Here is a 144,179-nt window from a genome sequence, read left to right as displayed (position 1 = left end):
CTAATGAACCCATTAAAATTTCAACTTTATTTGATCAACACCTAGACAGAGGGCCAACAAGTCAGGAGCAGCAGTAAGTAGTAAACCCCCATCGGGGGCAGGATGGGAAGAAGATAAACTGTAGGTGAAGAGAAATAATGTCCTAGAATAGGCATGAGGGGGTCTGTGTCCCATATTGCAGAAGGAAGTTCACAGATGTACATACCACATTTCTGGGGAGAAACAGGAGGGTGGGATAGGAAAACATTCTATTCCCAAATTACCTTATGAATTAATCAAAGCATGACTCATGGGATCTGAGCGCATAGATATGCCATAACAAAATTCCACTTCTTAAAGGAAAAAGCCCAACTCTCTGTGATTTAGTTTCACATTAACTGGTTCTTTATTGGCTTAAAACCTAAACATTGTCAGTTTGAGAAGAAACCCACTTTGATGTGGTACAGCAATCTTGCTGTTAAAATCTAAATTCCTCTTGATCCTTGGTAAAATTTATTCTAGGAAAAAGAATAGATACATATTTACTTTAAAAACACGAACCATGGATATTCAGGTCTGAAACAAAGTCACTTAGATTTTGATGCACTTGCTCCCCTGATTTTTAGGTTGAGCATCATTTAACTCCCTAAAGACCTTAGCAGGAGAAAAGGATTTCTTACTGGTTCCTATTCTCCTTGAGATGACCAGGAGTGAAATAGAACAAAACAAAAGAAAACAACAACCAAAAAAAATAATAACAACAAAAAACCCACACCAAAAAGTCATGTGGCCTGGTTGTTCCCAGATGGGGTTAGAAATATGGGAAATTTAAGGTTGTATTCACATTTATCACCTTCCTGCCCAGTCAATGAAAGTTTAGATTCATGATTAAAAAAAATTAATATACACATTTTTGTCCTTGCTGACAGTGATTTTTTTCTTAAATTCAGGTAAATAAGGAACAACCATTTTCATTTGGAATTCTTATTGTTTTCTGGATTCCTGCTCACCTTGGTAACTTTTAGTAAAATTAAAATTCCAATAGGGTTTGCCTCAAATCTTATTGCTTTACCTGTAATAACCCTTCCATTTTTCTTTTTTTAAAGTTAGGTGGTAAATTCATTGGATATTTTGTCATGGCTTTTACCAGAGATTGGGAGAGGGAGAGCAGCCAATAGACAAAGGGAATTTAAAGAAAAAAAAAACATGAACATAAATTTCTCTTAAAAAAAAAAAAAAAAAAAGGGGGTGGGGTGGGGGAATATGCTGTTATCTCTCACCAGAGGGGGGAAATGGAAGGGGGGAAAGCATTCAAAGCCCATGAGTCAAGCCATAGCCAAAACCATGTTCTACCCCTAAGTAGATTTTTTTTCCCCTCTTTTTTTTTTTTTTTTTTAAAATAAAATCTTCCCAAACCATCACTTTTTAATCTTCCCCAGACTGGGCTTCATCTTCAGACCCTTCATCCCCAGACTTCTCTGGTGGAGGGCTGGCAGACTTTTTCTTTTCTGGGGGGCTTTCTGGCTCCTCATCCTCTTCTTTAGGGGAAGGAGTCTTTTCTTTTGATGCCTTTGATGCTGTGGGACGGCCCACTTTTCCTTTGCCTTTCACTGGACTTGGTGTCACTGAAAGAAAAAGAAGGAAGGATTGAGGAAGGAAACAGAAGTAAAAACAAAAACAAGTCATTCATGAGGACTAGCTACCCCTAAAAAAGGAAAAAATAAAAATTCTACAGAGCATTTCCCAAGGTCACATGACCACTCACCCGACCCTCAATTTCTAAACTCAAAACCAGTCATGATAAATAGCTACACATTTATTGTAAGAGAAAACCCCTCTACTTTATAAAAACTCACAAGATAGAACCCTCCCATCTCCACTTCCTCATCAAACTTCAGTTTTGTCAAAGTAAAGTGTAAACTTTCCTATCTATCTCCTGGTATAGGAGGAGCTGGGTGGACACTTTCTAACATGGTCTCTGAACCTTGATACCAGGGTTCCTATCTGCCCAACTTGCACAAGATGGCCAGCCCACAGCCTCAGACATGGCCATTATTTAGTGTAGCATTTATGTACTTCTTTACCATTTAACTCTTTACCATTTAACACGTATGAAACTAGGATTTTGTTTATGCCTATCTTTTTAATGTGTCAATGAAGACATTTTTAAGCAGTATCCTTGGACTCCATTTCCCCATGAGCCCCACGTGTTTTTATTGTACAATTTTGCATGATATGGTACTGTTTGGGAATGCGTATGTTGTGTTACAGAAGAGCTGACTGCATATCATTCAGTGACTCACTGAATGAACTAAAAAAAAATATAATCTAAAAGTTAAAAACTGAAAATGATAATCAAAATGAGGTCTTGGTAAACTGGTAAATAACAGCATGATAAAACTATAAACACAAAGCGCAAATTCAGCACTGCTATGAAGCGAAGGAAAAACTGGCTCTTATCTGCGTGTGTGAGCATAGATGTGAGACAGAAACCTCAAGGGATTAAAACAAAGCCATGCAGCTTTAGAGGTAGTTAACATTTTAATTTTTATGATGTATGCCTGCACATTTTCATGATTTCAAAATTTTACTAGTAGTTTAGGAATTGGTATTTTATCACCAATACCAAAATCAAACAAAATTAAAATTAAATGCCTCCGATTCCTGGAAGGATTGTAGTCATTATTCCCTAAGATACATCCTTTCCTGAACTAGACACTCATTCAGTCAAGTCTCATTTCTATAACAGCCATGAAACATTGCATTTCTTGCATTCTTTTTAGGTTAGCTAGCTCAACATCAAGTCCTAATGGAGAATTTCTGCAGATGAAAGTTTTACTAGTTCTTGAATGATTATTTTTTAAAAAGAGCATGTTGGTTTCCCCAGTACTGAGCTCACCTGTAGCCTTTAGCCTAGGTTTGGGCATTTTCTTTTCTTTCCTTTCAGGCTTAGATTTCTTCACGATCTTTTTGTTTTTCTTTTTTGAACTTCCATAATCACTATCATCATCATCTTCCATTAGGAAGTCTTCATCACTGCCAGAATCTTCTGAGGAAAAGGAAAAATTTCAATGCCTGGCTTAATTTATATACTGTTCCAAGTGAACAAAGACAGGCACTAGGTAATAGAGCATGGAATTTGGGAGCCAAACATTCCTAGATTCTACCCCTCAGCTGCACAAGTAACCTGCTAGGTGGTATCACTGGCCCCATCTGTAAAATGGTTATAACATGCACCTCAATGGGGGTTGCATGACTGACTTGTTTGAAGAGAAGATCAACAAGAGGGGAAAATTTATAAAACCTAACATGAACAGAAAGTGCTGTTATTAGTTAACTACAGAATACATGGCAAAAAGAAATACATAAGATTACCCAAACTGAGATTTATAAAATATCTATATGCTATTAATAACATATCTAAGAGGGAAAAACCCCACCCCTATAAACCACCAACATATTCTTATGTGTAATTATTACTTTAAGAACATTTTTAAGAGTAGAAGACATACATATTTATGAGTCAGTCCTAGTCTTACGACTAAAACTAGGTACAATCGCTTAACAGGATGCTGAAAGCCCCCAAATATCTCCAAATCTCCATTTGGTGATCCTGAGGCTCTAAGAGGGAGTTATTATTTGAGGAACTGGTATCTGGGTTTGCCATTCCTAAGACAATAGTGATCAAAGTCACACAACTGATACTCCAGTCACTCTGACTTACTCTCCTGGAAAGGTGCCTCCTCCTCTTCTTCTTGTTCTTCTTCACTGCCCACGTCTTCCATGAGCATTTCTCTCTGCTTGGAAGCCGCTTTTGATGCTGCCTGACGCTGTTGGCGAACACTTTTGTGATCTTCTTTTTCATCTTCACTATCCTCTGCAACATTAAAGCCACAACAATACAATGATACAAAATGCTTTGATTCCAGTGGCTAACTAAGGAAAGAAATATATTCTTAGCCAATATGGAATTTAAAAATAAAATATGAAGAAACAAAGGACAGCTCACAGCTTGTTAGATAAAAGGGTGTGATCAAATTTGTTTGGTTACACAAGAACACTACCAGTACTTAATTTATATGTGCAAAATTTAATTCATTTAGCTTAACTGAATAAAAAGGTCAAATCTGAAAATTCTCAGTATCAACTTCAACAGCCTGAAATTCCAAAAATAATGGGCTTAAATAGTACTATCACTGCAAATTAAATGCTATGAAGTATGCATTTGTAGACCAGTGGTATCAAACTTAAATAAAAACGAGGTCCCTGCTAACCAAATACTGGTTTAGAAAACCACATATTAACATTAACTATGCTGTACTGTACTTTCATTTATTGTTAAACATGTCCCAATTACATTTTAATCTAGTTTGCATGGCAGTTTTGCAGAGTTTGACACTTCTATTGTAAATAACATTAAAAGGGTAAACCTGAAGAAAGTGAACTTCCAAAAATGGAAACTATGGCTCTCATTTGTTCTTTCCTAAAATTCTGAATCACAATACATTGGGCTATTTTAAAGATCTGGGAAGTTTAGGTTAGAAAAAGATGTTTGTGAGAATAGTAGAAAAGTGAGAGATAACATTTTTTTTTTAACAGACCTCCTAAGAAGTAACAAGAAAGAACATTTGAATGGGAGTTAAAAGATCTGATTTCAACTCCTGGTTCTGTTGTTTACTGATGAATTAACCTCCAACAAGTCATAACCACTCAACCCAGGAGTTCTCATTTATAAACAGAGACGAAAATATTTGTCCTTCCTTGTCTCACAGGGTTGTGAGGATTTAAAGATAGAACATACATAAAAGTAAAACATATAAACTCTTATTATTGCTGTTAAAATATAAAGTGCTTTAAAAATCAGTAAATGTGATACACATTAAAATTATTATTACAAGTCTGACAAGTTTTTTAAGCTGGGAGATTTTTTTTTAAAATAAATTTTTATTGATGTATTTTTTTTTATTATTATAGTTATCTCTAGTATTCCTCCCACATGGGAACTATCCCATAACAAATAGTATTTTTAAAAGGCACAAAAAAAAGAGGAAGAAAAAATCAGCACAATGGAGCGAGGTCTGAAAACACGGACAATATGTCACACCAATGGACCTTCCACTTCTACAAAGCAGTAGGTTACGAACGTCCTCTCATATCAAGTAATGATTGATTTATAATTTTGTTACATTTATTTTTGATTTGCTAGCAGATCTTAAGATACTGTAAACGAGGGGCAGCTAGGTGTCGCAGTGGATAGAGCACTGGCCCTGAAGTCAGGAGGACCTGAGTTCAATTCCAGCCTCAGACCAGACACTTGACACTTACTAGCTGGGTGACCCTGGGCAAGTCACTTGACCCCAATTACCTAAAACTTAAAAAAAAAAAAAAGATACTATAAATGTCAAACTGTCAATCAACGAGGAATATGTTTTTTTTTTTAATATTTGTATCTTATATATCACATATAGAATATACTTTGTATGTATAAGGAAAGCTTTTAAACTTTTCACTTACATTAAAAATCAAGTAGTGTAGTACAACTGTACTGATTAAAAAACAAAAAATAAAGCAGGTCCCTTCCACTGGTTAACACACTTACTTAAAAATCATCCAAAGGTAGCTATTCCTGATTAAGTCAGGCTACAGAGCTGGCTGCTGGCCCTACAACACAGAGTCAGGTATCCCTGTACTGGTGATCACCTGCAACCCTTTCCCTGGATTTGGAAGCATGCTTCTTCTTTTCCAGTTTGGCTTTTTCCCTCTTTGGAGGGCCTCTTTTGGGAGCATTTGTCAGTCTTGCCATCATCATTAGCTTTGAAGTCTTGTCACCTTTAATGCTCAAATTTTCTTACCAAGAGAATGAAGGATCCCCTGTCACCACTTACACAAAATTTAACCTACCAAGCTGGGAATCATGATTAATGCCAATAGAGACAGCATCTTGTATCCTTTGGGCACTCAAGAAAATATTAAAGAATTAAAATTTTGGTTTGTGGTCCAGCTGGGAGGTGGTTATCCAATAAAGTCATAGGTGAATGTTATAGGGACAGAGCTCACTAGGTAGAACACTAAAGGTTAACGCAATTTCTTTTGCATTCAGAAGTATGGGCATTACACCTGGATAAAAATAAAAGTGAAAGTACTTGACAGGTCTGAAGTTGTCAAACCCTTGTCCATATGGTAAAAATGATAAAATTAGTAATCTCATTTGAAAAAGTCTAGCACTGGAAAGGCAGGTAAGAAAAAATATGGCTAAACTCCTTCAATAAAAAAATAAATAAAGAAAACTCATTCAACTCTGGTAAGAAGTGACAAATGTTCACATCCTCTATGACAACAGCCTTCATAAAAAACCTCTATTAGGTTAAGAAGAGTCCAAACTAAGTAACAGAATACTTCAAGTGAAATTCTGATGAAAGTATTGAAGCCATCCTCTGGGAATTCTTCATGAGAGTGGCTTTCTAAGTGAAGACAGGAAAACTAACATTTCTAGTAAACCTAACTACACAAATACCTGGTGAGTGTGAATCATCCTTCTTGGTCTTCACATCTTTTTCTTCAGAGTCCTCACTGTAGGTACAAAAAATCATGTTAATAAGCTCTGAAAAGGCTAGGAATGACTCAAGGAAGACTAGATACTCTGGAATCTGACATGAACAAAGTGTTGAAGAGTACCACTTTTTGCCAGAAAGAACTAGAAATAAAATGGATATCCATTAATTGAGAAAGGATAAACATTATGGTATATTAATATAAATAGAATATTATTGCTCTGTGAGAAATAATGAAAAGGATGAGAAATCTGGGAAGGCTTGTATGAACCAAGAGGGAACCCAGTATAAGGACAAAGTATTGGACTTAGAGTCAGGGAGACCTGCATTCAAATCCCACCTCAAATACTGACTGTGTGATCCTGAGCAAGTCACATAACCTCTATTGCCCTTAGTTCTTCATGTGCAAAATGAGAAGCTGGACTAGATGACCTCGAAGGTTCCTTACAGCTCTCAATTTCTGAGCTATAAATTGATGAAGAATTAAGTGCCTGAACCAGTAGAACAATTTATACAAATGACCACAATAATGTAAAGGAAAATAACTGTAAAAGACAACACAGCAGTAACAAAATGACAATTGCAGAGCAGTGGTGTCAACCTCAAATTGAAACAAGGGCTACCAAACCTTACATAACAATCCCTGTGAAACACACATTAACTTGGAAACCCACATATTAATATTATCTATGTTCTATTGTATTTTTATTTTGTTAAATATTTCTCAATTAAATTTAATCTGGTTCAGGCTGCACTCAGGAGAGCTGTGGGCTACGAGTTTGACACTTCTGCTGTATTAGAACAGATGATCATGTAGCATGTCTCCCACCCATTGTCAGAGAGGTAAAGAACTAAAAAGAAAAAAAAATGGGACATACATTTTCAGACAATGTGTGCATTTGTTTTGCTTGACAAAATCTGCCTTTGTGAAGAATTGGGGGCAGGGTTGGAGATTGTGGGATGGAGTAACAATGATAACAAAAAAGAACATTAATGAAAACATTAAAAAATACACATGAGAGCAGGGGCAGCTAGGTGGTACAGTGGATAGAGCACCAGCACTGTAGTCAGGAGGACCTGAGTTCAAATCTGGCTTCAGAAACTTACTAGCTGTGTGACCCTGCGCAAGTCACTTCACCCTAAAAGTCCCCTCAACACCCCTCCCCCCACCCCAATACACATATGAAAACAGACAGATGGGCAGAAGAGGAGATAAATAGGCAAGGCAGTATGGTATTCCTTGCAGTATATTTGTTATTGTTCAGTTGTTTTTCAGGTGTGTTAGATTCTTTGCAAACCCATTTGGGGTTTTTTGGCAAAGATACTGTAGTGGTTTGCCACTTCCTTCTCCAGCTCATTTTATAGATGAGGAAACTGAGGCAAACTGGTTTAGTGAGTTGCCCAGGGTCACACAGCTAAGAAGTGTCTGAAGGGAAAACTAGATGATGCAGTGGACAGAGCACCAGCCCTTGAGCCAGGGAGTCAGGAGGACCTGAGTTCAAATCCAGCCTCAGACACATGACACTCACTAGCTGTGTGATCTGAGGCAAATAACTTAACTCCAAATGCTTCGCCACCCCCCTCCCTAAAAAAAATTGGTTGAGGCCAGATTTGAACTCAGGCTCAGGAAGGAATGTTCCTGATTCTAGGATCAGTAGTCTATTCACTGGGACACCTAGATGACCCAGTATAGTTAATACACATTTAGAAAACAAGCTATATTTAAGTTTCACATATAATTTGCATTTTTTGTTACCTGTAAATTGACATTTTTATGTCTGTTACATTCAGAAGAAAAGAAAAAGCTACAAAAGTTTCTGTCTCACCCTAGATAGTTAAATTATTATAGAATGAGGGCAATAGATTACTCTTGTATTTTTAGCAGACCATTTACTTGAGAAGTACATAATCCTTTCTAGCCTTTATGACAAATACTGTTTCCAAACACCAAAACAGCAAACAATTCCTCCAAAGAGTACACACTTCTTAGGTATATGTAGGCAAGGCTTCACATACGGGCATAATCTAACAGTAAATGTGAATACTGGAGAGTGACTTTTACAGTGAAATATAACAATGACAGTTTATTCACCTAATATATTTTCAATGAGTACGTCTTTTATGGCTATCTATTTGGAGGTAGAAGGGAAGTTCTTGATAGTAAGATAAATAAGCAACACTGGTTAGCTTAATTTACTGGCAGGTCTATACATCTGCCTTAATTTATTGGCAGGAGACACACAAACAGACATCATTTAGAATATTTTTAAAGGAACATAATAAGCTATACAATCTAAATGCTATTGTATAATAATCTTCTGACCAAGCAAAAGCCAACCTAAAATGAAAGGGTAAAACAATAGAAGATGGAGAGAGGTGTTTTAGAGGTAAATCCATTTCTGCCCTCCCCCCTCAAAAGGAATACATGAAAATAACATGGTACAATGGAAAGAAGCCTAGATTTGGAATCAGAAGACAGAAGTTTTATTCTTGGTTCTGTTACTTTCTGTGTGACCTTGGCCAAGTCACATACTCTCTGGGCCTCTGCTTCCCATTTAGTAAAATGAGGGATGAAGGGATTGGGCTAACTGATCTCTAAGATCACTTACAGCTCTAATACTCTACTATCTTATGATGCTAAGAAAATTAACTAATCTTTTCTCCCCACACTCTGTTTAGAATCCATTTGGCTTCTGACTAATGACTCCCTTAATCTCTTATTTCCCCCCTTTTCCCTTAACCTCTGTCCCTCCTATTTCCTTGTTGGGTAAGACGTCTTTCTGTACCCACCTGTGTTGGTGTATTCTTTCCTCCCTTAATCAGCTCAGATGAGTGAAGTTTAAGTATCATTTGGTCCCCTCCCCCATGACTCTTCCTTGCTATATAAACTCTCTGCGTACCACTTTTACGTGAGATAGTTTTCCTTACTCCTCCTTTCCCTTTCCCTCTCTCCCAGTGTGTTCCTCTTTCCCTCTCTTTCCATTTTTCTGAGATCATCAAAATAAACAGAATCGCTGCCTGGACCACTGTTTAATCAGACCTCCTCTATGACCCTGAGTGGCTACATGTATCATCCTCTATAAGAATTTAAAGCAATTTGACTTGATTAATCCCTTATGATGGCGCAATCATGTTCACTTTTTTATGCTTCTATTGACTCTTGTGTTTATATGTTAAATTTTCTACTCAGCTCAGGTCCTTTCATCAGGAATGCTTGTTTTGTTAAAGGTTCATTTTTCCTCCTGTAGGGGAACACATAATAATATATAGGGAATATATAATAATACTCAGTTATGGTTCTAAACCTAGATCCTTTGTCTTATATAAAACTACATTCCAAGTTCTATCGGCCTTTATCATTGTAGCTGCTAAAACTTGTATGGCCCCCTGGTACTTAAATTCTTTTTGTCTGCTTGCTGCACTCTTTTTTTGTTTTTGTTTTTTGACCTGTGAACTCTGGATTTTGCCTACGATATTCCTCAGAGTTTTTATTTTGAAATTTCTTTCAGGAGGTGACCAGTGGATTCTTTCAATTTCTACTTTGCCTTTTGTTCCTAAACTATCTGACAGTTTTCTTTTATGATTTCTTAAAATATGTCTAGGTTCTTCTTTTTTTTTTTTTTGCTCATGGCTTTCAAAGTAGTCCAATGGTTCTTAAATTATTTCTGTTCAATCTGTTTTCCACGTCAGTTGTTTTTGCTATAGATATTTTACATTTTCTTCTATTTTTCAGACTTCTGACTTTGAGTACTTTTTGATGTCTCATGAAGCCATTACCTTCCATTTGGCCAGTTCTAATTTTCAAGGAGTTATTTTCTTCAGTAAGGTTTTAAACCTCTTTTTCCAAATTGTTAATTCTCTTTTCATATCTTCCTTCCCTAGCTCTTGCTTCTTTTCCCAGTTTTTTTAAATAACATTTTTTAGATATAATTCTTTTAGGAATTCTTGTTGGATTTGTGTACAAGCTGCATTTTTCTTTGAGACTTTCCTTGTAGATTTTTTTCTGATTCATACTCTTCTGCGTCTTTAAGCTTCCTTGTCACCATAATAGCTCTTTATGGTGAGGTTCTTGCTTACTCTTTTAGTATACTTCTTGACTTTGTACTTATGTCAGTGTTGGGCCCTACTGACTCTTTCAGGGAAGGGGTGGAGGTGACTAGTCTGAGCTTCTGTCTTGTCCTTCTGTTGCTTTCATAGCTCTGGCTGGAGGGGGGCTTGTGCCTGTAAGCTTTCCATGCTTCCAAAGTAGTTTCACCTGGGGAGAGACCTGTTCCCTACCTTCCTGATGTGAGTCCTGCAGGTTCTTCACCAGGTCTGGATCTGTTGGCTTGTTCTTGGTTGGGAAAAGAGTTTCAGTGGAAGCTCTGAAAGATTCAGAGCACCTGAACTGCCAGCTCCCCTTTAGTTGGGGAGCTTTGCTTCCAGGATCAGAATCACACAGCCACCAATTGCTTCTGGAACTTTTTCCTTGCTCAGTACACAGCTGGGTCACTGCTCACAAATATTCCTCTCTATCTGGCACTAGGTAGTAGATGACAAAACTGCCAGATGACACCTGATCCCACACCCGGTGCTTGTTCAGGGACCCCTTAGGATTACTTTCTGTGACAGTGCTTCCTGCCTTATCGTGGCCCCCTTGGTCTCTAGGTGCCAGGAGACTCCTGATAAGACTCTATCACCAGGACCTTTAACCTTCTCTGAATCCCAAAGCTGCTCTGGGCTGAAAAAAATGATTCACTCAGAATCCTTCCTGGCCTTCCTGATCAGAATCTGTCTGGTACATTTTTTAGGTATCTGTCAAGGAGATGTGTCAGGTGAGCTAGACTCTCAATGTTTCCTCTCACTCTACCATCTTGATTCAGCCTCCAGAAAATACAAATCCTGAGATTCCTTCTAATCTTAATTCACAATTTGTGTTCTAATCCTGGCTCTGTAGTTAACTGTCAGTTATATGATTCTGGGCAAAGTACTTCACATTTCTCTGTGCCTTACTTTCTATATCTGTCAATGAAGGGATAAGACTGGTTAACTCCTGAGATACTTTCTAGTTTTATAATTCTATGATTGGTAAAAACCAAAGGAATAGATATTCATGCATAATCCCTTTGACTACTACTTTGTTAAAGGCAGTTCTTATTACTAATAAATTTTTGAAAATAAAAGGGCTATTGGCTCTCCTATTCATACTCAAATTATCCTACTAAGCCTAGGGTAACTAACAAAGAGATCAGATTTTTTAAAACTGAGAGTATCATTTCAAGGAAATTTGCCAGTCTGAAAACTGCATATATTTCTATATCTACATTTGTCAATTATTATTTATTAATATAAGACAAACAACTCAAGTTCTAGTAATTCCAAATTTCTATCGCAATTACTAGATCCCTTACAGTTATCTTCAGTCCTCCTATAGTCCTATTTACAGACTTTTAAGGCAAAGCCTAGAACTCTATTAGGGAAAGGCTGATTTTACAGTGGAGGATGCACAAAGGAAAATCAATTTCAATTAGTATGAAGAAATAAATGTAATATACAATTTGGTAATAATTCATTCAATTACCATGGGGCAACAGAGAGATCATTGAAGCAAAGGAAAAATTCTTAATACAGGCCATTGGTAGTAACTGGCAATTATTTACGATTTGCAAGGCATTTATACTATAAATTATATTAACTTGCCCCTCACAATAACCATGTTAAGTACAAGTATTACTACCCTCATTTTAAAGATGAGGAAACTGAGGGTCAGAGAAATTTTAACTTATGATCTTACAACTAATGAGTAATGCTGGCAGGATTTGAATCCAGGTCTTTTCCTGACTCCAAATCTGACACTCTTTCAAACAGGAATCTACAAAAGGAAGAAAAATAAATATTGGATCTAATTGCAAACACTATGCTACATGAGAAGAGGATACCTATAAAGCTAACTCTTCGGAGAACTAATAGTAAATAAGAGCACAGATACTTAATAAAAAAGGTTGGGCTAAATGCAGTCTGGCCTAGAGGCAGAGGACAAATATGTTCCGGGCTGGACAGATTCTGAGATACCTCCCAACTATTAGATTCTGTGATTCCTTCTACTTTTATTTTCTACCCATAAAACTCACTTTAACGATTCTATAAGAAAAGTAAATGAAAATCTTCAGTTTGGATAAGGATAACTAGAGACTAAACTAGAGTAAGACACCATACCTAATATTTTAATTCTTACCAACCTGGTACTTTACTAACTCAAATTGTTTGAACTTTTGTTTGGACTCATTTTTGTGCAATAATTTCAACACTTCAAGGTTAACAACTTAAAATAACTACAACAAATATTTTTTACTTGGTCTTCCTGTCCAGTCAAACAAGACAAGATAGTTTTAATGTCCTTTTTAAGTCAGTCCCCCCCATCATGTTACCTTCTGTTATAAAGGATACCTATTCCCACCACAGCCATTCTCATCAGGTGACCCAGGAGTCCCCCTTTTACTGGTCTCCAATTTAATAAAAGTTACTAAAGTCTTTAATCAAGTAAAAAACATGAAAATATTCATTTATATAATCTCTTATTCTGAGAATGAACTTGATTTTAATAACCTCAATTAACAGTGAATGTTGGAGTTCCAAGTTAGCTATTGATGGGATTAGTGAGGGTTATTAAGTTACTATTAAGACCCAGTTAAGAGTTTCCATAATAAATAATAAATTCTTGCAATGAAGTTGGTTATCCAACTCAGATTCTACAAGCTCCATAGTCATCATCCTAACAGTGATGTAATTTGTGATGTAGACTGGGACAAGCCAGATCATCAATAAAAGGAGACTAGCAATAACTCTGAAGAACTGAAATGAAAAAGCAAAACGGATGTAAAGCATGTTATGTAAACAATGAAGTGGCAAAATAAAGTCATACACTAATGTCTCCATATTTTTCCCCTATGTGGAACTTAACTAAACTTCATGCTTTTCTTACTTCTACTTACAGAAATAACTGAATTTTAGAACTAGAAACAATTAGATGATCTAGTCCAACATTATAATCTTACAGATGCAACTTGGTTCAAGATCTTCTGGTGAACTGAGCCTGTACCCAAACTCAACTCCTTGACTCCTGATCCAGTCCTTTCTATCATAGACCAGAATTTTGAAAATGATCAGAAACAAGCTTGAGTAGTAAAAATTCTGGAGATCCATCCATATAATTTGAATAACTTCAAAAAAAAAAAAAAAGGAAATTTTTCTTAATTAGAAACACTAATCAGGTAATTTGATCTACAAAAATAAATGGTTTAAATACTGGACATATATATCCTAAAAAAAGTCAGAGAATAAAAGATCCTATATATAAGAAAACAATTATAGCAGCACTTTTCATAATGGCAAAAAGCTGGAAAGGAATGAACAAACTGTGGTATAAAATACATAAAAATGACAAATGTGAGGAATTTCTGAGAAACATGAGATGACTTACATGAACTGATAGTGAAATTAAAACCAGGAGGACATGCACAATAACTACAATAATGGAAATTAAAACAACACGTAGGTAAATTCCAATTAACTGCCATGGCCAAGCTAATTCCTGGAGAACAGGTGCTAAAATACACTTCCCTCCTTTTAGAGGCTGTTTTGCTTAGCTGTGTTTCTTTGTTACAAGGGAGGATCTGATGAGGGAGAAGGCACATTAGATAACAAAAAAAAGAGAAGTAGCACCCTTCTTACCTATCTTCCTGTGAATTCTTCCCAGAGCGCCTCTTGTTTTTAGCCTCTCGGGGTGATGATCGGATTTTCTTAGCTGGAGGGGCTGAATCTCTTCCATAATCTTCATCTTAATGGTTAAAAAATGAAATCAATTGTTTGCTTCCTAGGGTAATAATGAGCACCACATTCTTATGCAAGGTGTTCCTTTGCAGAAGATTAGTGAGTGGGATAGGGTTCCCCTAAGACAGGGGGTCTTAACCTTTTTGTGTCTCATGAACCCTCACCCTTAGGCAGTCTAGTGAAGCCTATAGACTCCTTCTCAGGACTAAATGTTTAAATGCATAAAATAAAGTATATAGATTACAAAGTAAATTATATATTGAAATAATTATAAATTAAAAAAAATTTATAGACCCCAACATATTCTATCATTTCAGGCAAATGATTCATAGCTATAATTGCAAAGGGTTAAAAACCCTCTGGATATAGAGGCAAAAGATCTTTATTATAGGAAGAGATTTCTTATATATTAAAAAGCATTAACAGGACTTCAAAAATTGTGCTTATTCAGATAAGCTTATTAAAGAAAACTGTACCAGAAGGCTGAAATCTAAAACAATGAATTATTATTGCTGGTAATTTATATACACATACTATGTGCCAGGCATTGTGCTATAAGTACTTTATAAATATTATCTCATTTGATCCTCACAACAAACCCGGTGGTAGGTGCCATTAGCATCCCCATTTTACAGATGAGGAAACTGAGGCAGAACAATACAAAATAAAAAACCACACACCACGGTTAAGTGACTTGCCCAGGGTCATACAGCTAGTACGTGTCTGAGGCCAGATTTGAACTTGAGTGTTCCTGACTTCAGGTCCAGTACTCTATCCACTGGGCCACTTAGCTGCTTATCTACCAAGAAAAGTAAACTTGAAGAAAATCCATGAGACTTAAGATTCACGCAGATCCTACAAATAGCTTTTCTTTGAACTTAATTATTAACAGTAAAAATATTTTATAAAAGGTGTGAGAAAAAAAAAGAGTATGGAATATTCCATTTGGGGGATTCTTTGCTACAAAGTCTAATGAAACATGACATGCAAGAATAAAAGAAAAACACACAAAAAACAATATATTTTTTCAAGATGTCTATATCACAGAGTTATAAGCTAGGTGGTATAGTGTATAGAGTGCTAGACCTGGTGTCAGGCAGAACTAAATTTAAATCTAGCTTCAAACACTTAGCAGTTGTGTGAACCCTAGAAAAGTCACTTAATTTCTGCCTGCCTCAGTTTCCTTATCTGTAAAACAGGAATAACATCTACTTCACAGGGTTGTAGTAAGGATAAAATGTGATATTTGTAAAAAGCCTTGCAAAATCGTAAAGCACTACATAAGTGCTTCTTATTATTATAATACTGTCTAGATATTATATAGAAACAGGACTTCCCTCCAACTCAAAACTTTTAAAAAAGCATTTAATATTATAGTACATTTTAGTGTATATACTTCTTGAAAGGGTATAATCTTACCTGCATCATCAGATTCCTGAAACTGTGAATAATCGACCACCTTCCTGTTTCTGTAAGGAAGAATTTAAACAGCAATTAATTAGGAACAAAGGTCATAGGGCTTATTCAAGGCACCCAGAATAAAGACCACCTGTTCTATTCAACCGAATAAATTGCATATTTTATTCAACAAAAAGCTCTCCAAAAGTCACTTAAAGTTTCCTCAAGAGATTTGAGCTATTAGAACCACCATTCAATAATAGTCAGGGTGAATAATAGAAACATCTCTTTGTCAATCTTGTAACTGTATCTCAAAGATGTAGGGATTTTGAGATCCATGACAAAGAGAATGTTCCAAAACAAATTCCAACTAAGATGATACTTCTGCCCCCAAAAGACATTTTAATTTATTTAGCCCACAAGGGGCATGAAGATACAAAGAAATTCAAACTGTGACAACTAAAATTTTAAAGATCTTTTTATATTTGAAGAAGTCCATTCCCATTCACTGGACTAGGGACTACTGTACTAATTTCCAATGTGCTTTCTCATGATCTCATCCAGAAGTTAAAATGAACTTTAAAAACTAGAGTTTTACAAAACTATGATATATTTTTCACGTTAGTGATAATGCAAGATCCATATCTTCTATGATTAAAGCCCCACATCAAACTAAACAAATTGCACGTCTAGTACAGTCAAGAAATTAAATGTAGATTATTAACTCAAGAATTAACAATTCTATATGCCCAAAGGTCTATAAAACCATGCATACCCTTTGATCTAGCAGTGCCACTACTAGGTCTGCATCCCAAAAGAGACAAAAAACAAAAAGGAAAAAGACCTATATGTACAAAAATATTTATAGCAGCTCTTTTCTGGGGATAAAGAATTAGAAGTTGAGGGGAAACTCATCAAACTGATGAATGGCTGAACAAGTTTTGGTATGTGATTATGATGGAATACTATTGTACTGTAAGAAATGATGAGTAGGATACTCTCAGAAAAATCTGGAAAGATTTGCATGGGCTGATACAAAGTGAAGTGTACCATGTACAAAGTAACAGCAATATTGTAAGATAATCATCTGTGAATGACTTAGCTATTCTCAGCAATACAATGATCCAAGACAACTCTGAAAGACTTATGAACTGATGGTGTCTGAATATAGATTGAAGCATACTGTTTTTACTTTCTTTATTTTTCTCGAGTTTTTTTGTTTTTGCTCTATGTTTTCTTTCACAACATGACTATTATGGATATGTTTTGCATGACTATACACGTATAACCCATATTGCCTTCTCAGTGAGGGAGGGGGAAGAGGGAGGAAGGGAAAGAAATTGGAACTCAAAGTTTTAAAAACAAATGTTAAAAATTATTTTTACACGTAACTGGGGAAAAATAAAATACTAAATAAAAGCTAAAAAAAAAAAACTGGACAGCTCTAGTAAGGCCTCATGAGAACTTTAACATTTTTTTTTTGTTGTTGAGATTTATCTCTTTAGTTATTCACTCAATTTCTACTGCCCTGGTTACTTGTTGCCAGCTATTCTCACCTCAAGTTGGGTGCTTTTTCTTTTTATTTAAAGTTCATGGAGGCAGCTAGGTGGCGCAGTGGATAGAGCACCGGCCCTGAAGTCAGGAGGACCTGAGTTCAAATGCACCCTCAGACCAAACACTTGACAGGTACTAGCTGTGTGACCCTGGGCAAGTCACTTTACCTCAATTGCCCCCCAAAAAAAAAAAAAGTTCAGCCCTGCTCAGCAATGCAAGGGTCTAAGACATTTCCAAAGGTCTCATGACGGAAAATGCCATCCACATCCAAAGAATGAACTATGGGGTTTGAATGCAGATCGAAGCATACTATTTGCTATTTTTTTCTTCTGTTTTGTTTCCTCTTTCTGGTGGTTCCTCCTTTTGGTTCTAATTCTTCCTTACAACATTACTAATGTGAAAATATGTTTAACAGGAACGTACATGTATAGCCTATATATATCAGATTGCATGCCATCTTGGGGAGGAAGGGGAAGAAAAATTTAAAACTCAAAAGCTTATGGAAGTGATTGTTGATTTAAAAAAAAAAAAGGCTCACCAGATCTTGGTATTTATCCTCCCCAATCTAGATTGCTGAAGTATTACTAAACAATAGTAAAACAGATCAAAGTTTTATATCCACTTTTTTATTCCTAGCAATACATAAATACTTAGTTACAAAGCTGATTATTACTAGTGTCATCATAGAAAAAAAGCAGCTTTTCTCCTCATAATACTGATATTGTTAACCTTTTTATTTCATAATACCAATTAAACAAAGTGGAAAATTAAATCAAATGACTGCTTTTTATAACTGTCTGAACTAAAAATAAGTTTTCCTAAATGTTTGATATTTATCAAATATTTTAACTAAAGAAATTATCACTGTCCCTAATTATTAAAATTATATGACTTATTGCTCAGAAGACCAGAAGTTTGGTTAAGTGATCAGATTCTCCTTAATCTTCAAAGGATGCTATGTATTATTTGATACATGGATTGACTTAAAATTTGAAAATATTCTCAATGAGCATTTCCCACTATTTTAGGGACTTTTCAAAGCATTTTTTCCCAAGCCCTATTTAACACCAAGAAATCTAAGTAATTAGCATAAATATACTAATATTACTCAAGATAAAGATTTCAATTCTAGTTTTTCTTACTTTTCCAATCTTCTGCATTTAAAGGACATGAAACTCCTCCTTTAATAAAAAGCTTCAATATTAACATCCAAAATGCATGAACCTCAGAATAGCCTTAGAGGGAGAACAGTAGGACTATAATTACTTTAATAATAGCAGTCCCAGCAAGACAATAAAAATGAACTGAAAGGATTAAGAGAAGCACCATAACATCACTACAATTAAAGTGAGAGACAAGCTGGTCAAATTCAGTTTCATTGTTTCAATGTCTAACCTGAGAGGAAGATAGTAGGGATTTCTCAAAACATGCTCAGGGGATGGAACAGAGAAAGAAGTCAATATACCAACAGTGTTGTGAATCCTTCCAAATCCTTATTTTTGGTAGTTAGGTAAAAAAACCAAAAACCAAAAAACAACAAAACCTTTAAAGACAACTGAATATAATTGTGGTTAATGAATTATTCTGTTTGCCTATTATTCTAGTAGGCAAAATGTAAACTACAGAGTAAATCAGTATTTCAGAGATGAAAAGGACCTCAGCAGCCACATATTCCAACTCATACCTAAAAGAATTCCCGCATAAGTACAAAAATATTTTCAGCAGCTCTTTTCACAGCAGCAAAATCTGGAAACCAAAGAGGTGCCTGCACACTGGGGAAGAGCTAAACAATATAGTATATGAATGTAATGGGATATTATTATGCTCTAAAAAAATGAAAAAGAAAAAAGTATCATTTCAGAGGAACCTGGAAAGGCCTGTATAAATTGATGCCAAGTGAAGTAAGCAGAACTAGGAAAATAATTTATGACATTATAGAGAAAAAAATGGACTTTGAAAAACTAGAAATTTGAACAATGAAATAATATATGGTCCAGAGGACTAAAGAGGAAAACATAATAGCTACCTCCTGCCAGAGAGGAGTGGCCTTGAAATGCAGAATGAAACACATTTTTGGACATGGTCAACATGGGAATTAGTTTCATTTGATTATATGAATATTTGCTATAAGTTTTTTTCTTTTTTGGTTATTTTTCAGTTCAGAGGGAAAGAAAATATTGCTTGTTAATTAATAAAAAAGTTGTAAAAAATTAAATGGAGCCCCCACAAGTGCTCATCCAAACTTTACTTAAAAATCTCTAACAAAGGAGAACCTACTACCTTCCAAGGCAGCCCATTCCCACTATGGAATGGTTCTAATTGTGAGGAAGCTTTTCCTGACATTACGCCTAAATCTACCTTTGCAATTTCCACTCATTTCCACCAGAACATTCCTGATTCTGTGTTTTAGGGCCAAAGAGAAAAAAATTCAAACCCTTCCTCCACGTGATAGCTCTTCAACTATCTGAAGTCAATTTTTCTGTTTCCTGAAGTCATCTCTTCTACAAACTAAAACCCCCAATCCCTGGATAAGCTAGAAGCCTTACTAATTAGAGCAGGGGTAAAGCAAGGATGCCCATAATCACCTAGCTACAGCAATAAGACAAGAAAAAGAAACTGAAAGAATAAAAATAGGCAATGAGGAAATAAAAAAACTATCACTTTCCAGATGATATGATGGTATACTTGGAGAACCCTAGATAAATCAACTAAAAAAAGAAAACTAGTTGAAATAATTAAAATATGCAAAGTTGCAGGGTACAAAATAAACCCACATAAATCATCAGCACACCTATATATTATCAACAAAATCCAGCAGCAAGAGATAGAAAGAGAAATTCCATTTAAAATAACTGCAAACAACGTAAAATATTTGGGAGTCTACCTGCCAAGACAAACCCAGGAGTGATATAACATTTTTCCCACACAAAACATTTTCCCGCACAAATAAAGTCAGATCTAAACAACTGGAAAATTATTAATTTTCACTGGCTAAGCCAATATAATAACAATGACAAGTCTAAATTAATTTACTTACTCAGTGCCAAAGTACCAAAAAATCATTTTATAGAGCTAGAAAAATACAATAAAATTCATCTGGAAGGACAAAAAGTCAAGAACATCAAAGGATTCAATAAAAAAAAATGTGAAGGAAGGTAGCCTAGTACCACCAGATCTCAAACTGTATTATAAAGTGGTAATCATCAAAACAATCTGGTACTAAGAAACAGAGTGGTGGATCAGCTGAAATAGATTAGGTACACATGTAGTAAATGATCATAGTAATTTAATATTTGACAAATGCAAAGATCCAAGAGTTTTGGGGAAAAGAACTCATTACTTGACAAAAATTGCTGGGAAAATTGGAAAGCAATTTGGCAGAAACTAGGTATAGACCAACATCTCACACTGTATAACCAAGGTTAAATTCAAAATGGGCACATGATTTAGACATAAAGATTGATGTAAGCAAATGAAGAGAGCATGGAACCTCTTGCTCAACCACAAGAATGCTGACAAAGATATCTCCACCCTGTTTTACTCAAATTCCATGTCCAAACCCAGGATGGATGAGATGCCTTGATTCTTATTTTTTTTTTTTTTGGGTAGGCAAACGGGGTTAAGTGACTTGCCCAGGGTTACACAGCTATTGAGTGTTTTGTGTCTCAGGCCGCATTTGAACTCAGGTCCTCCTGAATCCAGAGACGATGCTCTATCCACTGTGCCACCTAGCTACCCCAGGATGTCTTGATTCTTTGGAAAGTTCTCCAACTTACTTTTGTACCTCAGGATCACCGTCTCTTGCCCAACATGAGCAGGTGATCATCTTATGACCACTTGGTTACCAGAGATGACTTGTCCAAGAGCAAGGTCAATCAACCATGAGATTTTATATTTTATCATGCCTCTTTTGCATATTTGGGTATCAAACCTTATAAAAACAAGGTCCTAGGTATCAGGGGCATCTCAGATCATGAGGAAGATCTGAGGTCCACTTCATTGGAGGGGACTATGGACCTTTAATAAAGTGCCACTGGCTCAGAGCTCTGCCTCAGTTTCTTTTATTTTGTAGGTTGGACAATTTTAAACTCCACATTAAAGAAATACAAGTTAAAACAACTCTGAGGTACCACCTCATACCTATCAGATTAGCTAATATGAGAGAAAAGGAAAATGACAGATGATAGAGGGGATGTAGAAAAACTGGGCCACATTCACTATTGGTGGAGTTGTGAACTGATAGTCATTCTAGAAAACAATTTGTAACTATACCCAAAGGGCTATAAAATTGTGCATACCTTTTGACCCAGCAATAACCATTACTAGGACTGTACCCCAAAGAGATCAGAGAAAAAGGAAAAGGACCTATATATATATAAAATATTAATAGCAGCTCTGGTGGTAAAGAACTAGAAACTGAAAGGATATCCACCATTTGGGGAATGGCTGAATGAGTTGTGTGAAATGATCAGATTGATTCTGTGTCTTTTCAAAATCGATCCTAAATTCCAAAAGATTCATTATGGAAAATGCTATCCACATCCAGAGAAAAAAGTATGGAGTCCAAATGCAAATCAAAGCATACTTTGTGTGTGTGTGTGTGTGTGTGTCTATGTGTGTGGGGGGGTTTATTCTTTCTTGTGGTTTTTCCCTTTGATTCTAATTCTTTTTTCCAACATGACTAATGTGGAAAAATGTTTAATATGACTATACACGTATAGCCTATATCAGATTGTATACTGTCTTGGTGAGGGGGGAAGAAAGGGAAGGGGAGAAAATTTAGAATGTTCTGTTACTGCCTAAGTCATGGTTCCTTGTCTCTTAACTTAATTCACAAGTTCAGCTGGCCTGTAACGAATTAAGTTTAGAAATCCAGTTCTCTTGCTAATCGCTGTTCTCAAGGAAATCTGTTATCACTGAGGAAGTGGGTGAAGACCAGAGAGTCTTTAAACCACGGGGTTATCTTTCAAGGATGTCTGATTTATTATCCAAAATAGTCTGGTACATTATCTGACTTTGCAGGTAGACGCAACACCGACCATTTCTTGATCACAGGAGGAAAGGAGGGGGTTGTTGATATCCTCTCATTCCCAATTTCTTTTTTTGTTTGTTTGTTTAGGCAATCATGGTTAAGTGACTTGCCCAGGGTCACACAATGTCTGTGTCAAATAAGTGTCATGTCTGAGGTCAGATTTGAACTCAGGTCCTCCTGACTCTAAGGCCAGAACTCTATCCACTGAGCCACCTAGCTGCCCCTCATTCCCAATTTCAAACTAATCATCTTGTCCCCCATGCCTCAGTTTGCTCAACTAATCACAGTGATTTAACCATGCATGATGTTGAGCTCTTTTAACCAATCATAACTTGTTCCCTGCCTATGAAGTCCTGTTCTGTTTTGTACTCCCCAAAACTGTAAGAGAGCTCATTTGAAGTCTTAACTTTGCTAAGGAAGCTGAGATCTAATTTACTGGTAAATTCATGCTTTAATAATAAATTTATTATGCTTGGAACATTTATTATGCCTCAGTCTACCTTTTTTTTGTTTGTGTGTTTTTGTTTTGTTATTTGGTGAGGCAATTGGGGTTAAGTGACTTGCCCAGAGTCACACAGCTAGTAAGTGTCAAGTGTCTAGTCTGAGACAGAATTTGAACTTTGGTCCTCCTGATTACAGGGCCAGTGCTCTTTCCACTGCACCACCCAGCTGCCCCCTCAGTCTACTTTTAACTGTTACATGTGGTGTGTGATTTATAGCAGCTCTTTTTGTGATGGCAAAGAACTGGAAACTGAGGGGATGTTTATCAATTGGGGAATGACTGAACAAGGTGTGGGATATGTTTGAACTGGAGTGCAACAGGATGGTTTCAGAAAAACCTGGAAAGACTTAGCTGAACTGATGCAAAGTGAAGTGAGCAGAACCAGAAGAACATTGTATACAGTAACACCAATATTGTATTATGATCAACTGGAATGACTTAGTTATTCTCAGCAATATAATAATCCAACACAATTCCAAAGGACTTATGATGAAAAATGATATCCACCTCAAGAGGAAGAATTGATGGAATCTGAATGCAGATTGAAGCATGCTTTTTTAACTTTACTTTTTCTTAAGGTCTTTTTGGGAGTCTATTTTCTTTTGTAACATGGCTAATATGGAAATATGTTTTGCGTGACTGCACATGTATAATCTATATCAAATTGCTTGCCTTCTCAAGGAGGGAGGAGGGAATTTGGAACTCAATATTTTAAAAAACCAATTAAAAATTGTTTTCACATGTAATTGAGGGAAAAAAATGAAAAAAAAAAAAAAACCCTCCAAATTTGAAACTGACCCATATATATCATGAACTCAAGATCCTTCACCATCCTGGTTGCCCCTCTCTGGACACTCTCTAGCCTATCAATGTAACTTTCCAAACTCAACACAGTATTTCAGATGAGGTCTGGCTAGTACATAAAGTGGGGTTATAATCTCTTCATTCCTGAAAATTATAATTCTCTGGCCAAATCACCCTGCTGACTCAAACAACTTGTATTGCCCCCTACTTCTGTGTTGTGTTGGTTGTCCTGCAGAATTTTAGCCCATATGACAGATTCTACCTATCTTTCTTCTGGACCCTCTCAAATCTGGTTTGTTCAAATCTGGTGTGCATATCAGAAGATAGTCTGGCTTTCCTCTCCTTTTCAGAAACCAGGAAGAAGTGATCATCACCTTTCCCAAACATTCCTATGATTCCCATCCCAGCAATGAATTTCTCATTGTTAGTGAAAATCTGACTAAGTATAGAATTTCCCCTCTTTGGTTTCCTATCTTCTGAAGGATGAAATCATCATTAAGAGAAGTATAGAAGTTAACAGTGGCTCTGCTCCATAATTCCAACTAAGACCATGTTTCTCTACCCACAAGAGGCATTTTAATTTACCTAGCCTACAAGCACAATGATACAAAGAAAATCAAATTAAAAGTATATCCACTAAAATTTTTTAAAAAGATGTTTTCATAAAGTGTATCCCAATTCCCTGGACTAGGACTAGTAAGCTGAACTCTAAAGGTATTTCTCTACTTTATTTTATTATTATTATTTTTGGTGAGACAATTGGGGTTAAATTACTTGCCCAGGGTCACAAAGCTAATAAGTGTCAAGTGACTAGTCTGAGACAGGATTTGAACTCAGGTCCTCCTGACTCCAGGGTCAGTGCTCTATTCACTGCACCACCTAGCTGCCTCTCTAATGTTATTTCTTAAAATCTCATCCAAAAGAATGCTGATTTTTAGATCAGGTGCATGTATGATTAAAAAACGAAAAATCTGTATAGAAAGGAAGACATTCTTTGTATTCTCATGTGAGACCAAGTTTTAAATAAAAAAAGGTATAGAAACAAGATGCGAAGTTAAGGAACTGAGCCTTTAAAACCTTCATAGTCGTAGAATTTTGGAATTATAAGGGACCTCAGAAAAGAAGATAAGCGGGGGAAGGGTAAGAAATCTGCAGCAAGTTTCTCTGATAAATGCCTCCTTTATAAGATTTATAGAGCAGTGGTTAGCAATTTTTGTTGTTATGGTCTATTAATCCAAATAGATTAATAAGGATTCCTGTGGGCTGCATAGTGATGTAATTTTAGAATGTAATATTTTTTATTGTATTTTAATTTTGTTGACTATTTCCCAATTACATTTTAATTTGGTTCAGGCCACATTAGGAACGTTGTAAGCAGCATGTGGCCTCATGTTTGACACCTCTAAAATAGGAAACTCATTCAAAAGAGTCATTCCCCAATTGATAAACAGTCAAAAGAATATGAACAGATACTTTTCAGAAGAACACTAAGCTATCAAGAACCATATGGGGAAAACAAACACCTCTCAATCACTAATAACTAGAGAAATGTAAATTAAAACAATCCTGAGGTTCTATCTCACATGTATCAGATAAGTAAAGCTGACAAAACAAGGAAAATAACAAATGCAAAGGGGAAACAGATACATTAAGTAAGGCACACTGTTGGTAGAACTGTGAACTAATCTAGCCAGTCTGAAAAGCAATTTGGAACTATGCGCAAAGTTATTGAACTGTGCATATTGACATTGATCAGTTTTAAAATTATTTTTTTTCAAAGTTTTTTGTCTTTATAATAATGGTGCTATTGTATTAATTGTTCTCCAACTTCTGCTTATTTCACTCCCTATCACCTCCACCTCTAAGATCAAATACAAAATTTTGTTTGGAATCTAAAGCCCTCTACAACATTTTGCCCCATGTTATAAAGAACTTTAAATTCCAATACAATAGCAACATTATTATAAAGATAAAAAGCTTTGAAAAAAATTTATTTTAAAACTGATTAATGTCAATATGCAATCATGATTCCAGAGGTCTCTTGATAAACATACTACTACCTTCAGAGAAAAAGGTGATAGATTTGGAGTACAGATTGATGTTTTCGGGTACATGGCAATGGGGGAATGTTTTGAATAGACTACATGTTTACAATAGGAGTTTTATTTTTTTCTTTCTCTTACAACATGTGAGGAGGAGGAAGGAAGGGAAATTCAGATTTTGTTGATTAAAAAAATAAGCAACTTCAGTTTTACATGATGAAATGAACCAAATAGTCTGGTCTAAATACGATAAGGTGTGTCCATATAAGCAAATGCATCAACACACTTTAAAAATTTTATTCTAATGTATGCATTCCAATTCATTTATCTTGTATTGAAAATGATCTGATAGCTTACAGGAAAGATTATTTGTAAAACTATACCTAAACCAACCCAGTTTCATTCATGTACATAGAAGCTCAAGGTGCTTTTGCTACTGAAAGTATTTTTATGAAAATTGTGAGATAAACAATTGTATTTAATCTTGAAACACACAACTTAGAAACATCAAGTACTAATATCTATCATTAAATCAGGTAAAAGAGTGGGGGATTCTGAATTAGAAGATCTAGGTTCAAAAATTTGTTGTTGTTTTATTTTTTAGCTGTGTAACAGTGGACAGGTTATTTACTCTTTCTGGACTAGAGTCACTTAATGGTAAAATGAAGGGATTGGATCAGCCAATATCCAAAGTACTCTCTGGGTCTGAATCTTTATGATCCTGTGAAATACATACTCACCATTGATCAAACTAATTAGGTATGGTAACCTAGTGTTTCAAGAATGATTGGTGCAGTAAGAATATAGGAAAACCAGAAAGCAGACTAAGGGACCTTGGATTCAGACCAGCATCTTATTCCATATAGCATCAAATAAGTTACAAATGGTATGACTCCTAGATAGTGACCTAATAGATCACAATACTGGGATAAAAAAGGAATGAAAAAAGGATAACTTCTACAATTCTGGCTATAGGAAAAATTGTTAAAAGCAAAGGAAAGCAGTGACTACATAAAATGTAAAGTTTTGATTGCTTAAAAGGAAGAAGCTTTTACATGAATAAAAGTCAATACTAGAAATGAGAAGCAGTTAACTGTGGAGAATACTTTCTAGCAAATATATAATACACCAAAAGCTATTCCCAAACAAGTAAGCACTCAAAAGAGACAATTATCCATTCCCCGGCTCTCCCCAAAAAAGGCAATTTATGAAAGAATTATCTAAATGTAGTAGATAAATGCAAATTAAAGCAACTCTGAGGTTTCACCTCATGAAAATGTTTTGGTGGGGAAAGAGAAGAAATAACAGGTCATGCTAGAACCACCTTTGAAAAAACAACTCCAAAACAATAACAATAACAAAACAAAAAACCAACAACACTCCATCATAGATTTAGAAGTGTATGGGACCTGAGAGGCCATCTAGTCCAAGCCCTTCATTCTATAAATGAGGAAACTGAGGGCCTAAGAGGTGAAGTTACTTGTCCAAGGTTAAACAGACAGTGGTTCAGGTTCTCTGACTCAAAAGCCAGTATTCTTTCTACTGCATCATTATTAGAGGACTAATTATAGTTCAATGGGATACTGAAGGTGTAGTTTACTTAGATTTTAGCAAAGCATCTGACAAAACTTCTCAGGCTATTTATATGGATAAAATGGAAAGATATTGGCTAGTTGATTCATTTACATAGATTCAGAATTGGCTTAACAACCAAAGAAGAGTCACTAACAGGTTGGCATTAACTTGGAAAGTGGTCTCTAATGGAGCCCCCCTTAAACCTGGACTGTTAGAAATATTATCAAGGTATGCTTATCAAATTTGTAGATGACACAAAGCTAGATGGGTAATTAGAAGATTGTAAATGGTAACTTTAGGCCAAATGTTAAAAGATTAAGGATATATAAATTCTTATACTTGGATTAAAAAATAAAACTTTTAAAGTACAAAATGGAGGCAAAATGGAGGACAGGAGTTCAGCTGAAAAAGATCTGGGGTTAAGAAGATGCTAATGGGGTCTTAGGGCTCCATTCAGGGGGACACTGCAGATACTGATCCCTACTCATAGCAAATCTACAATACTGGGTTCAGTTCTAAGTACCACATTTTAGGAAGAAAATTGATTAGTAACCAAGGAGGAGTGTAACGGGCACTGAGATCATGCCTTAAGGCAGTAGTATCACACTCAAATAGAAAGGATTCTGCAAGCCACATATGGACTTTTAAAACCAGAAATTAACATTAGGTTGTATTTTTATTTATATTGTTAAATATTCCCCAATTACATTTTAGTCTGTTTTGACCATGAGATTGACACCTGAGATAAGACAATCAATTAAAGGAACTAGAATGTTTACCTAGAGAAAAATAAGACTTAGTAAAGGCATGATTGCTGTCTTCAAGTATTTGAACTATCATATAGAAGAAGAATTAGACTTGTGCTGTTAGGATCCAAAGGAAAAAAATGGTTGCAATAGCTAGAAGTTGAAGAGAGCCTTACTAACAATTTGAATGACAGAACAATGGGCTGCCCTGAGAGAGTGGGTTAATAATCTCTTCTCATTAGGATTCTTCGGGTAATGGCTAGATGGCCATTTCATGTAATAAAGGGGATTCATGGTGGATGAATTCAACTAGATATTTGAAGTTCTTATCAAATATTTATGGGGGGGGGAAGAAATGAAAACTATATAACCCTTCATGGAAATGGTTCTGGCAATTATCAAATCTGTCTTCAAAAGCGTCAATTAGTTAAAATTTACTATCAAGGAAGATATTTGATATCATGAGATTTAACCTCATACTTTTTATCACTAAGTGCCCAGCCTACTGGTGATGAGCCTCTGTATTTAGTTAACCTGATCCTCAGAAAGGCAGTCTGCTGCCAGATCACACTCAAAACTTGTTTCAATATCTTAATGCCTTGCAGAGCTTGACTTCCACAGTAGGCATTTGCAAACCCTGAGCCAACTCTCTTTCATTATGAGGCATTCAGTAGGACATCTACAAAATCACTGATCTATTGGAGTACTGAAGTAACATTAAGTAAAGTATAAAAAGTTAAAGCCTAAGTATGAAGACTAACACATAAGAAATAAATTAAAACAGGCTGTGTAATAAGAGAGGGAGCCTTATAACATATTCAAAGATTTCCTAAGTAGAGGCCAAAAGATAGAAGAATTCAAAAACTTCAGTTCTGTTCTAGCAAAAATTTGTTTCTACAGTAAGGCTACTATTTCAGATTCACTTGTATCATTTTAAAGGAGCAGAAAAATAATTTACCTACATAGCATTTTATTTTTAGCAGAGTCCAAAAACATAAATTTTCAGCTATTCCCAGTTAAGTTTTTAGATAGAAAGTCCCCGAGAAAAAACAAATAAACCAGAGTGGCAAAATGGACAAAGGACATTAAACATTAAATCTGTTCAGTAATTTCCAGTAGCCAAAGATAATTTCTACTTTACAAACTAAATTCACATGAAAGAAAATTCCTCACCCACTATCTTTTAGAATACAGTATTCCTTTTTGCTGGTCTCCTATATCAGTTTATGTGTTGGCTCTCCCTGTTAGAATGTAAACACCTTGAAAGCAGGGGCTGTCTTTACTCCTGAATTTATATTCCTTTGCACTTGGCACATCATAAGGGATTAATAAAATGCTTTTTTATTCATTCATACTATCCTCTTATAGCTAAATCTTATCTGCCTGGTTACCCAGTAAATCTTTTCTTAAAATCCCTAGCAGATCCCTCTTACCTCATTCCTGCAAGCACAAGAAATAAAAGCTTTTTAAGGCAAAAGCTACTTCCTTGAGAAGAAGATGTAAACCAAGAAGTTGGGAAAAGTCCATTTTTAAGCTGGAAAGAACCTTTGAGATTAGTCTGACCCCTTCATTTTAAAGGAGAGTAAATGAAAGCCTAGAAAAGTCTGGTTCAGATTTCTTTCATACATGGGATAGTGATGCAGTCATCTCCTACCGATATACTAGATTTCTGGAAGGAGGAGGAAGAAAAAAGAGAACAAAGGCCTGGAGGTCAGCAGCAGTAATGCACAGTGATGATCTGTGCTGCAAACTACCAAGGCATTAGCCATACCTATGGCATATTTAAATACAAATATGAAATCATCTACTCAAAACCACACACACAATTCCTAGATTCTCTATACCTTTATTCTTCCCCATTAGGTCAGATAAGATAGAGGTGACTATAGTTACATGCTGACCTTTAACATGAACCACCTATCTAGAAAAGTCCTGGATAAAAACAACTTCACTTGCTAACTTTCCAGAGTTGTCCCACATCTTCTCAGGTTTTTGTTCTTGAAGTATCTCAAACCTGGGATTGGGAAGGGTGAAATCAAACAGCACACATTATACACATATATACACATACATTATATATATACTTGTTGGTTGGATTTTTGATGTATCCTTCACCAATTACTTCAGCTGCAAATATCTTATTTCATCAGAATTATGTGAGAGAGAAAACACATCTGAAAAGAACAATGACATTTACAAAGCATTTAGGCTTTGCAAGTATATTGGACCACTGATGTCACAAAAATGTCTCTCCTCTCAATATTCTCTTTTTTAAACATAAGCAAGTCATAACAACTCCATGTAATTTGAATGGTAGAAGTCCCAAGGCTATTATACGTACTAAATAAAGGTGTGAACCTAACATTTATATCAAATGCTTCCACATTTAATTGCTTAAAGAATGCACTTAAAGCGCAATGTCAGGAAAAATCAAGAATATTCAAAAAACGCACAAAATCACTAAAAGAAGCATAGGCTCTTAGAAGCATATCAAGTAAACAAAGGAAAGTTTTCAGTTTCTAAAAATGAAATTGGGGAACAGAAGGGAAGAATAAAGAATAGTCTTAGACTAACTTGTTTTGACATTTTTCGAGTTAGTTTACAATCCCTATAGCTCTGTATCAATTTGGAAAAGCTATTCCTACAGCTATGTAAACACTGCCTCTTTTGTAAGATACAGCTTATTTCCAAGACAATCATTTCCCAAACCTCTCTTATCTTATATCATTTTCCCCTAAGCCACACTAAACTTAACTCTGAAATGCTGCAACTGAATTTTAAGTATTTGACAGCTAGCATGTGCTAGGCACTATGAGAATGGACTTGTTACTTCCTCAAAGAAAAGACCCGATGCAATCACAGGTTATTTAGAGGAGTAAAATAAAAAAAAAACCAGCAAAAGATTTAGTTAAGCAGCTTTCAACCCTACTTCTAACCACTATAAAGTCATTACTACCAAAAAAAAGGATTGAAATAGATGATCTCTTAAGGTCCAACTCTAAATCTTGATTCTGAATACATACAAAAGAAATGTTAATTATGACTGCAGTTTCTTGGATGAACTTCTGAAAGCAAAGAGGTGATCTGAGCACACCCAATTAAAGAAAAAAAAAAAGCATTGACAAGTATCTGCAATCAAAGACAAGACTTTTTGACCTCATGTGGCTCTTTCACACACTACTTCTATATCTCTTCAGGAATTCTAATGTTTATATTAGAATGTTGTTGGGGCCATAGTAGTCAAGTGACTTTTTGGCGATCATAAATGTAATTATGATAGTCACATAACTATGAGGCAGTGAGGATCAAATTCCTAAAGATGTAAGCCATGAGAGAGTGATTATATTCAGAAATGAAAGTGATGCAAAAACAAGCTTATCAATAAAAACGGAACATTTTTCTAAGAGTGAAGCCAGAATTTAAGAAATTCAGAGAAAATGGGAAGACTTGCATGAAATGATGAAAAGAGAAGAAAGCTGCCTCAGAACAGTCTACCCAATGCCTAAATGAAAACATTAAGATACATTAGATATCACATAATGCACGTCTAAACTTTGTTCTAAGAAAAATAATTGAGACTTACACTTTTAGGTAAGTGTTTTTGGCTTAACTTTTTGTTCTTTGCTATAAAGGAGGGTGGGATATTGGCAAATGACAGAGGAATAAAATACCAAAAGCATCAAACATAAAAAGGTGAACCCAAAAGAGTAAAAGAAGCAGCACTATATAGTTCAGATTCTTTTAAACTGTTAGTCTACAGTAGAGAGAATAGACTCTACTGTGATGAAAATGACAGCATCATTTTCCTCCTCAAGAATGCTTCTGTAGCTTGGGATAGCCTCTGCAATAAAATATGCATTTCTTGGCTTGAAACGTATAGTAAACCCTACCTTGGTATGCTTATTCCATATCACTCCTTTTCACATAGCCCGTTACTGGCCAAATGGCTGGCTTACTTGCTATCCCTTCAACTCCCACCCCATGCCTTTGCACTGGCTGTTCTCTTACATGCCTTGAATACATTCCTTTACCTCCACCTCTTGGAATACTTAGGTTCTTTCAAAAGTTAAGCTCAAGTGCCACCCAACATTTTCCTGATACTTATTGTTAATGCCTTCTCCTCAAATTATCTTCTTTTACTTAAATATGTACATGGTGTATGTAGTCACATATAAACACATACCTCAAGAAGAACGGAAGCTCCTTGGGGATAGAGACTATTGCTTACTTTGTTCTTGTATCTCCACTGCCTAGCATAGTATTTTGCTTAATTGATCTCTGTTAAATGTTACTCTACCTAAAGCTACAGCCTCTTGGATATCCTGAACTGGATGTCCAGTAGTCATATTTAAAATTGAATGCATTATCCTCCCCCCTCAACTCCAACCCTTCCCTCTTTGTAATTTCCTATTACAGTCGAGGGTACAACTATGCTCCCAATCATACACTCAGAAACTACACTAGGTGTCAACCTGGCCTTTTCTCTCTCACACACCATATACACCCCTCTTCCCCCCCCCACTCAATCTGTTGCCAAGTCCTGTTGATTCTTTTATTACGTCTTTTCTCTTTCAACACTTCTACAACCTAAGTGCAGGACATGATTTCCTGGCTCTGTGTATTTTCACTGACTTCTCCCCCAAATCTGGAATCCTCTCCCTCTTCACAACCTCCTGGCTTCCCTGAAGTCTTCACTGAAATCACACCTTCTTGAAAGAAGCCTTTTCCAGTAGCCCTTAACTCATGTGTCTTCCCTCAGAGATTTTTTCCAATTTATCCTAAATATCTTGTTTGTACACAGTTGTTCATGTGTTGTCTGCCTTATTGGATTATAAACTCCTTGAAGGAAGAGGATTGTTTTTGCCTTTCCTTGTATAGGCAGGACTCAGAAACAGTGCCTGGCACATAGTAGGAACTTATTGATTTGACTACAGTAATAAAGTTACTTATTTACTTTTTGAAGATAATCCTTTAAACATGTATATGGGCTATTTTATGGTACATAATCAAGTGTTTTATTATGTCAGGTTGTCAAATTTTCTGTTAACAGGACCAGAATTTAAGAACAGTTCAAAGAACCAAGCAGTGTCAACTAACACAGTGAATTTTTTTTATTCATAAGACAAAGAAAATAGAGATAGCAAAGTAAGCAAAATTATAATAAAATATTTGCTTCAACTGACACAGTTGGTCCTTCTAGTGTTAAGGGAAAACATTCCTTCACCTAAAATGTTTCATGTATAAAATACATTTCCTTCTTCTTATGTAGAATCATAAACAAATTCCTCACTTTTCATATTACAAAAATGAGGAAACCTCACTTTACCAGAGAAGTGACTTGCCCAAGGTCACAGCTGCAGACCTGAAATTAGAACTCAGTATGAATTCCCAGTCCGTTGTTCTTTCCTTCCATCATGATGCTTCCTAGATTGGAAAAGTTACTTTCTGGCAAATTAAAGGTTAAATTACAAAAAACTGAGTTATTTTTAAAAAATTAAGAGCAAAAATGTGCAATCATGCTGAGAGAAACAGACTAAAATGCTGACCCCTAGAACCCTTTAAGAACTCTAGAACCCACCGCTAAGTATGTATCTCAAAGAAGTCAGACAGAAAGGTCTCATACAGACCAAGACACTTAAAGCAGTACTTTAGTAGTAGCAAAGAATCAGAAATAAAGCAGATGCCAATTAATTGGGGATTGGCTAAACATAGTAACCAAGCTTACATTTCAGGAAGAGATGAAAAAATGCACCTCTTCCCCCTCTCCTTTTTTGGAGGGAGAGAGAAGAGGAATAAGGGGAAAATATAAGGGAAGGCATATATTTTCTTGGGTGATGTATGTCAGTTTTGCTGCACCACCTTTTTTATTCTTTGTTATTAGAGAAAGGAAGGATACAGTTGGGAATGAAAATGGTATAAGAACAAAAGATAGCAATTTTTAAAAATCAAGAATAATGTCTTTAAATGTTAAGACTGTCATCTACTACAATTGTTCATAAGTACCATCACTGGATTCTGAACTTGGAAGTCAAGAAGATCTGAACTCAAATTCCAACCTACTCACTAGCCGTGGGACCACAGACAAGTCACTTAACCTCTCTCTGACTTCCATTTTTCCATCTGTATAATGGAGATAATGCTACCTATTTGCACCTACCTCACAGAGTTGAGGGACTTAATGAGATAATATATGATCTTTTGCAAACATTAAGAATGCTACATAAATTGCATTTGTTATTTAGATTTTGTAGCCTCAAACATTAAATATAAGCCACTAATTCTAATGTTTCAAAGCCTAACTACTTTCATTCTGGTGAGGCACATTTTCCTCGTGTCTCTTACATTTTCTCTTCCTAATATTTTCCTATGTCTTCTAGGAACCTTTTTGGATCTCTTCCCTCAAAACATAAAAATTCCAAGCCAAACTTTTTAAAAAATAACAACAAGCATGACATAGTAAATAAGAATAAAAATATTAAAGCTGCCCAATACAACCAACTCAAAAAAGGCCATCTACATCAACCTCTTCAATTTATATCTGAAAGAACTGGGGCCCAGAAGGGTATAAGACAGTAAGTAGAAGAGCTAGGACTAGAACCTGGGTCACAGTGCTTAAATACCTCCTGAAAATATAATTTTTCAAACTAAGTTGAATGAATAAGGCATTTATATATAAAATGGGCCAGGTTTTCCTAAAATATTTTGTTAGAGCCAGTACCTATGCATAAAGAATGTACTCAATATTGATAATGGCTCATCAAAATACAGTTTAAGTAATATCAATTGGCCTCTGTTTATTCCTCAAGATACCCATTAACCAGCACTTGACATCTGTGTAAATTGCAAATACTATCTTCAAAATGGCCTTGTCACAGCAAAAAAAACAAGGAAATTAAAAATTAAGATTGGACATGCCATATTTGCACTGCATTTCAATACACAGAAATTACAAAATGTTCTAACATTAACTTGCCCTATGGCTCATTTAAAATTTTTAAAATTATTATTTTGGGGTAAGTGGTACAAGAGAGAAAATGCCTGTTTCTTAAACATCAGACAATGACTAGAATTTTTTTTCACTTAAATGATAATAGGGTTCGAGACATTTCTCTTTTTGTATGTATGTTGTTTTTAAGGAAAAGAATGATGATAGGAGGCAATCAACTGTCCATTTATGAAATAACCTTGGTATGAATCTTTCAAATGACATCTAAGATTTAAAACCATACTGGAGTATTAGAGTATCACTCATATCTGGAGATAAATACCCATAGAACACCTTATTGTGAATGTTCAACATAATAAATTCCATTACAGTACCTTAAATTTGCAAGCTTCAGCAAACTTCCCTCTTTCCTTCAGCTTTCACTCAGAGATGGTTTCAAAAGCTAGTTTCTTGATTAGGAAGAATATGTTGGATTTTTATTTTAGATATGTCCTAACCAAAATTCTTGCTTTTGAAGAGAGCAATTAAGAATCAGAAGAAAATTCTGAATTATTTTCCTAAAAATCATATGCAAAACAAGGGTAAAATATGGTAAAGTCAGTAATTTCTAAATTGTTTCACAAAACTGAATTTCAAAGTTTTAAATTTAAGCCAGAGCACAACAAAAGCTCCCTTATAATCTTAAGCTCTCAGGTCCAAGGGGTACATACAGTTGAAACTACCAAGTCTGGCAGACCTGTGATGTCTGTGATAATGTGCTACAAAGAAAAGGACAAATAGATTGGCTGGTGTTCCTTTAACAAGGAGCTCCATCATTAAACAAAGAGCACCACTGAGAGTCCTAAGACCAAAATTCTTCTAGTCCAAAGCAAATCATGGAACTTCTCTACCTCAGCTTCCTTATTTGTTAAAAAGAGATTAATACCACTTCTATCTCACAGGGTTTTTGTGAGAGTGAAATCAGATAATGAATTTAAAATAGAATTTTTTTAAAATGTTGAAACAAATATCTATTACCACCAATTCTTTGATAATTAGGAAGCAGAATGGGAAAAGGATAGGACTGAAAAACCTGGATTCTGTTCCAAATTCTACTACCAACCAGCTCTGTGACCATAGGAAACTCCATAGCTTCTCTGGGCTTCAGTCTCCTCTTATGTAAGATAAAAGGGTTAGTCTAGATGAGCCTGAAGATTGTACAACTTGCAACTGAATGCAAGAAAAAGGCACTTAAAAATGTTCATGGGGTGCAGTGTATGCTAGGAGCTATAAAAGGACGGGCCCTAAAATACTAGTTTTTGTGAGGTACTCAGACTTCTTAAAAATGTACGATATATAGAAGCATCAAAGAACATATGGGTTAATAGCATTAACAAGCTATAATAACATTCTCTCCTTTTCAAAACTCCCAAGCATCCAGGAGTTAACTGCAACAAAGTACTTTCTACCAAAGTACTTTGAGGCGGCTAGAGGGCTCTATGGATAGAAGGCTGGGCCTGGAGTCATGAAGACGTGAGTTCAAATGTGGCCTTAGATACATACCAGCTATATGATCCTGGGCAAGTCACTTAACCTCTGCTTGCTTTCCACTGGAGAAGAAAATGGCAAACCACTCTAGTATCCTTGCCAAGAAAAACATGGACACCACGGTCCATGGGGACACAAAGAGTCAAACATGACGACAACAACTTTCTACCAACAATCACTGAATTCAATGGAAGCCAGAGTAAACACTTCTTTATTACATTTCTGATTTTCTAACTACTTTATTTAACATTAATAGAGAAGCAAAGGAAATAGTAAGACTTAAGATCTAAATGAAAGACACAAAAACCACAGAATTTATTAGAGCATACCATAGTGACAACACTATTAAAATTTCAATGAAGGGGAGAAAACCACTAATTCCATCATTATATGATTTTGTTGCACAGGGTTTGGCCATAATAAAAGATTGATTTTTACCTAATGAGAACAAAGTTGCCAATGCTGTTCATTGCTGAACAAAACTAAACTTACTTATCTGCACTCTGCTAATTATACCTTGAAAGGAAAAGACTCCTTTGTGAGGGCAAGACTCTTAAGGGAAAGAAAAATCAAGGCACATTCTAGCTCTCAGTTCATTATTGGTCATAACTTCTAGACATTTATTGGGGAAAAACAACAACACCCCCCCCAAAGTATTGAGTCCTTAGCCTCTAAAATTCTTCTTTTATTGATTTCTGAATTTGTAAATTTGCAGGTGACACGCTAAAAAAAAATCCAACTGACAATATAAACAAGCCTGTTAAAAGTTCAGCCAAGGTCAAATAAAAAAGGCAAAAATTAGTCACATCTCTATAATGCACAATGAGAAACTGATGCAGGTATCACCTATACCTAGTGAAATTTGATGTTTAAGCTGGGCTCTGTATATTTACCCTCATGTGATGGAAGCAAAATCCAACTTCTCGAGCAATAAAGTTCTGCTCTGGCTCCAATATCGAAATTTGGGAGAACAAATCCAGGCAGGTAAGAATATGAAATGGTCACTAAAAACATAATTAAGTTACTTAGGAATACAAAATTTAAAATTCATAAGCAAATAGTGATCATTTGAAGCTACAGCAAGTGCTTCCAGGACATAATAAAATATATAACCCAGCTAAAACAAACATTAGTTGTCCTATCAAAGAAACTCTTTGATTTAGATTATCAAAAATATCTTGCATTTGATAGTAGGCAGGAGAGCCTATTTGGTAGGAACTGCATTTCAGTTTTCTTCATCAGGAATCTGTTACAGCTCATTAGCATCAAGGAAGAGGGAAAGAGAGGAGGGTCTAGGAAGTAAAGAGAAGAGCACTGATAAATTTATATAATTAATTTCCTCTCCCACCCTCCAATGTCATTCAATAGTAAAGTCTAAAAATACACATTACCACTTTTTGGAAACTGCTGTTTGGCTATTGGGGAGTAGGGAGGCCAGCAAAGACTTGGATGGAACATTAGAGCGGTAGTGTCTAAAGAAAACCGATTCCTGTTGCCACCAGGGTGGCAAAACGCCTCTCTCCATAAAATTTAGAATAAAAAATGGTAGGCAGCAGGGAGAGACACGGTCCCCTCCCACCACACGAAGAATATTGCTCGAAACACCAGTTCCTCACAGTCAGCAGCAGAGTTAAAGACCAAGCTTTCATTTCCAATCTCTATTCAGGCTCCCATTAGTTTTGACAAAGCCACTCCCCCTCCAAAAGTGGCACACGCCCCACAAAGTGACAAGGGTCGAAAAGGGCGATTCTACCATCTACTGGAGAACAGTAAACTTGCTGAAATTCTGGGAACGCGTGGGGCCTGATGGGTTACTGAGTTTACCAGCTCCCAAGCTATTCGGGGAAAGGGGGCGGGACCGATTCCGACACATGCTCACCCCTGGGGAGGGGGAGGGGAGGAGCAGAGGGAGGGGAGACTGGGCGAAGCTCGGCCTACGCCTCTCTCCGCCAACAAGCAGGAGTCAAAGACTAAGGGGACGGCCCAGGGCCGGGGAAGTGACCATTCCTGGCCGCGCCTCCCGCCCAGGACTGTCATTTGGGGGCCTACAAGAAAAACGCAGATTGGGTCCCTCCCGCCCCCGCCCCCGCGCGGTAGGCGCGGCCTTCGAGCAAGCTCGGAGGTGGGACCCGGGGACAAGCCAAGGCGACGCCCCCACGGCGAGGACATAGCCTAAGACGACGAAGCTCCCCACGCCTGGCGTGGGACGACGGGGGCTGAAAGCCTGTGTGGGGCGGGGGCGAGAAGGGACTCCACCAGTCACACTCCCGCCCTCTCCTTCCACCCAGGCTCCGGGGCACCGACCCAAAGGGGTGGGGCCTGGTGGGGGAGCGAGCTTCCTACTCCCGCCCCCCACCCTACCCCCACTTCCCCCAGGGCTCCGCACTCAGAGCAATTCGTCCCACACGGCAGCAGCGGCGACGCTCGCTCGCGCAAGGGAGCCCCCGCCCCTGCAAGCCGCAGAAGAGAGGACCCGTGCCGCGCGAGACTGGGGCGGGAGGGGTAGGCACGGGGGCACGCGCGTGCGCGCCGCCGCCGCCTCCCCCCCCCCCCCCCGCAGGCATCGCCGCGCTCCAGCCAGCCAGCCCCCGCCCCCTCCCCCACGCAGAGGCGCGCGCCAGCCCCCGGAGGGAAGCGGCGGCGCGCAGCAAAAAAGCGGCCCAGCTCTAACCCGCAAGATTACCCCCCCCATATATACACGCCCCCGCCAAGTCCACCTCTTCCTCCTCCTATTCTTCCCCAGCCCACCACCACCGCCGCACCCTGGCTTCCACAACGGCTTCTCCCTTCGCACTGACCTGACGGGCCGGGACATGTTCGCAGCCGAAACCGGACCTCCAGTGAAGCCGAGACCAGGCCCCCCCCCCCGCCCCCCGGGCCCCCCCCCCCCCCCGGAGCTGCTTTGGCCGCCGAGGCCCGGGCCGGTAGCTTCTCAGGCTCCGCTGCTACTGGATCCAGGCCCCCGGGATCTGCCGAGCCCCCCGCTCCCCCGTCTCTCCAAAATGGATGAATCAAACCAGCCGAAAATGCGCCAAAGCCGCCGTGCAACCTACCCCGCTAGGTTTCCCGCGCCCCTCCCCCTGCCCTCCCACCCATTGGCGGCACCCGCCCGAGGCGTCTCGCCTGTTGGACTGTTTGAATCATCACGGTGCCTTGGCCCCACCCATCCTCCCCTATAGGCTCCGCCCCTTCCTGGGGAGGGGGGGACTCCTGTTTCCCGAAGTTACTGTGAGAGCGCACGGCCGCAAAACAAAAATGGACGCCGTCTGGCCCTGGGCCCCACTCGCGAGCGGCAGATTCGCCCTAAACCGTGCCCTGGAATGACTGATGAAGGGAATTTACGTGGCATTTACGGTTATCTAATGTCAGATAAATTAGGGCTCATTTCTTCTTTCCTTCAGTGCTCTCGATGCTTTACAAGGCCCAAGTCCTATGAGAAGGGCAGCAGATTCGTCAACTAGGGACTGGTTCGGAATTGGAGGGAAATTTCTATAGGTTCAAAAAAATTGACCTTAAATACACAAGCCCCTCCCCTGACTTCAGCCCCACCCCCCCGGAGACCCATAACTCTCCTGGAACTGGAGGGACCGCATCACTATCAGAACTCGCAACGTTTTAGGGCCTTTAAAGAAAATCTACTCATCAGGCTCATGACATTGGCTCCATCCTGGCCTCGGAGAACCCCCGGGCCCAGGGTCCCTCAGGACTCTCCGAGCAGTCGTCAAGGGGTAGAAGCAGCCAGATGTGGGCATCTCTAGCTCAGGCCTCCAAAGCCAAATTCAAGGCTACAGTTGTGGGTTTCTTCATCACTTAAGCAACCATCATTTATTAAGTGCCTGTTATAAGTCGAGCACTGTACCAGGTTCTAGGAATATGTTTTTTGTTTTTTGGACCAGATCTATGATTGCATTGATTCATGGTCTCAGAGAGTGGGGGCTTGGACTGGTTTAAGTGACTTATCCAGGGTCACACATTCAATACATGTCAATCGGAGAGACTGCAACCCAGGTCTTCTTGACTCCAAAAGATAAAGACCAAAATGAAACAGTTTCTGCCTTCAAGAATTTTACATTAGATTTTTTTTTTAGTTATTCATTGTTCAGATTCATTCAAAGTTATTCATGTAAAAGAGTGAGTTTAAATAAGTCCCTTAAAGGGTATTGTACCCTCTCTGGGGCTATTTCCCAATTTTCCTAATCTCATTTCCCTACCTGCCCCAACCTCTCTGCTGACTTCCAGTCTCACATTTCCTACTGTCTTTCTTACATCTCTAACCAGATTTCCAGTAGACGTCTTAAACTCAACATGTCCAAAACTGAACAAATTATCTTTCCCCCCAAACCATCCTAACAGAGAATCAGGTTGAGAAGAACTGCTCATGCTATTATTAATAGGCTACATCCCCATCACAAGCAAGCTTCTAAGTAACCATACAGGGAAATACTTCCTAGAAACATTAATGCTCCTCTCCCTTAAGAGCCCTAATTAATTTATATATAGATAATCCAGGGAGAAACGAAAAGCAAATCAAGGGTAGAACCCTGACCAGCTGTCTTTTACCTCTTATGTCATGTTCCTTTACCTCCAAGCTGGCTGGCAGGCTGTATTATGGTCCATGCTACTGGCAGAGAGCCAATGCAGAGGAAGAAACAGTATAGTGATTAGTGAGTAGCACTGTCTGAGGTTGTTTTATTGGGACAATTAGCAATTATTTGAGAGAGTACTGTTATTTAGGACTACTATAATGAGGCAGAAGAATAACTTTGCTCAGTTATGAGATGATGAGTGGGTACCTGGTATAGTATAACCAGGGCAGATAAAAACATCAGCATAGGTATTCATACCCTCCCTAGTGCCCAGGTGTTCAGGGCAAGCAGAAAAAAATTGTGAGAATAATAAAATGGAAAGAATGTGAAAAGAAGAGAACTAGAATAAAGAATATGTTAGTGATAGAAGGTTCCATAGGGTAAAGTGGAAAGATAAGCAAAAGTTTGGGGAGGAATAGAGGTAAGTTGAATGAGGTGAGAATGTGAGGAGTGATAACAGGAGAAAGGCTATACTTGCTAGACAGATCCTGAACCACAAGGATTAGGGGAGCAAGAAGTAGGAGTTTGCTCTACATAGGACTAGCAGTTCATCAGTGTCTTCCTATTGGGGATTATAGAGGGTAAAAGTCAGTTTGGGCATTCCTTTTCCATATATAAGTGGCCTAGAGATAGTGACAACAGAGTCAGTATCTGGGTTAGTAATTATCTGGTTATTGGGTCCCAAATGCTTGGACTGAACCTATATGTGACTCCAGTTCCGTGGCCTTCTTAAATCATGGAGAGGGAAGCAGGAACAACAGCAGAATTTTTGAAGATGATAGTTCATAGGGTTGTGTGATCAAATGGTTCAAGGTGAACACTCAAAGGTCAGAGGTTCATAGACCCAGACCCTGTAGGGATCTCGGGCTATCAAGGATAACCACCTTTATTTTACAGGTGAAGAATCCAAGGCTCAGAGTTGCGTGGCTTGCCCAAGGTCACAGAGGCGGTAAGCAGCAGAAAAGGGATTTGATCATAGGTACTCTGACCTCAGAGCCAGTACCTATACTATACATGGAGAAGGCCTTTTGTTCAGGGTAAATGCTCTTGCTTTCATCTTAATGATGCTGGAGGAAGCGGGGAGGTAAGGGGAATAGAGTTAGATCAGTCAATAGTTGTTCAATAAACAAAGTATTAAGTGCTTATTATGTGCCAGGCATTGTGCCAAATTTTGGGGAAAGGCCCCCCAAAAAAACCACTGATACCCCTAAAGAACAGCATGTAAATAACTAGGTATATACAGGATAAATAAAGACTAAGCGGAAGGTATTCTGAAATAATAATCAATAGGAATTGGTTAAATGCCCTTTATATGCCAGTTATTGTGCAGAGCTCTGACGATAGGAAAAGAGCCAAAAGACTGTCCCTGCCCTCAAGGAGTTCACACTCTAATGGGGGAAACAACAGGCAAATATGTACAAACAAGCTATATACAGGAAAAATAGGAAATAATTAGCAGAGGGAAAGCACTACAATTAGAGGGATTGGGAAAGACTGCCTGTAGAAGGTGGGATTTTAGAGGGGACTGGAAGGAAACCAGAGAAGCCAATGGAAAGAATTGAGAAGGGAGAGCATTCCGAGGCATGGAGGACAGTCAGAGAAAATGTCCAGAGTGAGGGATGGAATGTCTTATTTGAGAAATAGCAAGGAGGCCAGTGTCACTGGAATGAAGAATACATGTTGTGAAGTAAGGTATAAGAAAGGTAGGGGGAGGAGGGGAGGAGGAGTAGGTTATGAAGGGCTTTGAACACCAAACAGAAGATTTTGCATTTAATCCTGGAGGTGATAGAGAAACTACTGGAGTGTACTGAGTAGGGGATGACATGGTCTGACCTGTGCTTTAGGAAAATCACTTTTGTGGCTGAATGGAGGATGAATTAACTGGGAAGAGGCTTGAGGCAGGCAGACCCTGTAGCAGTGGAGTGGTGTTAGTATCAGAGGAGAGAAGGGGGTATATTTGACAAATATTGCAAAGGTGAAATTGATAGGTCTTGTCAATAGATTAGATATGGAGGTTGAGAGAGAATGAGGAATTGAAAATGACACCTGGGTTGTGAGTATGGTGGACCAGGAGGATTGTATTGACCTCTATTGGAAGGGGGTAGTATTTCGGGGGAAAGATAATGAGTTTAGTTTTGGACATGTTGAGTTTAAGATGTCTGCTGGACATCCATTTCAAAATACCTGAAAGGCAGTTGGAAATGGGAGATTGGAGGTCAGCAGAGAGGTTAGGGCAGAATAGGTAGATTTCAGAATCCTTAGCATGGAGATGGTAATTAAATCCATGGGAGCTGATGAGATCACCAAGTGAAGTAGTATAGAGAGAGGAGAAGATAACCCAAGACACTGGGGAGGGACACCGGTGGTTAGACAGCATGGCCCAGAGGGGATCCAGCAAAGAAGACTAAGAACAAGTGGTTTGATAGGGAGGAAGACAACTAGGAGATAATAGAGGAAAGAGAGTATGAAAGACAAGAAAGTGGTCTGAAATATCAAAGGCCACAGAAAAGTCAAGAATAATAAGAATTGAGAAAAGGCCATAGGATTTAATAGTTACAGACATCACTGGTAACTTTGAAGGAGCAGTTTTAGTGAAATGGTGAGGTTGGAAGCCAGATTGTAGGGGGCAAAGAAAAAAATGAGAAGAAAGTGGAGGCACCTATTGAAATGTGCCTTCTCCAGGAGTTTAGCCACAAAGGGCAGAAGAGATATAGGATATTGGTTACTGGGGATGGAAGGATCAAGTGAGGGTTCTTTGAGAATGAGAGAGACATGGGCATGTTTGTAGGCAGGAGGGAAGGAGCCAATAGACGGGGAGAGGTAGAAGATAAGGAAGAGTGGAGATGACAGAAGAGGTGGGATTGCTTTGCAGGTAGAGGGGTTTGCCTTAGAAAGGAGTAAGGCCACTTCTTCATATAAAATGGGGGTGAAGCAGGAGATAGTGGTAGAAGGCATCTGGGTGATATGAGATGAGGAAGAGGGGAGAAGAGGGAGCTCAGGGTGAATGGCCTCAATTTTTTTCTGTAAAGTATCTCAACCGAGGGGAGGGGAGGGGAAGCCATGAAAGGGGAGGAGGTAACATGGTCAGACTTATGTTTCGAAAAATTATTTTGGCAGTTGAGTGAGGGATAGATTGGATCTGGGAGAGACAAGGCAGGGACACCAGTTACAAATTATTGAAATGGCTCAGGTGGGAGCTGATAAGGGCCTGAATTAGGGTAGTGGCTATGTGAGGGGAGAGAGAGGGACATATGGGAGTGAGGAGTGGAAGATCACACTAAGGAGTAAAAGCAGGTTCTGAATGTTAACCATGTTACTCAGTGCTGAAGGCTTCCTTAGCTCTGACATGTACTGCCCCAGTTAATTTCTTTCCTCCAGTGCAGTTGACACTTACCTTTCTTATCCTGTGGAAGGGAAGGCTAAAGGGCAGCATTGGAATTTCCAGAAATATTAATCATAGCCTACAGGTTAGTGTGGTGAAGTTCATAGCCTTTAAACCCTGCCTTAGAATTGAACACCATGCCAAGGGGTCACATTAATTCTATTCTTGAAGATCCTATTTTATCACATAATTAAAGAGCACTGACTTAGGGATCAGGAGACCTAGGTTTCAGTCCTGATGGTGATATATGACCTGAGACAAGTCACTTCACTCTGGGCTTTAGCTGCCTTCTCTGCAAAAAGGAAGGGGTTATACTGATCTTACCCAATTCTCTCCTTGTTCAGAAATTTTATGATCTATGACCCAGCCTTGTCAACCAGAAAGAACAGGGGTAGATCTTCCCTAACTACCTACTTCCAATCACAGCCAAATTGGTAGAAGTTGATTACCACCCGATAACTGAGAGACAGGTTGGAAACCTTTGTTGATTGCTCTTATGGAACATACTGAATGGAACTAAAGAGAACCAAAATAGTAGAGAATTCTGGATTATGGAAGGTAGAAGAGTGAGTGACTCCTTTCCATTTGCAAATAAAACCTCAGGACCTTGCCTTTCCTTGTTTACTTTGACTACAATGTTAACAATACTTTCACATGTGCCTTCTTCCTAATCTTCCTCTGCTTTAAAAAAAAAAAAGGTTTTTTTTAATGCTTTTTGTTTTTCTATCTCAGTTATTTCCAGATAATCTCCACTATCATCTCTCCTCATCCAGCATTTCTCCCTCTACTTTAGAACACCATAGAATTACAGAATGCCAGAGCTGGAAGATGATTTTAGAGATTACCCAGTCCAACCCATTTGTTTTATAGATGAATGTCATGAGCCAAGGTAAAGGTACTAGGACTGAACCTGGCATTTCATTGGCACAGGAAACTCTTAATGAGGAAAGTCTCTCTCCCAATACAGATTGGAACCTTCTCTGCAACTTAAAGCCTTTGGGAATAGCCTGTGGCACTAAGAAGTTGTGACTTGCCTGGAGTCACACAGTCAGTTAAAAAAAAATGACAAGCAGGACTTGAATCCAGATCTTCTTCTCTCATTTTTTGGGGGGGGGGGCGAAACAATCAGGGTGATTGCCCTGATCAGTGGCCTGCCCAGGGTCACACAGCTAGTAACTGTCTGAGGTGATTTGAACTAAGGTCCTCCTGACTCTAGGGCTGGTGTTCTATCCACTGCTCTCCCTAGCTGCCCAAATCCAGGTCTTCTTGATGCCAGTCTACTCTCTATCCACCATATCACCCTACTTCTCTTTCCAAGATCATAAAGGTAGTAAGTGGCAAAGGTGGAATACAAAACCAGGCCCTTTGACTCAAATCTGAGTGTCACTAATGAAAAATAATGACAACATGGAAGTTCTGGTGGCTCTCCCAACAATCCCTTCATTCTAGTTGTCACTAAAAGAGGTTCATTCTCTTTCTTTAGGGAATGTACCATAGGAGTAAAGGGTCAGGGAATACAAAAAGCACAAGTAGCTTGGGTTTGCATAAACACATTGTTTATTCTGCTTGGGTTGGAAAGATAACCTTTTGAAGACCATGCCAAGAGCATAAGAAAATCTTGATAGAATGCCTGCTACTTCACACCACCTCCAACTCATAGACACTCCATACCAGCTCACAGACTTGACTTGATTGTGATCATTTTTCTTAGGTCATTATAAACTGGGTGAAAAAACTATACCTTTTTGATCCTTTTGCACCAGATTTTCTTCCAATATCAGTTCCAAGAACATGGAATAGAAAAATTCATAAACTTTTATATAAAAGTAGATGATTTAAAATACATGTGTATTTATTTCTGCATGTAATTTGCATATGCAAGGTAGAAGAGTCACAAGAACTTTTTTTCCCAGGAATCTTAGGGCCCAAAGTATAATATTCATTGGGAGAAATTCCTAGATGGCTGTGTATTTGAGCACAGAACAGATATTACACAAGATATGTTCTCTGATTGATGGGGAGTCTTCTGAGAAGCCACCAGTTTAGAAAAATGGCCAACGTGGGGATATTGTGGGAGAAGTGGAGAAAGAGAAGGCAATCTGTGTTGCAGTCAATGAGGAGAGATAAGCAGAGCCACATGAAGTGAGACTGTCATGGTGCCCAGAACCCAGGAGTCCTGGCAGAACCCTAATGACTTGGGAGCCAGCATAGAGCAGTTATCTATCCTGAAGAGTTTTGACAAATTATCAAAGACTGGGGGGGGGGCAAAGAAAATGTGAGGGAGAAGACACTGAAACCTGAAGTTTGTTTTTCTTTTCTCCCTAGGTACATGAGTCTCTGAAGGAATTGTTTACCTCCTCTGATACCCTAGGGAACTAGGGAGATAAATTTATAATCCCTCAGGAGCCTGTGAATTATCACCCATTTGTATACAGAAAGCTAAGAATGATTCAGTTGTGTAATTTACCTTGTTACTTTGCTATTCTGTCTGAGTTAAATACTTTAATATTTCTGCCTTGTACATAGTGCACTAGAATGGAAGCTCAAGTCATATTTGCATAAATTATGATAACCCAAAACAATTCACACAGGACCCAGGTAAGAAAGAGTTCCAGAGCTGAATTTAGTTGCTAAGCTGAGCTTAGTTACAAACTAAATGAACTGGAAGTGAAAGAGTAATGGATGTAGATTGAATGGACCTGGGTTTAAAACATGGCACTTCTGTTTTCTACTGGTATAACCTTGGACAGCCCACTCTACCACTTTGAGTTTCAGTTTTCTCATCCTTAAAATAAGGAGGTTGAATTAGATGATCTCAAAGCACTTATTATCCAGGGGACAGAGCCAAGATGGTGGAGTAAAGGCAGGGACCTGCTTGAGCTCTCACCCCAACCCCTCCAAATACCTGTAAAAAATGACTCTCAAATTCTAGAGCAGTAGAACCCACAAAAAGACAGAGTGAAGCAAATTTCCAGCCCAAGATAAACTGGAAGGTCATCAGGAAAGATCTGTTGCACCAGGCTGAGAGAGGAGCACAGTTTAGCACAAGCTATGCCAGCATAGAATGGACCCCAACAAATCTGGAGCAGGCCTCAGGGGACTGAATCACTGCCAGCTATGGCGGTTTCCAGACTTCTCAACCCACAAATGCCAAAGACAACTTAGAAGGTCAGTAGGAAAGGTCTGTTGGACCTGGATGAGAGAGGAGCATAGTCCAGCTCTGGCCCCAGCATAGCCCTGGGGCAGCAGTAGGAGTGGCAATGGCAGCAGCAGTGGCGCTTCTGGAGCTCTCAGCCCACAGACAGTAAGGGGATCAAACAACTGATCAGGAGATTACAGAGGTCTCTTTGCTGGCACTGAAACTTTGCCCATACTTCTCCTGGGTGGCAGTCCTGGGGCAAGAAGGAGCACTGGCATAGCAGGGCTTGTGGCAGCAGTAGAAAGGGAACCCTCCTCACAGTTCTAGGGCAGACAAGAGTGCTTGTGCTCACAGACCACAGCACAGGCTAGCAGAGGAGTAAACACTTCTCCTTAGATCATAATACCTTGGAAGAACTGAAAACTTACAGGTCCCTAGAAGTATCTCTGAAAACAGCTGCACAAAACCCTGACACTTGGGACAGTATGCCCTCCACACTGGAAGCAGAGCCTTACCTTAACGAAGAGTTAAAAAGTCAATTAATTGGCTGGGAAAATGAGCAAACAATGGGGAAAAAAAAACTCAGACTATAGAAACTTACTTTGGTGACAAGGAAGATCAAAACATACACTCAGAAGAAGACAATGAAGTCAAAGCTCCTATATCCAAAGCCTCCAAGAAAAATATGAATTGGTCTCAGGTCATGGAAGAGCTCAAAAAGGATTTTGAAAATCAAGTAAGAGAAGTAGAGGAAAAAATGGGAAGAGAAATGAGAGTGATGCAAGAAAATCATGAAAAACAAGTCAACAGCTTGCTGAAGAAGACCCAAAAAAATACTGAAGAAAATAACACCTGAAAAAATAGACTAACCCAAATGGCAAAAGAGGTCCAAAAAGCTAATGAGAAGAAGGCCTTAAAAAGCAGAATTGGCCAAATGGAAAAGGAGGTCCAAAAGCTCACTGAAGAAAATAATTCCTTAAAAATTAGAATGGAGCAAATGGAAGCTAATGGCTCTATGAGAAATCAAGAAATTATAAAACAAAACCAAAAGAATGAAAAAATAGAAGACAATGTGAAATATCTCACTGGAAAAACAACTGACCTGGAAAATAGATCCAGTAGAGATAATTTAAAAATTATTGAACTACTTGAAAGCTATGATCAAAAAAAGAACCTAGACATCATCTTTCAAGAAATTATCAAAGAAAACTGTCCTGGTATTCTAGAACCACAGGATAAAATAGAAATGGAAAGAATCTACCAATTACCTCCTGAAAGAGAACCCCAAAGGAAAACTCCTAGGAATATTATAGCCAAATTCCAGAGTTCCCAGGTCAAAGAGAAAATATTGCAAGCAGCCAGAAAGAAACAATTCAAGTATTGTGGAAACACAATCAGGATAACACAAGATTTAGCAGCTTCTACCTTAAGGGATTGGAGGGCTTGGAATATGATATTCTGAAGGTCAAAGGAGCTAGGATTAAAACCAAGAATCACCTACCCAGCAAAACTGAGTGTAATCAATGAGGGGGGAAATTGACATTCAATGATATAAAGGAATTTAATGCATTCTTGAGGAAAAAAAATAGTCAAATAGAAAAATTGACTTTCAAATACAAGACTTAAGAGAAGCATGAAAAGGCAAACAGGAAGGAGAAATCATAAGGGACTTATTAAAATTGAACTGTTTACATTCTTAAATGGAAAGATGATGTTTGTAATTCATGAGACCTTTTTCATAGGGTACTTGGAGGGAATATATATATATATATATATATATATATATATATATATAGACAGAGAGCACAGGGTGAATTGAATATGAGGAGATAATACCTAAAAAATAAAATTAAGGGGTGAAAAAGGAATGTACTGGGAGAAGGAGAAAGGGAGAGGTAGAATGGGGTGAATTATCTCACATAAAACAGACAAGAAAAAGCTTTTACAGTGGAGAGGAAGACGGGGGAGGTGAGAGGGAATGAGTGAACCTTACTCTCATCAGATTTGGCTTAAGGAGGGAATAACATACGCACTCAATTGGGTATGGAAATCTGTCTTATGCTACAGGAAAGTAGGGGAGAAGGAGATAAGAAGGGGTGCTAGAAGGGAAGGCAGATTGGAGGAGGAAGTAATCAGAAGCAAACACTTTTGAGGAGGGACAGGGTCAAAGGAGAGAATAGAATAAACAGGGGTGCGTGTGGACGGGATAGGATGGAGGGAAATATAGTTAGTCTTTAACTTTGACAGACTTAGTTCTCAGGAATGCAAGGATCTCAGACATCTCCAAAAGTATCATGATGGAAAATGCTATCCACTTCCAGACAAAGAACTATGGAGTTTGAATGCAGATCGAAGCATAATATTTGCTCTTTTATTTTCTTCTATTTTGTTTTGTTTCCTCTTTCTTGTGGTTCCTTCTACTGGTTCTAATTCTTCCTTACAACATGACTAATGTGAAAATATGTTTAATAGGAATGTATATGTAGAGTCTATATCAGATTGTGTGCCATCTTGGGGAGGGAGGCGGGGAGGGAAGGGGAGAAAAATTTAAAACTCAAAAGCTTATGGAAGTGATTGTTGATAAATCCAAATAAATTAATAAAAGAAAGAATCTTACATGTTGTTGCTACAATACATCCATAGATAAGTGTGTATATACAATAAATACACAGTGATTTGTTGGCGAGCACTAACATTTGGGGGAATCAGAAACATTTCTGGAAGGAGGTAGCACTTGAACTGAACTGAAGGAATGAGGGGTTCCAAGAATCAGAGGTGAGTATGGAAAGTATTCCATTACAATTCACTGCCTCTTCTGGAATTGGGCAGGGGGCAGACTCCTGAATCCTGAAGTTTGATGAATGGATTGTAGGGAAGGAAGAGACTAGAACCAAGGAATAACAGGTAATGAGATTTCCCTTCCTCAACTTGGGGAAATCTGTTCTCATTAATTGTTACTTCATTGAGCAGCTTGTATTGCATGAAAACTAGAGCCTGGAGAGGTGATGACAATGATTCTCACCAAATCAAGGCTAAGGCCTGTAGAGCTGGAGATCCCAGCAACCGAGATGTCCCCTAAACTTTAGTCCATACATCTATCTGTGAGCCGGTATTAGTATGGCTTGCCAATGTTATGGCTGGGGGCAATTTGACTTCCAATGAGGTTTTGGGGAGGACACAGCTAGGACTCAGATTTGGTCATTAGAAGCCCCACATCTGATATGTGTGTCATGGAGTGGCAGGGTCTTAGGCTTTAGCCCCATTTCTCCAGCTGATACTCTGGCTTGGACTGGAGGCTCCTTCTGTCTTCCTCCTCCATCTTTGTCTTGTTTGTTTGTTTTTTTCTTTAGGCAATTGGGGTGAAGTGACTTGCCCAGAGTCACACAGCTAGTAAGTGTCAAGTATTTGGTCTGAGGCCGGATTTGGACTCAGGTCCTCCTGACTTCAGGGCCCGTGCTCTATCCACTGTGCCATCTAGCTGCCCCATCTTTGCCTTATTTGAGTCAGACCTTTTCCTTACTGTGGCTCCTGGCATTCAGGGGTGAGGATATTGACTGAGCTACTCAGGTAACCCTACCCTATGGGGTGAGGATGGAGTCTGATCTCTTCATGGAGGGCAGCAGTCCTATATCATGGAGAAGCAGATAAGGCTTAACTAATGTAGAGCCTTGGGGATGGGAAGTAGAGATTACACTCAAGGGAAGGGAAAAAAAATCCTGAAGAACACTTTTCTAATTTCAAACCTCAGAGATGCCCAGTATGCATATGGTTCTCACTGTGGTGCTTGTGTAACTTGGTAGGGGGAGGGTGGGTGGAGGCGAGAGATCGAGAAAGAGAGAGACATGCTATCTGCATCTTTCCATGCCTGCCCTGGGAGAGCCATTGGCATTCATCACTTGTATTAAAAAAGAAAAAAGAAAGTATTCCATTGCCTGTACCAAGGTAGAGAGGCTAGAAATGCAGCAAATAGGACAAATTTGCTAGTCCAGAGAAGATGTATATGTGTGTGTGTGTATAATGTAATAATAGTAAGCATTTATATAGTACTTTAAGGTTTGTAAACCATTGTACAAATGTTATTTTATCCTCACAAGAACCATGGGAAGGAGGTGCTATTTTTATCCCCATTTTATGGGTGAGGAAATTGAGACCAAGAGAGGTTAAATGACTGCCTAGGGTCACACAGCTAGAAAATGTCTTAAGTCATATTTGAACTCAAAAGATCTATCTATCCAATGCATCACCTAGCTGCCTGGAAATATAAGCCAAAGTCAGATTATAAAGGGCTTAAGTGTTAAACAAAGGAATTTATATTTTAATCTAAAGGCAAGGGGGAGCTACTATAGCTTCTTGAGCAGGGATACCTGCACCTTAGGAAAACCACTTTGGCAGCTTTATGGAGGATGAATTAGAGAAGAGAGTGACTAGATGCAAGATCAATTAAGAGGTTACTGAAATAGTCCAGGAAAGCAGGTCATAAAGTCTTGGGAGAGATGAATGAATAAATGAATGAACTATTTATTAAGTGCTTACTATGTGTTGGGGATATGAATAGAAAAGTAAAAAAGTCCCTGCTCTTAAGGAGCTTACATTCAGCTGCAAGTCAGATGGAAAAGTCCTGTCATCCTTAGTAATGGCAAAGCAGAAGTTAATGCTGCTTCTTTAATACCAGTTTCACTGATAAAATCGTATCAGTTTCTGATGCTGAAGTATTTGACAGTGCCAAGAACTGGGAAGAACTTTCTTTTCTGGGTGTTTGGTAGCTGTGGCGATGGTCCCTGTAGGAGCAGTTGTCAGGCTGTATCTCCACAGGGATTGATCCACAGGCACGAGGGTACTGGCCTAGAGGCAATACTACTCCTAATGCTCTTGTGTTCAAGGTCCTGGGCTATTTCCATCAGGATCTGAGGGGAGATGGTGGTCAAGGTGGTGGTGATAGTTTGACTTGCCTGCTACCTGCTACCTCCTATCTCAACCTCAAAATGCCTTGCTACTTCCTCAAAGTTGGGTTATGTGCCCTGTGTGTGACAGTTATTTGACAGTGGGGATGGCTGGCCTCTTCTCTACAGGAATCATTTCTTCAGATGCTGGTCATGAAAGCTAGAAGCAAGACCAGTGGTGAGGAAAGATGAAAAAGATATTGAGGAAGTAGAATTGATAAGACCTGAAAATTAATTGGATATGGCTGATGAATAAAAGTGAAGAATTAAAGATGACATTTAAGCTGCCAACCTGGGTGATAGAATGAATGGAGATGCCCTTTACAGAAATAGGGAATTTAGGAAGAGAGGTGAGTGTAGGAGGAAAGATAATGAGTTGTGTTTTGGACATTTTGAGTTTGAGATGCCTATGGGACATATAGCGGAAGGCTTAAGTGAGTGATTGAAGTTCGAGATGTAGGACTAGAGTTCAGGAAAGGGATATGAATTGGATGTGTGTGTGGGGGAGGGAGAGGGGGAGAGAGAGAGAGAGAGAGAGAGACAGAGACAGAGACAGAGAGAGACAGGGACAGAGAGAGAGAGGGCATGTTGGATTTGCATATTTGGGGGACATCTGCATAGACATGATAGTTAAATCCATGGGAGCTGATTGAGAGTATAAGGAGAAAAGAAGAGAGAGTCCAGGACAAAGCCTTCGGGGTGCTTGAATAATGAATCTGCAAAGAAGACCAATAAGGAATTAGGCAACAGAGAGGAAGAGAACTTTGACAGAGAAATGTCAGGGAGGAAAGTACATGGAATGGGGAATGATCAATGGTGTCAAATGTTGCAGAGGTCAAGAAGGATAAGGACTGAGAAAAATTTACTGGATTTGGAAATAAAGAAGTTGTTGGTAACATTGGAGAGAACAGTTTCAGTTGGGGGTGGGGATGGAAGTCAGATTTCAAAGAGCTGAGAAGTGAAAAGGAGGTGAAAAAGTGGACATAATGAATGTAATAACCTTTTCTAGTAGTTTGGCTTTGTATGGAAAAAAAGACAATACATTGAGGTGATGATTGGGGGGGAAGATTTTTTAAGAATGAGGGAGATTTGGTCATATGTGTGGGCAGCAGGAAAGGAGCCAATGGATGAGATGTTGAAAATTAAAGACAGATAGGATGATTGAAGGAGCAAGCTCCTGGAAGACCTGAGAGGGGATGGGATCATGTACAAATAGAGGGGCTGGCATTGGTGATGAGCAGCTACTTTATCCTCCAATATTAGGGTAAAAGAGGAGAGAATAGAAGATGATGCTGAGGCAATCTGAAATAGAGAACTGTTGAGTAGAATGAGTCTTGATAAATCTCCTCTGTGCATTCTAGGCACTGGGAAGACAAATACAAGAAATAATCCCTGCCCTCAAAGAGCTTCTGCCTTGGGATGTGGTCTGTACTATACCTGATGGGGGAAAGGAACAGATATAAATGTGTCTCCTATAATTGTATGTTCAGGGGAGTTGGTATAATCAAAGCAAGTAGTCACAATACTAGGGGAGTGTTGTGTGTGTGTGTGTGTGTGTGTGTGTGTGTGTGTGTTTGTGTGAAAGCAGTGGATGGGGCGGGGGAAGCAGTGTGGAATTTGAGAAGAACATGGAACCAAAACACACCATTTCTGAATGGTTCAAAAGAGAAATGAGAACCATGAGAGCAGAAATAATGACCTGCATGGCAAAAAATAATAGGCAGAATAGAAAAATTGTAATCTTCAATGACTAGCCTTACCAAAGAAACAAAAGAGAAAACAATAGATCATGAAGCCATACACAGAAGTGAAGGACAATCTAGAAGAAGAGAAGCAAAACAAACAAAGAAAAAAAAACAATAACATTAAAAGAAAATATACTTACTTTGAAAGCTGATACAAATCTTGAAGACAGGATGCATAGAGACAACCTAAGAATGATAGGTCTTCCAGCAGAACATGACAAGCAAAAAACTTTAATATCGTAATGCAGGAAATAATAGAAGAGAACAGCCTAGAACTTGTGAACATAGAAAATGAAATTCCAATTGAAAGAATTCACAGATCATCCCCAGGGGGAAAAAATTCAAGGCAGTAAACTCCAAGACACATAGTGCTTAAATTTAACAATTCAATTCAATTAAGAAACAGCCAGTTCTACAAGAGATCAGTAGAAAGACCTTCAGTATAAAGGAAAGGACATTCAAATAATGCAAGACTATTCTATACTCACTAGAAAACTTAGGAGGGAATGGAATAATATGTTCCAAAAAAGCAAGAGAGCTCATGATGCAGCCCAGGGTGTCCTACCCTGCAAATCTAAGCTTAATTATACGTGAAAAAAGATGGAAGTTCAATAATAAAACGATGTTTGAAACATTTTTAGAAAGAAAACCAGAATTGAGGCAATTATTTGCTTCTCTAACACCTCAAACCACAGAAATACAGGAGGAGTGAATAAATATAGCAGCCAAGGATGTCAACATCAAGATAATGACAGCAGGGAGATCAGAAAGAAAGTTCTTTTTAAATGTACATGAGGAAACTGATATGAATGAAAGCAGAAGTCAGATGGAGGTAACAGGGCATGAAACATTTAGATAGAATTTAGCAATGCCCTGCCTTATAGGTGAATCAATATTGGTTTTGTATTTTTGATTTTTTTTTTGTAGTACATTACAACATGGGAGGGTACCTAAAGTGGGGGATGAGGTAAACAGGGGGATAGAGAGAAATGTATGATGTGGTGGGGTCAAATCAAGAGTTTGCAAGGGAAGAGAGGGAAAAAAATCATAACTTGGAAAAAAGCCCAATATTAGAGACAGATGGAAGAACATATGAACCTAATTCATAACTTTAAATGTGAATAGATTAAACAATCCAATAAAATTTAAAAGAATGACAGATTGGATAGGAAAACGAAACCCTATAATCTGTTTCTTATAAGAAACACATTTAAAAACAAAGACATACACAAAATAAAACTGAGAAGATGAAAAAAAATGTACTATGTATCAAGTGAACCCAAAAATGCAGGAGTTTGCAATCATGAAATCTGAGAAAGCTAAAACAAACATTCAAAAAATAAAAAGGAATAAACGAAGAAACTATATTATGCTGAAAGAAACCACAGATAACAAATCCATGCCAGTAATAAACTTGTGTTCCAAATGCCTTAGCATCCAAATTCATAAAGCAAAAATTATCTGAACTTCAAGAAGACATAGACAATAAAACAATAGTGACAAAAGAATACAATATATCCTCTCAGTTTTAGATAAGTATAAAAAAAGAAAAACAAAAAGGAAAATATGGAATTGAATGAATTATTGGAGAAACTAGAGTCACAAGACTTACGGCATCTTCTAAATCTGATAGCAAAAGAATATACATATTTCTCAGCAACATATGGAACTTTTACAAAAACTGACTATGTACTAGGATACAGAGATATTGTAAACAAATATAAAAAGGTACACATAGTTAATACATCCTTTACAGACCATAACGCAATAGAAATAGAAAATGATTCAGGGACCACAAACAGATGATAAAGATCCACATGGAGACTTAACAATGAAATCTTAAATAATTAGTGAGTCAAAGAACAAATCATGGAAACAATTAAGAACTATATAAAAGGAAATGACAATGATGAAATAATATACCAAAATTTTTGGAATGCAGCTAAAGCAGTCCTCAGGGGCAATATCATATCCTTACAAACATACATTAACAAAATGGTGGGGAAAAGAGGATTATTAACTAAAAATGCATTTAAAAAGTTAACGAATAATAAGTACAAAAAGGAGATATTTAAAATTTGAAGGGAAACATAAACTGAAAACAAAAAAACCCCACAGGAATGATAAACTAGTTCTTTAAAAAAAACTAATAAAATTGATAAACCCTTAGCTAATCTGATTGAAAAGAAGCAGAAAAGTCACATCAATAAAATAGCAAATGAAAAAAGGAAAAGCACAGCAAAACAAGAAGAAATTTTTAAAAATCAGAACAAATTTTGCAGTGATATGCTAACAAAATTGAAAACACAAAGAAATAATAGAATACCTTCAAAAATATAAAATACTCAAACTATCAGAAGACCAAATAGAGATTTTACATAACCCAATCTCAGAAAAGGAAATAGCTCTAGCTGTAAAGGAACTACCAAAGACAAATTTCACGGTCCTGTTAGATTCACAGGAAAATTCAATCAAACTTTTAATGAACAGTTAGTACCCATGTTGTTGTTGTTATTCAGTCATTTCAGCCATGTCTGACTCTTTGTGACACCATTTGGGGTTTTCTTGGCAAAGATACTGGAGTGATTTGCCATTTCCTTCTGCAACTCATTTTACAGATGAGGAACTGAGGCAAACACAACTAGTAAGTGTTAGTGCCCATGCTTTACAAATTATTCTCAAAAATTAAGGAAGCACCCTACCAGAATACTTTCATGAGACAAATAAAGTCCTAATATTTAAAAACCAGGGAAAGAAAACACAGAAAGCAAACTATAAGTCTACATCATTAATGAACACTGACTCAAAAATTTTAAACAAAATTTCTCTATCAAACACCAATTTATCCAAGAAATCATTCATTATGACTGAGTGGAATTTATATCAGGGATCTAAGGATGGTTCAACATTAGGAAAACAATTAACACAATCAATCATGTTAAAAACCAAGACATCCAAAACCACATGTTCATCTCAATAGATGCAGAAAAAGTCTTTGACATCAACACTCTTTTAGGCTAAAAACTCTAAAAGTATAGGCATAGAGAGACCTTTTAAAAAAATATATCATAAAAAGCATCTATGTAAAACTAAAAGCAAGAATGATATGCAATGGGGACATCCTAGAACCTTCTCCAATAAATATGAGTGAAGCAAGGATGCTCCCTCTCCCTCCTATTATTTTATATAGTTCTGGAAATGCCAGTGACAGCAACAAGACAAGAGAAAGAAATTAAAGTAATAGGTAAGAAGGAGATAGTATTATCTTAAATTTTCCAAGTAAACCATCATATCATCAGCAGTACCTATTTGCTGATGATATGATGGTTTACTTGGAAAATCCTAGGAAATCAATAAAGATACTAAATTGGAGGCCACAAAATAAATCCTCAAAATAGCATTTCTACATCACAATAACAAAACACAAGAAGCAATATCCTATTCCAAATAACTAAAAAATGCATTAAACATCTGGGGATTAACTTTCCAAAGTATACAAAAGAATTACATAGATTAAACTAAAAAATGCTCCTTAAAGAAATTAAGAACAAATTAAATATCTGGAGGAATATTCAGTGCTCATGGGTAGGCCATGCCAATATAATAAAAATGACAATACTGCTAAACTTAATTTATATTTTTAATGTTATACCAATCAAATTACTAAAAGGATACTTTATAGAACTTGACAAAATGATAAAATTCAATTGAAAAAACTAAAAATCTAGAATATCAAGAGACATGCTGAAAAAAATTAGGTACAAAAGGGGAATGGCACTTCTGGACCTCAAACTAGTTAACAAAAATATTTGGTATTGGTTAAAAAGGATAGCTACGCAGTGCAGTGGATAGAGAACTGAACCTAAAGTCAGGAAGACCGAAGTTCAAATGGGACCTCAGACACTTCTTAGTTGTATGAGCTTGAGCAAGTCAATTAATCCTGTTTGCCTCAGTTTTCTCATCTGTCAAATGAGCTAGAGAAGGAAATGGCAAACCATGCCAGTATCTTTGCCGAGAAAACCCCAAATGGGGTCACAAAAAGACAGACATGACTGAAACGACTCAACAGCAAAATTGGTTAAAAAAAAGAGGGATACATCATTCAGACAGACTAGACAAGGGAGAATCAGAAGTAATAGAACTCAATAACTCAGTGTTTAATAAAGTGGAAAAAACAAATTACCCAGGGGAAAAAAACAACAACTTCTTATTTGTTTAAAAAAAAAAACTGCTGGGAAAACTGGAAAGGAGTCTGGCAGAAATTAGGCTTAGAGTAACACTTTATATCATATTCCACAATACATGGATATGTTTACGTTAATATTTAAAATTATGCTAAAGAATTCAGAAGAGAAACAGATCCAATACCTCATAGATATGGGTAGGAAATGTATTCTTAACCAAACAAGAGATTGAGGCAATTACAAAGATAAAATAGGTAACCTGATTACTTGAAACTGAAAAGCTTGCAGACAAAATTAATACACACAAGATAAGAAGGGAAGTGGTCAAACAGGAAAAAATTCTTGTATCCAAAAATACAATGCAACATAGAAAATGTTAATTTATGGTTTTCTAAGACAACATATGGCCCACAGGTATCCATTTCTATTTGAGTTTGACACCATTGCTTTACCAAACAATTCCTTTTTTTGTAATGTGTTTCAATAAAAAGGCCATTCTTTGCCTCATTTTTTATTAAGCCTTAATCACTGAATGGGTGCTGTCTCAATCAAACTGAGACCTGTTAAAGACCTTAGCTTGAAAAGGCCAAGGTCCCCCCACTTCATCCTGGACCATCTCCAGTTGTGCTAATCCATATCTGGCTACTGGACTAATTGACTCCAGAAGACAAAGTAAAGCCGGTACACAGAACCTCCCTCACTTAAATCCAATTCGCTTGCATGTCATGGTATCACCTCCCTGATGTCATGGTCCTCTTCGAGAATGAAGGACAAACAGCAACCCACCATGTATTTCCTTGTTGATCTTTGGATGATGCTCAATTTCAATTCCTCAGAGATGACATGGTATGGGATTTTATGATTTAGAGTTATGGAACATTTTGGGAAGAATATATGTATTAAAAAGATAGTTTTGGGGAAAATATTCAGGATATTAATGAACTCTGCAATTTCCTAAAGGTAATCCAATTCTCGGGGCAGCTAGGTGGTGCAGTTGATAGAGCCCTAGGTTTGGAGTCAGAAAGATCTGAGTTTGAATTTGGCCGCATATGCTAGCTGTGTGACCATGGGTTAGTCACTTAACCCTATTTGCCTCAGTTTCCTTATCTGTAAAATGAGCTGGAGAAGAAAATAGCAAACCACTCTAGTATCTTTGCCAAGAAAATCCCAAATGGGGTCATGAAGAATCAGACATGACTGAAAAATGGCTGAAACAAATTGAATTCTCTCATCTCCTTCTATCCAATTCTGGTCCAAATTTATCATCCATTAAAGAGATAAGCTCCAGAGGTTGTTTATACAATTACATATCATATTATGAACAATAGCATTTCTTTATCTAGTTGATCTGGTCAGTATGGCTCAAACTCCTTTGAATAATTATGAGTCTTATTTGGAAGGCTCTATAATATTTTGGGGCTTGATCCAATCAACATATTGTCCTCCACCAAAAGGAGCAGCTAGAGGACCTTATGACCTACAAGGAATCTCTGTTTGCCTTGGAAAGCATTATGTACAGTTCATGTTAGCTAATATATCAGAACTTCAACTATAGCTCATAAGGTCAGCTTGTAGTGGGCAGAAAACTGGATTTGGAATCAGAAGACTCAAGTTCAATTTTTTATTCTGCTACTTAAAACCTATGTGATCTTGGACAAGTAGGTCACTTTTCAAAATAGTTAGTTTCTGAATTCATTAAACCACCTCAGATAAGGGAACTGGAAGAGATGAATCCTAAGGTTTCATCCAGCTCTAAATCCTCTAATCCTATGAATTCAGATTATGTTAAAAAGCCAAAGAAAAATAAAGATTTTTGAATTTATTAGGAAAAAATAAAAAAGCATAGGATAAAAAGCATAGGAAATGTTTCTGGCTTTCACATTAAAGTCAAAGATGTATGCTGACAGCTCTCCAACAGATATTTTCTGTTTTCTCTTGCTGTGCTATTTATTCTTTCATAGGACATAAGAGTCGTTTGTCTTTAATAGCTAAAATCACCTACATGGCTATTGAATATTACTTTTTCATCTGTTCTATGAGAGTGAGCAAGGAAAATAAGATTGCTCTCTTGTGGAGTCTGATCAGAGCACACTAATATTTACATTATACCGTAGTGGCATTCTAGATTCTCCTGACCTAAGGAACCATTTCCAATCATGGCCTCAGATGATGTCTTAAGTGCAAGTCACCTCTCAGAAGTATCAAGGCAGAACAAATAAAAAAAATGGAAGGAAAACTAGCCTAGCAGCCTTTGGGCAGAGTGACCACAACCTGAAGTAAATAGAAGTTATTCAGGAGACATTAAGGAAATCATGTCACCCAGACATATCTGATTAAGGGAGTTTTCTCGGCAATAACCAGAGGACGTACTGTGGAGGAACAACCGTGGAATAATGTCTGCTTGTTGGTTTTAACAGAATTATGGCATGAAGTTGGATGCTGATGCCCCAGGGAGACTACAAATGTCGACTTGGGCATTTGGCTATTCTGGTCAAATGAATTCACCATCTGCAAAACGATTAGCATCACCCTGGAGAAAGCTGGAGGCAGCTGGGGATATAGTGGGATGGCCAAGAATGCACACCAGTGTTCAGCCCTTCTTTGGAAGGTTCTTCCCATGGCACAGGTGTGCTTTCTGCTTGTTCAGTATTGCTCATTGTTTGCCTTCACTTGGTTTCCTTTCTATGATTCAGAGGGCCATAAATGGCAATGACACTTACCTGTGGCCAAAAAATGATGGCCTAACACCAGCACCTTGCCTTAAATACAGACTCCCCTGGGGGGAGGGTGATAACAACCTCTGTGCTCTAAATAGTACCCATCATATTATAGACCAGAAGGTAGCATCAAAGTAATTGAATATAATTAGGGCTATATTCACATTTCCAATCATTATAATTCTCCTTTACCCAATTCCACTCAAATATGTTATCACTAATTCCCATTTTTTGTGGATAGGAAGAATATTAGGGAGACTAAGTAATTAGTTAAGGTGTTAGAGCAGTATTCTTTCCATCCCTTCCCTAATTAGTCCCAGGCTTGTACATTGTACACTGATTGGGTGAGAAAACCAAGAAGTGCTAGCTGGCTGCTTCTAGCAATGTGTATGAAAAACAGATAAATCCTGTGTCAGCAAATGGGAGAGAAAAGCAGAGTCAGCATTATTTTCATATTCTACTTTGACAAAATGTGATAGATTTTTATGTTAAATGGTCAAGTAATTGTTGGAAGAAATGTTCCAATTACTGAATATTATCAAGATACTTACTTGTAAACCGGGAGTAAACAGGTAAGGCAGAGAAGACATCTTCGTTTCTTGAGGGTTTTTTTTTTTTTAAGAAATATTCCTGGCTTAGATACTTAAAATTTAGCCAATAGCTTACTAATGTTCAGACTCCTTAAGAGTCTGCCCAATATGAGGGATGGTCTGATAAACTTTGTCTTTAGCTGAAAAAAAAAAAAGAAATATTCCCAACTCTCATAATTCTCTAGACTGATCTAGTAAATGGAAGCATTTTAAATTCACATTAAAAATCAATAACTACTAAATGAGTACATAAGGCTTTTATTTATAATTTGATTGTGATTTTTCAGGACAATAGCCTAGATTAAAATAAATTTCGCCTTCACAAAAGGGGACTATTACATGATGTTTACCTGACAATACCATAGCCAAAAACCTTGTTTGAATAATAGTACAAAAGGAATCCCCACAATTGTCGACAAAATGTATTGAACACAAAAGGAATCTTTGAAAGCCTCTAGGGATTGTATAAAAGTTGTATTACATGGATTAAATTTCTCTTGGAAAGGTTCTGGCTTCTTTTCTATCCCTGGTTCTTGACCTCTGTGTTCATCACTTCCACCTTTGTGGCTCAGCTCTAGCCCTGGGTGGATAACTGACCCCGAAGAGCATTTCCATAAACTTCAATCCCATGGAAAAATTCAACCATCCAGAAATGAACTATGACCTGAAACAGAATCACGGGATTTTTGTGCTTAATGTTACAAACATAGTAAACCTTCTTATCCCCGGGACCATACAACCTTTTTATAGCTATAAACCCTATACCATGAGCTAAGCAGCCCCTTAGAAGCCAGCTTTGCTCAGCTCTCCCTTTCCCCTTGTTTCCTCCTTCTCTCAGATTCAGGGGACTTCAAAGTCCCATTTCTATGCAAGAAGCACACCATAGTCAACTAATGTCTTTTGCAGAGTTGAATGAACATCAGGTTGCCCATTAACCAGTCAGTCTATAAAACTGTGCTCTTGTATCATGAGTAAAAAGACCCCAGAACTTCCTAGTCATTTCCTCCATGTCTATATTTAGGAAGAGAGATACTCTCATCACACAGGACAGATGGATTAAAAGTTCCACCACTGTTAAGGAGAGGGAGAGAGAAAGCCCATCCTGATTTCAGAGCCTTTTTAAAACCACAAATGCAACACAAGGTCTTCTAGAGTTGTTTCAAGTCTGCAGACAGCCAGGCAAGAGTTAGACGCTTAAATCCAAAGTCCAGGACAGAGAGAACTTCAAAAGTAGTGACCCACAAAACAGTTTGGCAAGAAAACATCTTGATCTTTGTTCTCTTGGTCTGAAGTCAGGATGTTGCCTTCATGGGATGACAGCCGGAACAACAGTTGTAGTTCATAATGAAAAAGTGTGCTGTCTTCCATCTACACTTACTCCAATAACATTCCAATCAAGTCTTATGAAAAGGGGCATAAAGGACCCTCCTTTGAACCCACTACCTGTGCCATACAGCCTGTGCCATGGGAGTAACTCAGAGCAGATATCCAAGCAATGCAGAAATATACACAGGAACTTATAAGTCTTGTCTGAGTAATGAAGTGTCAGCCTGCTGGGTCAGAAAAAAATGTTCTAAAGTAATAAGGCTGGTGTTTTCTCAGTAGAAGACTCATCATAAGTTCTTAATTAGGCAGCTGGGTGGATAGGGAAGGAAAACAAAGAGATGGTCAGACCTTCCCCATTCAAGATAAGGAGAAAGCTGCACACAATTAACAGCAGGTCCAGCCAGGTGTGGATACTGTTTGCAGGTTGATGTAGTCACCTTGTGCGGGCAGAGATGTGCTGCCTTCCCTGGTATTGGCCATCATCTGTTCAATAAGGACTCTAGGAAATAAACTAGAAGTCAGACTGAGGAGTAGGCTGAAGCAGAAAAAGAGAAAAGGCAGACATTCCAAATTATTCCTTTTTTTAAAATCATCATCACTGTCCAGTAAAAAAGATGACAGGTCTGCCTGATGATGTTCTAGGAGCCTTAAGGAGAGAAGAGAGAGTCTCTGATCTTAAGAAGTTATTGTTCTAATGTGTTCCTCCTGACCCTGTCTTGCAGGGCCCCCTGGCACAAATAAAGCACAGAGCTGGCGGAGATGATAGGAGAAAGCATGACTAAGGAAGAGGTGGGAAAGAATCCTACGTTCAGCAGAGAATCAGTACCTACTTACCTCATAGCTTCATTAACGTTTTTGTTCTCCTTGACTGACGTTTCAGTCCAGCCAGTGAAACCATTCTCTTTGCTGAACCGGTCAATCTGGTCCCTAGTCACTGCCCATGGGGATAGGTCACTCTGTGGAAGTGAAGGAAGACAAGGAAATATCATAAGATTCACAGTTAGAAAAGCATTACTCAAATGACTGCGTTAATCCCGCCATATGGACTCAACACTCAGAACGCCACTAAAGAACTCTAGGGCAGCTCTCTTCCTTTACAGAGATCCTCGAAAGGAACCTAGGATCCTAGGTTCAGAATCCCAGAATTTTAGAGTTAGGACTACAGAAGTCATCTAGTCTGCCCTGTGTGGGAAAAGGAACACCCCCTAGAACATACCCAACAAACGGTCGCTTTCCTCGAAGTCCCTCCATGAAAGACCTCATTGAGGCCCATTACCTTAAGACAGCCCATTCTAACGATTAGGAAAAATAACCAGATACGAAACCTAAATTTGCCTCTCTGTAACTTCTACCCCTTGCTCCTGATTTCTGCATCCGGATAAAAAGAACAAGTTTAATTTTAATTTAACAAGTTTAATTATTCACGTAGAATAGAGATTCTACATGACAGTCTTTCAAACACTTGAAGACAGCTATCATGCAACCCCCAAGTCTTATCTCCTTCAGGCTAAACAGTCCCAGTTTCTTCACTAATCCTCATACAGACTCAAGGCCCTTCATTATCCTAGCTGACCTCCTTTGAACATTCTCCAACCTATCAATGGCCTTCCTAAATTGTCACCTAGAACAGAACATAACATTCCATATGTAGTCTGACCAGGGAGGGCACTAGGTGGCACAGTGGATAGAGGGTTGAGCGAGGAGTCAGGAAGACGCCTCTTCCCAAGTTCAAATCTAGCTTCAGACACTTAGTAGCTGTGTGACCTATGGGCACATCACTTAACCTTGTTTGCCTCAGTTTCCTCATCTGTAAAATGGGCTGGAGAAGAAAATGACAAACCACTCCAGCCAAGAAAACCCCAAATAGGGTCACAAAGAGTCAGACATGATTGAAACAACTGAACAAGAACAAGTCCGACTAGGGCAGGGTCCAAAGGAACCATTACCACCTCATTATTCTTGGAAGCTGTAGCTCACATAATGCAGCCCAAGGGAAACACTTTTGAAAGAAGTTGTGTGGCCTAGTAAATAAGGCACTGGACATAGAGTCAGGAAGACCTGGACTCAAGTCCTTCCCTTTCTATTTATTGGCCGCCGAAACTCTCTGACTCTCTATTTCCTCGTCTATAAAATGAGGTGGTTGAATGAGGTGGCCCTTAGGGTCCCTTCTTCAAATTCTAAATCTATGATCCTATGGTCCCATTGCCCTTCAACTACAGAACTCTGATCAGTGTAGTGCTCCATCATGAGTTCAGAAGAATGATGATGACGAAGGCTGTCCATCTCTTTTTTTAAAAAATTTTTAATTAATTTATTTTGAATTATCAACAATCACTTCCATAAGCTTTAGAGTTTTAAATTTTTCTTCCCCTCCCTCCCCACTTCCCTCCCCTAGATGGCATGCAATCTGATATAAGCTATACATATATATTCCTATTTAACATATTTTCACATTAGTGATGTTGTAGGTAAGAATTAGAACCAATAGGAGGAACCACCAGAAAGAGGAAACAAAACACAACAGAAGAAAAAAAATAGCAAATAGTATGCTTTGATCTGCATTCAAACTCCGTAGTTCTTTCTTTGGATGTGGATAGCATTTTCCATCATGAAGCCTTTGGAGATGTCTTAGATTCTTGCATTGCTGAGAAGGGTTAAATCTATCAGTGCTAGTCATCGAACAACGTGGGCTGTTACTGTGTACAACAGTAACTGACTGAAGTCAGCCTGTTCATCATTTCTTATAGCACGATAGTATTCCATTACATTCATATACCACAACTTGTTCAGCCATTCCCCAATTGATGGGCATCCTCTCAATTTCTAATTCTTTGCCACCACAAAAAGAGCTGCTATAAATATTTTTGTACATGTGGGTCCTTTTCCCATTTGTATGATCTCTCTGGGATACAGCCCTAGAAGTGCTATTGCTGGGTCAAAGGGTATGCATATTTTTATAACCCTCTGGGCATGGTCCCAGATTGCTCTCCAAAATGGTTGGATTGTTTCACCAATGTTTTACCAACAATGCATCAGTGTTCCAATTTTCCCACATCTTCTCCAACATTTATCATTTTCCTATTTTGTCATGTTGGCCAATCTGATAGGTGTGATGTGGTACCTCAGAGTTGTTTTGATTTGCATGTCTCTAATCAATAGTGATTTACAGCATTTTTTTCATATGACTATAGATGGCTTTAATTTCCTCATCTGAGAACTGCCTGTTCATATCCTTTGACCATTTATCAATTGGGGAATTACTTGTATTCCTATAAATTTGATTTAATTCTCTATATATTTTAGAAATGAGCTACCCATCTCTTGACAGAGAGGTGATGGACTAAAGGTACAAAAGAAGACATGCATTTTTGAATGTGGCCAATGTGTGGACTTGTTTTGTTTGTGTTTATTTGTTACGAGGGAAGGCATCTATTAGTTGGGAAGGTGGGGAGGAGGGGAAAGAGTTAGTGATAGAGATGCAGGAAAAAAAAGGAAAGAAAGAATGGGGCATCAATATAACATTTATAAAACATACTAAAAAACCAAAAATTTTAAAAGGGACACAAACATTTTAAAAGGGCAATTTTGTTACTGTGTTAAATTTAACTTACACTTAATCTTTGTTGTTCTTCCAGGATGACATCAAAACATTAAAGATTACTCTTTGGATCCAGCCATTCAATGAGATTTCAGTCATTCTAACTGTACCCTCCTCTAGTCCTTTTCTCCACTTTTTCCAAAAGAATAACATTAAAGACTTTGTTATATAGTGTTGCCCAGATCTGCCAATTTAATACCAGATGACTGTACCTATCTCAGAAGTCCAGAATTACCAAGTAAGCCAGCCATGACATCTCTCTGAGCATAGCTGGAGTGATAAAGTAGTGGCAGTGCAGAGGATAGAGCAACAGCCCTGGACTCAGGAGGACCTGAGTTCAAATCTGACCTCAGGGAGCCAAGATGGTGGAGTAAAAGCAGTGACTTGCTTGAGCTCTCACCCAAACCCTTCCAAATACCTGTAAAATATGGCTATAAACAAATCTGGCCTCAGACACTTATCAGCTGTGTGACTATGAGCAAGTCACTTAACTCTAATTGCCTCAAAAAAAAATGATAAAGTACATTTCTCTGAGTTGTACACACACACACACACACACACACACACACACACACACACACACACCTTGTTGGCTAACAACAGGCAGGGCACAGGCTCCCCACTGGGCAGCGTGAGCTTACAATCCAAGTCTTGCTTCCATCTCTGGCTGTTGCTGAAGGTGGTGGCATTGGTGACATCAAACATGATGACACAGGCTGAAGCATCCCGATAGTACAGACGAGTCATGGAGGTGAATCGCTCCTGGCCTAGCAGGAAGCAAGGGATACTTGTTATCAAAGGGCTAGTGCTTAAGACCATCCTAGGGCCTCTATTTCCCTTCTTCAATCAACTTCTATTGGAGCACATAGCTGCTCACAGCAATTCTATCTTGTTTTTCTGCTGACAGATGAAAAGCCAGGAAGGGGGAATATTTCTTTGATTATTGCAGAGGTAGCCAGCCTGCTATGATAAGGATACTTGCCTAATTGGACCTTATTTAATCACAGAAATAAAGATCAATGCAGTCATTTCAGAGATAAAATTTCCAGTTTCACAAGTCTTCAAGTTTCCAAGGATTCTCCACCACTTTTCATTCTTTAAAATCTGTTTCTTGTTTTGCCTCCAAGCCTATTCCCTCTGAGGATACTCAAGTAAAACAGATTTCTTCCCCATCCCTACTGCTAATGGTATTATTTTTCCTACTTACCTGCAATATCCCATAGCTGGAGCCGCACCGTTTCTGAATCGGACCACTGGACAACCTTCAGAGCAAAGTCCACTGCAAAATCCCAACCAAAAATTAAATCTCAAGGACTAGAGGTATGTGTGTGGGTGTGTGTGTGTGAGAGAGACAGACAGAGAGACAGACAGAGAGAGAGAGAGACACACACACACACACACAGAGGTCAAACCTTCAAAACATAGGGGACAGTAAGAGAGGAGAGGGGAAATTTGGGATAACTACTGACTGAAAGGTTTTCAGTCAGATGCCAACTACAGCAAACGTCTTCTTTGCTGAATCATCAACCACGTCCCGCCTGTTACGCATAGGTATACTCCAAAGTTCTGTCTTCTGTCTATATTCTCTTTAGGTAATCTCATCAGTTCTGGCGAGTTCACTCATCACCTCTATGCAGACGACTCCCAAATATGAATCTCCATAACTTATTTTTCTCCTATGCGCTAACCCTGTACCACCAGCTGCCTGCTGGGCATCTCTATCTGAATTTCCCATAGGTATCACAAACTCAAACTCAGTATCTTTCATCCACAAAATCCACCATTCTTCCAAACTTCCCTACTTCTGTTAAGGGTGCTGCTATCCTTCCAAAACTCCGGGTTCACAACCTTGGAGTCACTCTCAATCCTGCCCTCTGTCAAACCCCCTCTAGTCAATCAGTAGCCAATTCCCATCTACCTTCACAACATCTCTTGCACCTGCCCTCATCTCTCCACTCACAAAATCACTACCTCCGTTGACCCCCTTACCACATCTGGCCAGGGCCACTGTAATTGGTCGAGTCGATCTTCTTTCCAATCAGTCTTCTACACAGATGCCAAATTGATACACCTAAAAGCAGAGGTTTCACCATATCTCCCCCCTTACTGAGAAGCTTCCATGGCTCCCAATTTCCTCCAAGATTAAAGACAAACTCCTCTCTGGCTTTTAAAGCCCTCATAAAATACTTTATCCTCTCCTTCCAGACTGATTTTATTTACATTACTCCCTTGATCCAAACTGGCCTCTATGCTGGTGCCTGTACAGGATGTCCTGTCCCCTGCCTCCGTGCCTTTGACCATGCTTTGACCAATGCTCTTCATTCTTAACTCTACTCCTGGGAAGCCCAACCTCCTTTCAATAATTGGCCCTGGTCACTTCCTCCAAAAGGGTTTTCCTAATCCCCTCAGTCGTTACTGCACTCCTCTTCCTAATCCACAGAAAAAATCACTTTGTATCTACTAATCTGTGTACCTATTGTTCCCCTCTCCTAGAACATAAGCTCCTGGAGGGCAGGGACTGTTCTGCGTTTGTAACCCCAGCACATAGTAGGTGCCTAATAAGTGCTTGTTGTGAATTGACTTGCTGAATGTGGGCAGTGTAGTACAGTGGAAAGAGAGCCAGATTTGGAGTCAGAAGACCTGGATCTGAATACCAAACTTTTGTTACTTTTTTTATGCCCGTAGGCAAGTTACTTCTCTTAGCCTCAGTTTGCTCATCTGTAAATTGAGGGGTTTGGATTAAATGGCCTCTGAGGTCTCTTCCAGCTCTCTAAATATATGAACTACATTTTCTGGTTGAGGAAAAATTGGAGCAACCACTAATTATTATTATCTGTACTCTTCAATCAAGAATCATGAAACCTAGGGTTCTAACTACAGGGGGATGGGAAAAGGGACCATGGAATTACCAACCATTGACTTGGATGCACCTGCTTACCCCCAGGTTTGTTTTATCTTTGTCATCCCTTTAAAGCAGTCACTTCAGACAATAACACCTGATCAATCAAAATTAAAATATTTCTAAAATTCACACAAGAAAGAAATCAGCATGGGGCAGCTAGGTGGCTCAGTGGATAGAGCACCAGCTCTGGAGTCAGGAAGACCTAAATTCAAATTCGGCTTCAGACACTTACCAACTTACTTAGTTGTGTGACTGTGGGCAATTCACTTAACCCCAACTGGAAAAAGAAAGAAAGAAGGACAGGAAAGGAAGAAAGGAAGGAAAGGAGAGAAGTGAGATTGGCAGAACCAGAATCTCATACACACTAATGACAGCATCTACGGAAGAGGCGTCATGGAATAGAGGTTAAAAATCAGCCTTGTCAGGAAGGTCGCCCTGGCAGCTCCAGCTCAGTATCTGACACATACAGGATCCGACTTTTAGGCAACCCTCTGTAAATGACAGATAAGAATCCAAGCTCTTTGCAAGTAAGGATTATTCTATCCTTTGTACTTATTCCCCGGGAGTAGCACCGTGCCTAAATTTACTGAATGGCACTCAATAAATACCTGTTGATTGGTTAATGAATAGCTGATATGCATTGGAAGGAGTTTCCATACCAGGAATTTCCTATATTGATGAAACTCCCTGTCCAAAGATAAGATCTATTTTGATGTGATTAAAATTAAATTATATTTTAATAATAATATGAGGTAGCATGATATAGTGCAGTGGTGTCAAACTCAGAGGCTGTAAGACTCTCCAGTGCATCTAAACTAGATTAAAATGTAATTGGGAAATGTTAAACAAAATTTTAAAAATACAACACAGATAATGTTAACTTTTTCATTTTCCAGTTTGACACCCCTGGTATAGTGGATAGAGAGCTGTCCTCAAATCTAGGAAGACCTGGGTTCAAGTTAGATTTCTGACATATTCTGTCTGTGTTACCTTGGGCAAGTCACTTAACCTCCCAGGGCTCTGGGCAGCTTTTGAAGACTATAGTTGGGAGAGAAGGAGTTTCCTCACCTGGAAGTTCCTTATCCCAGTGAAATCACAGGTCTGTTTCCTGTCCCAAATAATGATTTGTAGTCACTCCAATTTTACTTGACAATTCTGTTTATCTCCAGATTGGGGTTTCCATCATGGACACTCTCAGTACAGAAACTCCTTTAAAGATGTATTAGTCAGACATTTAGGTAAATGTTTACTAAATATAGCTAAAATATATGTTTAACAAAGTTAAGGGCAGCTATATAGCACAGTGGAACAGAGTTTGGGGCCTGGGGTCAGGAAGACTCATCTTCATGAGTTCAAATCTGGCCTCAGACACTTACTAGCTGTGTGACCCTGGGCAACTCACTTCACCTTGTTTGCCTCTGTTTTTTCACCTGTAAAATGAGCTGGAGACAGAAAATGGCAACAAAAACAAGGCTAAGAGGAACTTGTGCATCTCCCAGAAAGAGCCACACAGCAGATGCAAATAGGTTTGCTCTTTGGTTAGTTTATTTGATCCTACTTTGATACCAAGATTTCATTCTGAACCATTACATTGATAATTGTCTTAGAATTAGGATAAACAAGTCCCTCAGGCAGGGACAGCATTCTAAGAAATATGTCCCCTCTTCTGCCTGCTACATAAATGCATCCTTCCCCATGAAATAAAAAGCATCTCTGTTGACAGACATCAGTCTCAGAACCCTGGTTGAGTACATAGGCTACTAGAGAGAAAGAAATTAACTGTTGGTGAGCGCTCACTCTCTTCTTACCCTCCTACTCTTCTGAGGAGTGAAGTTGGATATCTCTCTAAATCCTCTTCAAACAACTCCTAGTCTATATCCTGGGCAATACAAGGCTAAACCTCACAAAAGTGTCTTGGGTCGGGGAAGGGTGGTGAATTATTTTATGACTGATTCCTAAAGCAAAGCTACAAGATCCCTCACCTCTCTGAAAGCCTTTCTAGGAATCATTACACCTCCACTCAATCACCTTAGTTCACCCACACTCTCTGACCTTCCCCATTTCTATGAGAGATGCTCCCAGAGGGCCAGAGACCCGTTTGTGTGGTATGTCAGCAGCCCTGGCTAGGAAAATGCCTTGTGGGGAAGTGGGAAGACTATATTTGCTTTGGAACCAGAGTTTTAGTCCCAGCTTCTTGGACACGGATAAGTGATTTGACCTCTGGCTTTCTTGTCTGTAAAATGGGGATGATATTATTTGTATTACCTCCTTCACAGGCTAGTTATATAAAAGTATGCTGCTGTTATTATTAGTTAGACAGTGCCCTTTCCAAAAGCAGCTCAGCTGCCTTCTACACTCCCTGAATCTAATACAAAAACACGTCTGGCCCTGAAAATCAGAGAGGCCCCCAGAAAGAGGCTTGGGTAAAGTCAGACTTCGAAAACTTAGCAACTACTTGAACCGCCTCCCCACTCTATCCCCTTGGCGAGTCACCTTCACCAGCTGAGCCAAGTAAGTCATTACCCAAATCAATCCGCTCCTGCACCTCGGCCACAAGTTACCTATCTCAAAGACACCTGCTCCAAACCACCATCCCGAGCTGGGGACAGAAGGGGCTTCCTAACCTTGGCTGGGCTGCCCCTCTCCCCGACTTGGCTCTCACCTCCCACGGTGGACTTGTAGTGTTTGCTGAAGCTGTCCTGGGAGTACCTCTGGACGAGAGACGTCTTGCCCACCGCGGCGTCTCCCACCACCAGCACCTTGAACAGGTAGTCTCGGCTGCCCATGGCTAGCAGGAGTCAGGGAGATGAGACAGGAAATCACAAGGGGTGAGGACGGGGCGGGAGAATCTGCTTTAACTTCTCCGGCGCTTACTTCGGTGGGGCTTACACCGATGAGAAAGTGAAAAAAGGGAAACTTTGCAGTCATCCACAGACGCTTCCTGGGTGGGGCGTGGAGAGCGCAGGCTGCCGAGCTGACCCCCTTCTCTGCACCACCCTACACTTTTCTTCTCTCTCCCGACCTAGCCCCGTTGGCCAAGAAAGATGCTGCAGGATGCCGCCACGGAATCCCCCAAGTGAAGGACTAAGCCGTGGCTGACTTCAGTCCACCCACAGAGGCCTGGATGCAGATTTCCCGTGGCACGCAAAGGACCTAAGCGGAGAAGTGAAGTGGCCACAGCTCCCAGAAACCCAAGTCCAAATCCAGGTCCAGATTCTGCTCAACCCTTTCGCCTGCCCAACCCCTGCCCGTCACGTGCGGGAGAGCTCCCAGGACTACATTTCCCAGCACGCCTCGTGGCATAGAAAGTAAAAAGCAGGGGGCTCTATCCCGAATGGCCTCTTGGGAAATGTAGTCATTGTGTTTGAAAGTTTCGTGGGGGCCTGGGTCACTTAAATTCCTACACCGTGCTTCTTCGGGAACAGCAGTGTTTGTTCGAAATTGAATTCTAGTGTTTGGACTGGAAGTTCAAGGTAGCTTGGCTTAAGTGAAAAGAGTGCAGATTTCAAAACCAGAAAGATCTCTGAGTGAGCTCCAGGTGAGAAATAAACCTGTGACTGCAGGAGTCATTTAACCTCTCTGGGCTCTGTTTGTCTAGTATCTAAGCAATTATCTAAAACAAAAGTTTTTAACTAGGGCTTCAGAGGGTCTGTAAACTTGGATGGGGAAAAAATTGAATCTTTATTTTCACTGAACTCAACCGAAATTTACCATTTCCTTTATTTATGAATTTAGGCAACAAATGTTATTCTGAGGAGTCCATTAAGGGTTGCACCAGACTGACACAAAACTGTTAAGAACCCTTGCTCTGTCTATACATTGCAGAGAAGGTACCTACCAGCGCTGGTATAGGGAGTTTATTCACCCCCAAGTTCTCTATTCTAATGAAACCACAGGTTTCTATCCTTGGGCTGCAAAGTGCTTTGACAAGGTTCTCATGGTCAGGACCAGACAGCCTTCTGCCCATCCCAGAAGTCTGAGAACCTCTTTAAGAGACTGCCTGAGTGGAAAAAGCCCTGAACCTGGAGTCAAAAGGTCTGTGTTGAAGGCTTGGCTTTGATAATCACCAGTCAGGGGATTATGGATAAGTCAGTTGACCTTCTGAGCCTTGATTTCCTCAGCTGTAAAATATGTAGCAGATACTCTGGGCTGGTCTTAGAGTCAGGAAGACTTACTTGTGTGACTGAAGGTGAGTTACTTAATTTCTCAATGGCCAAGACAAATTTCTAAGCTAAGACTACAAGGTACAGACAAAAATCTTTGTTGAATTGAATTGTATTCTACTACCTCCCTGTCATAAAGTTCTTTAAATCTGGTGTCCAGGGGGGCAGCTAGGTGGCTCAGTAGATAGAGCACTGGCCCTGGATTCAGGAGAGCTTGAGTTCAAATCCCTTCTCAGACCAGATGCTTGACACTTACTAGCTGTGTGACCCTGGGCAAGTCACTTAACCCCAATTGCCTTGTTAAAAAAAAAAATCTGATGTCCATGTCAGGCGGGTGAGGGGAAGCTTATCCTGAGATTCCAGCCCTTGAATGGACTAGCCCATAAGATATGAGTGACATGTAACATAAGGCATACCAATACAGACCAATGGCAAATGATGTTTCCAATCATAATTCATTCATATATATACTGTCCCAATCATAATTCATTCATGTAATTCATAATATAATTCATAATTCATGATCATAATTCATTTTTGGAACAAATCCAGGCAGTGAGTCAACCAACACGTATTAAGCACTGTATGTTAGTCGTTGTGCTAAGTACTGGGAGTTGTTGTTTGTCCTTTGTTCCCAATCATGACATCAGGGAGGTAATGCTATGACATGCAAGTGAATTGAATTTAAGTGAGGGAGGGCTTTGCAAAGTCACCAGCCTCACTTTCTCCTCCGGAGTCATCTGGGTCCAGTGGCAAGATATAGATCAGGACAACAGGAAATAGCCCTGGATGCAGTGGAAGACCTTGGCCTTTAAAGAGAGGCATAAACAGATCCTGCCCTCAAGGAGCTTGCAGTCTAATGGGAGAAACAAGATGTACATAGCTAGGTATATGCATGATAAATAAAAACTAGATAGAAGTTAATATGAAAGGGAAAGGCATTGGCAGCAGAAAGGGGGGTTGTGGTACTGATATTGGTCATTCATCATCATGTTCTACCCTCATTTGCAAGACTAATGTATTTATTTTATCAGCCAGCAGAAGCTTCTGATTACCTTTCGCTACACCCTACTATATTCACCCACCCCCAAGGCCCTGAAGGAAATAGGACATTTGTTTGGTAGCATGTGAAATAATCTATTCTTTTTATACATTTTTCCGGAGGAAAAAAGAGTAGTAGCATCCTTGGGAACTTTGAGTGGATTCTGCTTGGAGAATGCAAGCCCAAAAGCCATGGTTATACTAACTCTAAAGATAATCATTGTTTTCTCTGGCCTACTTGGCCTAAATTACTATTTACCCTGGGTAAGTCTGCCCTGAGTCAACTACCAAAATTAGACAGGCTGTCTCATCTACCTCCCTTTCAAATGGCTTTTTCTCAGTTCTCATTCTCCTTGACCTTTCTTGGATATTTGATACTGTTGATCATTCACCCCTGGAAACCTTTTTCCTCTTGCCTTCCATGACTCTATACTTTCTGCATTCTAATTGTTCCTTTTTTTCCCCATTTCCTCTTGCTTATCCTACCATCTGACTATGAATGTCCCTACAGTCCTATGACCCCTATGTTCTTTCTGTACATTTTTTCCTTAGTGAACTGAACTCTTCCCATGACTTCAATGGTCACTTCTATGTGAATTGTTTTTGTTGTTGTTGTTGAGATGCCCTGTGGCATTATTGAGAGAGCAGTGACAGGAAGATTTAGATTCAAATTGAACCCCTGATTTCTGCTTCCTATAGGAACACGAACAAGTCCCTTAACCTCTCTGAGGCTTGAGGGGCTCTCCCAAGACTCGGTTATGGATGGGTTGTGATCATCAGTAGAAGGAGTTTCTACATCCGTGAAATAATAGGTTTGTGAGATATTCTTATTATTAAATATAAATCTCCAATCTGTATATCTCCAATTGGCTATGGGATATCTCTTGAATATTCTGCTATAAAATCAGACTCAACATGTCCCAAACTGAATTCATAATTTCCCTTCCCTCTAACTCTCATTCCTCTGGTTAGAGTATGTTCCCTTTAGATTAGAGCAGAACTGAGGATCATAAAGGATAAACATAGGGACAATGAAAGGAAGGGTGAGGTGGTTTTCCTTACAATCTTTTTTTAAAAAAATATTTATCTTTGTAGATGGGAATAGTCACATGTATGAATGTTGGCCAAGTTCAGAATAACAATAAAAATTTTTAATTATTGAAAAAAAGAAATATTCGCATGATGCCCTTTTAGGTATCAATCAAATATCTGGGTCTGAGACTTTGAATAGCTCAATCGCTTAAGAAAAGAGTAGCAGAAGGGGCGGCTAGGTGGTGCAATGAATAGAGCACCGGCCCTGGAGTCAGGTGGACCTGAGTTCAAATCTGGTCTCAGACCAGACACTTGATACTAGCTATGTGACCCTGGGCAAGTCACTTAAACCCCCCCCCCCCAAAAAAAGCAGCAGAGACAATGCATTTTGTCTCTTCTCCAGCAGACACTCTTCTCCAGTAGACACTCAGTACCTTTGTTTTCAGCCACTCATTTATGTAAGACTGGACAGGCGCCAGAGAAATGTTCTGGCATGATCACCATAAGTTAGGATGAGGTCCCTCACCAGCCCTGAATCAGGAAGAATTGTCAAGAAGATGAAAAGTTGTCTGTCTCTCACCCCCTGCCTGGAAGGTGACAAACATCAGAGCTGAGGCCCTCAGGAAACAGAATTGGAATGGCTTCTGACAATCCTACACAAAGAATTTCTGACCTTTCTAAAAGAACACAGTAGCACTCCAGCTGACCCTGAGGCTGGGTGCGTTGGGTATTATACCTCCCAATCAAAGAGTGGGTCTGTGGAGTCCAGGGAATCGACCTACCACTGATGTCACACCAGTAAGGAGCCAGCCTAGCAGTGGGGAGACCTTTCTGGCTCAGCTCAGCAACAGATAGACTCATCCTGCAGAGATGCTATGCCCTGTGAGGAACAGGCCCAGATGAGTCACTTGTCCCTCTCCAATACCATATTCCACAGCAAACATTGTGAGCACTCTCTGGAGAGAGGAAGGACAGCATGGCCCTGCAGCTCCACAACTGTGAGTTACCCTGCCCACATATATTCCCTATGCATGTGCCTTACTACCACTGTAAATTTGTTCCCTCTCTTCCTCTCAAGGATTCTGTGGGTATTTGTGGGATGTGCCGCAAGTGTTGGGGAGGCCTTTGTATCTACTATTCTTGCTATGACATTTGAATAAATTCCTTTTTTAAGAGCTAATTGACTATACTTGCTAATTGTTTTTTTAATTTTGTTCATTTGTTTGTTTTTAGTTTTCAACATTCACTTCTGTAAGATTTTGAGTTCTAAATTTTCTCCCTATAATTGCTAATTGTTAATGGGAAAATACATCAGTGGGACCTTGTGAGCTATGGTGTTAAGACTAAGTATTAAAAAGTACCAAGTATAGGGGCAGCTAGTTGGCGCAGTGGATAGAGCATCGGTGCTGGATTCAGGAGGACCTGAATTCAAATCCGGCCTCAGATACATCACACTTACTAGCTGTGTGACCCTTGGCACGTCACTTAACCTCATTGCCTAGACAAAAAAAAAAAAAAAAAAAAGAAACAAACAAACTTGACTTTCCAGGACAAGTGAGAGTTGAAGGAGTGAGCCTAGGGTTGGTGTTATACTTCTGTATATCCATAATTTCATTAGTGTGAATACTCCCTTCACCAGTGCAAAATGAATCCCTTAGGGTTCCTCATCCAGTGCATTCTTGCTTTGCCTTTCAGTAAATCCATCCAAGTATCTACTCAATGTTTTAAAGTTCTTCCTCTTCTTTTTATTTATTTATTTTTTTTAATTTTTTTTTTCCTCTTCTTTCACCAGGGCCAGTGAGGTGGTATAGCAGATTGAATGATGGACTTGGGTCAGGAAGACCTGAGTTCAAATCCAACCAGATACACTTACTACCTCTGTGCCCCTGGGCAAGTCCCATATTCTAGGGAATCTCAGGGATAGTGTAGATAGCCATAGGGCAGTCAATTGAGAGTTCCCTTCCAGAAATGATGGTTGTATTGATTTGATTACCATTCCTAGAGCAAGAGGTGGAAGGAGGTGGAGGGGAGTTGCCCCTCGTGGGTCGGATATCCTGGGTCAATGGAATATAGAGCAAATATGGTCTGGGGGCAATTAGATAGTTCAGGTAAGTTTGCACTCACTCACCAATTAGTTTTTCATTAATTCTAGCCAGCTTCTTGACTTTTCCTTCATTATCTGTCTTGACCACAGTCGCATCCATGCCAGGTAAATGTTTGGACAGAGTTCTAAACCTGAGTGTATTGACTCCCCTAGAGATCAGGGTGTGGTTTCAGGAAGCCCCTTTGTACTTATCCTTCCCACCCTATCCCTATTCCATTCCTTCAGTGAAATACTAAATAGAAAACAGACACACTCTTTTAGAAATGATTGACAAGGGGCCTCATGGCTTTCCAGTGGCCCAGCCTTGCAGCTTTGGCCAGGGGTAGGAGCAAGGAGTGAGGGCACCAGAGCAGAACCAGGCCGACTCAGGCCCTTCCAAGTGCTGGTAGCCGAGCCCTGGGATATGTGGGGCTTTGGGGGCGGGGAAGGAAGCTTGGTTAAGTATCAGGGGCCTAGTTATGCAGTTTCCAGCAAGATGCCCAAGCAAGCTTCCTGAGAGGGAGACCAGCAGATTCATAGGGCTTTTAGCCAAGGACTTCTCTTCTGACTAATGCCTCAAGCCAAGTGACAGGAAAAAACCAGGAATGGGCCTAGGCCTGCAGATGAACGTGGTAGTGCCTAGGCCAAGCCTAGCCTGTATATTTTACTGGCTGTGGTCAGTGTGGGAATAGGGCAGGCCTAGTGCACAACGTCACTAAAGAATAAAGGACCTCATAGGTCATCCAGCACAGAGCCTTAATACGAGTGTGAGAAATGAGTCATTTACCTTGGGAAAGGAAAGCTGTAGGATGCAGGAAAAATCCACAGTATACAAATATGCTTTTGTTTTTCAAGCACACCTTTAGGATAGGGTCTGGGGTGCACAATTTGGTCTTTGTACTTCAGGCCCAAAATAAGCTCTCTGTGCCTTTGTCTAAATCAGTGATAAAAACCATAATTACAATTTACAATTACATAATACATTTAGAGCTAAAAGGAACCTTAGAGGTCATCTGATCCAATCTGCTTATTTTATAGATGGGGAAACTGAAGCCCAGGGATGTCAAATGACTTGTCCACCATTACATTGGTATTAAGTGACAAAGCTAGGGTTTGAACCCAGACCCTCTGACTCTGAATCTAATGTTCTTTCCACTGTACCACTATTATCCACATGGTGCCAAGCATGGATCTCTAGAACACTATACTATAAATGGGCCCAGCTCTTCATCCAATTTATAGTCACTTGACCATATTATCATCCAGTACCCAATTTCCCATAAGAGTCCCCTCTTTTCCATAAAAACAACATGAAAGGCTTTGTAAAAAAATGCTTTTCCAAGATCTAGGTAAACATGAATGAAATGGACTATTACTTCAGTCTAAGAAATCATTAATATGAAGTATTCCAAGAAGCATGGGAAAACTTACATTAATTGATGCAAAGTGAAGAAAGCAGAACTGGTAAAACAATATGTACAATAACTACAATAATGAATGGAAAGAATAACCAATTAATCAACCAACTCTGAATATCATGCAAATATAACAACTAAGCTTAGCCCCAGAGAAGAAATGAAAAAAATGTACCTCCCCCTCTTTTTTGAAGAGGTGGAGTTTATGGATATAGAATATTTTATATGCCATCAGACATGGTTGATGTGTTGGTTAACTTTGCTGAACTGCTTTTTTTTTTCTATTGAAAAATTCTTTGTTACGAGGGCTGGGCTGGGCTGGGCTGGATTAGGGGAGTAGAGAAGGATGTATTGAGAAATGGTGGTATAAAAGCAAAATACAGCAATGAAAATTTATTTAAAAAAAAAAATCTAGGTAGACCGTACTCCTAGTATTTCCCTGATCTGCCAGTGTAGTGACTATGTAAAAAAGGGCAATTAGGTTAGTCTGACATAACCCACTCCTGAGGAAGCCATGTTAGTTCTTCCTAATCAATGCTTTCTTTTTTAGATATTCACTATTCTTTTAAAATAATGTTTAAAAAAAATACATGTTGTCTCTCCCAATTAGAATGGAAGCTCCTTGAGGTTAGGATTGGTCTTTCCCAGTCTCCCCAGCTGCTACTGCCTTTCTTTCTGAGATCACCTTCCCTAGACCTTGTATTTATCTTGTATGTGGTCTCCTGTATTAGAATATGTACTCCCTAATATAAACAGCAACACAACTGTTAGATGGGATAACTTTATTGCCTGCCAAGCATTTGTACTTGGTAATGCATTAGTAGATTTTGATTCCGTTGTTACTGTTGTGGTTCTAAAAAACATACTCTCTTTTACAAGAGCCTTTGGGAAGAATCTCCAGGGTCAGACCTCTGATGTCTTCTTTGCAGCCAGCAGTTTGACAGCAGTGTTACATTCTTTAAATGAAGTGATGGAAAATATTGAAATTTATCATGAATTTGGGTTTGAGAAAGCCACAAATTTGGTGACCAACCTAGATATAGAAATTAAACTTCCTGGAAAATTTCACAGGTCTCAGCAAGCTAACCTGGAACCTGAAGTGACGTCTGAAAGCTACTACAAAGAGGTACTTAGTGTGCCAACTGTGGAGCACATCATTCAGGGGCTAAAGGATATCTTCTCTGAACAGCACCTCAAAGCACTGAAATGTTTGTCTTTAGTACCTTCTGTCATAGGACAGCTGAAATTTAATACATCAGAGGAAAACCATGCTGATATGTACAAAAGTGACCTTCCTAATCCAGACACTCTTTCTGCAGAACTCTATTGTTGGAGAATCAAATGGAAACACAGAAGAAAAGATATTGAGCTTCCAGCAACAATTTATGAAGCCCTGCATCTGCCAGACATCAAATTTTTTCCTAATGTTTGTGCATTGCTTAAAGTCCTCTGCATACTCTCAGTGATGAAGGTTGAGAATGAGAGGTATGAAAATGGTCGAAAACATCTTAAGGCATACCTGAGGGATACTTTGACAGCTCACTGGTCGAGTAACTTGGCTTTGCTTAACATAAACTTTGATATAAAACATGACTTAGATTTAATGGTGGATACTTACATCAAACTCCACATGAGTAAATTGGACCCCCAAGAAGTTCTTCCCACAAGTAATTCGGAGATAACTGAAAATACTTAAGGAAATTGACCAAAATAGGTTTTCTCCCTGAATTTACATATTGGAGATTGAGAGAAAAGTCCTGAGATATTGATAGGTCACTTAATCATTGAAGATAAGTTTGCCTTTGGGTCTCCATTTGGATACTTCAGCCCCTGTTAATATCTATGTTAAACTGCTATTCTATGAACTGAAATTCTTTGAAAATTGACCTTCCAAAATGTAGAAATACAAGATTTCATTTCTTTGTGATTTCTGCTGGTAGCAACCACTCTGGAGATATTTTTAGTTAACTTCATTCTGGACATATAATTTGTGATTACCAGGGATCCGACTATCAGGTTTTGGATTTCTTAGTTATTGTTTAAAAAAAAAAGTATTGGGTGGAGAAGTGGGGAAAAATTTTAGTTAAAATGAAGCTCACTACTGATCACTGACTCCTATGTGTTTTTTTTAATGTTGTAAAATTGACAGTAAAAAGATATATTGGAGAAGAGTTTATCTCAAACCATGACCTCATATACATTTTCATGTCTACTCTGACTTCATCAAGTGGATGTAAATGAATGAGTTCATTTAAAATTTAAGTGATAGAGTCAATGTTGTGGTTTACATTCGTCTGTTGGGGCTCCACAGTAACTGTTTTATGAACTTTTCACAGGTATACATCAAGCATTCTGTTCTATGAGCTGGAAGCCAATCTCACAAACATTAAAAAAAAACAAAACTGATCTTGTTTGTGTTTATTCTGCCTTTTTCCATGCTTCATCTTGACTTGGAAACCTAACCTGGAGAATGTGCAAATTAGGATTTTGTGGTTTATCTAGGAGTGAGTAAAGAGGAAAATATTACTGTTATTTTTGGTAAGGAAAAACAATTTTTGTATAGTTTATTTCATTCTAAATAAAATGTAGATTTTCTTTAAAAAAAAAACAAAACATGTACTCCTTAAGGATATATTGCCTAGTAAAGGAGTTGTTGGGTCAAAGGGTATGAGCAGTTTAATTACTTTTCTTGCATAATTCCAAATTGAAAGTCAGAATAGTTGAACCATTCCACAGATCCATCAACTAGAGTGGGTACCTTTCTTCTCACAGTTTCACCAGCATCAACTGTTTCCATTTTTATTTTTATTTTTTGGCCAAAGTTGAATGAAATAGGGTAAAATCCTCAGTTGTTTTAATTTGTACTTCTCTTACAATTAGATATTTGGAGCAGGTTTTCATGAGGTCATTTATAGTTTGCAAATCTTCTTTTAAAAACTGTTCACACATCTCCAAAGGCCTCATGATGGAAAATGCTGTCCACATCCAAAGAAAGAACTATGGAGTTTGAATACAGATCGAAGCAAACTGTTCGCTCTTTTTTTTTTCTTCTGTTGTGTTTTCTTTCCTCTTTCTGGTGGTTCCTCCTATTGGTTCTAATTCTTACTTACAACATCACTAATGTGAAAATATGCTTAATAGGAATGTATATGTATAGCCTATATCAGATTGTGTGCCATCTTGGGAGGGAGGGGGAGAAAAATTTAGAACTCAAGAGCTTATGGAAGTGATTGTTGATAAATCAAAATAAGTTAATAAAAAAACTATTCATATCTTTTGACCATTTATGTCCTGGAGAATGGCTCTTGGTCTTAGATGTGTCAATTCCACATATGTTTTGGCTATATTAGACTTTAATCAGTGATATTGATGCAAATATTTTCCCCCATTCTACCATTTCTCTTTGAATATTTTCTTCATTGATTCATTCCCTGTGTATCTAAAGAAGTATCTTTAGACAACTCTTTTTCCATTCTTTTTGTAATTGTCTATTTTTGTATCTTTAGAATTTCATTCTTGAGAGCTTCTCATCTTCTAGATTGATTTTCCCGGTAGAATTCTAGGCTGTGGGAATTTATGTATACTTCCCCATATCTGCAGTATGTGTCAGCCTATATTTTCCTCTCTTTTTAGGTCACAAATTCTAAGATGGCATGATAACTCATATCCAGGGTTCCCATTATTTCCACTGTAGCAACCAACTTTGCTGGTAAGAATTAGATCCATACTACAAGTTGGATTAAGATATGTAGGTGGCAAGCTTATCAAATTTGGAGATGACACAAAGCTGAAATGGACAGCTATCATATAGGATGGTGCAGAATCCAAAAAGACTTCTGCAAGCTAGAATATTATATTAAAATCTGAGAAATGAAAACTTAGTTCAAAGAATCAACTTGAAAAGTAAAAGGTGGGGAAGGCATGGCTAGAAAAAAATTTGTCTCCAAAATTTCTGTAGGTTTTGGTGCACTACAAACTCAGAATGAGTCCAGTGTGTGATATGGCCACCAAAGAAACTAATGTGATCTTAGGCTTCATTAAGATAGACAATCATTAACCAAGCTTGTCCCCAAAGAAGAGATGAGAAAATATACCTTCTTCCCTTCTTTGCAGATGTGGGGGGACTCCAGGTGCCATACTAGGTTGATGCATTGGTTAGTTTTATTGATTTTTCTCTCTTCCCCTCCCCCCCTTTTTTATTCTTTGTTACAAAAGATGGTTCACTGGGTAGAAGGGGAGGGATATGTTTTGAAAGGAAAGTAATATAAAAACAAAAGAAATCCTTTAAAAAAATTTTTTTACAGTAAGTGTTAATATTAAAATCTAGGGAGGGGATCATTCCATTGTACTGTGCTCTGGTCAGATGATGTTTGAAGTACTGTGGTCATTTCTGAGTGTGGTATTTTAGGAAGGACAATGAATGATAAGCTTGGAAGTGTCACCAGAATGGTGAAGGGCATTGAGTTTGTGTTTTATGAGGATCAATTACAGACACTGAGGATGTTTATCCTTAGGGGGCACATGATTGCTGTCTTCAAGTATTTGAAGAGATGTCATGTGGAAGGATTAGGCCTATTCTGCTTGGTCCTAAAGGGCAGAATTAGGATGGATGTATGGGAGTTACAAAGAAGTGAATTTGAGTCTGAGGGAGTTCCAATTACCAGATATCCCAGAGTGGAATGGGCTACCTTAGAAAGGGGTCCTTCCTCACCAGAGGTCTTCAAGCAAAACCTGGGACAACACATATATTGTCGATGGATTCTTGTGCAGCATAGTAGGGACTAACAATAATAATACTAATGATAATAATAACCATAATGTATATAGTCCTTTAAGGTTTGAAAAGTACTTTACATATATTATCTTACTTGATCTTTACAACTTGGGGGGAGGTAGGTGTTATTATTATTCTCTCTTTACAGATGAAAAAACTGAAGAGGAGATAAGATTAGATGGTCTCTGAATGCCCTTCCAACCCTGAAGTTCTTGGAAATCCCTCTTGTTATTCCTTTCTTTTTCTTTTTCTTTTTTTTTAGGCAATTGGGGTTAGGTGACTTGCCCAGGGTCACACAGCTAGTACGTGTCAAGTGTCTGGTCTGAGGCTGGATTTGAACTCAGGTCCTCCTGACTTCAGGGCTGGTGCTCTATACACCATGCCACCTAGATGCCCTTCCTTTCATCTTTTAAAGAAGAAATTTCATTAAGACATGTCAGGGAACTATTAGTTTCTTTGCTTTGGGCAGAGAGACAGCCCTATGCCTGCCTAATTGCAGTACCCCAGCACTGACATAACTCCATGATGGGTATGGGAAATCTCATTCCTTAACTCATTCTCTATTTCCAGGTGTTCTCCAGAACATGCCAAAGATCACATGAATTCTATTTCTGTCTCTGATACTGTTCCCTTAAACGTTCTCCACTATGATTACCCCTCTAGCTCCTGTATTTCCTCATGGGTATCATTTCTTAAAATATAGTGATACTTGGCAACCCCACCACCTTACTCCTTTTTATTTACCACTTCCCCACCTATTTTTGAGTAAGATATACATTTCCAGAGCCTTATCCTCAGCCTCAGTCTTAGGGACACCTGTCAAATAAAAATTACTTCCTCGCACTGGGATCTCGTTCTCTCTCTCTCTCTCTCTCTCTCTCCCCCTCTCCCTCTCCCTCTCCCCCTCCCCCTCCCCCTCCCCCCCCTCTGTGTGTGTGTGTGTGTGTGTGTGTGTGTGTGTGTGTCTGTCTCTTTATTCATGATACTATCACAAGGTCACAAGGGGAGCTATTAACAGATGGCAATGGTGACAGGATCTGTGACTTCTTTAGTACAAGAACTCTTGGGTAAGGAAATTCTGTTTACCAATGAAGGCTGGCATCTTGGCATCTTCAAGAGTTGTGTAGGGCAGCAAGAAATCAAGCTCAAGCTCACACAGCTAATGTGAGTCAGGGGCAGGACCCAAACCTGGGTCTTAGTGGTTCCGAGGTGGCTACTCATTAACTATCACTTCCTATAAATGCTGCTATTTTTAATGTCAGAAAACCTGACTCTTCAGAGAATGTGAAGATTCAGTTTCAGGGGACAGAAAGGGGTTGTAATTTTTATACGTTGTCTTAGGTACACCAGGTTTTTCCTGCCATTTCAGCATGGCCAATACCACTGTTATGTCTCTCGACTATAATTTGTTGAGCCTTCTTTGGACAGAATGGGTCTCTTTACCAATTTAATCATGTCCAGCAATCATGTTAAACTCAAATAGAAATGAGGGCCACTGATCTGTCCACAAGGATCCCTGTGGGCTACATATTGACTTAGTTTTTAAAATGTAACATTATCTGTTTCATTGTGTTTTCATTTATTTTATAAAACATTTCCCAATTACATTTTGATCTAGTTTGGACAGCGCTTAACAGTGTCATGGGCTGCATGAGGGGTCTTATGTTTGACATCTCTAGTGTACAGCATATTAAGAGGTCAGTAGGAGCAGGAAATCTCATCCTTATCTCACAGATGAGGAAACTGAGGCCCAGACAGGTTGGTTGACATGACCAATGTCAAATTGAAAGTCAGCAGAAGGTCTCCTGATTCCTAATCCATTGCTTCATTCTCACCAAACAATACTTTCTTTTTTTCTCCACTGCAGAGAAAATGGGGAGAATTTCTAGAAGCAGGACTGCTTCTCGACTTAGTTTCTGAGACTCAGGACAGCCAAAGAGGAGAGACCTTTACTCTGAAGGAACAGTGAGCACCCCATCTCTCCAAGATAACAAATGGTGGTGTTTTAAAATAAATTGAGTACACTGATGTACTTGGATTTAGGGAGGAGATGGCTTCTCAGATTATAGTGGTACGTGCCTGAGGAGTCAGGCAGCCTGCTACGACCCTGATAAAGAGAGATTGGCTATCTATTTAACTAGCAGTTGTGGAGTGGGGAAAGCCAGATATAATTTATTTCTTCTATCCTCAGAGGCAGGAGAAATACCACTGGGAAAGTACCAGCCTTCCCTCTTCTAACTCAGGAGATGGTTTCCTTCTTCCACAGGGGCAGATGGTGACAATTCTCATTCCACTTCTTATACTTCTATGGCAAGAAGGCCCACTGTCAGAAGACCCTGGTTCTTACCTCTGCTCTGCCATCATGGATTTGCTCCTTGGGGTGTTTCTTTGGGACAAATCATTTAACTCCTGAGTGCTAGCTTCTGACTCCCAGATTTCCAGCTCCTAAAAAGCAGGGTTGATAGCTCTATATACAGGGTATGACAGTTAGTAACTTTAGGAGAGCTCTAAATATATCACATCAACCTAAAAATCTCATCAGAGAGAAATGGTGATGTCATAGTGCTAACATGGGCACATTTCACTAATACTGGGCCTTGCAGAAATAAATTTGGGGCTCAGGATATTTATCTTGCTGGGCACAGTGTACCTCCTGCTTCAACTAGATCATAAGCCCTGGGAGGATAAAGATCTTGTCTCACACTTCTTGGAATCCCTACTGTCCTTTGAACATTAGGTTAACAACAAATAAAGAGCATTATGCTTGGAGTCCGAAGACTTGAGTTCGAGTCTCAACCTTGACATTTTTCTACTGTGTGACTGTAGACAAGTCACTAAACTTTTCTGGATATTTTTCCTCATTTGTAAAATGGGGAAAACAGTTCTTCCTTGCTATCTGTGTTAGCAGTGCAGGTTCTCACTGAATGACTGGTTTATGTATGAGATTTTATTGTACTGAATGATGCTGGTTTTGTCTCTTTCCTACTTGGAATAAAAGTCCCCTCTATCCAGACACAAGTAATCACCCACAACCTAAATAAATGTCCTCTTTATTTTACCAAATATAATTTATCAGTTAAGTTGACATTTGTCAATTCAGTTATAGCAACTATAAATAATTCTCTTAAGACACAATTCTGGAACTTTTTAAGAATACAAGAGTAAACCAACATTGCTCCTTGCAGCCAGGTCTAAAGTACATGCACAGTTGGGGAAAGAAATCTTGGACGCGTTTGCATTTTCAGTGATATTCTCACTCCACAGTCCCTCTTTCTTCTCCTCTTACAGGAGGCCACATACCCAGGACCTGAGGGGGAGGACGGTCCATTTGCTGGCCCAAACAGGACACTGTGGATGAGGGAAAGATGAGTTGGACAAGTTAGCCAAACTGGGAAGCTAGATGAGGGATGACCTCTGGAAGGGTTTTGTTTTGCTGTTTGTGTAGAGAAGATAGGCGAAGATAGTAGGAGTGAGGGGGTCAGGCAGGGGAAGCAGAGAAGACAAGTCCAAGCAGTAATAAGTTTGCTTTGCTGGACATAGCCCAGGGTAAATAGAGGACCACGGAAGTCATTTCCAACTAGGATTACGATTCTAGAATGAGTGGTTGGGAATAAAGGGGGAGGGGGCTTGCTCCAGAAAATTCAGTGGAAGGTCCCAGTGATGAAAGTGGTATCAATAAGAGATGGGGCTCCTGTCTAAGCAGCCCCTAAGAGGACAATCCAGGAAATGGGGATAGGAGAAGTTGGGAGTGGAGATGAGACTGGTCTCCTTTACCCACCATCCTCTTGGCTAAGAAGGAAGATTTTGTGGGGAGGCCCTAGAGCAAAGAAGCTGAGCAACACCTGTATCCAAATGCCCAGATCCATACATGCATGAGTACATGTGTTCAGTTTTCCCTGGATTCCTGATCTGGTCCAGAGCAATACACGGTGGAGATGCTGAGAACCCCAGTTTCCTTTCAGAGAAAAACAGCAGCAACTGGGTGAGGTCTAGATTACCAATTCTGGATTCTCTTGGGTGCCCAGTGGGCAGGATCCTAGGATCCTAGGAGTCGAGGGATAGGAGTGTGAGGAAGGGCAATTAGGCTCTTGCTGGCTGCAGTAGGCATCCACCTGGGAGAAAAGCCAAGAACCCTGATGGAGGAAGCAGGTTGAGCACCTTGGATGTGATTAGGGCTGGGAAGAGGTAGGAGCCAAAACACAGAAAAAAAGGGAAGACTAAGTTAAGTCTGGTGAAACTCAGGTTCAAGAAGCCCTCTCTCACTGCCAAGTTCAAAGGCAGGTTCTGCCTATGAGACCAAAGGAAGTGGTGAGGCAAGGCTTTAGGTAGCAAAGAGATGATGATGTGGGGAAAAGATAATCAGCTTCCTGGGGGGCTGGTCTGGGAGGAGACTTCTTCCAGGCTTTGTACATAGTGAATACTCAATAAATATTTGTTGGATAAATGAATAAATGAATGAAGGAATGCTCTGAGACAGAAGCTGAGGAGAAGGAAAGTGATGGTGGGGAGTGGGGGGGAGAGGGGAAGTGCCGCTTAGGAAACCACAGAGCCTTAGTTGACTCCACGTGATTTTAAGCACAGAGAGGGAAGTAGAACTTTCTCCCTGAAACTCTCCAACCATAGAACCAGCTCCTGACCCAGCCCCTGGGCTCACTCAGGGTGCAGGGTGTGCTCAAACATGGACAAGGAGTGGGTAGAAGGGACAGGGGAGAGAGAGGAAGAGACATGCAGCCTGTTGTTTGAGCCCTGAGAGGATGTGGGTATCAGTATTTGAATGACTGGAAGAATTTGTGGCTGGCAAAGGGTGACCAAGCCACTATCTGCTTCTTCCAGGGAGTGTTAGGCAATTAGAGAACAGTGGGATAGCTTATTGGTGGTACCTAACAGTTATGGGGTGAGGGACATACCATAATGGGGACAGTTAACCCACTTCACTCTCTTTGGGGGGGGCAGATTTCAGAAGCAGAAAAGAGGGCTAAGGACCAGTTGTCCCTCTGCTCAGCTCCTTTCTTATGATCCATTTTCAAGGAAATAAGGGAATGATTTTATTATCCCCACCAGTCAACCAAAAAAGCCAGAGCCCACCCACATAGGGCTCCCCTATTAGTCAAACATGTAGGTTACTGAGGTTGGACTCCCTGTTCCTATTTTCCAGAAAGATGTCCCCTGTCCGGCTTGGAGGCACCCACCATGAAATTGCACTTGGTGATTGTCTCAAAATTGACTCATACTGTTTAACTCAATCTAGCCTTCCAAAATGCTCACTGTACAAACTCGGCTCAACATATTAAAAATTCCCATTGAAAATAATGAGAATTCAATATCAAAGTGAAGTCCTAGAAAGGAGGATGGAGAGAAAACAAAAAGAAATAAAATCAAATACAAGGCAATGAGGGTGGAAGGGTGGAAGCTAGTCCCCGACATCTGTGTCTCGGTCCCCGATAAGCCAGAGAACGTGGAAGCTGAGGGCCAGGAGGCCAGTGCCTAGCAGGTCACCCAAGGCTGTCAAGTATGGGATGGAGAAGTTGTCTGGGTCCAGACCCCGGCCCCACATCCAGTGCACCATCCAGTCTGCGATATATAAGAGGATCAGCACCTGGGAAGAGAAAGGAGATCCAGCTGCATGAAACCTTTCACTTGAGGTGGAGGGAACAAAGATCACCCCATCTGGCCTGAAATTGGAGGGCTTAGGTGGCCAGTTCTCAGAGCATCAAAATTTTTAGCTACAGACCATCTTGTCCAATCCTTTGCCTCTCCACAATCCTTGCTCCACCCCCACTCGCTTTTCCCAACCCTACAAATACCACCCCGGACAGAAGGGTATCAACACCAATCTAGAACTAGCCTAAAACAGAAATGTCATGGGCATCTTATGTTAAAAAGGGCCAAGTTTTTATTTAAGGTGCTGCGGTGTAACAGCTGTTTAGGTCACTGTCCTGAAGTAAGATGGAAGAGAGATCTTAGTACTGGGACCCAGATGATATGGAAGAAAATAACAAGTGTCAATCAATCAACATGAATCTTACTTAAATAATCACCCTCACAACCACCCCTCCTCTTCCCAACATACAAACATGTCCAAATCTCCCCCATTCTTAGAAAATTCTCAGTAGATACTATCATTCCCTCAAACTATCATCCTTTGTCCTTCCTCAGCCAAACTCTTAGGAAAAAAAAGTCTACACCTGTTGCCTACACATTCTCACCTCTCACTCACTTCTCAGCCCTTTGCAGTCTGGCTCCCAACCTCATCCCTCAACTGAAACAGCTCTCTCCAACATTACTCAACGATTCCTTAATTGCCAAATCTACTGGCCCCTTGTCAGTCCTCCTCTTTCTTGGCTTCTCTGCAGCCTCTGACACTGCTGACCACTTTCTTCTAGAGACTGTCTCCTCTCTGGGTCCACACAACACGAGTCTCTACTTGCTCTCCTCCTGTCTGGCCACTCTCTTCAGTCTCCTTTGCTGGATCAAAATGCCCCCTGAATGTTGGTGTGCTTGAAGGTTTGGTCCTGGGCCCTCTTCTCTTCTCTCTCTACATGCTCTTATCATTTTCTCATGCATACAAGGATCATTACTACATAAATTATTCCCAGATTTATATATCCTGAAGATTTATGTAGCTGTCTCCTAAGCTCTAGGCCTGCATCACCAATTAGGTATTGGATGTTATGAACTGGACGTTCCATAGGCATCTAAAATCAACCTGTCCAAAACTGAACTCAACATCTTTCTATCCAAACATCATCATCCTTCCTGCTAAGCAGGTTCATAACTTTGGTATTCTCACCCCACACATCCAATCAGCTGCCAAATCTTGTCATTTCTACTTCTACAATTACCTTTTTCCCCCAAAACTTTCTAGGGAACAGATTTAATTTTTATCTATTTCAGGCCTGCTTACATCACAAAGTAAATCAGCAGCATTCTGAGGCAAATTAGGATAAATAAGTAACTTCTTTCACAGTAGAAGGAGGGGTGGAGAAAAGGGGAATCATACAAGAGAGAAAAGGGAGGACTCTGGGGGAGTATTTGCCATGCAGCTGACAGGGTTTGCTTGTTACTAGAATGAGAAGACATTCCTGTTCAAGGTCAAGAGAGAAGGGGAGGGGACTGACTACATTAGAAATTATGAAAGAGGACCCTTCAGACAAAACCTCAGAATTCAGTAACAATAATAACAATAGTGAACATTTATATAGCACTGTGCTAAGCACTTTACAATTACTATCTTATTTGATCCTCACAACAACCCTGGGAGGTAGGTGCTATTATTATCACAAAACAAAATTCTGGCCATCCTTCAAGGTCTAGTTCAGATGTTACCCACTTCAAGGGCCCTTCCCTGATGACCTCACTGAAAAAATCCCTCCTTATTTAGTGCTCTGATAATGGAATTTAATCCACTTACAGGACACTTCTAACACACTGCCTTGTATTGTAGATATCTGTATTTGTTTCTTAGCTCTTCCATTGGATTATAAATAACCAGAAAGTACAAGCTGTGTCTCAGGCAAATGAAAATTATCTCTTTCTCCTCAAATTTCTCACATTTTGCCTAAAGCTTTGAAACAAAATTATTAGTGTACCTTCCTTTATTTCTAGCATTCACCACAGTGACTTGCACATTGTTGATGATTAATAAATATCTGTAGAATTGAGTAAGATATCTTTGCTTAACTGAATCACTTGTGAGCACTTGCTATTTCACATTCATCATATTTGCAAGTTTCTGTCTAGAATGAATTTGGTGATGCTTACTAAGCTGGGAGCTCTGACTGAAGGCTTTTTCACATTCCTAACGCTTATTCGTTCTCTCCTCAATGAGAGTTCTGTGATGTCTAGAATATTTCTGAAGTCGCTCCCTGTGAGTCTGAATCTTCCAAAGAGTCTACTTTTTCATCCTAATGCTTGTCCTCAGTTAATACCCTGGGATGTGAGCAGGAGCCTCTTGAGGTTTCTTTCTTCTCAGCTCCCTGCAAATCTAGGACCTATAGCTCTTTCCCTTGCTCCAGCTGGGAGATCAGGTTCAGAGGCTAGAAAACCCAGAGACATGTTTGTTTTTCAGTTGTTTAGTCTGACTCTTCATGACCTCATTTTAGGATTTTCTTAGCAAAGATACTGGAGTGGCTTGTCATTTTCTTCTCCAGATAATTTCACAGATGAGGAAACTGAGGCAAACAGGGTTAAGTGACTTGCCCAGGGACACACAGCTAGTAAGCATCTGAGGCTGGATTTGAACTTGGGAAGATAGGTCTTTCTGATTCCAAGCCAGTACTCTATCTACTGCAACATCTACTTGCCTTGGGAGTGCAAGAATTGTTTCACTTTGGTTGTATCCATAGCTCTGAGCACATGGCAGGTGCCTAATTAATGCTTGCTGAACGTTAAGTACTTTCTTTTCCTGTCCAGAGCTCATATCCAATGCAAGGCCCAATTGGGGCACTCTGCCTCCATACTTACACTTGGGGTAGCCAATGGTGGTGGGACATTTCTCCAAGACTCACTTGCAGTTCTATAAGGAGTCTGATAAAAACTATGATTCTTATGGGACTCCTGGTCCTGGGACTACAGGGATTCTAGGGATTTTTCATGGCCTTATGCACTTAAGGGAAAGTCCATTCAACAAACTATGTATAAATCACTGTGCCAGGAACTGATGATACAAAGAGATACCACAAAGACCCTGCTTTTCAAGGACCTTACAATCTCCTAAGGGAAAATGTGTGCATAAAAAACTATGCTATAAGGGACAATGAAATAAATGCAAAGGAGAAATCGAGGCAAAGTGCTATGAGAAATCTGAGGAGGGAGAGAAAACTTTGATAATTACTAGTTATGTAACCTTGGATAAGGCACCTTCCATTCTGGGCCTCCATTTCCTCCTCAGTAAAATTGTGATCCTGGGCAATAGAGGAAGGGTAGCTTGGTGGATAGAGTACTGGACTTGGAATCAGGGAAGACTCAATGGGATTCTAGGCTCATAGATTCAGAGCTGGAAGGGACCTCACAGAAGAAGAAACTGAGGGGGCGGGGCCAAGATGGCAGAGGGAAAGCAATGACTGTCTTGACCTCTCTCCTAAAGCCCTCCAAATACCTAAAAAAATGGCTCTAAACAAATTCTAAAGCAGCAGAACCCACAAAAAGACAGAGTGAAACAAATTTCCAGCCAAAGACAGCCTGGCTGGTTGACTAGAAAGGTATATCCCACTGGGCAGGGAGAGGAGCACAGTGTGGCTTGGGCACGTAGGCCACAGCGACCCTGGAGCAGGCCTCAGAGGACTGAATCTCGGGCAGCTCTGGCAGTTTCCAGACTTCTCAACCCAGGAACGCCAAAGACAACATGGAAAGTCAGTGGCAAAAGTCTGTGACTATGGTGAGAGAGGAGCTAGGTCTCAGCCAAGTCTCCAGCACGGCCTGGGGCAGCGACTGTTTCCTGAGCTTCCTGAGCTTCTGGCCCACAGACTGAGGGGGAATCGAGTGGCTGATCAGAGGGAGATTGCAAGGATCTCTTTGCCAGTGCTGAGGCAGGAATCTCTTGCTCTACCGGTGCTTGGATCTGGATCACAGTTCTGAGGGGCGGTCCTGGGGCTAGGAGGAACGCTGGTGTGGTGAAGCTTGTTGTGGTGGTGGAGAGAAAACACCTCGCCCCTTATCATACCACCTTGGAAGAACTGAAAGTTTACACGTCCCTAGAAGTACCTCTGAAAACAGTTGTACAAACCCCCAAAGCTTGGGACAGTACATTCTCCGCATTGGAAGCAGACTTCTACCTTAACAAAGAGTTTAAAACTCAAGTAATTGGCCGAGATCATGAGTAAGCAGCGCAAAAAGAGTCAGACTATATTATCTTACTTTGGTGACAAAGAAGATCAAAACATACAACCAGAAGAAGACAACAAAGCCAAAGCTCCTACATCCAAAGCCTCCAAGAAAAATATGAATCAGTCCCAGGCCTTGGAAGAGCTCAAAAGGGATTTTGAGAAGCAAGTAAGAGAAACAGAGGAAAAACTGAGAGTGATACAAGAAAATCATGAAAAACAAGTTAACAGCTTGCTAAAGGAGACCCAAAAAAATACTGAAGAAAATAACACCTTAAAAAATAGCCTAACCCAAATGGCAAAAAGAGGTCCAAAAAGCCAATGAGGAGAAGAATGCCCTAAAAAGCAAAATTGGCCAAATGGAAAAGGAAGTCCAAAAGCTTACTGAAGAAAGTACTTCCTTAAAAATTAGAATAGAGCAATTGGAAGCTAGCGACTTTAGGAGAAATCAAGACACTGTAAAACAAATCCAAAAGAATGAAAAATTAGAAAACGATGTGAAATATCTCATTGGAAAAACAACTGACCTGGAAAATAGAACCAGGAGAGAGAATTTAAAAATTATTGGACTATCTGAAAGCCATGATCAAAAAAAGAGCCTAGACATCATCTTTCAAGAAATTATCAAGGAAAATTGTCCTGATATTTTAGAACCAGAGGGCAAAATAGAAACTGAAAGAATCCACCAATCTCCTCCTGAAAGAGATCCCCAAAGGAAAACTCCTAGGAATATTGTAGTCAAATTCCAGAGTTCCCAGGTCAAGGAGAAAATATTACAAGCAGCCAGAAAGAAACAATTCAAGTATTGTGGAAACACAATCAGGCTAACACAAGATTTAGCTGCTTCTACATTAAGGGACCACAGGGCATGGAATACAATATTCTGGAGGGCAAAGGAGATAGGATTACAACCAAGAATCACCTACCCAGCAAAACTGAATATAATCCTTCAGGGGAAAAAATGGTCATTCAATGAAATAGGGGACTTTCAAGCATTCTTGATGAAAAGACCAGAGTTGAATAGAAAATTTGATTTTCAAATACAAGACTCAAGTGGAACATGAAGAGGTAAACAGGAAAGAGAAAATCATAAGAGACTTATTAAGGTTGAACTGTTTACATTCCTGCATAGAAAGATGATATTTGTAACTCATGAGACCTTTGTCAGTATTAGGATAGTTGGAGGGGAAAAAATTATATGTACGTATATATAGATATAGATAGATAGATAGAGGGCACAGGGTGAGTTGAAAAAGAAGGGGCCATATCTGGAGAATAAAATTAAGGGATGAGAGAGGATTATACTAGGAGAAGGAGAAAGGGAGAGACAGAATGGGGTAAATTATCCCACAAAAAACAAACAAACCAGAAAAGAAAAGGCTCTTACAGTAGAGGGGAAACAGGGGAAGGTGAGAGGGAATGAGTGAATCTTATTCTCATAGGATTTGACTTAAGGAGAGAATAACATACACACTCAATTGGGTATGGAAATCTGTCTTACCCTACAGGAAAATGGGGGGGAAGGGGACAAGAGAGTAGGGGAATGATAGAGATGAGGGCAGATTGGGAAAGGGAGTAATCAGAAGCAAATACTTCTGAGAAGGGACAGGGTCAAAAAAAAGAATAGAATAAATGGGTGGGCGGGATAGGATTAAGGGAAATAGAGTTAGTTTTTCACAGCATATCTACTATGGAAATGTTTTGCATAACTGCACATGTATAGCCTATATTTAGTTGCTTGCCTTATCAATGAGGGTGGATGGGGAGGGAGGAAGGGAGAAAATTTGGAACCCACAGTTTTAAAAACGCATGTTTAAAAAAAATGTTTTCACATGCAACTGGGAAATAAGAAATATAGGAAATGGGGTACAGAAATCCATCCTGTCCTACAGGAAAATTGAAGGGGAAGGGGGGAGAGATAGAAGGGAAGGCAGACTAGGGGAAGGGGTATTCAGAATGCATGCCATCTTGGGGTGGGGGGAGGGGCAGGATGGGGTGAAAATTTGGAACTCAAAGTCTTGTGGTAGTAAATGTTGAAAACAAAAAAATAAATAAAAATCACCCAAAAAAAAAAAAAAAAAGAAGAAACTGAAGCTAAGAGAGATGGAGTGACTAGTCTGAGGTCACAGTAGTTTTAAGTGGCAGATCTCGGATTCCAAACCAGGGCCTTTCTTCTGGCGCCATGTTACCTGCCTTGGGATCTCAAGAGCTCCTGCCTGCTCTAGTTTCATGTTCTGTGATTGACTAAGGGAAGCTTATCTGTCATTACTTCAAATACTTTGTTTCTAGTACTCAAAGGTCAATAACCAGGATGGGTAGGAGACCACAGCAGGGAAGCCAGAGACCAACAACCAATTATATGTGCCAGGGAGAATGACAGAGAGGGAACAAGCAATTCTCCAGACTGGAGATGGAACAAGGAATAGGTAACATGAGGGACAGGTGTTTAACGGTAGAAGAGGGTAGAAGAAACACAGGGGAGAGACATAGATACCTTTTCTCTCAAATGTGGTTGATGATGGAATTGCCATTCCATGATCACTTTTCATTGATGTAAATTCTGAACATTTTTATTTTCATTATCAAATGAGACAATATGTAAAGTGCATTGCAAACCCTAAGAAGATAAACAAATGATGTTGCTGTTCAGTTGTTTCAGTTGTGTCTGACTCTTTATGACCCCATTTGGGGTTTTCTTGGCAGAGATAATGGAGTAATTCGCTATTTCCTTCTCCGGCTCATCTGACAGATGAAAAAACTGAGGCAAACAGGGTTAAGTGACTTGCCCAGGGTCACACAGCTAGTAAGTGTTTGAGGTCACATCTGAACTCACAAAGATGAGCTTTCCTTATTCCAGGCCCTGCACTCTACCTACTGTGCTACCTAGATGCCCTATATAAATGTGAGCTATTATTATTTTTTCTCTTTCTCTCTATAGAGAAAGGCAGCTGGAGTTAAGAGAACCTGGGTTCAAATCCCTCATTATTCCCTATTTATCTAGGCAAACCATTTCACTGTTCGGAGCCTGAGTTTCCTCATCTGTAAAACAAGGGGGCAGGACTTTAGTAAACTGCAAGGCTCCTTCCTAAATCTCTTATCCTTACTTAAATCCCTCTTGCTGTAATTCATAAGGACCCAGACTTGTCATTTACGTGACTGCCCTCTAGGGGACAGAGGCCCTTCTCAGGGCGGCCTCTCGCATTCCTTTCCTCAGTGAGCTCCCTGGGAGAGAGGGAGGGAATATTCTCACTATCTGCAGTAGGAGAATTACCATTTGCAAAGCTGCTCCTACTCAGGGTCATCAACATCTGATAAGTCCAAGCTTCCTTCCCTCATGCTGTCAGCTGTGGGCTCAGGAAATGAGAACTTATTTTTAACATTTGCTGGAGCAAAATAGGATTAGGAAGTGAAGAGAGCTACAAAATTATGGCTGATTACTGCAAAAGCAAGTTATATTCGGGTTACGTGTTGCTCTGGATGATTTCAACGTGTGACCTTGGTCAAGTCCTTTCCCCTCCTCTGCATCTCAGTTTCCTTCTCTATAAAATCAGGAGGTGGGCTAGATGGTCTTGAAGGTTGCTTCTGTGCACAAATCCTATGACTGGCGTTCCTGCCTCCCCTCCCTTTCTGTACCTAAGTGACAAGGTTTATATCCCCTGTGTATTCTGGACTTTGCCTACCATTTGGATTCTCGAAGTAGTTAAGCATCAGTATAAGAACTCAGTGAGTTTTAAACATCTGGGTTCAAAATAAAGTCACTAGGGAGAGATTTACTTTGTAAATATTGTGGTACGAAAATTTCATCCCCAGGGTCCTCAGATAAAGGAACTGGAAGTCAGAGATGCTACCTGTTTTAAGGCAGGCATGGCCCCCTGACCCCTGACCATGGAAGCCAGGAGTCCCCCTCACTCCAGAGAGAAGTCCTGCTGCCCTGCACAGCCCTCTGTGCTGTCCCTGGCCAACCACTTGTAACCTCACACCCTTCTTGGCAGCTGCAGAGGAAACCCATATAAAGAGAGTGGTTGAAAAGCTGGAGGACTGTGTCCTGGGGAAGGGAATGCAGCTGTTCCCACATTCCAGCCGGGGACTTGTGTCAGCTCAAGAACACAGCGCCAGTAACCAGGAAGGAACCTTCAGGGAGGATAAGGCATCAAGGGCCACTGGGAATTAGAACCCTCTCCCCACTCCCCACTCCCCTTTGTTGCTGTTGCTCAGTTATTTGGTCATGTCCAACTCTGCACGACCCCATGGATGGGGTTTTCTTGGCTAAGATTCTGGAGTGGTTTGCCATTTCCTTTTCCACTGTGTCCCCATTTTACAGTCAAGGAACTGAACCAAATATGGGTTAAGTGACTTGCCCAGGACCACACAGCTAGTAAGTGTCTGACGCCAGGTTTGAACTCAGGTCTTCTCTATCCTCTGTACCACCTAGCTGCCCAACTCCCTAATGAGCACTCCCTAGTGACTCCCTAGTCAGTCTTACCAAGATGGTCCCAATAGGGCCATGGGCTCATTCTCCCAGCCCAGGTCAAAGGAAGTGGAGAATGAAAAAAAAAATTCTAGGAGTTGGGATACTTGGGTTATTTTTATGTCTCTTTTTTCCATCTCTCACACAGTGCCTCAGTGTCTGCCATTTGGGGTAGATGTGTATGTGTCTGCGTGTCTACGTATAGGTGTGTGAATGTCTGTGTGTGTACCTATGTGTGACGTGTAGGCCTTCTGGGGAGTAGTACAGGAAGCACAGTCTAGAAGGGCAAAGCATGGTTCTTACCTGAGCTCTTTGGCCTCTCTAACGTTGGAAAAACAGTCCCAAAGAAGGCACAAGATCAGCAGGGTAGGCCTGCCCGTTGCCCCACCCTGCAAGCTCCCCTCCCCATCTCCCCCAGCAGCCCCGTACCTGGAGCAGTGCAGCCGTCATGTAGAAGATGATGAAGATAAGGGTCAGGGTGGTGTGCCCGCCCTGCATGCAGCTGATGGTGTAGAGGAACACCAGGTGTCCAGGCACCACAAGGAGGAAAAGGACCCGGGCTGAGCGTGAATTCACATCTGGGGAAGAAGGGGGAAGACAAAGCTGGACACCCAAGAAACCTTTCCTCCACAAAAGAAGGGGGAAATCCCATTCCCCTTGCCTCAACAGCATCAGCTAACTAGCTCTCTAACCCAGAGATACTTAGCACCAGTTTTATCTACACTCCATCATCAGGTCTTCAGGTATCCCAGGGCAGTGAGAGGAATCTAAACTGCCACAACATACATTTCCTCCTGACTGGTGCCTCCAGGGACCTACTTCCCCAAGGGAGGTTCACAGCTGCCAGCAATAAACCAGGTCTCTCAATACTAAAGACTGTCCTTATCATAAGAAAAATCTTTCCAACACAGAGAAAAGAATAAAAATGGAATGGGTTGCTTTTGGGGTGGTGAGTTCCCTGTCACTGGAAGGATGGTCTTCAAGCAGGCTGGATGACAATTTGTTGGGGATACAAGTCAATGGAATTTGTTGTTTGGGAAGGGGCTGGATTCACTGAGCTCTGAACTGAACTCGAAGTCTATGAATCAATCATCTGTCACTGTGTCTCAAGTCTGGGAAATACCCAAGAATTCTAGAGAAGTGAGCTTTACCGGGACTGAAGAAAGTGGTACAAGGACTAGGGCAGCGCCGGGGTGCTGGCTCTGAGCTTTCCCCTGGCATCCCGTTCATGTGCAGGTAGGTGGAGATGCGGCTGGCTTGGACCGCCACCAGATTGCCTCCGACACCTGCAGAGACAGACAGAGGTCTGGGGGTGAGGGAGGCAAAGGAACACGATTCCCCAATTTCTTATCATCCACTACCATGGACATCCTTCACATTGGGCCTGTGGCAGCACCCTAAGCTAACCCTTGGAGAATAAAACACTCAGAAGTCCTCATAAAAGGAAACAGGAACCTCGGCCCTCACTTTGAGGAAGACTTCAAGGCTGATCCATCCCCCAAGTCATCTCCCCCTCTTCCACATCTTTGGACACACATCATGTCTGCATGCTCATGTGTCCTTGTGCAGACAGGTAGGGTTCCAAAGTATGCAGACACATTTGCAGATTTCAAACACCTTTCTTCCCTATTAAGTGCTGTTTATCATCTTAAGACAAGTGAAAAGGTTCTGTAAGATCTCAGAGATGTGCCTCTGATCTTCTGTAGCTTGAGAGAAGTATAAAAATAGAAATAAACTGAAAAAATCGTGTCCTAAGAGGCACCAGGCACAGAGCAAGGCCCTATGTCTATGCCCCAATCAGGAGTCAACAAATTGCCCTATTACCAAGAGCTCTGAATGGTTTTTACATTATTAAATTCAATAAAAAAATTTTTTTTCTAATGTAAACACCATTTTTAGCTCAAGGGACATAGGAAGGTGGGAAGCTGGCTTAAGGGCCATAGTTTGCTGACCCTTAGCCCAAGACCATGCAAATAGGCCTCAGAATAATCTCAGAGTATCCAGTCTGAGATCTAGAACTGAGAACCAAGGATCTCTTCCAGGAAACGAACCTCAATAAGTTTATCTAAATCACTGTTTTTTAATCCTTTCCCTCAAAGCATTTGATGCTAGGAGCTCACCATTAATCACTGGAGTGAAGACAGCCATGCCAGCAAAGTTGGGGTCAGAGACAGTCTTGTCCAGGATGAGGCCCCCTACACTGTGGGGATGTAAGAGATGAGCAGACATACAGATAAATTTGAGACACCAGCTTCTGCCTCTAGGAGATACTTCCCTGATTTCAGAAAAGAACAGACCAGGTGGTTTCCTAGGGTCCCTCATTTTTTTAGTTGCTACCTTCCCACCCCCCACCCCAGTCCAGGACATAGGATCATATTTAGGTGCTTCTGGTCAGTCTACTATGGATTGAGTTTCACCATGGCACCCGAAGAACAACTGAGCCATACTTATGCTAGGCTAGCCACTTTTTATATCCCCCACCCTTCCCCACTACTCCCTTCACCAGCTTTAAGGGAGAAAGCACTCCCCAAAAAGTACCAACTACTACTACTAACCTAAGTCTCTTGTCTATCCCCACCTTCTAGGGCCGAAGCAGGAAGATTCTGGTAGGACCATGGACTTCGGGGAGGGTTCTCCTTGGAACACACACCCTACCTGCTGATGGCCATGGCAATGACGACTGGCTCCCATCCCGAGTACAACACCTCCCGAGTGGCTGGGCTCCTCTTGGCTAGTACCACCCACACAGGCAGCAGAGCCACAAAGAAGACACATACCAGAGGGTTGATATACGGCCGGCCCTCTGGGAAAAGGCAGAAAGAGAGTCGTGAGTACTGTCACTCCTGGCCCCACAGCCATCTTCTGAAGAACCCAACCCCCAACCCCTCCTTCATCCCAGCCTCACCCAGTGACCCACACCCTTTGTCCCGCTAGGAAGAATGGGGGTTCTGTAGCTAATGCTCTTCATCTTCTCCGAGACTCAGAATGAGAGCAGTTTTTGGGAGAGGGACCAAAGGCATTTCAGAAGAATGATGAATTATGCCGGGTGGCTTGGTTTTATTTTTTAATTTGAATTCAAATGTCATCACTTCTTCAAATGAATAATAATGATGACAATAATAATAATACTCTACGTTTATTTGGTCTTTTATACTGTTCAATGCACTTTCAAGTAACTTAGCTCCTTTTGACTCCTATAATCATTATCATCATGGCTCACTTTTATTTACCATTAAGGTTTACATACATTATCTTATTTGATCAAGACCTCTGTGAAGCAGGCAGTATTAACCTCATTTTACAAATAAGAAAGCCCTGATGGGGGAGGGGGGAGGGCTAGGGGCCTTGGCCAGGATCATTCAGATCTCTGGGCTCCCACGTCCTACATACTCCCTCAAGATCCTGCTCCTCCCCTTCATCTAAGAACATCTTCTTTTGGTTCCTCCGTTCAGGACAGTGATAAACCTCCTTATTCTATCCCTGCTCAGAGTCAACTTTAAATCTTCCTAAGCCTGCAGCAAGATCATAGATTTAGGCACTTGAAGGGGGCTTAGGGGTCCTCTAGTCCAACTAGATTCTAGTTTCCTCTAGTTTCCAATGAGGAAACTGAGAGCTGTCTAAAATTGCAGGTCATTAAGTAACAGAGCCAGGGTTCAAATCCAGGTCCTCTCCCTACGAATCCCATGTTTTCTCAGTGCACCACCTTCCCACTGACACTTGGATCAGTATTAAGGTCTTTCTAGTTATCTTGAACATTACAGATTACTCCTCTCCAAGAACTCCAGCCATACAGGCCTTCTATACATGCCACACTGCATGTCACCTTTGCCCTGGCTATGGTCCCCTATGTCTGAAATGCTTTCCTTCCTTAACTCTGCCTTCTATAATCTCTGGTTTTCTTTAAGGCTCAGCTCAAGTGTTACTGTCTGCAAGAGGCCATTCCTGGGTCCCTTCACTGCTAGGGCCTTTCCCTCATTGCTCCCTTCCCCTGACCTCCCCCCACCACCCCAGGTTGTCTTGTATCTCTTTTGCATATTCCTACACAGATGTGTATCATCTCCTCTGTTTGAATGTAAACTCCTTAAGTAAAGGGATTCTCTTCCTTTATCTTTGTCTTCCCAGGGTCTAGAATAGACCACGTGCCAGGCATGGCCCATGATAGGTACTTGAAAATAATGCTCATGACTGTTTGGTTGATTCTTTAGGTTTATGGACATTAAAAACTGCTTTCAAATTGAGCTTTTGTAAACAGAGGAAAACTATGTGCACATTTCTAGAACCCCTGGCAAGGTTCCCATTCCTAGCCCAGGGAACTTAGTCAACTGGCACATTGGCCACATGTTTAGACACAGCCTTGGTGCTTCATAATGTTAACCCTGACTCCTTCTTATTTGCCAATAATTCCCTGAGAGCAAAGTCTCACCCAGCTCCAGGTACAGCCCCCAGCTGATGCCTGACAGTAGTGCCAACGTGATGAGGTCTCCCAGACTGGCTGCAATGGGTGTGGCCACATTGTCAGGGTTGATCCCAATCTTCCTGGAGCCAATGATGACTCCAATCATAATCATGCCTGGTGGGGGGAGAAGAGGAGTAACAGAGTCAGGCTGGCATACGGGCATGGTGAGGGTTCTAATAAATACCCCTGGTTGGCTTCTTACCTAGAACCAGGGAAGCAATGAAGGCAGTGGACACACTGCTGGCACATAGCAAAATGGCGTGGCTGATGCTGAAGTGACCATCAGGGATCCAGCCGAAGATGACGGCTGCAATGGAGGCCAGGAAGCCCACGACCGTGGCCTGCACCTGGGGCAAGTGGTGAAGCATGAGAAAGACTCGGGAGCGTGGGTGAGTCCACAAAGAAGAAAAACAGTTTCTCTTAGTGTTTACCTACTATCTCTTCAAAGGATCTCAAACTTCTTGTCTCCCAACAGTCTGAGGAGCTAGGATGGTGTTAGCGCCCCACTTTTACTGGCTCCCTGAATCATGCCTCATAGTACTCTTCTATTTCTTTTCTTCCTTGCTCAAGCCTCCAACCATCTTCCATTCCTACCTCCCCCTTTTTGCAGAACATTTAGCCTCTTACTTCATGAGATTTAGGTAATTCGGTGTAAACACCGCCTGTCCCCTCTTCCATTCCTTTCCCACCCTCTCTTCCTTCTTTCCCTCTATTTACAGAAGCACCCCTACCCTTCAGCATAGCTTACTTCTCTACCTGTGCCCAAGATACCATTCCCTCTTGCTTCCTCCAGAACCTTGCTTCAGAAATCATCCCTGGCTCTGTTCCTTGCTACAGGCCCACAGAATTCACTCCTTCCTCACCTCCACCTCATAGAATCCCTCACTTTCTCCACAACTTAGCACAAGCACCACCTTCTCCATGAGGTCCTTCCTGAGCTCTCCAATTACTAGAGTCCTCCTTGACTACCCTGGATATAATGACCTTGTATTTATTCTTGATATACATACATATGCATAGATGTACATTTATGAATAGATACATGTGTATATATACACACATACATAATATATGTGTGTGTGTGTGTGTGTGTGTGTGTGTGTGTGTGTGTAAAAAGAAAAGAGACATCAGGCTGTAGTGGATAGAGGGACGGCCTTAAAGCCAGAAAGACCCAAGTTCTAGGTCTGCCCCTGACACAAACCAGTTGGGTGACTCTGGGAAAGTCACTGACTGCTCTAAGCAGCTTTCTAAGATGGGGGCTCTTCACCTAGGGATTAAATGACCTCTTTACTTCAATATAACTGGTGTTCTGTCCAATCCAATGGATTTTATCTTACGTATTTAAAAATGTTATTCTGAGAAGGAATCCATGGCGTACAACAAAATGTTAAAATCCCCTGTAAGACTAAGTTGCAGAGAAGGTGCCAACCTAGATTAGTAGAGGGGGTTTCTTCATGTCGGAGTTCTCTATAATCTAGGTCCAGGCCCTATCCCGGTACTTAAATGTATGCATGTTGTCTTCTGAGAGAACATAAACTCAAGTCATTTTTTGGTTGCTATATCCGTAGCTCAATGACTGGCATATTGCAAGTGCTCAAGAAATGAGTGTCGATTGATTAGCTCCTTCTCATTTTACAAATATGCCCAGGACTCCTCGATCTTAAAAAAACAAAAGCTGTCCATCGGTCTTTCCACCCTAAGCCAGTGATCGTTCCATCTCTCTCCTCCCCTTCCCTGCTAAACCTCTCAAAAAGGTTGTCTGTGCGGTAAGCTCCTAAGAGCATGGCCACGGTGTATACTTCTTCTGCATCCTATATAATATTTAAGAACATTTCTGAGCATAGAGTCAGTACTCAATAAATTTTTATTAAAATACATTTTCCTCCCTTTCAAAAAAAAAAGTTGTCTCTACCTGATATCTCAACTTCCTCACCACCTACTTTCTCCTCACCCCCCCAGCAATCTGGCTTCTGCACCTGCTTTATCAGAACTCCTCTCTCAAATGCCATTAATGACTGACTTTACCAAATTCAATGGCCCTTTCCAAGTCTTTATCCTCCTTGACTTCTTGGAAACAGCTGATGCTGTTGCTGATGCAATATTCTCTTGCCTCTTCCAACCTCTTTGACCCCTCCTCTGTCTTTGTTCCCTTCCCAGCCCCTTAGGTAGGTGTCCTCCAAGGGTCCATCCTTAACTTTTTTCTCTCTATCTTTCCCATTTCCTGTATTCCCACGGCTTCATGGGAATGAAGATGCCTGCCAAATCCATATCCAGCTCCAAACCTGTAACTCCAAGCTGGCACCTCAAACCCAGCATGTCCAAGACAAAATTTACCATTTTTCCCCCTAAACTGCTCCTGCCTCCACCATTTCTGTCATTGTTACTACCATTCACCCAGTCTCCCATGTTTGAAACTTTTGGAGTTATTCTTCACTACCGCTCTCCCTCATCTCTCACAGCCAATCACTTCTATGTCCCAACACCTGTGGATTCCACTTCTGCAAAACCTCTTGTAACCATCCCCTTCCCTCCATTCTCTCAACTGCTTCCCAGTACAGGAGACTCATTGCCACTCACCCTGGCTTTTGTCACAGCCTTCTAACAGGTCTTGCCACCTCTAGCTCTCTATCCCCATACTTCATTTTGTCCATTCTTCATAAGGCCACCAGAATAATTTTCATTATGCATAAACCTGGTTATATCACTCTTCTGCTCCCCAGTGACTAAAGCTAAAACTCCTCTGTGTGGGATTTAAGGTCCTTCAACACGTGGTACCTCCCTATCTTTCCAATCTTATTCTCACTGCTCACCCATGCACATTCCATGCTCTAGCCAAATAGGCCTGCTCTCTGGGCAAGAGAACAGCTTACATTTTCCTGACTGTGCTTGTGTTCATGCTGTGCCCTGTGGCTGAATGTTCCTTCTTCTCCCTCTTACCTGCTGAATTACTTCCTAGCCTTTAGACCTTAACTGCTGCTTCCTCCTCAAGAAAGTGTCCCATGATCCCCTGCTGGTACCAATGGCTCATTCATGTAATATTTTACTTGGTACCTCTTTAATGGACTTCTGTAAATTTTCTTTTCACTATAGTTTTCACTATAGTCTGTGTTACAACCTCCCTAATGAGACTGAAAGCTTCATGAGGGTAGGGGATGGATCTCTGCTGAACTCTGGTTATCTCCAAATACAGTAGTGCTCTGCAAACAGTAGGTGCTTAGTAAAGGTTGAACAGACTGAATTAAATTAGTTCCTCAGGAGGAGGGGCTATGTCTTTAAAAAGAAAATTGGTCCCTTGCTGCCAACTAACACAGACCTCCTCACTTAGCAGATGCCTAAGACATGGCATTGAACTTCGGTTGTGGTCTTCTGTCTCCTATGTTAATTTGGGGTTTGACCTAGATGATCACTAAAGTTCCTTCTGGTCTTAGGTCCTTGACTAATAGGATCTCTCTACTGGGATGGAGTTGAGACCCACTGAGGGGAAGTTGGGCAGACCACTAAGGTGTGTGGACTCCCAGCCCCATATCTACAAGGCTTTGTGTGGCTCTGGGATGACAGAAGCAGAGGGTGTCTGAGCATTCCCAATTCCTCTTCTGTAGCTCCTTTATGTTATCAAACTGTCCTTCTATCCTCAGGATGGCCCTGGGGAACAGAAGCCCCTGGGGAAGATGTGGTGATCCTTCAGGTTCTTCTGTTTTGGCCGTTTTCCTGAGTAACTTGGTTACCACTCAGTGCTGTTTTGGGTGGAAGCCAGCTCAGCGAGGCAATGGAAGTCACCTCAGGAACCACGTTCTGCTCTAGAGATGCTAGATTATATCTAAGTCATCTTGTTCTGGGCCGAGGCGCTCCCTCCCAAAGGGCTCAGCACTTCCCTAGGGATTTCTTCCTCTCTGCTTAGGTCTGCCTGCTCCCACCACCCTTCTCTCCCTACTGTCCTCTATTCACACTCACCTGGATAAGGGCCATGTTTCCAGTGATCATCTTCCAAAGCTCCTTTGGTGTGTCCATGTGCCCAATGTTGGCCTGGCAGGGCAAAGGGAAGAAGGTTCAAAGTGAGAGATAGAGAACTGTCATCTAGGATAGGATGGGAAGTCAGACTAACAAGCCCCCTAAAGACCCTTCCAACTCCAAGTGTCTGTAAGAAGCCCTTCAGTTCCTGGTCAAAGGGCATGGGACAGAAGCCTACAAGCTCTGCCACAGTTTCATGAGTGTCGGGGAGAGGCACAGGATCTTTCTTTGATAAAGAGAACCTGGGCCTGGAGGAGGTAGAATTGTGCAAAAAGGAGGCCTGGGTTTGAGTCTCAGGTCCTTTCCCCTACCCATTTAATACTCTATGACCCTGGCCAAGGAACTTCTTCTCTCTGAACCTCTATAAACTGAGGACAATAATACCTGAATTACTTATTTCACAGGGTTGTTATAAGGCCCAAATAAGACAACAGATCTAAAATGTTTTATAAGTCAACAAATATTTATTAAACACCTACAATGTGCCAGGTACTGTGCTACAATGGTAAATTATAATATCTATCATATATAAATGTAAGCTATATACATATAGGTTATTATTTTCAATATTATTATAGCAAAAAGTACTTAGGGTCTTAAGGATAATAACTGGGTTATTACTTACTTATTACTTATTATTACTTATCACACCTACTTCACTGGGTTGTTATAAGGTCCAAATGAAACACGGATCTAAAAATGTTAATATTTATTAAACACCTACAATGTGCTGGTACTGTGGTAAATGTGGTAAAAATTATTACATTATTACATCTACAATGTGCCAGGTACTATGCTATAATGCTAAATTATTGCATTATAATATATGTTACATATAAATGGCAAGCTATATAAATATAGGCTATTATTGTCAATATTATTATAGCAAAAAGTGCTTTGGTCTTAAGGCTAATAACTGAACTACCTACTTCACAGGATTCTTATGAGGCTCAAATAAGATAACAGATTTAAAATGCTCGTAAGTGAAGTCAACAAATATTTATTAAGCACCCACAATATGCTAGGTACCATGTTAAGCTCTATGTAATATGAATGGTAAATTATATTATAATATCTATTATATTATAATGTTTACATATAATCTATAATATAATATCTATTATAGTATAAAATCAATGGCAAACTATGTAACTGTAGGCTATTTTTTCAATGTTATAGCTAAAGTGCTTAGGGTCTTAAGGTGAAGGAATTTCCATTGTCCTCCTACCTCTGTAGCCTCAGTGAGCAGAGATGAGATGACTCACCTTCCTTTGAGCTCCAGCTTTGTGTTCCCAGACTAGGTCAGGATGGCTTCAATATCTGGCTTTGAAGTTTACCCCCCTCCCCACCCTTGATAAGAGAAGGTTAGGCATCCAGAGCCCAGCAGGAGGTGAGTTCCCACTGCACTGGCAGAGTGCCTAATAAGCAGAGGTAACATTGGGCCAGAAGCGGAGATGGGCTCTGGGCTAGATTTAGGATAGGTCAACCTAGCTTCTCTCCTTTTTATGCAGATGGAACACGGCCCCTTTGGTGAGCTAGGAGATGGTGCCAGTCACTCCTGTCATCTACCACCCCTCACTATGAACTTCAACGCTCTGGTTCCTGGACCCTGAATCCATTCCAGGGGTTTTCTGTCCCAGAACCCTCAATGCAGATTGAGTTGGTAGCCCCCTCCCCTCAGTCCATTCTTGTTCCCCTGTCTCTGTGCTCAATAAACAGTCAGAAGAACTGATTCGGGGAAGAGGAGATGGGGGCTGGGGGTGGGGCTGGCCGGTACTGGCTCTACTCCAGTCCCAGCTGCAGAGTTGGGCTGGAGATCAGAGAAGGCCCCCATCTGCGCAGGGCAGGAGGGGAGGGGAAGGAATCAGCACGGTGCCATCCAGTCAAAGCTGCACAAACAGTCATGAGGTGGCCCCAGAGCGTGGGGAGGGGGACAGACGGGAGCAGAATTTGACCAGGCTGCCTGAAGACAGGGCCTGGGAGATGCTTGGAAGCAGGGAGCTCCCAACAGGAAAGACATCCAACTTGAAATCTCTTTCCACCTCTTCTATCTTCTTTCCCAGAGCACCAGTCTGGACTGAACAGCCACTCTCTAGTCTTTGATCCTGGATCAGGGCCTTCCTGAAGCCTTAAATAGAATCAGGTCCTCCCATGGATGCTTCCACAGCCCAACCCTTGGATACTCACAGCTGTTGACAGTCTTGATGCTAGTGTCATTTCCAGGTTCCCCTTGAGCCCCAGGAGTGCAGGGACCAGGATAAAGACCTCGGTTACATCCTTGAAGACTTCCCAGTGCTACAAGACAGGAAGAAGGTCCAGGTATAAGAGCAGGGCAGAAGATAAGGATGGAGGAAATCAGCATGGGAGTGAGGACCTTTCCCCCACAATCCCAACACCAAACTAAGTCAGTGGCACGCCTCCCATCCCCACAACTACAAAGACAAAAATGAACAATCAGTTCTTAAGCTCAAAGGAGTTCTTTACTGGGTAGCTATGACACTGGATAAGTAAACACAATGTACAAAAGAAAGGTATCTGAAATAATTTCAAGAGGAAGAAGGCACAAACACCAGGGAGACTTTGGAAAGGCATCCAGATGAAAGACGTATTTCAGTCACGACTTTCTGAAGAAAGATGGGAATTCCATGAGGCAGAGGTGAGGGGGTAGTGTAGATACATGCAATGTGGGACCCCTTATGCAAAGACATAGTGGCTAGAATTGCAGTTTATTATATGGGGCACAGCAAAATAGTGGAAATAGAGAGTATGTGAAAGGGAAAGATATGCCAGCTGCAAGTCCCTGTTCCACACAGGCCCCACTAATTTTTCCAAGGCACAGATTTGACCATGTCTCCCCTGCTTAGAAACCCTGGGGTGACTCAATCTGTTGTTGCCTTTTGTTTAAAACAGAATCTCCTCAGCTCAGCATCTAAAGTCTTCCACAATCTGGTTCCAGCCTACCTTTCCTGTCTTTTGTGGTACTTTCCTTTACACTCTAGGCTCCAGCCAAATCAGCTCATTAGCTGCTCTATGAACTCAACCGCCCAACTCCTACTTCTGCATATGTTCTCAGGTCATCTCCCAAGCCTGGTGTGTATACCCTCCTCTGCCTGACTCTTGGAATCTTTAACTTCCTTCAAGATTCATCTCAGAATATGTCTCCTCCAAGATACCTTTCCTGCCCTCTCCTGCCCAGCTCCCTAAATCGACTTATGTGTGCACAGGTTGTTCCCCTCTCATAACCCAGTAGAATGAAAACTCCCTGAGGGCAGGGCCTGTGTCATGCCTTACACATAGTAGGTGCATCATAAATGTCTGTGGAATTTGTTCAGGCTGAAGTCTTTATCTGGATCCCCTTCAACCTGCCCATTCAACCCCCACCCCCCCACCCCGCCCACTGCCCTAATTTGCCTTTAGTTCCATTTCTCCCCAGCGCTGTCCCTGCACATTATTGTTTCAGCTGTTCTGTACTGGGCTCTTTAGGTCTGGCGCTGAGCAGATTAGAAGCTTTGTTTGGTTTTTTTCTCCAAAGCTTTGCTGCTCTGTTGCAGAAACACCCCTTCAGGGCCAGCTGCCTTCCCTCTACCCATTTAAGGCCTCAGGACCACCAAGTACCAGTCTTCAAAGAGTCTTCCTTTCCCACCTCCTTCTCCTCTAATTAGGAAAGGCAGTATGATATAGGAGAAAGAACACTGGATTTGGGAATGAAAAAACCTAAGTTCATGGTATTTTTTTTTTTTTTGCTAGGCAATCAGGGTTAAGTGACTTGCCCAAGGTCACACAGCTAGTTAAGTGTCAAGGGTCTGAGGCTGGATTTGAACTCAGGTCCTCCTGATTCCAAGGCCAGAACTCTATGCACTGTGCCACCTAGCTGCCCCTAAACCTAGGTTCATGGGATGAGAAGCTTTAAGAGTCAATCCTTGCACATTACTGGTGAACAGTCCAGAAGTGACCTGGCCGAGGCTGTTGCCATTACTCATGTTATCCCTGGATTGCTAGATTCCCTCTGACCCGCCCTCCCCTTCATTCCTGATCCTCTTACCTATTTCCCTCCAGAGGACAGGGTGTGGATTAGAGATGTGTGGAAGCCACCGGATTCCAGGGATGGAGGTAGCTAGCTGCTTTAGGAAGCTACCTGAGCTTGGACTAAAACTGAATCACTTGCACATTAGCTTGAAGCCAAAGCTCCCTTGTCTGTGGTGAGGAATGGTGTCTCTGGTGTCTAGGGGAAAACTCTGGTTTCCTTATTTAGTATCTCAAATGGCAGGCCCTGGGGTTGAGGGTTGGGCTGGACAGTCAGGACGAGTAACCAAGGTACAAAGGAAAACATACCAGGAATTCTAGACTTAGCTTGACTGTGCTCCCCTTTGTACCTTTTTCCTTTCTTTATCTTAATTTCATCATCTGTAAAAGGTGGAGGATAGGATTAGGCAGCATTCTTGGGCCTCTTACCAATATGGTTGGGTTCCATTGACTTCTATATACCTCCCTTCCTCCTGGACCCCTCTGAGTTAAGGACAAGACTCAGGACAGAGGAAGAGACAGAGTGAGAATTACAAGGCGTGAAAGAAGTAGATCCCTTCCTCCCATTTTGAGGCACCCTCTTCCCCCATCTAATTTCATTAGTGTTAGATCTCACCCTTAGCACGGACATAAGGATCTTCCTGGGGGCATTCAGAGATATTTACACATACCCCCAGCTTCCCAAACCCGATGCCAGACACCCCAACGTCCATGCTCATGGCACTCTAATTAGGATACCTTCCCCAAGGTAGAGAAACATGAGTCCCTCTTTAGCCTAAAGAGCTATGTCCAAGAAAAAGGGTTAATCATGGTCTGCCTCAGTTGGAGAGGCTTCACCACCTGCCTCGGAGGAACTATTGCTCTTGGACACAATCAGTACATACCATTGGTGTTCTAGTTTCCTGTCACCGGGCCTCCAGTCCCCCTCCTTCTCCATCTCCCAAAGTAGATAAGCCAGTTCTGTGGGGGTAGGGAAAAAACCCCTCCCATCATTCTTCTCTCTTCTGTTCCACCTCCCCCTGACCAGGAATGGTGTCAACCTCACATTATCATAGTGGACTCCCTCCTGACAATGGGAACTACCAATCAAAGTATCATAGATGTAGAACAGCAAGGGAAATTAGAAAAGGCCATCGAATTGAACCTTCCCATTTTACAAATAAGGAAATTAAGGCTCAGAAAAACTAAATGACTTGCTTGAGGTCACATAGGTTATAAGTGACACAGATGAAATTCAAACCCGAATCCTCCGACTCTAAATCCAGCACTTTCCCCACCATAATATGCTGCCTTTCTAAATTCAAAACTTTCCTTTACCCTAAGCCCTTTCTCATTCTAGAAGATCTATTTTCCCTCCTATAAGGAAGCTCATTCCCAGGCCTCTCCCTGCTGCTGACAGCCACCATGGCTGGTCAGATGGAACCTTCTGCCCCATACCTTGGGTAGCTGCTGGAGGATATTATAGGGCTTACCATGGGGAAGCAAGCACAGGAGAAGGGCCTGCATTCACTCAGAGGGAACTTTTTGCTCTGGGCACTCAAAGACCTTCAAACCCTGGTCCCAAACTACCTTTTCAGCTTTATCTCATGATGCTCTTATTTGGATACCCTGTGCTCTAGCTAACCTGGAATTCCTCAAAAGAGTCCCTATGCTTTACTACTTTCACAGATTTTCTTACCTTTGTTCCTTTTCCTTAAATGTTCTTACTCTTTTCTTTTCCACCTGTTGAAACACTATATTATCTTGCAAGGCCTCGACAAAATTACACATTTATCAGACTTTCTTAATCCTTCCAACTAGAAATAAGCTCTTCCTTCTCTGAGCTCTCAAATGGTATACTAGAAATAACACTGGCCTTTGAGTAAGGAAGACCTGTGTTCGTACCCCACTCCTGACACTTACTAGCTGTATGACTCTGAGTAAGTCACTTCACCTCAATCTGCCTCCATTTCCTCATCTGTAAAATAGTGATAATAATAGCATCTACCTCTTAGTGTTGTTTTGAGGATAAAATGAGATAGGCATAAAGTGCTTTGCAAACTTTAAGTGCTATAGGTTAGCTATTATTACAAGGTTGTTGTGAGACTCAGAATGTACGCACACAGCTTTGCAAATCTTAAAGCACTATATTCATGTCAGCTATTTTGTATCTCTCATGTACATATCATACTTTTATATAATTTATTTGCCTATGTTATAAGCCTTAACTCCAATATCATTATTCACTAATATTTACATAGTATTTTACATGCATTATCTCATTTGATCCTCAAAACAACCAACTGCATAATACAGGCAACCCAATCCATTTTACAGATGAAGAAACTAAGGCTCATTAGCTATGGTCACATAATTAATAAATGTCAAAGGCAGGATTTGAACTTGTTTCTCCTGACTCAGAGTCCATGTTCTTTCACTAGGCTATGCTGTCTTTCCAAATAAGTAACTAATAGTGGTGTAAATATCCTACTATCCAAATAACCATTTAACTAACACAGACTGAAGCTCCAACAGGCAGGTTTCCCTGGCATGCCCTAATTCCTTGGGAATAGCCTAGCCCCAAAAGAACAGAAATTCCCACCCCTTCCCCACAATGCACAACACTCTCATGAACTGGGGTCATTCTTCCTCTCACCCTAAGTACACATTTAGTTTCCAAGTATCAATCTTCTTCCATTACCCCAAATCTGGCAGTTCAGAAGGCAGTTACCCTAGGCCAAAAAACTTCAGCTTCTAAGGGAGAAAAGGGGAAATAGGGAGCTTAGAGCTAGAAGTGGTGGGGCCCTAGGGCTAAAGAGTGGGTTGGAAAACAGCAAAAGTCAAATAGTGGCTTTTCTTTTCCCTGAGGTCTAGTTCAGACCCACCCTGCTCACCTAGAAAAAACTGGTTCAAATGCCAGTGGCTGCCCATGAATTGGAGCCAGAAAGCCAAACCACCCCCCACGTCTTCCTGCTCTTTCTATAGATGGAAAAATGTAAGTTCTAGGAAGATCTGCTCTATTCCTGGAACATGGACACCCGTGTGTTGCCTCTGTCTTGAGTATCTGAAGAGTCCTTTTCATCCATGTGGGTAATGTACCCTATTCCCATTCCACTTTGATAACCTCTAAGCCTCAAACCTCTGAAACGCTCAGAATTGGGAGAGGGTGGGATTGTAGCCCTCTCTGGGAGCTTCCCTCACTTCTCACTCCACCTTTCCTCCTTTCAACTATACTCTCTCTTTCCCTAAGTCCCCCCTTTCCCACCATGGTCCCCTACATATCTTTCTGACCCTTAACTTTTCCAGCATCTAAACATTTCACCACTCTAGGAGGAGTTGGCCCTAGGGAGAGGAAGAAGAAAGGCAACCCACTATCAACCATGGCAGGGAAGAAAGTTCATAGCCAAGAAGGGAAGAATATTGGAGCAGCAAGAGGACCCACTTGGGAGTGATCAGACAGGGAGGAAGTGAGGAGTGGAAACCTGTCCATCCTCCCTCAGAAGGCAGCTGGAGTGTCCTGCCCTTCAGCCTGCCTCCACCCCCTGAGGAACCCTCTAGGCGCTAGGGGTAAGGGGCCAGACAGCACAAGCACAGCTTGAGACCCACATCTGAGGGGAGGGAGAAGGCAAGAGGTAAGCCCAAAACAAACAAACCCCTTGATAGCAGGTGGGGTCCAGAGTGAAGAGAAGCACAAGGGTGCAGCCAACTGGGCCTCTGCTTGGGGGAGACAAAAGCCTCAGCAGAATTCCACCATCAATGTCAAGGATGTTTCTTTTCCATCCGACTCCACCTTCTCAAGCCTCATTCCCACCTTTCACCTCCTCTCCCTCTCCCTCTCTCTCTCTCAACAGATGAGTGACTATCCAGGCTACTTTCCCCCACCCCATCAAAGCTGGAGAAACAGAGATCAACTTAAGGTAGCACAGAAAGTTAAATGAAGGCTGCATTTGGAATTGGGGGACCTTGATCTGAATCCTGGCTGTCACTTCTTCCTGTGTAACTGTGGACTAACTGTTTAACCCCTTTTTGTCTTTTTTTGTTTAACCCCTTATCTGTAAAATGAGTGTGTGAGTGTGTGTGTGTGAATAAGATGACCTTTAGGGTCTCTTGCAGCTCTCAAGCCTATAGTCCAATGGTTCTGCTTGGTAAGTAGAATGCTAGGATGGGGACATTGGGGTTATAGCTCCTTTATTCTCCTCTACGCGATTCCACCAACCTTAACCCATCTGGGAGGCAGACAACAAAAAGATGGAGGTAGGGTAGGCTAAGGCATTATTTCTCCTCTCTTTCGCACCCTTCCCTACTTTATAGAATACTGAACTTGGAAATCAACAAGATTTTGGTTCCAACTCCACTTTCAACATTTAGTAGGTAGGTGACTAAGGGGAAAGTCAATTAACGTCTTCTCATTTTTTCATCTTTCTTGGCCTTTCTGTAGCATTTAGAATTGCTGACCATGCCCTCCTTTTCCCTCCTGTATAATTTCTTTTTTTTCCTTTCTGGACACTACTCTTTCTTGGTTTTCCTCCCGCCCATCTGCTTCTTCTTAGTCCATGCCCTCCCCTTTAGGTGTGGTTCTATCCCAGGGGTCAGTTGGGGGCCCTCTTCGATGGTTATTGCCTCTCTTGGTGATCTCATCAACTCCCATGGGTTTACCTCTAATCTCTACGACTTTTTAATATACACATCCAGTCCTCATCTCACTCCTGAGCTCCAGTCCTGTATCACCGACTGGCTGCTGTTTACCTCCAACTGGATTTCCCCCAAGTCTAGATTCAACATATCCCAAACCAAACTCATTATTTTCCCTTCATGATCTTCCTCTTCCTAAATTCCATATTTCTGTAAAGGTCACCAGGAGAAGGGGGAATGGAATAAGCATTTATATCAGTGTCTGCTATATGCCAGTCACTGTGCTAAGTTCTTTTTACAAATATTATCTCATTTCATCTCCACAACATACCTGAGAGGTAGGTGTGATTATTATCCTCATTTTACAGTTGAGGAAACTGAGGCAAATAGGGTTAAGTAACTTGCACAGGGTCACACAGCAAGTAAGTGTCTAAGGCCACATCTGAATTCAGGTCCTCCTGAATCCAGTGCTGACTCTAAGCACTGTACTGCCTGGGTGCCCTAAGGCAGGCTTCCTCCTGCCTCTGTGCAAACTTCTTTGGTGCCTAGAGCCCTTCACATCTGGATCCAATCTATCTTTTCAGGCTAAATTCACATATTTTTCCCTTAACAAATTCCATACCCCCTCCAACCCAACACCCCCAAATTGGTTCAACTGTTGTTCCCTATATATGTACACGATATTAAATTTCCCGTTTCCACGTCTTTGTACAGATTATGATCCCTGGTGAGAATGCTATTCTTTCTCACCTCCTCAAAGGAGGCATTCTTTGGTTTCTGTTCCTCCAGGCTTCAGGTGATAGGAAGCCAATATGGAAATCTGAGCCCACAATTGGTACAACAAAAAATATATTTAACAAATATATGTCAGGTTTCCCTCCTCGTGTGTGTGTGTGTGTGGGTGTGGGTGCCCGCGCGCCAGTATGACGCTGCTTGGGGAGGGAGGACTATGCTGTGGAACAAGTCATACAATGCTAGACACAGTGGTTTATTTTGATTAACTGTACTCTCTGTCAAAGAGAAGGCTCTGTTGGGTGGGCAATTATTGGAAATTAACAGTGAAATTTAAAAAAAACACTTCAAAAATCAATAAAATATTTACACACACACACACAAAGGGGACTCTATGCCTCCCATTGATAAACAGGTCAGACTAGGTGAAGAGAGACTTAAGTTAGAGAGGTCAGCTGGGAAGGTAGAGCAGTAGTCAACAAATAAGGAAATTAGAGCCTGTATTAAAGTCAGGGATGAAGGAAGGGACTAGGCTTTATCTAAATTTCTTATCTTCTCCTAAGCCTGGAACAATGGACTCTGCTCTCAATCAGCACCAGCTAAATGTTGACTTCAAAGGAACATAAAGAAAGAGGAGTTTAGATTACTTCCCCTCCCGTAGTTATCATATGTATACTTTTAATTTATCTGTGTACCTGTTGTTTCTTGAGGGCAGGGACTTTCATTTTTCTTTGGGAATCCACAGTGCCTAGTACTATGGCATACTGTAGGTGCTTAATAAAATGCTTGTTGAAATGAATCAGATTCATTCATATATAAAATGGGGTTAACAGTACCTATAGCACCTACCTTCACAAGGTTGCTAATGAGCTAATGCCCTTTGAGATAAATGAGATCAAGGCTTTCTTTTTTAAGTCTCAAACATATTATATGAATGTCAGCTACATCCCCATCACATCCCCTAGGGCTGCCAGGATCAAAGAATTCATCACCAAGGGGCCAGCCCACTGGTATGGAACTTCTCCAGATTTAGCCAGGCTGGACCATCCTCCAGGCCCTTCAAGCATGATAGAACCTGTCAGAGCTTGTGGCCTTCTGGCATATAGCTTTTGAGAGCCAAGGGTGGTTACTGCTGTACTAAGTAAAGCACTGAGGTGAGATCTTTATAGAGGCCCACAATGGACAGGCATGGATCAACTGTGACCTGTATCTTCAGAGAGAATGCCCAGAATGGCTGCTTCCCTTCTTCCTACAAACATGCCCACATCTCCCCCATCTTCACCTCTCACTACTTTCCTCCATCCCTGTCAACTATCATTTATATCTCTCTCCCCTTTTGTGGCTAAACTTGTAGGCTATCCACAATACTTGCAGATTTCTTTCTTGCTTCTCATTTTCTTCTTAACTCTCTTAAGTCGAGCTTTCAGTCTCATCATCTAACTGAAATCACTCTCTTGAAAGTCAATAATGATCTTTTAATTGCTAAATCTAATGGTTTTTTCTCAATCATCCTTCTTGATCTTTCCACAGTGCTTGACAGTCAATCACTCTCTTCTCTTTAGTTTTCATGACCCTACTCTCTCCTGGTTCTCTTCCTATGTGTCTGACCACTATTCAGTCTCCTTTGCTGGACCTTCATCCAGGTCATACTCATTAGCCGTGGCTATTTCTCATGGCCTTGTGCTGGGGAAGACCCTCTTTTCTTTTCCCTCTGTATTTTTCACTTGGTGATCTTATAAGCTTCCATGGATTCAATTATAATCTCTATGCTGATGATTCCCAAATCTACTTAACCATTTTTGACTTATTTCCTATCCTCCAAAGTCAGATTTTCAACTGCCTATTATATACCTGGAACTGGATGTTCCATCGATATGAGAAATTAACTCAGCATGTCCAAAACTGTACTCATTATCCAATGAGATAGTATCTGTATAGTGCTTAGCATGGAGTCTGGCGCAGAAGAATAGGTGGCTAATAAATGCTGGGTCACTTCCCCTTCCTCTATCCTTCTCCCTCCAACCCTCCCCCAACCATCTGTTGTTCCTAACTTTCCTGTTCCGAGGGAGAGCATCATATCCTTCCAGTCACTCAGACTGGCACCCTCGGTGTCATCTTCAGCTACCCACTCTTTCACTCCTTATATCTTAAGTGTTGTTGATTCCACCTTTGTGATATCTTAATATTCTCCCCTTCCCTTCTCTTAACACTGACACCATCCAGGTTCAGGCCTTCATCAACTCATGCTTGGACTACTGCTAGTCAAGTCTGCTGGTTAGTTTCCCTGGCTCAAGAAGATTCCCACTCATGTCCAACCTCCACTCAGCTGTCAAAGAGATCTTCCTAAATGCGGGGCTGACCACGTCACCTCCCTATTCAGGTATTCTGGGATTTAATGAGTCTGGTTTCTTTGCTGTCCTTTGAACAAGACATTCCATTACCCCACTCAAGCATTTTCACTGGCTGTCCACATGCCTGGAATTCTCTCCCTCCTCTTTTCTACCTCCGGGCTCCCTTCCAGTCCCAGTTAGAGTCCTACTTTCTATAAAAAGCTTTTTCCTAATCTCCCTTAATGCCAGTTAGTGCCTTCCCTAGGTTGATTCTCTTATTCTGTAATAATAACAATAATAAGGGGCGGAGCCAAGATGGTGGAGTGAAAGCAGTGACTAGCTTGAGCTCTCCCCCAAACCCCTCCATATACCTGTAAAAAATGGCTCTAAACAAATTCTAAAGCAGCAGAACCCACAAAAACACAGAGTAAAATAATAATAACAATAATAATAATAATAATAGTTGGCATTTAGATAACACTTTTAGGTTTGTAAAGCATTTTATAAATATTTTCTAATTTTATCCTTACAATAACCCTGAGAGGTAGCTACTATTATTATCCCCATCCTAGCGAGCTGGAAACTGAAGTCTAGAGAGATTAGTGACTTGCCCAGAGTCATACAGCTATTAAGATATCGGAGGAAGCATTTGAACTCAGGTCTTTCTGACTTAAGGCCAAATGTTCTAACAACTGAACCACCTAATTGCCTGTAATGTATGTATGTGTGTACATATTTATATATCTACATATAGATATATAGGAGACAACATGCAAACGACAATGTACAAATATATATATACACACATATATATCATACGACAATTATATAATATGCAAACAACTCTGTACAATTGATATATATCTTAAATAAGATATATGCTTGTATATCTTATTTAAGCTATAGGATAAATATCTTATTATGTATTATGCCATATATTATATATCATATATTGAATAAGTTATAAGATAAATATATCTTACTTATAATATATACTTTATAAGAGTATATATAATTTATAAGCTATATATGTTTGTATATTATTTGTTATATATATTGTGTGTTTAATCATATTTGTATCTAATTGCTTGCTTCATTAGACTGTGCACACTTTGAGAAGGGGGCTGGTTTTTTGTTTTTCCTTTCTTTGTATCCCTTGTGTTTAGAAGAGTGTGTGGGACAAAGTGCATGCTTAATAAATGCTTGCTGACTGACTGAATGATAGATATTGATGAGATCATTGCTCCATCTGAACAGTAGCAGCAACAGTGGTAGGACCACCTCGGATGGCAAGAGAGGAGAAACTGGGTCTGCTGGGTCATTTCCAGGGGAACTGAACTTTGCAGCCAGGGAGTGTTTACTGGATCCAAGGTTTCTGATGAGCCACCCAGAACACCTCCCCTCCTTCCTGCTCACCCCCAGGGATCCAGCCAGCCTGGGCTGCCTCCCCTCCTAAGCATCACGGAGGCTCCGGGCTCCCTGTGTGGGGAGAGGTACATAGCTCACTTGTTTGTTCCCTCCTTTTCTGACTGCCAGCCTTCAGCCCTTACCCTTATCTCACTCCAGCTGCTGGGCTAGAGCAGCTGAGTGAAGAGGGTAACAGATAAGAGGGGATTACAAGTGCACCCTTCGCTGGGGTACAGGCAGCCAGTTCAGTAGCTCCAAAGGTAAAGCTGTAGAGGGAATGATATCCTGCAGGCAAACCCACCTTTCCCCATCTTCTACCACATCCACCGAATGCCCAGGGCTGCTCTGGGCTTCAGCTTGGGTGTGCAAAGCCCCTAGGGGTTTGTCTAGCTCTCCCAGGCCTGGCCCAGAAGGAATTCTTCCATTCTCCAATTTCTCAGATCCAGGATAAATAAAGAGGAAGGCTAGTTCTGTTTCAGAAGGAAGGGAGGAAAAAGAGGAGAGGCCCAGATCAAGAATAAGAAGGTGATTGTTTTTCTCTACTCTGCTCTAGTCAGACTACATCTGAAATACTGTCTTCAGTTTGGGGTGCCACAGTTTAAAAAGGATTTTGATAATAAGCTGGAGAGAAGCCAGAGAAAGGTAAGGGTTGGTGAAGAATCTTAAGTAATGTCAAAAAAGAAATAGCTGAAGGCATTGGGAATGTTTAATCTGGAGAAGAGTCAGAGGGAGACATGAGTGGGTTGGTTTTTTTTTTTAAAGTATCTGAAAGGCTGTCATACAGAAAAGACATTAGATTCGTCTGTCTGGTCCCAGGGGACAAAATCAGTGGCAATGGGTATTAGCTACAATGAGACAAATTTGGGCTTAACTTTGTAACAAAGAGAGCTCTCCAAAAGGGAATCCGCTGCCTCTGGAGAGAGCGAGCATTCCTCCTTTCAAGCAGAGGCTGGTTGGCTGACCACTCGTCTGATATGTTATTATGAGGATTCACTTTGGGGGGTATGGATTGCACTAGATGGCTGCTGAGGTCCTTTCCATCTCTCTCTTTCTGCAATTCTGAAATCCTTAGAAATCTGATGACAGTCCCCACTGCCCAAATGGAAGTCACAGCATCCCTTGCCCTCCATGTGTTCCTGCTTTCCTATTGTATCACCAAAGTTCTTCTTGTTCCCACTGCTCTGTGCCCAGCTGCTGCCGTCTGGTTGGGTCAACTCAACTCCTCATATTGGGGCAGGGGGAAGAGGGGGACAGGGACAAGGAACCCTTTCTCCCAAGGCAGCCGATTCCCTTTCAGAGATCTCTCTGTTACAAAATTGTTCCTGAACCATTGTCATTCACAGAAAATACATGACAACCAGCAGAGGCATCAAAGTAGAGAAAAGTATATTTTTACAGACATTCATTCATTCATTCTCTGGCAGGGGCTGACCCCTCCTCCCTCTACCTCTTCACAGTTCAATTATCTCGTTCTCATGGGCTTTGAAGCGCACGATAGAGGGTTAGGTCTTTCTAGCTTTAGAATCCTCTGAGTTTGGGTGAGTAAGAGGGATTGCAAAAGAGGCATGGAAAGCCGAATGAGACTCCTTTGAGAATCCCAGACCACAACATTTAGGTGGCCCTATTCTTCAAAGAAACGATGGCCCCTCTTGCTCCTGCCATCCTAATGTTTCATGGGCTCCAAGCTTCGGACCAATGGTGTCAAACTCAAATAGATACCGGGGCCACTAAACCCAACCCTAGCTCTCCTCCAGAATTCCCTTCTTAAATGAGGTTGCAGGCCTAGTGACAGATACCAAACTACAACAGGATAAAATATAATCAGGGAGAAAGCATGTGGATCAGTGATGACCAGCCTTTCAGAAATGGCTGAGAACTAACAAACCAGACCCATTGTTTCCTTCTCTGTCATTCTATCTCTAAGGCCTTACAAAGTGCCTGACAATGTAGGGCACGGAGTAACTACTACAGGTGAGAACCCATAGCTCAGTTCTCCTACCTTCCAGTTGGCTTTCCCTTTTGGGTAACAAATCCCAGGATGGTGGGGGTGGGGAGAACACATGACTCCCTTGTAAACACCCAGCCATGAAGCAGCAGCTGCAGAGTTCCTCACGAAGGGCACGAGTCAAGGCGGTCAGGGGGTGGGCATGCTGGCTAGATTTAGCCAGAACTATCTGGAACTGTTGGCTCCATGGTCCCATTGGGGTATGAGCCAAAGGAGATGCCACTGGGCATTGTTTGAGAGGCTAACAATGTCCCTGAGCAAAGCAGGAGCCAGTTTTCTATTTCCTATGTCTTCTGTGGAGCTAGAAGGGTGAAGGGGATGCCCTCTGCCTGCCGCAGACCTATTTCTTCCAACAAATTCAGTAGTCCCAGAACCCCTTCCTCTCTTGGAAATGGCAAGGGATGTTTTATGGTCAACATCACATAGACTGAGAGCTCCCCAAAGATGGGAGTCATGTCTGCCCCATTAGGCTGGAAGCCTCCCCAGGGTGAGGGCCACCTCTCTCCTTCCATCAGCCCAAGAAGTTTGAGGGGAGGGCTGGTATCTCCACTACAAGACTCTAAGCTTCTAGGGACACGGCCCAGATTTCTTCCTTTATACCTCCTTATAGCACAGGGGCTCAACACACAGCAGGAATTTGATATGTTCTGTTGATTAACTCAGATCTCAGCTCTTTCAAGGAGCTAAGAAAATATCCTACCCTTTGAGAACACCCAGTAGTACAGTCTCCCTGACACATCCTGTACCCCATTACTGTGACACACACAAAAAGCTCCAGGCTTGCTTAGGCTTCCTCGTCAACGGACTATACACTAGACTTAGTCAGAGGATCTGAGTTGGAATCACTGCTCTGCCTCCTTCCTTATCATTGAGGGGACCCTGGACAAAATCACTCAACCACTCTGGGCCTCAGTTTCTTCTTCTGTAAAGGAGGAGACCTTTCTGCTCTAAATCTTCGACTCTGTTATCTTCCAGTTCCCACCCCGAGTCCTACACACCAGCGTAATGAGAAGCCACCAAGGCAGATAGATGTCTTGGTCCTACTCAGGTCTGGTCATCTTTCCTCTTCATTTTGCTTTAGCATAATTAGTGCTGATACTTTTCCTGTCACTGTGTGTATCCTAGCCTGTATGTGCATAATTTTAAGGAGACTGTGCCAAGATGACAGGCAGGTGAGAAAGCATTTCATGACCCTTCTTAGGCACTGCAAACAAAATCTCCTCCCCCACCTTGTCATCCAGCCAAATCCCTGCCTAGCAAGGAAGGCTTAAGATTAAGATCCCTGCTGGGACCCCCTGAAGGCCCAGATGAATGGATAAGAGGGTTGGTAGAATAGGCCAAACACAACCAGCTGAGTTGGGGCCCACAAAGGGGCCCACCCTGAGGGTTAGCAACAGCCCCTCTACCTCTTTCCACACCAGAGCACTAGACCATAGCCTGTGCATGCTAGGCAATTATTACCCTCTCCCTGGCTCCACACAGCCCCCTCCCTTCCCAGAGGCTTCTGAAGAAAATCATTGGGAGGCCAGTAATAAGAGCGAGAGTGAAGGATCCTGTCCAAAGGGGAAATGATTTTTCTGGGAAGACGCTGCTTCTGGGTATGAATGCCCCTGCCATGGAGGCTAAAAGGAAAACTAGAACGGCCAGCTTCTTCCTTCAGAGTACAAGGTAACCAGTCTCTGGTATTCCCCAATACTCCTACCTGCACAATGTCCAGCACCATGCCTGCAGCAACGGTCCCAAAGCCAGCCAGGAGAAAAGGGAAAAGCACCTGGAGCCCAATGGAGAAGGAGGTCTCCTTGAGGGGAGAGGCCGGCTCAGGGCCACGATCAGTGCTGACATCGTCACTCTCATTACTCTGGCTCCCGTTCTCCAGGAGGGCGTCCTCCTCTCGAAGCCCTTTGGCATTGGCCCGTGACTCGATCACAACCACCTCCACTCCTGCCCCATCTGGACCCAGGAACTCAGAGGTGCTAGCTAGTGGCTCCCGTCCAGGGATATCTGCTGGGCAGGGCAGCTCAGGAGGGCCAGCCCCATTCAGTTGGTGGAGGTCTTTTGGCTCTGGCTTGGAGGACATGACAGGGGAGAATGGGAATTTCTCTCTTTCTCTCTCCCTTTTAACTCCAGAGAGACCTGAGTCCCAGGGAGAGCCCAGGTTCATTGGCCGTCTCCCACAGCTCTTTGCTCCCGCCAGATACTGTGAAGATTGTTCCACCAACAGGCAGCCCCATCAAGCACTGAGGCCACAATCGGGAAGGAAAACAAGAAACACACCCCACTGGACTCAGCAGCCAACCACTAGGGGTGTGAATGCCTTATTCCCAAACTGGAATAGCGGTCCAGTCCCCTCCTTGTCCGGGGGTGGGGGACAACCACAGTTCCTTATCTTCTTTGGTTCTCAGCAGGTGCACTCACCCCACATCACTTGATTCCTGAGGAGAGCCTAACCAAATTTGAGGCTGTCCTGCAAGGGGATCCCAGTGGTTACTCTCTTAGGAAAGCAGCTTGGGTTTGAGTCTTTCAAAACACAGGCTCAGCCTGGGACCCGGCTCCTCTGAATCTCTTCTTGCAGATGGCACGTTCGGTATTATGACACTGTTGAAGTTATACTGGTTCCAGGGAGGATCACAGCTTCCCCCTGCCTCTGCTCTCTCTTCTGGCTGTCCCCTTACTTTCCTAGGAAGACTGTGGACCTCTCCAAATCTCTGATTATTATTTAAAGTCACAGGAACCTATGCTGAACACCTTAAGGGGGAAGGAGAAGGGGGGAAAAAAATTAAAACATTCATGGGGAACTCTCTCTCCAAAGTAGGTTTAGTCACCCTCAGATTTCCCTCCCTCCGATTATTTAAGTACTCTAACTATACTTCATCTGAATAGAAATGTGGGGAATTTCCTTTTTCATCTCCCCAAATAGTAACCAATTCCCCTAATAGGGCCTGCTAGGAACCTGGTCCTGGCCTCAGCCTTTGGTTGGGTAGACAGTTCAGAACTCTCTGAATTGCCTTCTTAGCAGCCAGAGGTGGGCAGGAACAAATTCAGTCCTCCTGATTGTTTCCTGGCAATTCAAGGTACTAGAAGTCTTCACTGTCAAAATGAATGTGTTTCACATGGGGTTAAACTATACTATAGCCACCCCACGGGTGAAAAAGGGGCAGCAGCTTCCACCACCCACATGGCAGTGTGAGATAATTAGGCTTCCATGAGACATCTGAGACAAAAGAACAGGAAGACTCCAATAATGGAGGGCACGATGTTCTCCTCAGGAGTTTCCAGAAGTGAGTCTGAGGCCCCTCTAAGACTCTGGCCACATAAATAGCAAAGATTAGAGAAGGCCATGGGAGAAAAGGGCAAGGCTGTCAGTCAGAAAGCTGAGAGACAGGCTGAGGACAGGTTCAACTCTGCCCACTCTTGCCCTTGAGAATCAACAGAGTTGCAAAGAAAAGTACAGTCAACTCTCCATTAACCGGGTGGTGAAAGTGGATTGGTGACATTGTCTCTAGTGCGGATTCCTTCCCCCAGCCCTCCCCCTCTTGGTTTTGGAGCTTGTAGAAAGAAGAGAAGAAGCTCCAGTGGGTCCGTGCTGATTAATGGAAATTGCTCAAGCACAGATAAAAATACAAACAGAAAAAAAAAAAAATGCAGCACCTCTTTGTAGCTCTGGGGGTTCCTGTCTATCCTGTCTTAAGAGAGAGCCCCTGGCAATAAGTCCTACGCGATGTTCGCCAGAAGGCCAATTCAATGAGGCTCTCTAGAAAGAGTGAGTGAGTTTGTGTGTGTGTGTGTGGGGGGGGCAATCCTAATTGTCCCTAACAACCCCAAACATAATCAACCTCAACTCTAGTTTGTTGGGAGATGGAGCAAACTCAAGTAACTGGGATAACATCATTGCTGACGAAATCTCCCTTTAACTCCTTTACCCTGCCCTCCACCACAGGAGTACAGGAGGGGGCCCTAAGGCAGGAGACAAAAGGGTTGAAATTGGGGGGGGGGATCAGTACCACAGTTCAGGGCCCAGACCTATATGGGGGGGGCAGGGAGGGGTAACAGTAAACTCCCTTCCTCCCCACCACCACTTAAACTCTCCTGCAAGCTGATTACATTCTTGCAACTGCACCCCCCCCAAAAAAACCCCTGGACTTAACAGTAGTTATCTGCCCCCCACCCTCGGCCCTGGAAGAAGATGATGGGCACCTGGGGCTGGCGGTCTTGGGGGGGGTGCAGGGTACCCCCTCTTCTCATCACTCCTCCTCCTTCGCAGTCGTTGTCCTCCGCGGGCCCCCCGCGCCCCCCACCCGCCCGCCAAGGCGAGTGTCCAGCCACGGCGCCGGGCTCGCTACATCTCGCCCCCGCGTTACACGGAGGCCGCCGCTCCGCTTCCACGAGGGGGAGGTGGAGCAGGCAGGATATACCTCCCGGAGCCGGGCGTGGAGGGGTGGGGGACCCAGGCTGGAGGGGTGGGAGAGGGGGAGCTGAGCTCCCTAGCCCCCAATAGCAGCTCCACCCGCAGCCTCGGCCCGGACTGGTTGGCTGCTAACAGCAAACGTGATCTAGGGCGGCCCGGCCTCCCCACCCCACCAAAAATAGAATGCAGATGGACAGCGGCAGCAGCCAACCCGGGGCTGGGGAGGGGGCGGGGTGGCGGCCAGCCCCGCCCCCCTCCTTGCTTTTGTGCTTTATGAGACGCGGCTGGGGAGGAGGGACGGAGGCTGCGGAGAGGCGGAGATGGGAAATCGGGACTTCGTGGCGGCTGCTGCATGCTGGGGTCCCGGCGCCCCCTATTCCCCCTTCGCGCCCCGAGGCCTCCCAGCAAATCAGCGCCTTGGCTGCGGCCCTCCCGTCCTACTGGCGTGGGAGTTCGGCTGCTCCCGGCCCTGCTCTTCTGGGATTTCTCCAGAATAGTCCCCTCCCGCTAATCTGCCTTTGCAGTCTGTGTCTTAGAGTGGATGAAGAGCCGTCCAAACCTAGCCTTCCGAGCCAACCTCCCAAGCTCAGCATCCACCCCCCAGAGCCAAAGAAGATACCTGGTTGCTGGGCTCTGTCATCTTCATCTTCTGTCCCTGCTGCGTTACCACCTTTCCTGGAACCCGGGTCCCTTTCCGGGCGAGTGGCTCAGAGCAGGCGTGCATCCGCCTTAATAAAGCCTCAGGCTAGTGGAGGGATGGAGTGGAAGACCAGGTCAAACTCGTGGCTCTGGTCCCAGACTCAGCACCTGAGCGGGAAGGGGGGCAGGGCGGGGAGAGGGAGGTAACGCCTGCCTGTACGTGGCTGGGTCTTTGAAGTCTGTGGATCCTTTGAGGGATACTTCTGCCAGGGATACATTTCATGTTACTTTCCCTGACGTACCTTTTCAGTAAGATCATGTTCCCTGGGGGGCCTCTTGGTTTTCCATGCCCCAATCCCCCCTCTTCCGCCCGCACACCCAAACCCACCACGGCCTCTTCTTTTTTAGGATGTTTTTGACCCACCCTTATCCCCACCCCTTCTTCCATCCCTGGGTTTCTCTGTTTTCCTCAGTGGAACTTCTGATAGGCATTTCCTTCCTTTCTTTTCTTTACTCTTGGGAAGTGGCTTTGGGGGCTACCAGCCATGACGTCATTCTAGCCCTGTGTGGACCGGGCCCAGCTGCCCAAACCCACAGAGTATGTGTGCACATACAGTGAGATAGGCAGTTTGGACTTGGTAAATGCTGTTGGACAAGAATGAAGATGATTTAGGCACCTATAGAAACACCCACAGAAACAAAAATAACAAAATAGTTTACACATAGACTTTAAGGTTTGTAAAGCACTTTACCGATATTATCTCACTATATCATACACAAACAAATTGGCACACCCTAGGATTCCAGCACAATGGCCAGCAATGTCACCTGTAGCTCTCAACCCCAAACACTGTGAATGGAAATGGAGTATCTCAGCAGAGAAGTGGAGCATGGGAGAGAGATGGGAATCAAGTCTTCATGCTTCTGAAAGAAAAGCTAAAGTCCCAAGACTCCACTGCCTCATTTCTTTTATTAATCCGTTCTCTAATCCCTGCTTTTCCACCCCCAGACCAGTCACAATCTCAGTAAGATATTAGTGTAAAAAATAAAACAAAATGATAGAGCTGGTTTCAGGAGACCTGAGTTCAAATGCTGTTTGTGCCACTAGACACCTGTTAGTGCAAATTACTCCTCTGAACCTCATTATTTATCTGTAAAATGGGGATAACAAAATATGTACTACTTACCTCATAGTGAGGAAATAACTTTCTAAACATTTAAAGCACTATATAAATGTTATTATCTCTTACTGACTTATACGTGGTGGGCTAGTAGGTTCTTCCCATTGTTATCTCTTGGGAAAGTCAAAGGCAGTAACCTTTTCTGGGCAAAAGCTAAGTTGGAGGAGGAGGGGGCACATTAAACCTCTGACTCACAGAGGCTCACCTGGAGTCAGGGTGATGGGTAAGAAGGGTGGATGGGACCCAGTTTCCTGTTAGCCCATTCAGTTATGACCTCAAAAAGGGCACTTAACAAGGATGTGGGTGTCACGAGGCCACAGATATAAAAGGAGCAAAGCCTAACCTAGGACTCTGTGTGTGTGTGTGTGTTTATTCTCTGGGTATCATTAACGAACTCTGAATACCATGTAGAACATGGACCACGGAATCCTCAGAGTGAGAACACTCTCCAAAGCCCTGCTAGGCTTTCTGCAGGAGGTGCCCTCAGGTTCTAGTGCCTTTCCTTCTGAGATTACCTTTTATCTACTCTGTATATATGTTCTGTGTACCTTGTTATTTCCATGTTTGTTTCCCCCATTAGATTGTGAACTCCTTAAAAGCAGGGAACTTTTTTTTTGCCTTTCTTTCTATTTTCAGTGCTTAACAAGTGGCTGATACATGGTAAGCACTTGACTGACATGACCTTGATTCTAAATACATACTTAAAGGATCCCAACCAGAAAGATAATTTCTCCTATACTTAGATATGTTTCCTTCTTTCTCCCTCATACTTAAAGAAAGAGAGGAGAGAAAGAGAGGAAAGAGCAGGGGGAAGGGAGAGAGAGAGAGAGAGAGAGAGAGAGAGAGAGTAAATGAGTGAGTGAGTTCTGGTGTCTTATTCTTTCATTCATCCAAAAAAACCCCCAAACTTTAGTACCTACTATGTGCCAGGTACCATGCACACATCCTTGTGTGAGAAAGTACTTTATAGTTAACCTAAATCCTTCATGACTGCTTTCCTCTTCTTCTGCCCTTAGTAAAGATGGAGAATAACATATCGTAACCTTTTCTGAGGCTGAAAGACTGATTCGTCACTCTAGTCCTGGTTCCTCTGGGATGAATAATCCTCATCTTTGTGTTTTGTTTTTTTATTTTATGTGGGCTGTATGATTCTTCATCACAATATTTCTTCTCTGCATTCTCTCATTCTTCCTGTTTAACTTCAGAGCTCAGAATAGGCCTCAAAATGTGAATCTAAGATTGAGGTGGGACGCATACAGTCTTCTGGTTCTTACTGAGCAGTGAGTCCCGCTAGCCAAAATCCTCAGAAAACTCACAGTGGGAGCACTCACCCAGACTGAATTTCTCCAGAGAGGAAAGGAGATGCCAGGGCCAGAGCCCCTAGAATATCTTTTCTGTCAGTGTTCTGCCTAAAGGATTAGACTGATCTGGCCTGGTTAGGTTACCCCACCCTTTCCCAATTCCAGCTCTTTGTGATCCTCATTACCTTCTTATATGCTCAGTTGCTGCCCAGCAATGCCCATTCTTATGGCTGATCCATGGACCTTGGAAGTGAATATTAAAAAAGTCAAATGTTTTGAAGATGAGCCCTTAATCCCCTTGACCAGCATGTCGTGGTCATGGGGACTGGCCTGACACCAATAGGAAATATCCTACCTTTTGTTTATGAGGAGGAATGATGCCCCCTCTTATTTTTCCCCTCACAGTGAACCTTCCCAAACTATCACCCTCCCAGAGGTCAACTTCCTTCCTGCTGCCCAGAGTTGAGGGGACATCCTCTCCCTGCTGTGGATGGCCATGATTCATTCTGTTTTGGGAGTGGGGGAGGGGAGTGCCTATACTGGCAGCTCTCCCCTCTTCTACCACAGGAACACCAGGCCAGAGGGTACCCTCTCCCTCAACACCTGGACCATCTATCCTAGGCCCCTTGGGGACAGCAGTTTCCGAAGGGCCATTTCCTGCTTTTCATGCTGTGGGCATTTCAGATTCTCTAGGTCTGGTATTACTATGGACAGCTGAAAGACCTATCTGGTGAGCAAAAATCAGAAATGGGAAAGTACTTTTGGAACAAAGGCTTTGGGTCAATCTTGTCAAAGGGTCAGAGTCAGAAATAGGGCCACATTCTGTAAAGAGGAGTACTGCAAGGTAATTCAACATTTTTCAGTCCTCTACTTAGATCCCCTAATCTCAGGCTCTATTTCCTTCCTCCTCCACTTACAGTCAACACTGGCAGCAGCAGGGATCTTCAAAGAAACCAGTTCTTTGTCATGGCAAAGGAAGATAATCAGTTGGGGACTGGCTCCTTTAGCTATGGGCAGTTAAGTTTTAAAAACCTAAAGTTCTCCCAGGGCTGAGGCTAGCAGGTGGGTCTAGCTTGGAAGGAAGAAAGTCAGGTTGAATATGAAATTCAGAGCTGTGTTCTAATGGCAAGTTCAGCATGTCCCAAGCTGAGCTCATCATCCCTCCCAAACAGGTCCCCCGACTCCCAGCTTCCCTCTTTCTGCCACAAACAGAGAAAGGGAGATACCATCATAATTACTCAGGCCCGAAACCGTGGAGTCATTCCTTCTCTCTTTCAGCTTCTATATCCAATTGGTGCGTCACACACCAATTGTCTTCACTTTGAGGTGTCTCCTGTATGATTGTCAACTAATCAAAATTTGTTAAGTGTCTATTGTGAGAAGAGTTCATTCATTGTGCCAGGCTTTTGGAGGAGATCCAAAGTTTATATAAAACATGACCCATATCACTACCTTAATCTAGGTTCTTAATTTCTTAAGGACTTAATTTCTAGTCTCCTGTAGTATCCTCCTAGAGGATCTCCAGAAGACTGATTTTAGTCTCTCTTCTCTCCAATCTGACTTTTTTGGGCACACACACCCATACACACACACACACACACACACACTCACACACTCCTTTAAAATAGTTTTGATTTATTGATGTTTTAGAGATTTTAAAAAAATGCAATATTACCAATAGAACCTTTCCTTTTTAACAAGGAAGTAGAGTTAAGAAAAATAAAACAACACATTGACAATGTCTGACGATGAATGCTTTATTTTGCATCCACAGTCTCCTACTTCTTGCTGAGAGGAGGGAAGTCAGACACCTATTCCTTCAAAACTATTTTTGTTTTACAGATCCTTGGCTCAGTAATCTGCAATGTCTCCCTGTTACTTAAAGATTGAAACCTAAACTTCTCTGTCTCCCTCTACAATATGGCCCCACCCTACCATATTTTAATATATCTATGATCACATTGATATGTGTTCCATTCACTGGTGTTGATAGCAACCCATCCACACACACAACCCAACCCATGCACAAGTATGACTCTTTTTAATGTCCTTCCATAAATCCCCAGATGGGGTCCCCCCAATATCCTAGGGGCCTTCCAAAAAGTGTCTTGACATTATGTGAGCAACAGTCTAATAGGTAAGTTGTTCATCTGTTATTTCTCATTTTTATTTCTTTTTAAAAATTCATCTTTACAAATTTTTATTGATTTCTTTTTTTTAAACCAGAATTTCTCCCAGTATCCTTCCCCTGTGCTACCCTGATGACAAATAATGTAACAAATAATATTTTTAAGGAAAAAAAAGAAAAAGAGGAAGAACAAAAAAATCAGCAAGGCCAGTAAATAGTTTAAAAAAATTTTTGAAAAGAAAAATGTATATGCAATGTGCTGCACCTGTGGATCTTCCTCTTCTGCAAAGGAGATGGGGTATTGTTGATAAATATTTAACATCATCTCAAAAAAAATACAACTCACTTTTAGATTTAATCTGTATTGTTAACATTTTCTCCATCACTTTCTCAAGTCTAGACAATTAACAAAACAATAAATCAAGCACTGATTTATGGCATTTGCTGACTGTCAAAGTGTAAATCCTCATGCTGAAAATATAACAATAGATTTTTCTAAGCTTGTATGAGCTGGCTCTAGCACACCTCTGACTGAGAATGTCTTCTCATATCTCTTCTTTGGAACCATTCCTGCCTTTTGTTAATTTTATAATATTCAGTTTTTAATTGTTTTTGTAGTCATTGTAAATATTAGGTTTTGGTTTTTTTTTGGCTTTGCTTACTTTACTCTGAATCAGACTGTAAATCTTCCATGTTCTTGGTCATCATATTTGTCATTTCATATAGCATGTAATATTCCATGTATTCGTATACCACACTTTATTTAACCATTCTTCAAAAAATGAGCTGCTACTTTGCCTCTATATCCAACATTTTAAATGCATAACTAATTCTTTTTCTTTTTTAGACATGTATATTTTTGGTGATGTCTTTTATGCAACTTCTTGCATGTGCTTATGAGCTCTAAACTATGCCTATTTTCCCATGACATGTTTTTTATTTTCTTTAAGTATTTATTTTTTTAAATATTCATTAAAATTTTTTTTAAATTCTCTCCCTCTCTCCTGCCTCCTTCCCCCCATCCATTGAGAAGGCAAGCAATATGATATCAATTATCCATGGAAGTCGTATAAAATATATTTCCGTATTAGTCATGTAGTAAAAAAAAAGTGATAAAAAGCAAGACACATAAATAAAGTGAAAAAAGTATGCTTCAATTAGAGTTCACTTCTTTTTTTTTTTTTTGGAAGCAATTGGGATTAAGTGACTTGCCCAAGGTAACACAGCTAGTCTGAGGCCAGATTTGAACTCAGGTCCTCTTGACTTCAGGGCTGGTGCTCTATCCACTGTGCCACCTAGCTGCTCCTCACCGTATATTTTTGTATAGCCCATTGGGTGACCAATAGTTTTTATTCTTCAGACTGTGATAATCCATGATTCACATTTCTGTAGTATTACTGGAAGAACAATGATGATTTAAAAATAGGATTTCCTTTCAGAGAGACACTTGAGGTCATAGAGAGTACATCACTGTCCCCTTCCCTTTTTCTAATGCCATGGAGACTCCTACTCCAGGCTGTGGAAATTTGCCCTAGCTACAACAGACAGTTGGGCAGTCACAGCCCCTCAGGAGAAAAAGTCAGATGGAGGCCACAATCCCATAGCACCAGTGCTACAAAGCTCTGAACTGTTGTTGATGCTAGGCCAAAGAACTAAGAAACAGAGGGAGTTGGACAGTACACCAGGACAGGAAACTCTGTGTGTGTGTGTGTGTGTGTGTGTGTGTAGGGGATGTGTAGCATTCCACTAAGCCTGCGAGAAAGAGCACAGTATCCATCTGTGGCCAGTTCTGACAACCCAAAAGTCAGTTAGGGCAGAGACCTAGGCTGGTGAACCATGGATTTCCCAGTATGGAAGGAGTCTGAGAACCTTTGAGATCCAGCTCCCAAGGAAGCTACAATGAGAGAGGAGGGAGTCAGAAAGTGAATGATAGAGAAAATAAGGGGAGAAGAGGAGGAAAGACTGAAATTACCAAAGGTTTCAGGAAGAAGAAAGCCCAAAGATCTTGAACATAAACAGATAAATCAATAGGAAAAACAGTGACAACAGAAGAAAATATGGACTCCAGATCTAGTAAATGAGTTCAGGCATGTATGAACAAATACTATAAAATGAAGGAAAATGATCCAATACTTGATAAAACAGAGGATCCTGTGGAATTTGAGGAGACCATGGAACCAAATAATGCTGTGTCTGAGTGATCCAATAGACAAATGAGAATTATGAAAGCAGAATTTATGTCCTGCATAGCAAAAATAAGAGACAGAAGAGGAAAACTAGAATCTTTGATGACAAACCTCACCAAAGAAACAAAACGAGAGAACAATAGTTTGGGAATGCAAATATGCAGAAGTGAAGGACAATCTAGAAGAAGAGAAGCAAGAAACAATAACATTAAAAGAGAATATGCTCACTATGCAAGCAAAACATAAGGTTCTTAAAGAGAGGAATTGTAGAGATAACCTAAGGATCATAGGTCTCCCAGAAGAACACGACAGAACAAAAATATCACAATAATATTCCATTACATTCTTATGCCAAAGTTTGTTTGGCCATTCCTCAATTAATGCAACATAGTTGGCTATTAGCTGAGTTCCATTGGCCACTGTGGAACCAGCATTATAATTTAGATTCATGTATAGCACCCCCTCTAGATTACTACTGTAACTTACAATTAGACTTGTTGGTTAGATCCCAGGTTGGGGAGGGTGGGTTGGGGGAAGACAATAACAACTGCAATTACTGCCACAACTACTATGACTGCAACAATTACTACCATTCCTATGACTACTATTCCTTTTTCTCCTCCTCCTTTTTCTCTTCCTCCTTTCCTACTTTCAGGTTCTTTCAGGTGACTTTTTACTCCTAATACTATAGCTTATAAGCCCTCACCAATGTGCTTTCCTTTAATAATCAGCTAGTAGATAATATTTAGTTCTTAGCAAAGGTATTTATTAAATGCCTTTTGGCATAGTGAAAAAAAAAAAAACCCAACAGTAGCCAGAAAACATTTCTGTCATAAACCTATGGAGAATTCTCTCAAAAATACACTGTCCATGGGAAGAGTGGGCTGAAACTTGAGTGCAATGATAGTGAGACACACATAGGCAAAGACAACTCACAAATCCTGGTGCTACAGGGGCCTTGAAGTCCTTTTCCTCTTTGAGAATTTTCATTCAGTTCTGCTTGGGTTCCTTGCCTTTGCTGGTTGGGTTGCTTAGTTGAGTCTTCTGAATCAGCTCCTGTCTACGGCTCTTTTTCTGCTGCCAGGGGCTCTGTTCCTCAAAGCTCCTTCCAATTAAAAATGACTTTCTCTTTTTTTTTGAAAGTAACTTTCTATGTTCTTGTTTGTCTGGAGTGCATGTTTTTGCTTCTTCAGGTGTGTCTCAAACTCTTTCAAGGAATTCTTGAACTGCTGGATACAGTGTCTCTCATTCTATTGCTAAACCCCATGGCCAATGTGAAGAGAAAAGGAGAGAAAAATCCTGAAATCCTAATCTCTCCTGCAGAGGTACCTTTCATACAGTGCTCAAATCTGTAATCTCTTCTGCTCTAGAACCACTGAAATTCATCCAGGGCTTAGCTATTTAAAACTCATAAGGATGTGTCTAATTTATTTATTCAGCCAATTGAGTTATTCTACTCAACTCAGAGAAGCATTTGAACTTTATAAAATGATCACAAGGTGTTAAAATTTGTTAATATGTTAAGACCTTATCCTTTCTGACTATATCAACTGAGTTGGCCTATAGGGTGAATTCAGGGAAGACTAGCGCCTGTGGCTCGAGGGATTGAGGAGCCCTTTTCAGGGCTGTTTTCTACCTTTGGTGTCTACCTGATACACCCAACTGTCAACTGTGGCTCAAAGAAGCTGTAGCATATGCAGTAGCCACACTCCAGTAAACCATTTTGGCAGACAGCCTAAACAGGTTAAGGGTAACCTACAGGCCTCAAACCCTTCGGTGAGTTAGGGGGTGTCTACCCCAAGCATGTGAAGACTTCCCCTGGCAGAATGGACAAATGAGAACAATTTGTTCCAATAGCCATGAAGGCAGCTGAAGCAGGTGCTATGGAGTGCTTAAAGCTTGGTTAGACATAGAAGAAACCAAGGTCATCTATTGCATCCTGAGCCATCCCCAGTTGTCTTGACTTCATCTTGCCACTGGACTGTGACAGATCTGGAAGAGAGAGTGAGGGAATGACTGCAACTCTGCCTCACTTAAATCCAATTTATATGTCAATCAACTGAGTTAATGGTGGAAATCACATTTCTCTCTCTCTCTCTCTCACACACACACACACACACACACACACACACGCATACATTACTGCCTGTATGTAAAATCCCACCAATTTAAATATGTGTATTGAATTTAATTTTTAAAACTAAGTGTTAATTTACATCTTTTGTTTTCATATCACCTTAAATTTTCCTTGTATTCATCCCTCTCTTGGGGAGCAATCCCATACAACAAAGAATATTTTTAAAAGAAAAAAAAGAGAGGAAAATAAAAAAAATAAGAAAAAAATGAATATGTTAAAAAATCTAAAAGTATATGCAATATTCAACACTAGTGGACCTTTTATTTCTGCAAAGGAGCTGGGGGAAGTGTCTTCTCACTTCCTTGGTGCCAGGCTTGTTCTTTTTAATTTTACAACATTCATTTTCATTTGTTTTGTGGTTATTGCTCTTTCTAATTACATTGTTGCAGTCATTTTTTTTTTGTTTTTTTTTTGTTTTGGTGAGGCGACTGGGGTTAAGTGACTTGCCCAGAGTCACACAGCTAGTAAGTGTTAAGTGTCTGAGGCTGGATTTGAACTCAGGTCCTCCTGACTCCAAGGCCAGAGCTCTATTCACTGCACCACCTAACTGCCCCTTGCAGTCATTTTTTAATGTTGCTTCCTTGAGTCTGCTTACTTCACTCTGAATCAGTTCATGTCTTTCTATGTTTCTCTATGGATCATAGTCATCATTTATTATAGCAGAGTAATATTCCATTACATTCATATATCACATATCATATATATTGTTTAGGTATTCCTCAATTGATGGGCATCTACTTTATTTCCACTTCTTTGCTGCCCCAAAAAGTGCAGCTATAAATATTTTGGTGTTTATTGGGACTTTCTTTTTACTAATGACCTATGTGGGGTATAGGACATGGAATATTCTAACAGGTTCATTTGCCCTGACCAAATGAAGAAAAATTCACCATTCTACAAACACATGACATCAACACACTTTGAAAGTGATCTATTAGGAATGTAAATACGAGACTATCTATATTTATGATTATAATACTAATTAAAGCATTGAAAATAGGTTAACATGACATATCCAGACTTTTAGAACTTGGTTTTGAATGGGAAATGCAGAGAAAATTTGCTGTTATTTGGGCACATTTTTATTTATCTTTGTCTCTAAATCTAGTTTAGCTCAAGAATGAAAGCTCTTTGAGGGAAGAGATTATTTCTTTGTATCTCTGGTGACTTGAACATAATATGTGCTTAATAAATGTTCATTAAATTGTAGGCAGAGCCAACAATTGCAGTGGTTTTAGATATGGCTAAAAGCTTCTCTTAATTTAGAAGAATCACCCAATTTGTAGATGGAAGTAGCTGTCTTCAAAGGACCTATTTCTATATATGAAAAGGATATAAGCAGTGGTGTGCTGGTAAATGCCTAGGTGGGGAGGGGTGGGGCTGGAAATGTATGCAGGACATACTTTTAAGTTTAATCTTCATTATTAACACTTTGTTAGTTCTGGACAATCAAAGAAACAATAAATCAAATAGCCTTGATTTGTAGTTGGCTAATTTTCAAGGTGTAGGTGCCCACACTAAAAATTTAATGCTTTTTTAGATGACTCCAACACACCCCTGGATATATGTAGTATAATAATAATAATAATTTATATTTTTATGATGCTTTATATATATCTACATTATCTCATAGTATCTACTCTCCATTCATATTTTTACATGATGATTTTCCCATACAAACCATCTTGAACTAATAAATGGTTATCCTTTCAAATAAAGCTATAAATAAGATCATAATTAATGAATTTTATAATAACTGTCCTATGTTTGTATGCTTGATGTATTATATGGTTAAGTCATTGTGTAATGTTTATATGGCTTAATTGAGAATTTGAAATGTTAATACAATTTTTTCACAGACAAAGATAATTTTATATCCTCTTCTGCCTTATTCAAGTACTATTAAGAATAAATAAGGAAATTTAATATAAAGAAGCTAAATTTTAGTGCTGACAAGATCTTAAATTACTTTTTTGTCCAGAGTTGGGAAATTGTTTTCATTCATCATAATCTGGCTTATTTGACATTTCAAGTTGGACATCCCATAGGCATCTCAAAGCTAAACATTTTCAAAACTCATTCTCTTTCTGTCCATATCTCTCTTCTAACCTTCCCTATTTCTGCTAAGGTTACTACCATCCCAGCGTCCACATTCACAGTTGGGGAGAACACATATAAATAACTATGTACATACAAAATCATTGTTGTTAGTCCTTTGTTCTTTTTCTTTTTCATTTCTTTTTTTTTTTTTTTTTGGTGAGGCAATTGGAGTTAAGTGACTTGCCCAAGGTCACACAACTAGTAAATATCATGTGTCTGAGGCCAAATTTGAACTCAGGTCCTCCTGACTCCAAGGCTGTGCCATCTAGCTGCCCCAGTCCTTTGTTCTTGAAGAGGATGAATGACATCAAAGAGTGATGTCTTGACTTTGTATGTGAATTGAATTTAAGATGGAAAGTAACTGGAGGGGAAGGCTCTAGAAGCTGGGATAGGGGTGGGGAGAGAGTTGGTAGGGGAAACCAGGAAAGATCTCTGTGCAAACTTGAGCTAAATCTTGAGGGAAGCAAGATTCTAAGAGGCCATGGGGAGGGGAAAGAGCATTATAGCCATGGAGGGGATAAATAGCCCATGCAAAAACAGAGAAGGGAGATGGAGTACCCAGAAGGAGGAATAATAATTAGACCAGTACAGTTGTATCAAAGAGTATATGAAATAAAGTGTAAGAAGACTGAAAAGGTAGGAAGGTGTCAGGTTGTGAAGAACGTAAAATGCTAAATGAATGTCTTTATATTTGATCTTGGAAGTAATGCGGAGCCACTTGAACTCACTGAATGGGGACAGTGTGTGTGATATCATCAGACCTATACTTTAGGGAAATCACTTTGGTAGCTGTGTGGCTGGATTGGAAAAGGTGGAGACTTAAGGCAGGGAGACAATGTAGAAGTCTATCGCAGGTAAGAGGAGAGGAGGGCCTGAAACAGGGTGGTGGCGAGAAGAGGGTGTGTACAAAAGCTGGTGTAGCGGTAGAAATGACAGTATTTGGTAATTGATTAGATATTTGGGGTGAGAGGAATAAAGGATGACATCAAGATTCTGAGCCTGGATGACCGGGCTGATGGTAGTGCTCTCAACAATAATAAGGAAGTTTTGATGAGGGGAGAATTTTGGGGAAAAAATGAGTTCTGTTTTCTGGACCCACTGAGTTTGAGATGCCTAGAGGACATCGATTTCAAATGTGCATTTCAAGAAATAGGGGTAAGATGAGAATGCACTCCAGAAGTGGTGGATAGCTTGTGTGAAACACTAATGAGGTAGGATAGATGTGAAAGGAATGGCATGATGGCCAGTTTGATTGGACCATAGAATGCATGGTGGTGAAATGGTGGGGTGGTGAGGAGGAGTAATGTATAATAAAGCTGGAAAGGTAGGTAGGGGCCATACTGTGTAGAGCTTTAAATAACACAGGACTTGATATTTGATCCTTATGAGCTCCTACCCTGTCTTAAATGGGACGAATTCACTGATTCAGAAAGTTAGCATGCTGTGATCATGTAGTTCGTTACATGTAGAATAAAATAAAAAAAAAATAATAACTAGACCAATTTTTCCTTCTTATAGACATCTGCATCCAGCTATCTACTAGACCTTTTCTTGGTTGCCATCCCAGGTCTTCAGAGGTGGCTGGCCAGGTGGGGTGGGTATGCTGACCACATTCATTCTTTTTTAAAAATTTATTTTATTATTTCCCACTTATATGTAAACATGTTTCAACAATCATAAGTTTCTTATCTCTTTATATATTTATTTATTTATTTTCCCCCAATTACATTTAGCAATCATTTAAAAAATTTTTGAGTTCCAAATTCTTTCCCTCCCTCCTCTCCTGCCCCTCTCTCCTCCTTAAGAATGCAAGCAATTTGATATCAATTATAGATGTGAAGCATGAAAACATATTTCCATGTTAGCTATGTTGCAAAAGAAAACCCAAACAAAATGAAAGGAGAAGAAGAGAGTAAAAAAAAAAGTAAGCTCTAATCTGCATTCAGAGTTCATTAGTTCTCTCTCTGGAGATGGGATAGCATTTTTCATTATGGATCCTTTGGAACTGTCTTGGGTCATTGTCTTGATCAGAGCAGCTAAGTCTTTCACAGCTGATCATCCTGACAATATTGCTGTTATTTTATACAATGTTCTCCTGGTTCTACTCACTTCACTTTGAATCAGTTCATATAAGTCTTCCTAGGTTTTTCTGAAACTGTCCTCTTGTCATTTCTTATAGTTCATAGTATTTCATCACAATCATATACCAAAACTTGTTCAGCTATTACCCAATTGATGGTCATTCCTTCAATTTCCAATTCTTTGCCACCACAAAAAGAGCTGCTATAAATATTTTTGTACAAATAGGTCCTTCTTTCCCTTTGATTTCTTTGGGATACAGACCTAGTAGTGGTATTGCTGGGTCAAAGGGTATGCAGTTTTATAGCCCTTTGGGTGTAGTTCCAAGTTGTTCTCCAAATGGTTGGACTAGTTCACAACTCCACCAACAGTGCATTAGTGTTTCAATTTTTACACATCCCCTCCAGCATTTGTTATTTTTCTTTTCCATCATGTTAGCCAATCTGATAGGTGTGAAATGGCATCTCAGAGTTATTTTAATTTGCATTTCTCTAATCAGTAATGATTTAAAGCATTTCTTCATGTTACTGATTTGTTTTGATAGTTTTGATTTCTTCTGTTCATATCCTTTGATCATTTTTCATTTGGGGATTGGTTCTCATTTTTACAAATCTGACTCAGTTTCATATATATTTGAGAAATGAGGCCTTTATCAGAGAAATTTGCTGCAAAAACTTTTCCATGGTTTTGTTTTCCTTCTAATTTTGGCTGCATTAGGTTGTTGTTTTTCTTTTTTTTGGACAAAACCTTTTTAATTTCATGTAATCAAAATTATCCATTATATCACTTGATGTTCTCTATCTCTTATTTGGTCATAAACTCTTCTCTTATCCATAGATCTGACAAGTACATTTTTCCATGCTCCCCTAATTTGCTTTTATGTCTAAATAATTTATCAATTTTGACCTTATCTTGGCATATAATATGAAATATTAGTCTATGCCTAGTTTCTGCCAAACTGTTTTTCAGTTTTCCCAGCAATTTTTGTCAAATGTTGAGTTCTCTCCCCACAAGTTTGGATCTTTGGATTTATCAAACACTAGATAATTATGGTCATTTACTACTGTGTATTGTGTACCTAATATACCATTCTATTTCTTAGCCAAACAATCTATGGCTAAGAAATAGAGTGTTGAATCAGTGGAATAGATTAGATATATAATACACAGTAGTAAATGACCCTGGGCAAGTCACTTAACCCTGTTTGTCTCAATTTCCTCATTTGTAAAATGAGCTGGGGAAGGAAATGACAAACCTCTATGGTATCTTTGCCAAGAAAACCCCAAATAGGGTCACAAAGAATCAAACACAACTACAATGATTGAACAACAAAAACCATATCGTTTTGATGGTTACTGCTTTGTAATATAGTCTGAAATCTGGAACTGCGAGGCTGCCTTCCTTCACATTTTTTTTCCATTGATTCCCTTGATATTCTTGCCCTTTTTATTCTTTCAGATGAATTTTGTTACTATTCTTTCTAGCTTTATAAAATCATTCTTTGGTAGTTTAATTGATATGGCACCGAATCAATAAATTAACTTAGGTAGAATTGTCATTTTTGTTATACTGGCTAGGCCGACCCTTAAGCAATTAATATTTCTCCAATTATTTAGATCTGTATTTTTGTGAAAAGTGTTTTGTAATTGTGTTCATATAATCCTTGGGTTTATCTTGACAGGTAGACTCCCAATTGTCTGTCGATATTTTAAATGGAATTTATCTCTTGCTGCTGGGTTTTGTTGGTAGTATATAGTAATGCAGATGATTACGTGGGTTTATTTTATATCATGCAACTTTGCTAAAGTTGTTTCAACTAGTTTTTTTAGTTGATTCTCTCGTGTTCTCTAAGTATACATCATATCATCTGCAAAGAGAGATTGTTTCCTCATTGCCTATTTTCGTTCCTTCAATTTTTTTTTCTTGTCTTACTGCTATAGCTAGCATTTCTAGTATGTTATTGAATAATAGTGATAATGGGCATACTTGCTTCACTCCTGATCTTACTGGAAAGGCTTCAGATTTATCCCTGTTAAAGATAATGCTTGCTCCTGGTTTTAGATAAATACTATTTATTTTAATAAAAGTTCCATTGATTCCTATGCTTTCTAGAGTTTTTAATAGGAATGAGTATTGGATTTTGTCAAATGTTTCTTTCTGCATCTATTGATATAATCATGATTTTTGTTGTTTTTGTTATTGATATGGTCAATTACACTGATGGCTTTCCTAATATTGAGCCAGCCTTGCATTCCTGGTATAAATTCCTGGTCATAGTAGATGATTTTTGTAATATATTGCTGTAATTTCCTTGCTAGTATTTTATTTAAAAATTTTTGTTGATGTTTATTAAGGAAATTGGTCTATAATTTTCTTTCTGTTTTTGCTTTACCTGGTTTAGGTATCAAAATCTTATTTGTGCCATAAAAAGAACTTCGTAGGACTCTGTCTTTGCCTATTTTTTCAAATAGTTTATATGGTATTGGGATTGCTCCAAAAGTGTTTGGTAGAATTCACTTGTAAATTCACTTGGTCCTGGGGATTTTTTCTTAGACAGCTCATTGATGGTTTCTTCAATTTTTTTTCTAAGATTATATTTTCTCTGTTGATCTGGGCTTATATTTTTGTAAATATTCATCCATTTCATCTAGATTATCAGTTTTACTGGCATATAATGGGGCAAAATAACTCCTAATAATTGATTTAATTTCATCTTCACTACTGGCACATTTGCCCTTTTCATTTTTGATAGTGGTAATTTGGTTTTCTTTTTTTTTTAATAAAATTAACCAATAGTTTACATATTTTATTGGTTTTTTCATAAAACCAGCTCCTAGTTTTGTTTATTACTTCAGTGGGTTTTTTTTTTTTTTTACTTTCAATTTTATTAGTATCTGATGTTGAGGTGTTCCATTTTGGTGTTTAATTGGAAATGTTAAATTTCTTCTTTTTTCTAGCTTTTTTTTAGTTGCATGCCCAATTTAGTTGCATGCTCTTTCATTCACACATTCTTTTTAAAAAGTTTTTTAGTTTATTACTTATTTATTCTTAATATTGTTTTGTTTTTAAATTTTGAGTTCCAAATTCTCTCTCTCCTCCACCCCCCCTCACCCACCCCAGCCACTGAGAAGGCAAATCAATTATATATGTGAAATCACGCAAAACATTTCCACAGTAGTCATATTTCCAAACAAAGAAAAATACAGTAAGAAAATTATGCTTCACTTTGCACTCAGAGTTCTTCAGTTCTCTCTCTGGAGGTGAACAGCATTTTTTTCATTATAAGTCCTTTGGAATTGTCCTGGATCATTGCATTGTTCAGAGTAGCCAAGTCTTTCCCAGTTGATCATCATTACAACTTTGCCATTATTCTGCTCAATGATTTCCTGGTTCTTCTTACTTCACTTTGTGTCAGTTTATATAGGTCTTTTATTCGATGACCTCTAGAATCACTGAATCTTGGAGCTGAAGGTTATCTAATCCAACTTCTTTTCACTTTTGAGGTTGGTTTCCCTGCCACAAACCTCTTCCCACTCTAATCCATCCTCCACTTAACTTTCAAATTTGAAGTGCAGGTCTGACCATATCACCCTGTCGTTCAATAAACTCCTATGGCTCCCAATTACCTTCAGGATCAAATATAAAATACTGTTTGGCTTTCAAAGCTTTTTCTAACCTAAACTCCTACCTACCTTTCCAATCTTTTTACTCCTTACTTCATTCCAAGGAATCTGCCATCCAGTGATACTGGCCTCCTTCCTCACGATAGACCCATAGCTGCCCAACTCTGAATGTTTTCACTGGCTGTCCTTCATACCTAGAATTCTCTCCTTCCTCATCTCTGTCACCTAGGCTCCCTGGTTTTGTCAAGCCTGAGCTTGAGTCTCACCATTGGCAAGAAGCCTTTCCTGGTCCTCTTTAACCTTAGTGCCTTTCATCTGGGACTGACTTGTTTCTGCTGTAAGAATCTGTTTTTTGTGGGGCAGCTAGGTGGTGCAGTGGATAGAACACCGTCCCTGGAGTCAGGAGGACCTGAGTCCAAATCCAGCCTCACATACTTGACACTTACTAGCTGTGTGA

The 144,179-nt window shown here is 40.6% G+C and overlaps 3 protein-coding genes across 6 annotated transcripts in view; all 3 read right to left on the bottom strand.

Moving 5' to 3' along the window:
* NUCKS1 (nuclear casein kinase and cyclin dependent kinase substrate 1) overlaps positions 1 to 39,330 on the bottom strand; it is a 40,223-nt gene extending 893 nt beyond the window's left edge. Inside the window, exons 1-7 of one of the 2 annotated variants that reach the window (XM_027870921.1) lie at positions 39,264 to 39,330; positions 15,759 to 15,808; positions 14,241 to 14,346; positions 6,494 to 6,549; positions 3,704 to 3,856; positions 2,879 to 3,028; positions 1 to 1,604 (exon numbers count right to left, since the gene is read on the bottom strand). The exon at positions 1 to 1,604 is cut by the window's left edge and continues 893 nt beyond it. In XM_027870921.1, the coding sequence (XP_027726722.1) occupies positions 1,405 to 1,604; positions 2,879 to 3,028; positions 3,704 to 3,856; positions 6,494 to 6,549; positions 14,241 to 14,346; positions 15,759 to 15,808; positions 39,264 to 39,280 (732 nt within the window). In that variant the 5' untranslated portion in view covers positions 39,281 to 39,330 and the 3' untranslated portion in view covers positions 1 to 1,404. The remainder of the gene's footprint in view (positions 1,605 to 2,878; positions 3,029 to 3,703; positions 3,857 to 6,493; positions 6,550 to 14,240; positions 14,347 to 15,758; positions 15,809 to 39,263) is intronic. The other variant, XM_027870922.1, reaches the window with a different exon arrangement.
* Positions 39,331 to 61,998: 22,668 nt separating this feature from the next.
* RAB29 (RAB29, member RAS oncogene family) lies at positions 61,999 to 72,819 on the bottom strand. 2 transcript variants are annotated; one of them, XM_027870661.1, is made up of 5 exons: positions 72,237 to 72,819; positions 67,880 to 67,951; positions 67,258 to 67,439; positions 63,909 to 64,030; positions 61,999 to 62,412 (listed from the first exon to the last, which is right to left on the bottom strand). In XM_027870661.1, the coding sequence occupies exons 1-5, from the start codon at positions 72,358 to 72,360 to the stop codon at positions 62,406 to 62,408; spliced, it is 507 nt and encodes a 168-aa protein (XP_027726462.1). In that variant the 5' UTR covers positions 72,361 to 72,819; the 3' UTR covers positions 61,999 to 62,405. The 2 variants fall into 2 exon arrangements, with proteins under 2 accessions (XP_027726462.1, XP_027726461.1); XM_027870660.1 differs by having other exon boundaries at positions 61,999 to 63,573; positions 72,237 to 72,818.
* A 14,312-nt stretch (positions 72,820 to 87,131) lies between these two features.
* On the bottom strand, positions 87,132 to 127,047 carry SLC41A1 (solute carrier family 41 member 1). 2 transcript variants are annotated; one of them, XM_027871608.1, is made up of 11 exons: positions 126,968 to 127,047; positions 123,646 to 124,688; positions 109,023 to 109,130; positions 106,779 to 106,850; positions 103,030 to 103,174; positions 102,795 to 102,941; positions 101,027 to 101,174; positions 100,492 to 100,571; positions 99,523 to 99,657; positions 98,801 to 98,949; positions 87,132 to 89,678 (listed from the first exon to the last, which is right to left on the bottom strand). In XM_027871608.1, exons 2-11 carry the CDS (start codon positions 124,102 to 124,104, stop codon positions 89,493 to 89,495), a joined length of 1,629 nt encoding a protein of 542 aa, XP_027727409.1. In that variant the 5' UTR covers positions 124,105 to 124,688; positions 126,968 to 127,047; the 3' UTR covers positions 87,132 to 89,492. The 2 variants fall into 2 exon arrangements, with proteins under 2 accessions (XP_027727409.1, XP_027727408.1); XM_027871607.1 differs by lacking the exon at positions 126,968 to 127,047 and adding an exon at positions 126,138 to 126,228.
* Between the last annotated feature and the right edge of the window lie 17,132 nt (positions 127,048 to 144,179).

Source organism: Vombatus ursinus, unplaced genomic scaffold (assembly GCF_900497805.2).
Source record: "Vombatus ursinus unplaced genomic scaffold, bare-nosed wombat genome assembly UNPS02014798.1, whole genome shotgun sequence".
Lineage (NCBI taxonomy): Eukaryota > Metazoa > Chordata > Mammalia > Diprotodontia > Vombatidae > Vombatus > Vombatus ursinus.
Note: the sequence above shows the minus strand (reverse complement) of the source record. Positions and strands in the feature narration are given on the sequence as shown.

Coding starts and splice junctions, on each gene's coding strand:
- SLC41A1 (XM_027871608.1), bottom strand. CDS start 124,104: ATGAACCTGGGCTCTCCCTGGGACTCAGGTCTCTCTGGAGTTAAAAGG. Junction 109,131..123,645: donor TGGTGCTGGACATTGTGCAG/GTAGGAGTATTG, acceptor CCTGTCTTGTAG/CACTGGGAAGTCTTCAAGGA. Junction 89,679..98,800: donor TGACGGCTGCACTGCTCCAG/GTACGGGGCTGC, acceptor TTCTCTTCCCAG/GTGCTGATCCTCTTATATAT.
- RAB29 (XM_027870660.1), bottom strand. CDS start 72,360: ATGGGCAGCCGAGACTACCTGTTCAAGGTGCTGGTGGTGGGAGACGCC. Junction 67,440..67,879: donor CCAGCTATGGGATATTGCAG/GTAAGTAGGAAA, acceptor GCTTCCTGCTAG/GCCAGGAGCGATTCACCTCC. Junction 64,031..67,257: donor GCCTGTTGTTAGCCAACAAG/GTGTGTGTGTGT, acceptor TCACTTCCACAG/AGTGACCTATCCCCATGGGC.